The sequence below is a fragment of the Mya arenaria genome, chromosome 9 (assembly GCF_026914265.1).
Source record: "Mya arenaria isolate MELC-2E11 chromosome 9, ASM2691426v1".
NCBI lineage: Eukaryota > Metazoa > Mollusca > Bivalvia > Myida > Myidae > Mya > Mya arenaria.
Genome location: NC_069130.1, coordinates 35,419,906 through 35,564,084, shown reverse-complemented (window position 1 = coordinate 35,564,084; position 144,179 = coordinate 35,419,906). Strand labels below are relative to the sequence as shown.

Sequence of the window (144,179 nt, the reverse complement as noted above, 5' to 3'; positions counted from 1 at the left end):
AATCTACAATGATGGTTAATGTTAAAGTTATGACCTGGCAGGGACAAACTGATGGATATAGGAGATAAATAGCGTAGCTCTGTCATTGTTGAGGGATATTGGGTTTAGAAGATTATGAGCTGGCTTTACTGAACTTTATTTACCTGTATATTATTGTAGTAGTTGATGTGAGTGTTTTGTGGGTGCAAAACATTAGTAAGTCTCTCGCCCTCACATGTCTCTATCTACCGCATGAAGCCTTATGGTCACATCCACATTTGCATACCTTTTCATTATGAGCTGAGCTTCATCCTGCATAGACATGAAGGAAATGCAAAATAACCTGTGGAAATTACATTTATTGTTCAGAAACACAATAAAGTGTATATATGCAAAACTTAAAGAAGTTATGTACATAAAACCATGTACTGTATGCTGTCTGAAAGGAATAAAGGTACTCGTATTCCAGTAAGCGTACTAGCTTCAAACCAAGGCAACATAGGTTCGATTCCCAGCCTTGGCCCATCTGAGTTTTGATGGTGGTCACGGTCACCTAGCCGGACAAGAGTGCTTTCTTCTGGTTCTCTGGTTTCCCATACAATACAAGACCACACTCTCGAGCTGTGGCTACAAGTGTGATTATGTTAAAGCTCATATAACTTTCTTTACAATTGTTATAAAATAAATAAAGTTGAAGTTAAAGGCACTAAGTACTCTGATATGGACAAGTTGGTAAATTGATATAAAAACATATTTTTATTGGTTTACCGTTATTCAAACCTTTTGAAAACTGATGAAAGCTTCCATACCTGGAAGAGTATGCCTGGGACTGACACCTTTGTTTTCTGTGGTGACTGGAGAGCCATCTATAGAAGACAGTTGCAGACCCTTGAGGTGTATAGCTGCTTACTCAATGAGCCTTTGCAATTCAAGCCCACTCAAAAAACTGTTACTAATGTCTGTTGATTGTACAGAACATCCAACTTTAGACTAAGCACTAAATAACAACTGGTGGCCAGCTCAGTTGTTATTACCATACCTCTTATAAACTGCAAGAGTATAGAAGTTCCCTTATTCATCCCATTTTACCACGCATAACTCATAACTAAAACATTACACGTTCAGTTTGTAATTGTTATATAGTATTACAGCAACCAAAGGGTGGCATAAAGTTATCTGATCCCCAGAGGGTTTGTCCCCTGGAATGTTTTGTTCAGCAAGGTTGTTTTTGGAGCTGCATTTGTGCGACGTATATGTTCTACCGATACAAGTACACGGATTCACATTTTGATTTAGATCATAATTCATACTTTCGGCATTTCCTTTCATTTTTTCGTCAAGAAAGTGAAGGTCGCAAACTAAATGGCCTATAGAAAACGTTTCCCCAGCATTATTTAGCGAGTATCAATCTCGCAATAAATCTAGACAAGTAAAGCAAATTCCCAGTGGAAGCAATGCACGCCAAGTTGTCGAATATGGAATATGAACTTTTGTGTGTATGCGTATTCGCGTATTTTATGTGTGCGTGCGTGTGTGCTTACAAGAGTGCGTGCGTGCGACAATTGACGTAAAGTGTTTTTGTGAGATTGAGGACAGGCACAAGAAAATAATGGTAATTTTATAATGTTTATGATGTAAAAGGATATTGAAGGCTAGTTCTTGATCTATTAAGTTTCCATTTCTTTGAGTGTGGGATTTTATGAGATCCAAAAACAGTCAGCAAGGTTGTAAAACACTCTGGTACATTGATTGGAGTATACGTTGTTGGCCAGGCGGATGGGTGGTTAACAAGTGGTTTCCACTCAATAACTTTAGATAGAAGTGATGTATATTACTTGGTGTGTAAGTAGCTTATATAAAGGCGTGATGTATTACTTGGTGTGTAAGAAGCTTATATAAAGGCGTGGTGTATTACTTGGTGTGTAAGTAGCTGATATAAAGGCGTTACCAGGGACTACGTATGTGGTTTGATGTGTCGAGGCTGTTTATGTTCCTAAAACTAGAAAAAAAGGAGATTTATTTTCAATACCTCGAGTAAGAAAGAAATTAAGCTAATACAGCTTGGTATGTATGGAGCTTATGTAAAGGTGCATCCTGGGATTGCATTTGGAGCCAATTATATTAAGGTCAATGTCACTGTTGCAATAACAAAATGGCTGTCCGTTCAATAATTACAGTTATCGATGACGAACAGCTATGTAAGTCGATCTCCATGATGCCTATATGAAGATTTTGGTTAATGAGTTCAAGGTCAAGGCTGCTGCTACTAAACTATGAGATTACATTGTTCGTCAGAGGGGTCAGGGCACAAGTTACTAAATACTAGTATATAATAGAGTTTTGGCTATTAACAGGATCTGTTTCATGTTAGCATCATTATTAATTAATTACTATTTTGGTAATCAGGCTTACAGTAAGTCTTATATTAACCCACGATACTCAGTTCATAGAAGAGTCATATAGTAAAGAGCAGCTAAGTCGAAACAGACCATTTCAATCAGTATCAGCATTACGCTTCGGTTTCATCCGACCCACGTAGGCGTAGCGCACGTAGGACAATACATTTTCACAGTGGCCATTTTTTTCTACTTTTTCTAGATTGCACCTGTCAACTGCGTCAGGTCCAAGTAGAAAATGCAATTTCTCGCGGTGTTTCGTGGGAAGAACGTGGGTGCGACATGGATGGCGCGCAAGTGATACGCGGGCAAGACAAAAATACGGAGACGCACAAATCCTTTTCTCTAGCTTATATCCTGCAAATCCTGTAACGAATACAAGCATTTTTATAAAGATAATTTCCCATGGTGCAAAAAATGTTTTTGGGTTACTCAAAAGTTTGTAAAATCTGTCATTTAACAGCCCCTGATGGACGTTTTTCATTTCAAGCTGGTTTAAAAAAAAATTGACCTAGCAGGCATTTTAAGCGGTCTAGTGGCTTTGCGGCCTAATTTTGTTCTATTTTCATATTTTATCATTTTTTATGCGTATTCTTGATAAGATTGATAAGTTGAAGCTTTAATGCAGAAATAAACATCATGTAGCGCTTATCAACATTTTTAAGAATTCATCCTCCATGTTGGAAAACATGTTTTGTGGTTTCAATTGAAAAATAATTCAAAACAATAATTACTCAGCCCCTGATGGACAATGGGATTGATATTTCACGTGGTTTAAAAAAACCTAGGGGCTTGAATTTGGCGGCCTTGTAGCCTAGAGGCATAAAATTGTTTTCTGTTTTTAAGCATTCTAGATACGTTCTTTTCGAAAACTAAAATAAGTTTACGTGTGTTATGCATAAATTAACACCCTGCAGCGAAAAACAACATTTAGCAAATGGCATCCTTCATGTAGAAAACTATATATTTTGGGTTTCAATCGAAAACTTCTTCAAAAAATCATTTAACAGCTCGTAATGGACAATGGAAATGATTCCTTTTCGTTTGAAGCGGTTTTGAAAATATTCATATTTCCTCAAAAAAACGAACTAGCGGCCAAGTAGTTGAGCAGCGAGAAATTAGAAGCCTAGCGCCAAAAAATTGTTTTCTTATGGTGACATATAACTACCGTAGGATTACCCGTTAACGTTCGCGAATTGTTTCGTGTTAACCACTTAATTTTCGCGATAATTATCTAGCTATCTAGTTTCTAGATTTTAGCTGTTCAACATGAATAGCTTAACTTACTAACTGTTTAATTAGATAATATTCGTGTAAAAGAAAAAAAATATGGAAGTTTTATTTAGCATAAAGTAATGTGTATTACAAACATTGATGCAAATGAAGTATTTAAGATGTAATAAAGTTATTAAATCTAGATAGATACTTAAGCTAAGAACATTACTTAAGTAAGGAAATGACTTAAGATGTTTTATGAATACCGGCTCATGAAATTATATGAGAAAAGAAATTCAAAGTAAATCTAACAAGTTTAGATATTTCCAAAATTATATTAGAACTTTAAGATGTTTTAACTGCTTTAGCATAGAAATAATAGAAATGTTCCTGTATTTATCTAAATTTAACCACAAATATCCTTTATGTTTAAAGTCCCAGTACCACTATATTTTAGTAATTTAGACTTATCGAAAAAAATGTAGATCCAAATGTCTTCTCTTAACCTTTTTTGACATTTATAACCTCAAGATTTCATAATTTTCATATTTTAACTAGAGAGTAATTCGTTTTTATATCTTTGTAACAAAACAATCATACTTACATTGTATATTTCATAAAATGTTTCAATTTATGAGCTAAATTATATTAATTTGAAAAAAAGGGAGGTGATAAGAAAATGATACGGCCATGCTTATTGCAGAGTGATGTGTTACGTACAGTTCCTACATGATTTCATTCATGAATTGTAATTGTTTTCATTATAGATTTACCCATTTATTAAAAATCAGATTATTTAAGTAAGTAAAACATTCTCCGAAACAACCTTTTCTTAGCATTGATGAATTGAGCCTTAAGGTTCATAAACAAAGCCATAAAAACCCGTAGCCTACGAGTATTGGGACAAGTTATTAAAAACCCATTAAACGAGTGCAAAGGTTTGTAATAACGGTATAAGACATGCGTTTTTGTATCTTCATGTTCTTTTTTTTCTTTAATCAGTTTATACAATTGTTTGTTCATAAGGTTGTTTTTGTCAAAAATCTTAAATTTTTATTTCATTATAATAATGTTGGCTGGTTCATTTTGATCACGTGATCCTTCATGGAACAACATTTGAAACCTATTCGAAAGTGACGTCGCGTATCACTCGACGTCAATAATGGTAGGGTACAATTTTCTGGCGAATTATCGATTGTCCATGGCTTGACCCTTCGCTGGTGTACGTCATTATAATTCAAATGTACGTATTGTAAAAATAATTAAGCCTGATCATACCGCTTATAACAACATAATGAGCTTATGACATAAATTGAATTACATATAGCATTACAGAATAAGCACACAATCTTGCAATGTTTTGGGCAATATAGTGTTTTCATTCAATACGATCCAACGCTCGGCAGTATCTTTTGCATGGTTATTGTCGGATGCCATTGTATCGTATCATAGTTATTTCGTTGCATAGTTATTTTCGGACAAAAAAAATAATAAGACTGTATAGGTACATATCTCAATCTTATAATTAATTGTCTATAAAGTGAGAGAAAGCAAACCATTTCTTTGGAACTGGATATGTTTGGACAATTTGAACTGACCTCAAACTCGTGTATCTGTATTCCATACTACTGTGAATGTTGTGGACAAAACAAAACAAAAACAACAACTAGAAAACATGACGATTTCCATGGAGCGTAGAATATGTCTTGGATCAGCTTTTGGTATGACATGTTTAATCAACGCCGTGGCATTGAACGTCATGTTGAGGACAAAAAGAACTCCTAGACTCAACCGCTTTCTTTCCACTGGACTGGTGTTCTTTCACATTTTATCCAACTGTTGTTTTATTGGAGCGAACATTTTCTCGAAAATAATCTCTGGGAATATTTTCGTGCGACTTGGGCGAACATGTGTATTATTATCTTTCATTACTATTGCAATGATGGGGTTAGAACGAATGATTGTTTTCACTTCAAGTAGGTTTTATCTCAGATACATCATTTATAGCCGCACAAGGAATGCAATAGCCATATTTTGGTTAATATATGCCGCATTGTCTTCAAGCCTATTTGACAATTGCTATGCAATTTCGGAAGCATGTCCAATTTCCACTAAACTGGAACCAGCTTTCGTAATCGGAATATCTATTTTGATATCCTATATAACCTACATCAAAGTTTACTTCGTTATCCGAAAATCTACCAAGAATCCTAGTGAAAGATCAATTTTGTGGAAAGACATTCTTGTTAAGAGAGGAGCAGGTGTTTCATTTGCCTTTCTCGCCACTTCAACCGTTCCCATTGTTCTTATGACTGTAGCTTTATACAGCGGCACAACTGATGGTGGTTTTTTCTTTTTTGTCTTCATTATGGAGCTGTTTAACTCATTCGTGGATCCTTGCCTTTATGTATTTTGGTTCAAAGAATGTCGAATGCAACTCCTTAAGATTTTGTCCAAAGTATTTCCGAGGATGGAAAATCGAGTTGAATCAATGCGAATTGACATCTTCAATATTGTAGTAGCGGAAAGGATAGGCGACCGGAACAAGATTAATGACGCCTTTAATATTACAGAAGCGGAAAGGGCAGGCGACCGGAACAAGACTATTGACGCCTTTAATATTGTAGTAGCGGAAAGGGCAGGCGACCGGGACACGACTATTGACGCCTTTAATATTGTAGCGGCGAAAAGGGCAGGCGACCGGAACAAGACTATTGACGCCTTTAATATTGTAGCTACGGAAAGGGCAGGCGGTCGGAACAAGACTATGGATGCCTTTAATATTGTAGCAGCGGAAAGTGCAGGCGACCGGAACGAGACTATGGACGCCTTTAATATTGTAGCTACGGAAAGGGCAGGCGATCGGAACAAGACTATGGATGCTTTTAATATTGTAGCAGAGGAAAGGGCAGGCGACCGGGACACGACTATTGACGTCTTTAATATTGTAGCGGCGAAAAGGGCAGGCGACCGGAACAAGACTATTGACGCCTTTAATATTGTAGCTACGGAAAGGGCAGGCGATCGGAACAAGACTATGGATGCCTTTAATATTGTAGCAGCGGAAAGTGCAGGCGACCGGAACGAGACTATGGACGCCTTTAATATTGTAGCAGCGGAAAGGGCAGGCGATCGGAACAAGACTATTGACTGCTTTAATATTGTAGCAGCGGAAAGGGCCGGCGACCGGAACAAGACTATTGACGCCTTTAATAGTGTAGCTACGGAAAGGGCAGGCGACCGGGACAATACTATGGACGCCTTTAATATTGTGGCTACTGAAAGGGCAGGCGACCGGAGCAGATCAATTGACATCTTAAATAATGTAGAAATTGAAAGGGCAGGCGACGGGAACAGAATAATTGACGCCTTTAATATTGCAGCAGCGGAAAGGGCAGGCGACCAGAGTAGACCTGCTGCTAATAAATGCTTTAAATATCAAGATGGTGGACAGAAAACCGGATAATTAAACATCAAATAACAGACTTAATGGTTGGGTAGCGGAAAGGGCACGGGCCAGGGTAATGCGAAATGACGTATTTTATGTACATGACATGTGGTAGTGGCAAATCGGGGTGATCTAAGTCATACTGTACATGGACAGCACATTCATATAAAGTCCAGGACGATCAGATGCGTTCCAGGAAAAATGTGCAAACACATCTTAAAAAGGGTTTTTATGGCATGTATATTATATTATAAAATAGCATGTATAATTGTAGTTTGTTTATTAAAACTTAATTTATTTCGTATTAATGTTTTGTATAATATCAATGAGCTTATGAGCAGAATCTGCAAACTATTTGACCTTTTGGCATAAACAAACGTAATTTATTTTTTTGCGAAATTTTAAGCGAGGGAAATGTTAGATGCAAACAAATTGGAGGTTTATGAAAGTATTTTGGTGTTTTTTCGTACATTTTGACCTAGTAAGTAATTTATATCAATGTTATGAGTGTAAGCTCATCTCGGTTTTTAACCTATGTTTCTAGAAGCCATAACAAAAAAGTTATTGAAAGTGTAAGCTGAACGATTGCTTGTTTACAAAGTGAAAATAGAAAATTGCGTGACTTGAAGATGTGTTTTTAGTCAAAGTGTACCACACTATTTTAGGTATTTTTATTGAGTGTTTGCATCTTTTTTTTCGACGGCTTGTGCACTTAACATGGGCACTATGCGGCCAATTTTTGTATGTTTAAACACCTTTTATGTCTGGCGTGAAAGTTTAATGCAGTTTTCGATGCAGACTCAGAATAAGCGTGCATTTATACAAGTGTATTCAAGACACGAGCTGTAAGACATATTAAAATTTATAACAAAGGGCAATTTGTCACCGAATAAGAACGTCCTGCATATTTGTTATGCAAAATTACTAGGGATGGAAGCGAATATCCGAGTATCCGGATATCACGCAAGTATTCGGATACCAAAATGGGTATTCGAATATTCGTTAAGATTTAAAACTTCAATAAAATAGCTTAGCAGAGACATAGCAATTGTTATAAAACTTTTCATATGAAATATTTCAGGTGATCAACAGTGTCTGTCGCGAAGCGGGTATGTGTCACAAATCGTCTGCTAATTGGGTGTTTGCAAAAGGCGTGATATTGTGTCCTTGTGCAGCACCCTGTGAAGTTCTATGACCTTGTTTACAATGACAAGTGTTGTTTTATGATCTCAGATGTGCTTAATAGACACTAGTTGATATTAAACGGATTGATCATTAATCCGTAGAAATTGATCGTCCAATCACAAGTTAAGGGTCGTGCAAAGCTATTAATGACCAAGAATGGTACGCTTTGACTAAATACACAGTTTCAAGTCACGTATTTTTCTATTTCCACTTTGTAAACAAGCAATCGTTCAGCTTATAAGTTTTCACTTTTTTGTTAAGGCTTCTAGAAACATAGGTTAAACAACGAGATGAGCTTACACGTCTGGCCTCCGGGTAGGCGTATTTATATTGCGATAATATTGATATAAACTTACTTACCAGGTCAAAATATACTTAAATAAAAACACCAACATACTTTCAAAAACCGTCATTGTGTTCCGCATCTAACATTTCCCTCACTTAAAAATCCGCAAAAGTAAATAACATTGGACCTCCTGCCAAAATTGAAGAACTTCCTGATTAATGACTGGTGAGCATTCGTAGCCTTACATGCATATCTGCATACTGAATAATCTTGTATGGTCCAGGATTTTTTTTTAGCCCCGCCAAAATATGTGGAATTAGATGCAAACACCAACGGTGTTTTACCCTCGGAGGCAAATTTTCCCCGTAGGGTATTTCATGTCAACATATATGCCAGTCCATCTTGTTCTTGCCTTAAAAATATAACGGACTCCTTGCAATGTTACAGCCCACATAGTTTTTGCTAAGTAAACATAACTAATGCTTAGCAATATAACAGCGTCTTAAATTAGTTCTCCGGACATGAATGCCTTGCAATGTTACAGCTCACCTAGTTCTCGAGTTGCGGACAAAACGAATGCCTTGCAATGTTACAGCTCACCTAGTTCTCGCTTTGCGGACATAACTAATGCCTTGCAATGTTACAGCTCACCTAGTTCTTGCTTTGCAGACAAAACGAATGCCTTGCAATGTTACAGCTCACCTAGTTCTCGAGTTGCGGACATAACTAATGCCTTGCAATGTTACAGCTCACCTAATTCTCGAGTTGCGGACAAAACGAATGCCTTGCAATGTTACAGCTCACCTAGTTCTCGAGTTGCGGACAAAACGAATGCCTTGCAATGTTACAGCTCACCTAGTTCTCGCTTTGCGGACATAACTAATGCCTTGCAATGTTACAGCTCACCTAGTTCTTGCTTTGCGGACAAAACGAATGCCTTGCAATGTTACAGCTCACCTAGTTTTCGAGTTGCGGACATAACTAATGCCTTGCAATGTTACAGCTCACCTAGTTCTCGAGTTGCGGACAAAACGAATGCCTTGCAATGTTACAACTCACCTAGTTCTCGAGTTGCGGACAAAACGAATGCCTTGCAATGTTACAGCCCACCTAGTTCTCGCTTTGCGGACATAACTAATGCCTTGCAATGTTACAGCTCACCTAGTTCTCGCTTTGCGGACAAAACGAATGCCTTGCAATGTTACAGCTCACCTAGTTCTCGAGTTGCGGACATAACTAATGCCTTGCAATGTTACAGCTCACCTAGTTCTCGAGTTGCGGACAAAACGAATGCCTTGCAATGTTACAGCTCACCTAGTTCTCGAGTTGCGGACAAAACGAATGCCTTGCAATGTTACAGCCCACCAAGTTCTCGCTTTGCGGACATAACTAATGCCTTGCAATGTTACAGCCCACCTAGTTCTCGCTTTGCGGACAAAACGAATGCCTTGCAATGTTACAGCCCACCTAGTTCTCGCTTTGCGGACAAAACGAATGCCTTGCAATGTTACAGCCCACCTAGTTCTCGCTTTGCGGACATTACTAATGCCTTGCAATGTTACAGCCCACCTAGTTCTCGCTTTGCGGACAAAACGAATGCCTTGCAATGTTACAGCTCACCTAGTTCTCGCTTTGCCGACAAAACGAATACCTTGCAATGTTACAGCTCACCTAGTTCTCGCTTTGCGGACATAGCGAATGCCTTGCAATGTTACAGCTCACCTAGTTCTCGCTTTGCGGACATAGCGAATGCCTTGCAATGTTACAGCTCACCTAGTTCTCGCTTTGCGGACATAACTAATGCCTTGCAATGTTACAGCCCACCTAGTTCTCGCTTTGCGGACATAACTAATGCCTTGCAATGTTACAGCCCACCTAGTTCTCGCTTTGCGGACAAAACGAATGCCTTGCAATGTTACAGCTCACCTAGTTCTCGCTTTGCGGACATAGCAAATGCCTTGCAATGTTACAGCTCACCTAGTTCTCGCTTTGCGGACATAGCGAATGCCTTGCAATGTTACAGCTCACCTAGTTCTCGCTTTGCGGACAAAACGAATGCCTTGCAATGTTACAGCTCACCTAGTTCTCGCTTTGCGGACATAACGAATGCCTTGCAATGTTACAGCCCACCTAGTTCTCGCTTTGCGGACAAAACTAATGCCTTGCAATGTTACAGCTGACCTAGTTCTCGCTTTGCGGACAAAACGAATGTCTTGCAATGTTACAGCTAACCTAGTTCTCGCTTTGCGGACATAACTAATGCCTTGCAATGTTACAGCCCACCTAGTTCTCGCTTTGCGGACATAACTAATGGCTTACAATGTTACAGCTCACCTAGTTCTCGAGTTGCGGACAAAACGAATGCCTTGCAATGTTACAGCTCACCTAGTTCTCGCTTTGCGGACATAACTAATGCCTTGCAATGTTACAGCTCACCTAGTTCTCGCTTTGCGGACATAACTAATGCCTTGCAATGCTACAGCTCACCTAGTTCTCGCTTTGCGGACATAACTAATGCCTTGCAATGTTACAGCTCACCTAGGTTTCGCTTTGCGGACAAAACTAATGCCTTGCAATGTTACAGCCCACCTAGTTCTCGCTTTGCGGATATAACTAATGCCTTGCAATGTTACAGCTCACCTAGTTCTCGCTTTGCGGACATAACTAATGCCTTGCAATATTACAGCCCACCTAGTTCTCGCTTTTCGGACATAACTAATGCCTTGCAATGTTACAGCTCACCTAGTTTTCGCTTTGCGGACAAAACGAATGCCTTGCAATGTTACAGCCCACCTAGTTCTCGCTTTGCGGACATAACTAATGCCTTGCAATTTTACAGCTCACCTAGTTCTCGCTTTGCGGACAAAACGAATGCCTTGCAATGTTACAGCCCACCTAGTTCTCGCTTTGCGGACATAACTAATGCCTTGCAATGTTACAGCTCACCTAGTTCTCGCTTTCCGGACATAACGAATGCATTGCAATGTTACAGCCCACCTATTTCTCGCTTTGCGGACATAACGAATGCATTGCAATGTTATAGCCCACCTAGTTCTTGCTAAGTATACATAACGAATTCCTAGCAATCAAACAGCGTATTAGTTCTGCCTTTGCGGACATAACGAATATCTTTTAATGTTACAGCTCACCTAGTTCTCGCTTGGAGGACATAACGAATGCTTTGCAATGTTACAGCTCACCTAGTACTCGCTTTGCGGACATAGCGAATGCATTGCAATGTTACAGCCCACCTAGTTCTCGCTTTGCGGACATAACTAATGCATTGCAATGTTATAGCTCACCTAGTTCTTGCTAAGTATACATAACGCATTCCTAGCAATCAAACAGCGTGTTGGTTTTCGCTTTGCGGACATAACGAGTGCTTTGCAATATTACAGCTCACATAGTTCTCGCTTAGCGGACATAACGAATGCTTTGCAATGTTACAGCTCACCTAGTTCTAGCTTAGCGGACATAACGAATGATTTGCAATGTTACAGCTCACCTAGTTCTCGCTTTGCGGACATAACGAAAGCTTTTCAATGTTACAGTTACAGCCCACCTAGTTCTCGCTTCGCGGACATGACGAATGCATTGCAATGTTACAGCCCACCTAGTTCTCGCTTTGCGGACATAACGAATGCATTGCAATGTTATAGCTCACCTAGTTCTTGCTAAGTATACCATAACGAATTCCTAGCAATCAAACAGCGTGTTAGTTCTCGCTTTGCGGACATAACAAATGCTTTGCAATGTTACAGCTCACCTAGTTCTCGCTTAGCGGACATAACGAATGCCTTGCAATGTTACAGCCCACCTAGTTCTCGCTTTGCGGACATAACTAATGCCTTGCAATGTTACAGCTCACCAAGTTCTCGCTTTGCTGACATAACGAATGCATTGCAATGTTACAGCCCACCTAGTTCTCGCTTTGTGGACATAACGAATGCATTGCAATGTTATAGCCCACCTAGTTCTTGCTAAGTATACATAACGAATTCCTAGCAATCAAACAGCGTGTTAGTTCTGCCTTTGCGGACATAACGAATATCTTTCAATGTTACAGCTCACCTAGTTCTCGCTTGGAGGACATAACGAATGCTTTGCAATGTTACAGCTCACATAGTACTCGCTTTGCGGACATAAAGAATGCATTGCAATGTTATAGCTCACCTAGTTCTTGCTAAGTATACATAACGAATTCCTAGCAATCAAACAGCGTGTTAGTTCTCGCTTTGCGGACATAACGAATGCTTTGCAATGTTACAGCTCACCTTGTTAACGCTTAGCGGACATAACGAATGATTTGCAATGTTACAGCTAACCTAGTTCTCGCTTTGCGGACATAACGAAAGCTTTTCAATGTTACAGCCCATCTAGTTCTCGCTTTGCGGACTTAACTAATGCCTTGCAATGTTACAGCCCACCTAGTTCTCGCTTTGCGGACATAAATAATGCCTTGCAATGTTACAGCCCATTTAGTTCTCGCTTTGCCTTCATAGAGAATGCTTTGTAATGTTACAGTCCACAAAGTTCTTGCTTTGCGGACATAACGAATACCTACTGATATTAAAGTCTACCCAGTTCTTGCTTTGTGACATAACGAATGCTTAGCAATATAACAGCCCACCTACTTATCGCTTTGTAGACATAACGAACCCTTGCAAAGTAACATCCTATCTAGTTCTCGCTTTGTATATATAACAATACCTTGACATGTAACAGCTCAACCTAGTTCTCGCTTTGCGGACACCACGAATTCCTTGCATTTTAACAGCCCACCTAGTTCTCGCTTTGTTGGCATAACGAATAACTTGCACTATTACAGCCCACCTAGTTCTCGCTTTGTACACATAACGAAAGCCTTGCAAGTTTGCAGCACATCTAGTTCTTATTGTGTAAATATAACAAATACCCTGTAATGTTACAGCCCACGTAATTCTTGTTTTGTTGACGTGGCGAATGTCACATTATTCTCGCTTTGCCAACAAAAATGAATTGGATGCATATGGTTTAGAGGTCATACCCTAGTAGTTAATTCAGTCATGTTTGAAGTGTAAAGTAGATTCTACCAAAATAAGGCATACATACTTAATCAGTTGCAGTGCTTTGTTTATGAATTCAAAATTCCAGATAAGGTTTCAAATGCAATTGAGTATCACTCCATACCTTGGTAATAATTTGGGTACATGTATTCCACATATCAAATGACTTAGACTACATGGTTTTAATTTAATTGAGTATCAGCACAAAAATCTGAAAGAATTTGCGAGGGAATTCATGAGCAAGCATATACTATCTTGAGATGTTTATGTTAACTTGTTAACACCATAACAAGTCGTAAAAAATGACGCTCTTATTCTATTAATTTCAACAGAAAATAAATTATTTTAAAGCAAAATTTTAAAAAATAATATCAAACGATGTCAAATTAAAATTCATGTCTTATGGTTTAAATTTTATCAAAATGGATTGTGTTATCATTGAAAAACTTCGAATTTCCTTGACGTCGGCGCAGGAAATCAAGAGTGACGAAGATGGAAATGGCTGCCCAAGGGTTTTCGGGATGTCAGAACTTTAACTTCAAAGAAGAAAATCAATCAAGGCGTTGTGAAATTCATTATTATTTCAAGAAGAAACCACAAAGCAAACATACAGATTTTAAAATGGGTATGTTAAAGACGCTTTTAATTTTGACATTTTACCTACTTCGATTCGCTGAAGAAGACAATTCATGTAAATATAAAGTGTACCATTATTCAGACGTCAATTGGATTTCCGACACTGTTGAAATACTACCAGTTTCATATGGCCAACTTACTTTTTATCAGAATTTTACCAGTTTGCATGTCACTTATACGAAGAAGATCACTCAGTCGTGCTATTCTATAAAGAGACATGATAGCTTTTTATCGATATGCTTACTTTTATGTGGCGATGTTCACCCATGTCCAGGACCTGCTAATGGAAGTGATATATCTGACAATTACAAGGCATTTACCAAACCTGGCCTTCATTTTATTCATGTAAATGTGCGAAGTCTCCTGCCCAAATTGGATGAAATTCGGATTATCTCACGTCAAACAAAAGCAGCATGCATATATGCATCACAGAAACTTGGCTGGACGACACGGTTCCGGATGCTGAAATTTCACTTGATAATTAGTCAGTTCAACGAAAAGATAGAAATCGACACGGTGGCGGAGTACTAATTTATATACGCAAAGACTTTGCTTTTAACAGTCGCAGCGATTTACAACATGAAGATTTAGAGGCAACATGGCTGGAAGTCCTATTGCCAAAATCCAAACCTATTCTGTGTGGAGTTGTATACAGACCACTCAATCAAACAAACATTTATAGTCTTCTAGACAGTTTGTGTTCATCAACTAGCCATTTTTCTGAGTATGAAACAATTTTGTTAAGCGATTTTAATACTGATGTCACTAAGACGTCAAAACCATGCACTCTGTTTTCTGCTTTTAGTTCTTTTATTGATATGTTTAATTTTACACAACTGATACATGATTTTACAAGGATATGTAGTACAACATCCTCTACTATAGATTTGATATTAGTGTCCGATCCGAATAATATTTCACAATCTGGAGTTATTAAAACAAGTTTCAATGATCACAGCATCAGTTTTTGTACGGGAAAGGTTTCTAAGTCATTTATTGGATCGCATAATAAAATTACAACACGATCCATGAAAAACTATAGTAAAAAAGGGTTTCAAGGAAACTTGTTAGCTGCTGACTGGACAAGTATTATTCTTTCTGATAACGCTTCTGAAGCTTGGGAATTTTTTAAGAATACTTTTATGTCAGTTGTTAACAATATTGCACCAGTTAAACAACTGCGTATTAAACAAAGAACGGATCCATGGATGAATTCAGATATCCTAAATGCAATTAAACAGAGGAACTCAGCTTTTGAACAGTATCGAAAAGTCAAAAGTGATGAAAATTATAGTACTTCTTAATCATTACGTAACAAAACACAGTATTTGATTGATTCATCCAAGAAAAGCTTTTTCACTGAGACTCTGGAAGAAAACAAAAATGATTCAAAGTCGCTGTGGTCTATTCTTAAAAATCTTGGCTTACCTTCTAAGAAAGGGTTATCTTATTCAAGTTCCAATATTTGTCTTAATTTTGGTGGAGATATTTGTTTTGATAAGATATAAAATATTGCCGACTCTTTTAACTCATTTTATATCACAGTTGCCTCTAAGCTTGTTGAAAAATTACCAGTTTGTGTAAATTATGTTTGGAAAATCTTTTGTGACAAAATTTTATTCCAATTTAGGCGTGTTGTTAAATAGCTTTTCTTTTTCATTAGTTTCCGAAAATCATATTTTGAAATATTTATCTCAGTTAAGTGCTAATACGGCTACAGGTTTAGATGGTATGCCTTCTCGTTTTTTAAAAGATGGAGCTTCTATTATTGCCGAACCTAGCTCTTGCTCATGTCATAAATTTATCCCTTATTCAAGGTGTGGTACCAGATTATCTTAAATCAGCTAGAGTAGTTCCCATATTTAAAAAGAATGACAAAACTTCTGAAGGTAACTACCGCCCGGTTTTTAGTTTAAGTATTGTATCAAAGATTTATGAAAGGGTTGTATATGACCAAGTTGAATCATACTTCAAAGTAAATGAGTTATTGTATAAATTTCAGTCTGTGTTTAAAAGTGGCTACTCAACAGATACATGTCTAATTCATTTAACAGATTTCATAAGGATGGAAATGGACAAAGGTCACCTAGTAGGAATGATTCTGTTAGACCTCCAAAAGGCTTTCGATACAGTCGACCACTCCATCCTTCTTATGAAGCTTCGATCGGCAGGACTTGGTGATCGATGACATTTTAAGATGGTTTGAATCCTATCTACATACTAGGCCCTCTTTTATTTTTGATTTATGTTAACGATATGTCAGCCGTGGTTAAAAACAAGCTTTTGTTATACGCTGATGATTCTGGCATACTTGTTTCAGGTAAATGTAAGTTTTCTTAAGTTTTTCTTAAGCAACGTCATTGAAAGATGACCTGCATCTTGTCAGTCAATAGTTGGTTGATAATAAGTTGTCACTTCATTTAGGCAAAACTGAGTCAATTTTATTTGAGTCTAAACATAAAATAAGGTCAAACTCAACACTTGATATTACATGTAATGGTACCACTATTGAACAAACTTCTGCTGTTAAATATCTTGGCGCAACTATTGATCAGACTCTATCTTTTGATTCTATGGCTCGTTCTATATTAAAAAAAGCTAATGCAAGATTGAAATATCTATATCGAAAGAAAGGTTACCTTACAAAACACAGCAAGAAACTTCTTGTCATGGCCTTAATTCAATGCCATTTTGATTATGCCTGTTCTATGTGGTATCATGGTCTGACCAAGTAACTTAAAACCAACCTCTAAACCACACAAAATAAACTCATGAAGTTTGTTTTGGATCTAGATGCAAGGTCTCACATTGGCTCAAATCACTTTAAATTACTCAACTGTTTACTTGTCAACAAACGTGTAGACCAGATTATTTTGGGTCATGTCTTTGGAATAAAAAATGGCATAGCCCCGGACTACATGGGAGACAATTTTATCTCCCAAGATACTGTGCACAAACATAGGACAAGGTTATGTCAGAAAGGGGCTTATGCTGTTCCAGAGGTCAAAGGTTTTTGGTTAAAGTCCTTCTTCTTTTCTGGTGTTTCCTTATGGAACAAGTTGCCATCTTGTATCGCACAGACTAAGAAATTACCTGTTTTTAAATTGCTAGTAAAGAATCTTTCTTTAGATAATTTGGCATAATTAGTTATGCTATTAAAAGGGTTTAATTGTTTTTGTTGTTTTTTTCATTTATTTATTCAAAGATTTTCAGTGAAGGAACTATTTTAACTTAACCTCGCATTTTATAAGTACTACATACTGTCATATTCATACTATATTGTGATAATTATATCTAACTTTCTCAACTTATAACTTTATGTTACTTAATTATGTAAAGTGACTGTGATTAAACTACCGCAATATTTATTTTAATGCATAGAAGAAAAGAAGAAAAGACTAACTTTTAATATATTTGTGCAACTTCGATTACAGCTATATTATTACTTAAATATGCAATGCCTCCCTATGCCAAGCCACCAAAACAAAGGACCACAATGGAAATAAGAGTTTTCTCTTTTTTGTGTCATCGAGGGTTCGGTGTGCCTGTCATGGCTATTGAAAATATCATGTATGTATAATGTTATTTACTATACATGTTGTTTATTTTAAAAGTCCATGTATGTTCATTCCTTACTGAAATCTATCTATCTATGACTACAGTATACTCATAAAACGTAGCACGCCGAACGCCTTTCAACGCTTTAAAAGGGCTTTGATTCGTCTGGCTTACATTGATTTATAAACACGTATTTTAAATATTTAAGGACATCAAAACGGTTCCTTTACAACACAGTTTAAGGTTTGTTAGTGGTCCCAGATTACACATATTTAAATAAAACAATCTAGAGTCCCTTTTTCATCCCTCCATCCCGAAAAACTATGCCATCCTGTAGTAAACGGCACCTATTTGGAATCGGATACCTTTAGATATCTCCATTGTGATTCCTCACGCGCGGAAGTTTTGTTTACATTTGACTGCGGAAATACAAAAAAGTCCTTGTCATAGCATGTTCAGCAGGTTTTTGTCTTTATTCAATCGCGGAATGAGGGCTTACAAGGTACAGGATGTCAAGAGAGGGAAAAGAGTCGGTGTCACGGCGAAAACATTCCAGGAACTTGTCAACAAAGGCTGTGAAAAATTGGAGGTTAAAACTTGTTATAAATTTAAATAAAATGATATTCGTAATTTCGTTTATTGATCTGATTATAGTCTTCATAGAATCCATATGAAATAATCGACATTGAGTGATGATTGACCGTGAAATAAAAACAAACCTAGTTTTTGGTTGTTATCAAACTCCTTGAGACCAATGATTCTTTGACAATATTTCTACTAAACTTTCTTAAGTCAAGTACAGTAAATATAAAATTGAGGTTATAAAAGTGTTGAGATTAGAAAAAATTCAGTTCATGAAAAATTCACCAGGCCGATTAAGCCTGGAATAATCCCTATGAATTTGTGAATCATTCACACATTCTGAGCCTTTATTGCAAATAAAAGTAAAGACTATGTTTATAACAAAGAACAATCTCACTGGTAAGTCCAACTTGATGCAGAAATCCATCAAAACACAACCACCATTCAGTTTAATGCTCTACACATCATTACAACTTTCTTTTTCTCAACTATCTATATTATAATTATTCGGCCATCTCCGGCAATCATGATCTGGTCATTTCGTAACTGCTGAATCTTGGTTATTTCATAACCAGTCTGCTAGACAGTTCGTAGCCGCCAAGAAATCAATCGGTCATAATTATTATTATGGAAACCATCAGTTAACGAGGTGCTAAGTCTATTGTTTGATGTTGAATGTATATGGCACAGTAGCCAAGACAACAATTGGGAGACATTACTCAAATTCTCGCCAATAATCAGCGTAACTCAGTAAAAACAATAAATATCATAGTAAATTTTAAATGAATTGTTAAACTACTTAAGTATGTCTGCTTACTTTTGAAAAAAAAATTGTGACTGATCGCTATGTATGTACTGGTATGCATAAAATTACGTTTACAAAATTAATACAAATGATCTAGGGTCATTTTTCATTCTGCATACTTTCAAACCGAATTCCGACAAAAACAGCCTAAAAATATTAGTTATGATATTAATTTTCAATAATATAAGTCAAAATTTAACTTATCAGCATATTTGAAATACAAATTAGCATATAAGAAACACATATTCTCAATCGGAAAACACACTACATTTTACAATACTTTTAGCAATTAAAAAAAGTATTTTTGGCATCATTGATCATAGCGTGTGTGCTTTGGGCTATAAAATATGTCAAATAAACACAGTAAAAAAAAATCTAAAATCTTTTGAATTTTCGGATTATAAAAAAAAAATAACAACAGTATGGCAAAATTTGCAGTTCATATTCATATTAAAAACTAAAGTGACACGCATTACTACAAACGCATAATTATGAACAGTTTGACAAATAAATTACTTTGTTTTGACGTTCCAGTAAATTATTTTATCAATTGAATTTTAATCAGTCGCGCTAATTATATTGATTAATTGCATTTATTGGTGTCACTTACAATTTCATTGTTTCATTATATAATCATTATCATAGATTTAACTTCAATTTTTTATGTTTCATACTAACAGTATACTTGTATTTGTAAACTCAAATGTTATTATATTATTTCTTCATATATATGTTAATCTAATACCTTATGCAGATATCAAAATAAAAAAAACTCACATCAAGACCTTATATCATGTTAACAACATATGAGCCAACGATTACGATATGACCATTTGATTTCTTCATGGTTACAAATTGACTAACACAATGGTTACTAAATGACCAACATTGAGCTTATACAAAATGGAAAGGCTGCGAAATGACCATAATTCCGGATATCTTGGTATGTTGATTGTTCTACAACAGAATTACAGCAACTTCTTGATAATTTCCTTACATATTGTTTCTATGTTTTTAAACATTCATCTTTAAATCTGACATTTGACTTTAATTATAAAAAACAAAAACACACACACACACATGATTTGTTAACAGATATATAAATATATAGCGATATTAAGGCACTATTAACTGGGGAAAGCTATTAGATATTAATTAGCTATAATTAAAAAATAACATCCAAAAAAGCTAATATCTTTTTATCAGTGCACAAATCATATGCTTTTGTTTTTGTAAAAAATTGATTATTAAATGAGTTAAATGTAATAATGCATTTTAAAAAATAGAAAAAAAGGTTGTCTTCAACAGGAGCTGACTGGCTGGTCCTTATAATGTCATATGACCCTCAGTGGTGTGTAACATTTCTTAAAAGTCCCTTTACACTATTCCAGCTGGACCCTAAGACCATAACCATTGTTCTTGAAGATGATGGCACCCTAGTGGACAGCAACACATTCTTTCAGAAACTACCGGCCCAGACTGTGCTAGTGTTTCTCAAGCCAGGCGAGACCTGGGGGGGAGGTAGGTACAGATTTGTACAGTTGTCCATTTTTGGAACAATAAACACTGGGGTGTTGTGAACTTCGTGTAAACCAAAAGTTTTGGATGATTACTGTAAAATCATAATCATCAAGAATTTAGTTACGATTTATAACTTATAACCTTGTGTTGTGGGGGAAACCGGATTCCTGGAGAACACCTGCTTGTCAGGCTTGGTGACCACTAATCAAACTCACATGCACCCAGCCTGGAAATCAAAACTGGGTCGCCTTGGTGAGAAGCGGTTTTGCCATCCGACCAACTAATTTTGTGTTCTCTTTGAACCATTAGTAACATTCCAGAAATATAAAAATAGCGATGATAGTTAACAGTTATAATACATTATCTATATCATTAGTAAGTTATTTCCTGCAGTACCCCAGCCAGGATTTGAAAAGGTATATTTTGCTAGATCCAAAAGGCCACTTTTGACACACATCGAAAGAACTTGAATGGGGCATGCAAGTGCCAGTGTCTAGTTTTTATTGTGTTGAATCTACTTTCAATACTTATAGTTTGTTATGAAAACCTTAGCTGTCCTCTCTATTTACCTTAGTGTCAAAATCATGTATATTTATTACGGTAATTTTATTCTTATTTCTGAAAATTGACCCAAACAAAACGGCACCACAGGATAAAGTAAAAGGCAGCAGGGTGCTGGAAAAGAGCATCAGGGTGCTGAATCAGGGCAGCGGGATAACCCACCCTGCTCTTTAGGCCTAGCTGAAGCACAGTTCAAGTTATTGTTCATGTCCAATTTAATTTCAGCTGGTGCTCTGATCCATGATGCGCTTAGCCAGCTGTATAACATGTCAAGGAAGACTGAGATTGCTGACCAGATAAAGGATCTTCTTGCTGGGGAGGGTTCCCCAGAAAAGGTGAGTATTGAATTTCTGTGTCATAGGTGATATGAATAGTTTCAGTCTTAGAAATTTAGATTTACAAGCACAAGCCAGAATTTCTATATAGATGTGGGAAAGGCTTTTAAAATGAACTAAATGCATTCATAGTCTTGGTACCCACTAACCCTGTTTAAGATTGTATTCTAATGTATTTGTAAATCTGCTTTATCATGTTTTTAACTGGGCTTATGTATGAATTTCAGTTTTTACTAGTCTATATTATGGTTCTTGCATTATTGCAGTTTTCATGTGCTATGTATCATTTATTGCTATGATCTTGTGGTGCCAAATCTTATGCCAAGAAATATATTTACATTCCTGATTTACATAGATGGCATTTCCTGTTGTTGGTTAAACCCCTGACAAATGAAGTTTGTGGGGGTATATCGAGTTACCCTGTCGGTCAGTCAGTCGGCCGGTCGCAAATTTCATGTCCAGAGCATAACTTGAAAACTACTAAATGGAATTTAATTTAACTTCATACGATGGTGAAGCACAATGAGAGGAAGTGCGGTATGACCAATTACAAAGTGTACAGTGTACAATAACCATGGAGTTATCTCCTCTTCTGAAAGAAATTCTTTGCCATTCCTGTGTCCAGGGGTCATTTGTGGGTGTTGTCACACCTGTTACTTCTATAATTATGCCCTGATGAAGGCCAGCATGGCCGAAACATTGGCAGGATAATCATGTTTACTATCTCATAGTTTTGACATCTTTTTTAATTAAATTTCAATTATATTACAGTTTTATAAACTTATGTTAAGCATTTAGAATTAAATAAGCCTGACTCTATGTAAAGAATAACAATATTGAAAATTTCTACCAGCCTGAAAATACTTCAACTATTTTTTTACTTCTGGCTAGTGTGAATTTCAATCACTTGAGTTACTTCTGGCTAGTGTGAATTTCAATCACTAGAGCTTATATGTCTAAGAGAGTGGATATGGTTTTCAATCAGAGTGACTGAATTTGTTGAATTTAAAAACAGCAAGTTCTGTTTGTTTTGTTTGTAAGTTTATGAAACAGGCAAGTGGTATTCTGTTGATTTATACTTATATTTGCAAATAAATATATGTTTTAATGCGTCAGTAAATTTTCTTTTTTGTGGCCGTATGGGCCCACTTTTTTGTCCTCCTATGGGCTTTTGGAAAAGAAATACATTGATACTGTTTCTTAATTTCCAGATGCATATCATATCACAGTACCTGGAAATGTTGCAGACAGACCCTGAGCCTGAGTTCAGATATGAGGATGAAGACTGGTTTGAAGGTTTGTTTTTCTTCTTTTCATCTTGATTTAATCAGATTTCCAATCAATAACTTTTCAACAATTTGGTTAAGAGTTTTCAAACTTGATACGCATATTGGTTATGGTCAGAAAATGAGCCCTATTGATTTTGGGGTCATTAGATCAAAGGTCAAGGTCATGGCTTTACTAGTAATATGTTTCTTAATAGGGATGAGGTTGAAACCATTCCATCATTGTATATCCTATAGTACATGTAGTAGTCTTGTATCCAGCTTAATCATCTTCCTCTAAAATGGAGGAATTTGAGGAATGTCCAATAACTCTAATTTTACAAATGATAAATACTGGTTGCAGGTCTAAACAAGAAGTACAAGACCAAACAAGAGGTAATGAAGAACAGCGCTCAAACTCGCATACGCAGCTACTTTAATACAGTAAGTACCAGGGATGTAACAAAAATAACGATACTACTCGAGTTTATTTTTGTACAATATTAAATTCTCATTTCTTTCTGATTATTTGTAAATAGAGGCTTGAATTGAATACTGAGGCATAACAAATCTAAGTTTACGTTTTCAGGCAAAGGAGCAAATAGAAAAAGAGAGCAAGGACAGCGAAGCGCGAGAAATGTTGTCAGAGACTCTGGAGCAGATGATGAACAGACTCAAGAAAAACGATTATCATGGGGCGTACTTCGACAGGACTGCAAAATCGGGGGACAGAATGTGCGATAAGAAGGGCTGGTTCCAGTGTGAGGGGCCATTTGATAGTGAGAGATGCGAGAGCTTTCATACAATTAACCCCTACGCATCGCGAGGATACAGACAACTATTTGGTCTGTGGAATTTGGATCATGTGTAAGTAAATGTTGGCTGAGGAGCAAAAACTTTGTTTTTCAACTGAAAATCACATTAACAGCAAATGAATTATCCTTTGCACAGTCAATTTTGACATTGTTCTGGCTACAATTTACAATTGGTCTGCCACCTCAATTTCGAAATTTCTTCGGGAAGATTATATTCTTCTTTGAGGCTTAGAGTGGTTAAGTGTTATGGGAGCATTTCACTAGTACAGTAAAACTGTGATTGGTCGAGGATGCCGGAGTCCGAGCTGAAACCTCGAGGGAACTGATGTTTCGAATGACCCGAGTTTTAATTTTCCAGTCAGTTATGAAATATACCTCATACAGACGTAAGAAACTGTTTCACTAGGACAAACACCAATTTTGTCCAAGGCTTCTTACGTCTGTAAGAGGACACTTTTGAAGAAAAACTCGTACTGTATCGTAATGTATCTTTTACTTGAACAGATGTTTTCCTTTTTGATTTGAAGAAAATGTAATTAAATACTTTTTCAGCATTGAAAAGTCGAGAGAAATCCTGCCAACCTTACTTCAAGCTTCAAAAGAGCGAAAAAAGCATGAACAGATTAACTGGGAACATGTGTATAAACTGTTGTTCACGCGGGCTAATCTCAAACTGGTGCAGGTCGGCTGTCACAAAAAGGCCGCTAGGACACAAACTTGTAATGTTCGGGACTTTCTTTTGCCTAGTAGCTGATTGTTGTCAATGTATTGTCATAGCCTTATACAGTGTGTGTATACCACGTTATAAATTATGTCAAATGCTACATCAGAATGCAATATTTTGCCTCAAAAAAAGACTTTGAACAACTATAACTACTATTTATCCATCATTAAATGAAATATGGCACAGTTTACGTCGCTCACGTAGCCCCGCCTTCGGTCTTTTACTAGAGTTTGATTGAAAGTTTAGTTTCTTAAAATACTTCTACAAACCTTTTCACTAAACTGCAGCCTGATGAAGCACTGTCAAACATTATTTTGGAAACAGGTTTGTTGAAGTGTTTGAAACTTATCACCTATTCAAACGGTAATAAAAACGTAGGCTGAGCTCTTTAAGGGGTATTGACTGCCCTTTGTTTCATTTAAAATACATTTTCTTTGTGTTAAGTCATTATTCGAAGCTAGATGTTGCCTTCTGACGTACCATAATATATGATTTATCACCTGGTATGCACACACTGTTATAGTGTTGTTTTGGTAGATGGGTGTGTGCAAAAAAACTTTAGCCTTAACTCAGTCATTTAAGATACACAAATGTAACTGGATTACTTGTAGCCAGAGACAATACACACACAATTTACAAATTCATAGCAAGGCATATAGCTATGGCTGTCGAGTTTTGCCCATTGTTTGACTGTCATAAAATAGACGAGCATTGACATTTGCTTTCGTAGGTTTTCTTGTAGTAAAAGTTACCTGCTACTTTTGATGATAAAGGTTGATAAGATGTTGATATGTTGTTGTTGATTTTTACTGAAAACCCGGTATGAAATACATGTTTATATTTTTATTATTATCTATCAAATTCTATCTCAGATTTGTAAGTGATTTATTACGGCTGCACTCTTACTCCCAAATAAGATGTACCCCAAGTAATACAATTGTTGTTTACCCGAAGGATGAATAAATATTGAAAACAATGAAACAATGGTTCTTATGAAGGATACCATGTTTAATTTGAAAGAAAGGTGCAGAAAACACCGTCTTTCTACCTTATTATGAGAGTGTTGATCCCTGTAAATCTTTAAGGTCTCACCAGACATTAATATTTTTACATTTTTAGCTATAAAATACACAGTTACAATCAGTAATTAATATTTTCCATAAATGGATTATTTAGTAAGTAGTTAAAGGTTTATCACTCAAAATTTAAGTTTGTTATACATGTGTATATATTGATTTTAAATATGAGTGTCACTTTATTTGTCTGAAAGGGGAAATTTTGTATTGCTTAAAATAAATGATGTGACTTTTTACATATCACCTACACCAGTTGTAGCAGAGTTGTTTCATTTTCTTTGTTATATTTTGTATGGTGTGCTTTTATGATTATATGTTACCCAATCTATGCAATTTACTTGGTGCATTAAAATATGTCTTGTTAATAGTATACACTGTAGGTGTAAAACATATTTGGCTTTCCTAATTTATGATGAAAATCTTACATGAGTGTTTGTTAGAATAAAATATGGTATGTTTGTTAGTGTGAGATATGTTATAATAAGATGACATGAATTAAAATCTTAATGATCAAGAATGGGCAGAGTAAACGAAGCGAACAAGCCCTTATTGATTATTAAGAAATTACTTCAGGTCATCTAACTGACTTAGAATACAACCTCATTGGCTGTTAAATTATCAACACAAAATCTGACGCAGGGAGTGTATATCAGATGAGTGGCAGTACACAGACCTTTAAACACCTGTGAAATTCTTAATGACTGCCTATTTGCAATTTCATTGGCTGAAAAGGTTCAAATGTAGGTTTATTCTAAGGTATGTTTGTTAGAATAAGATATGGTGTGTTTGTTAAATATTTTATTGTTGTTAAGATTTTGAACCATTACTTCTCATAACTGTTAGTATATTGAGACTTAATATTCAAGATGTTGGATGTTTTCCATGTGATCTTTTTTCACTTCAACTTAGATTTTTGATAAATTGAATTTTGAGATAATATTCACATGTAACCAATAACTCCGTCTTTAACACTTGTTGAGTTATACCCCTTTCCAATGGAAAAACCCAACAACAGATGGACATTGGAGACTGCTCATGAAGCTCTTATTTAAATCATTATATATTTAAATGGCTTTCATGTGCTCAATACAATGAATCATGTTGTTAAACACTTTTATTTGATATGCATTCCACTTTTTGATACACTTTTGTGTAGAATATTTGTGATATGTTTTATGAGTTAATATTGCTGTTGTACGGATAAATTTAGTGAAGTTTTAAAACTGTAATGATCTCTACATCACCACGTTTGCTGTATACCAATTTACACCACCAACCATCCAACATTCTATTATACAATAAACGTCCTCCATATGCAGATTCGTCTTATCCTTTTGTCCAAGGTAGGTTTATGAAATTATGTATTTATTTAAGCTTAAGTATGGAATTAGCTTAAACTGATTCTAGATGCATTGAATCTCCGAGTCTGCGATTCTTATTAACAATGGGTTTCCTTTTGCCTTTTCACCAGAAAATGCTCCTGGTATCAAACAGTTGATTGTATAATTAAATGTAGTTAAATGTATATATACACTTATTCCAATAATTGTGTGATATATTGATGTGATCACAATTTTATGCTGCTGTCAAAGTTCTTGTGAGTTGTCTGCTGAATAATTCAACAACCATAGAAATATTTGGGAACATCCCAGTGAAAATGTTCACTGCATCAAATCCTAAATAAATTGAAAATCTAATTTGCCCTTTACTTCCAAACTATACCTCGAAAAATGAAGTGAACAATATCAGCTTATCTTGACTTACCCTATCTACATTGCACGTTTCTGTGCATTTAGTAAAGGTATTTCTTGATAACTTTAAGAGGAAGAGTTAAGAGAGTGTACGGCTTCTTTTTTGTTTAAAACAAATATGTGCATATAATTTAATGAAACGTGTTTAAAGCTGCACTCTCACAGATTGACCTATTTGACAACTTTTTTTTATTTTTTGTCTTGGAATGAGCCAGTTTTTGTGTAAAGGTCTGGAAACCAGTGATAAAAGACTGCTGACAAAAGATCAGATCACAGTTTTTATTTCATATTTAAGTTCGGAAATTGATATTTATGGCTAAACGTGTTACTAACGCTTTAAGATATAAAGTTTTCCGAACAATAGAGATCTGTTTTATTGTGAGTTATCTTATATGACTGAATTGGAAGCATTGAAACCAAAATTAGCTGAATCGGAGACAAAATCTAAAAAAAAAATTCAAAACTGTCAATCTGTGAGAGTGCAGATTTAATTATATTTCGACAAGATGGAATAGATCACAGAAACCAAAGAGAAGCCTAAAGCGAACGAATTGGTTAACAATGCTTTATTTGATCGGGATGGTTATGATTCTCTACCATTCGGAGCTTTTCGGCCATTTTTTTTTTCGAAAACAACCTCGGATGTATGCCGGTACATCAGTAGAAGTAGTTCGAACGTTTTGAATTATATTATAAATTAAATGTAGTGTTTTATAGCTAATATTTGTAGATCTAAGTTTAAAATGATTGTCAGTGAAGTGTATTTTGCAAACATAATTAAGATTCCCAAGAGTTGAGTCATTAAGTTAAACTGCTAAATTTAAATTACTACGCGATCTACTTGCAGCGTAGTTAAAGTTTACCGAGATCTGACATTGTAAACCGTCCGTATACATCCGAGGTTGGTTTCGATAAAAATGGCCGAGGAGTTCCGAATGGATTTTTTACCTGTGTGGATATATGCTTCACTGTGATAGAGTAAACACAGTCATACTGGCTTGCAAGAACATTTTAAGAGGCGAATGCAACGGAAAACACGACGTCACATGCCTCTGTAATTTTGAAACTTTGAAAACTTTGTATGTAACGTCAACAAAAGTACATGTAATCCGACGTACAAAATACACGACTCCGCAACATCGCTAGCGTCACAGTACGTTGCTTATTTCAGTGTAGCATAGGGAGCGCCTGCAATATTTGCGACTCTTACACTAGGAGCAAGTTCGGACGCCCTTGGTCGAAAATACATGTTAACTGTTGGAATCAGTAGCGCATTTTTATCAAAGTGGTTTTGTCAGTTTTTATCATTTATTTTGTAATATATTTTGTACTTTCTTGCGGCATATTTTATCGAGGGATGCACTGAAAATGTTCAAGCGTTTCTCGAGCATGTTTTGAGTACATTGGAGAAATAACAAGCGCCACTGCCAAAAGAGCTTATTGCAATATTTGTTAAGGACAAATTATATTCCATTCCGAATATTGTTTAGGAATTCAACACGTACATGAAAAATCGTATATAAAAATATATTATTCCGTGGTACACAAAATGTAGAATTTTTAATATCGTACTTCTTGACTGTGCATTATCACTTTTACACGCTCTATTCTTGTAGGTACATATGAGCAGTTTCAGTATTTTTACCAACTTTTGTGTACATCTGCAAAATTATGTGTAAACATATTTTTCTAGTGGTACATGACTTGAGACAAAGCATCATTTTATGCCACGACTTTTTTCATTTGTCCGAATATCTTCACTTTCAAGTTTGTCCGAAGTTACGAAACTTACGGTACTGTTAAATTAAAATCTGTTAATTCATCGACTGACATTTACTAAAGAGGCTGATTGGACAAAGGCTATTAAATTAAAATAAAGTATCATACAAATGAATATAAAATGCAACATACTGTATTGTTCGTACGTTTATTCAGTATAAAATATATCAAAATATACAATTATGAGATACAAATGGCTCGAGAAAGATTTAAAATGAGATGGGCATACATACAGAGTAAAAGGGTCTCTTTCATATTATTGTAAATATTGCAGTTTTAATGGAAACAAAACGACATCATGCCGAAATGTGAGAGTCCCTTATGAGTTTGCGGATATCTACACATGTACATACATGACTGGAATAAATTTAACGTATTTTATTTACACAAATTTACACAAATCTTGTATACTAACAAGTAGTATTAACTGTGGACTGTCTATCCTCGTGCTAAAAATGGTTTTCCAAACGAACTTCTTTATTGTAAAAATAGTACACGGTGGCTGTACTTTTATTTCTCATGTGTTCAAGATAAAAAAATGCTTTTGTATCACAGTACCTTAAAATACAGAAAATAAACACATATTTAAAACGCCACACTTGTTTTCGTCGTTTTTCTCTGAAATGATGGAAAATGTTTGTGTACTATTAGCCATATTAAACACGTTCACTAGAACTGGTAGTTTTTTTTATTATAACTCGTTCTCAAAATAATGTTCGATATAGCACTTTGTACAGTAACATTCCAAACGCTTTGCGTTCCCGTCCACGTGTATATATATATGTACATGGAAAAATGTTCCTCAGTGAAATGGCATTTCAATTCTCAATATGCTCGAACCGACACTGCTGTAAATCTTTCTGTGTTCCTTTGATCGACAACACCGTCATCTGAAATAATAGAAATTATGAGGTAAATGACTTTCATGTCTGTTTTCGCATAGGTGTCAGTATAAATCATGGCTGGATTACACTGCCTCCTGTGGCTGTTAGCAGTTATTCTTGAGCAAAAAGGTTGTGCCCCTAAATCACGCCCCTACTAACGTCAATTCATTTCCTAGATCCGATTTTAAACTATTCAAAGTTTGGATCTGATGGTGGGGCGAATGTCAAGAGGTTGTGCCCTTAAGTAACGTCCCTTCCAACATCAATACCTAGATTCGCCCCTGGTGACGACACTAGTTTAAATATTGGGAAATAGACAACCATTACCGTATGTCACTGTATCATACCATGGTTATAATAAACCATAGTTCTCTGTTTCAAGTTTAAATGACTGTGAAGTTATGCCCCTTTATGAATGATGTTTCTTTAAACAAGAGGGTGGTGATAAGCCGATTGACAGTCAGTCGAGATGATAAAACATTTTGTAATTCGGCGTAGCTGGACATATCATCAAAGAAACTAACAGATGTAGAATAGAACAACTTTGAATAGAAGTGCGTTTTGAAAATAAGTTTCCATGTTTAAAATATTGAGCCCCCAAACACAGTTCTGGAGTAACTTACTACTGAATGGCCAATACCAATATGAGGTAAGAACTCGACCTGTAAAGACGTCAACATACAGCATAATTTTATTATCTACTGCATTAAGAAATTAATACACGGAAATATGTACAATGTTTTATTAACAACTTTTGAAAAGTAGAATATATCCACCCATATCTATGCACCAGTCAATTGCAACACGGCCCCCAGGATTCGGGAATAGCTGGGACTTTGTCTTTTGGTTCAGCCAATCCCAGGTAAAATCCTGGAAGGTAAAAACACGGCCCATTTTCCCCGCTATCCCCGATATAACCCCGGACCTGGGGGCCGTGGTTACAATTGACTCGTGCATTATTTTAACAACCCATTTCTCAATGTACATGTACTCACGGAAGCGCACGTAGTTTCCGCTGTTCTGCATTCTCTGGTTAAACCACATCCCGAAGTGACAGAGAAGCAGCGCGGAAACAGCAACTCCGAGGATGCCTATCAACAACACCCCCACCTCACAGTCTATCCTGGAATGGAAACAATGGAGATAGTAAAATAAGAGCACCCATATATAGTGGGCGTCAACGCTCGTCTGTTTCTATCCTTCAAACGAAAGAGGTATTTCAGTCTAAGTCGTATTTTCAGTCGAAGTAATTCAGCTTGTCAAATGGGCGATTATAAAGTTAACAACATGTTTAACCTTATTGTTGCCAGCTTCCAAGGCGTAACGTATTTTGGACAGCTGTTTCAGGTGATCTCGTTTATATTTAGATATATATGCAATCTATAAAATATACCTTTTCAGTGCATTCGTCGGATTCAATTTACATAAAATTAATGAACAGTACATTTGAAAAAGTAGTGATTGTCATCGGCCCAAACAAAAATGCAAATACCAATTTAACTTTATATGACCGATTCCTGACTAGTGCACCACAAATAGTTTCATAGAGTTTATTTCAGTCAGTCTATTATTCCACCAAGGCTAGTGTCAGAAGTAATAGGTAGAATATAATATACTTGGTTGCATTTTAAAAGCTTCTGTTCATTAATTTGATAAAGTCTTATTTTGACGTATGCACCAACAAAAACCAAATAAGTCAGAGTCCAATTTTGGCGATCTAGCTTATATGAAAATAGACCGGGAACACTAAAATAATAGTTCAAAGCAGGTTACCTAACAGGCCTTACGCGTGGATTTCATGTTGTGCATATGTGAAAAATAACCCATTGTGTACGGGTTGGAAACCAATGTGTTTGCATGAAGAGTTATACCTGAGATATCCGCGCCAATCTTGCTGCGCGTCTGTGTACAGATCTTTACAGAACCCACTGAAAGAAAGGTAGGAACATCATAGAATTAGCATACAAGACTTGGCGATAACATATTGTCTTCTTCTGTTCATCTCACCTTCCTCTTTTTCTCTCTCGCGCGCGTGCACACACTTTCTCACCCTCATACTCTCTCCTTCCCCCATCTCACCCTTTCTCTCACTCTCTCTCGTGTGCACGTACACTTTGTCTTCCTCGCTCCCCCTCTCCCCGCTCTCTCTCACTCTCTCTCGCGCGCGTGTTCACACACTCTCTTCCGTCGTACTCCCCCTCTCCATCCTCTCTCTCACTATCTCGCGCGTGTACACACACTTTCTCTTCCTCGTACTCTCTCATTTCCCCCCCCCCTCTCTCAATCTATCTCGCGCGCGTACACACACTTTCTCTTCCTCACAGTCTCTCCTCCCCTCTCCCCTCCCCTCCCCCCCCTCTCTCTCTCTCTTTCTCTCTGTCTCTCTCTCTCTCTCTCTCTCTCGTACATAAGTATCTATAAATGATAGTCTGTGGCCTACTTCAATGCATGAGGATGTATAGTGTTATACATGCATGTTTCTCTTTCCACCCTCGGGGCAAACAGACCAAACACATCACTGAACTAGTGATTTGTCAACATATTTTCGATTTGACCAACTGGCACGATTCTTATCAGGTTTATCAAAAGTAAGGACTCGTAATTATACATGTACATACATATACAAGCTGTTTTGGGAGTCCCATTTTTATTTAAATATTAAAACAATAAAACTATTATTATAAATGATTATCAACGTTATGGTCACTAGATGTTTGATCGATTGATTCAATCAAACTCAATTTAAACTATATTGCCCCCCAAAAGATAACTTGTACTGGTATACTCACTATCCTTCTGCACAGCTGATGACATACGCTGAAATAAACAAATAATATTTCTTAAAGTGACACTATTATTCAAAATCAATACATACACATGTAAAACAAACATCATTTTTGAGTGATACATCCTTAGATACTGACTAAATAATGCATTTATGGAAAATATTAATTACATTTGTACTATAAACAATATTATAACTGTGTACTTCATAGCTGAGAACGCAAAAATATTAAATGGTTGGTGAATGCTAAAAGATTTACTGCAATCTATTATGGTCGCAATATAGTTTTTTCTTTGGGACATTTCTTTTTTATTAATCTCGGTATCCTTTATAAGCATCATTGTTTTCGACATTTTCGACATTTGTTCATCCTTTTTGGTAAATGGTATTATTTGTAACAAATCTTATTTGTGAGTAATAGTGCATCTTTAAATAACAATTATAAAGCTGTATTGTTAAAGGATACAAGACTGTCATATTCAACTTAAGATGTCTGTTGCATCGAAGTCAAAGAGCATGTAAAATATGTACATGTACATGAGAGATTTTTTTTTATTAATAATTGAATTATTGAGTACTAAATTATTTATCTGAAGTTAATATGATCCAAGATATATATTACAAAAAACAACCGACTAGAAATTAACATAATATTGTAAACATAGAATTTAAAGAAAGATGCATCACTTCATACTTGTTAAATATGTGATGACAAATAGTACAGGTATGCATCGTTATGGTAAGAACGTTTTGCTTTTACTCTTTAATCTAAAGCTCAAAGATTAATAAAAACACCCAAATATGGTGTTTAAGTTTCAAATGCAATCACAGTCATCAATTTTAAATAAAACATTCTGCCTAAAACTCGTATATTACCTAAAACGACACATAAACATCCAAATGTCACAGACGCCATTTTGTACAGGTAAAATAGACCGGATGTTTATTATTGCGTGCTATTTAAGGCGATACTATTTCCCGGTCTCTCCTCGTAAAATCCGGTCTCATCCGGTCTCATAATTCCCGGTTCATAACTTATGGCCCCAGGCAACGGATTGTGTTGCTGATGTTTATAACACGATTTTGACAATCCTATTTGTTTTTATATGTAACAAAATGGTATAAAATATATAAACATTATGTCTTAATTTATGCAATTTGTCATAGGTCTACACTATTTATGCAATTCGTGTTAAAGGTGTAGAGAAAGATGCGATGCAGTACAAATGCTCATGTTTTTTGCATAAAAGATTGAGGACGGCTAGAGTATGAAGTAACTTAGAATTGCACCTTTTAAATTATGTTATGTCAAAGTTGTTTATTGTTCTTCCTTTTATGTTTACCCCCCCCCCCCCCCCGCCGACATTATATGTTTTAAGCATTAATGATTACAATTGAAAAATTCCATGTTTGCATATCCGACTCATATATATCGATACGATACGATATGTTTATTGCGTAAAACATTATACAATGTTCATCGCATGTAAACAAGTAAATCAATGAATGGAGAAAAAGTACACAATCACATTTTCTGGAGCTAAAAGTTGCAATGTTATAACATCCTATTATAGTAAGTATGCGTGTGCTTAGACATTAAAGCTACTAGATGAAGAGTGTTTCTTTGAAGTTGCGCCATTCTGAAGTAATCAACACATTATGTCTCCATTTTTCGTTTATAATTTTGTGCTATTCGCTAACATTGAATACATTTGAATACCTTCGTCATTATTACACAACTTTAGCCGAATATATTTTATTTGTCAACTTGAAGTTTGCAATAAAACTCTAGCTGTTTAAGAAATCTGATGCTGATTATTCTATTTATTTTTGAATTCGGTTATATGTTATCATCGTATTATTTCTAATCAAGATTATTAGAGCCTTTGCATAACAATCATTTATTCTATAAAATTGCCTTTATAATAAACAACAATATTTTTAGAGTATGAACCGAACAGTAGCCGTGCGTGTGTAATAAAAAACTGGCTAATCCGTTTATCATGCCCTTATCGAGGGACATTCGCTAATCTCTGACACACGTTGCATAACGCATTTACACCTTTCATGGTATGACATTATTGTGTATTGTCATAAACCTGTTATGAAGAGTTCCTTGACAAAATAAAATGATAGTAAATAAACTTCTGAAATATTCGGAAGGCTATTTTACAAATCAAATATAACTTACAAGATACAAGAATCTTTATTTAAGAATCTTTATTTAAAGTCGTCATGATCGGTGGAACTACGATGCTCCTAATTTATAAAAAGTAACAAATCTCAGCTTATAAAAGTTCCACGACTTCTATAACAACCAAATGTGTACACATGCCTGTGGTGTCTTTGCAACTGCTAATGCTGTGGATTTTTGTTTTAAGAATGGCTATGTAATTACAAAGTCAATTTCGTTGTAAGTGAAATGAGGGAACATCTAGTCAGCTGTCTAGAAAATAAAAAAAATCCGTTTTATAGAGAAAATGAAAAGTCGCGATCCATATGAATTTCAATTTAAAAACATTTTGTTCATGTGAAATGCCAGAATTCGTCGATAATTTAGTTATTTGCGAAAATAGAACATGCAGGAAAAGATTCCACATGAAATGCGTCGGCATAAAAATTAAAATTAGACGATCAGTTGGCAGAAATACATAAGGCAACTGGTCGTGGAAGTGCATCTGCTGCAACAAAATCAATAGTTAAACAAAAGAAGAATAATAGAATTCCTGAAGTACTGAGATAACTTACAAATTTGATTTACATGTAGTCAAGCATTGTTTTTTTTGTATTACTATTATCAATAGTATACTTATAACTGAATTTGATATGAAAAAAACACACACTCAATGTGTTTGTTATTCATGACATTAATTTTAGTACATATGTGCATATTTCATGTTTTTATCTTTGCCTAAATTTATTTTATGTTTTATTGATATAAAATTTGAAATAAATAGTGACATAATTATCATCAAATATCTAATGTTTTAATCAGCTGTAATCTTTTGTAATCCTATAACCCCCCGCGGTCATTAACACCTTTTTGATCACGCCCGATAGCTACTATAAAACTTGGAAAACAGAGACCGGAGGAGACCGGGACCGGATGAGACCGGGACCGGGAAATAGTATCGCCCTGCTATTTATAGCAATACGGTGCGAAATTCAAATATGAAACATTATAACCGTATGCTGAAATAAGCGAAAAGCCGTCTGCTTGCGTCTCATCGTTAACAATAATTAAGTTTTAATCTGTATTTATCTTGTATGTACTTCATGGTAAGTTCTTTAGTAGCTTTCTATACACTTATATCATGCGCGCATATCATTTTACGCGGCCTTCTATGCTGTATCCGTACATACATTTGATCCTTTAATGTGGTACAGTATATTTATTAATTGCATAAATGAAAACAAAATTCGCATTAACAGTTTATGGCGTTGTATTGAGCAAATTACACGAAGGTTCCTATCTTAGATATCTCCTCGCATTTTTTTCAACAAATACACCACGCGATAACATGTAAAAGTGACCCAAATGTTATGGGTTATCATGAAATCGGTCGCGCTGGGCCTTTCTCATAACAAGATGTCGATCCCACACAGTGGTCCAAATTCTTAATCCGGTGAAAGCAAATTTAATACATCAATTTATAGAAACTCAACAGAAAAACCCTACCTCCGGGGGGGGGGGGGGGGGGGGCGTCGTTACTGGTGCTTTACGACGATCGTTTATAAGGATAAGGTTTTTAATCAGATTGAGAATGCACATTAAACTAATAACAGGATTGGACATTAACAGCTAAAAACGATATACAATTATGTTTTGTTAGACACGGATTGGATCAATTTACGGTAGGGATAATACTGAACGATTTCTGTTGCGAGACAAAACTCGTTATGTGGAAGTCGTTGGGACATCGGTAAGTACTTCGAGACAAAAATTATTGTTATCAGTCTCTGCTGAAACAGAAAAAAAATGAATAACAGAACCGATGTTTGTAAATATTTGACATATGATTGTACATTTATGATAACGGCATATCATAACATTGCTATGAAACGCTGTTGCGTTTTCACCATCGTAGTTTCGTGATTTCGCGTTTTCATCATCGTACTATCGAGTATCGCGTTTCAGATCAACATATTCATAGGCGATGGCCCTAACGCATTCCGTAGAACATCGAGATAACAGCCTTCGACAAAGCGATTTTTCTATTTAATTTATATTTTATTTTCTCAGTGGACGAAGATGCGTAAAGAAAAGGCGAATGAGCTGTTCCTGGAGTATTTTTGAGGTTGCTTCCTTGTTTGGTAAGCCATACATGAAGAAGTTCTTAAGGACCGACTTTGTCCGTAGCCCTAACGCCCAATGGACGTTAAAGGGAGTCGCACTAAACAATTGTTGTTAAAATATGAATTGGCAAGGTCTACATGGTTCACGAAGATGCTCTTACTTGTTGAACACATGAACAGCAAATTGCCATATGAATCTAAACAACTTGTTAAATAACGAGTTATGATTATGATTGCATTTTTGATAAAGGGATGTCGAGATGTGAGCGACTGCAAGCCGGCGCGTTATCTGACCAAGTGCTCTTTGTTCACTCATCACATGCTCACCATTCTCATCATACGATTGATAATCTCCACGTATAAAATGCATTATTTACATATAGCTAGTAGGCAAGTTAATTTGGATGCGTCTTCTTGAATGGCCACATCTCTTAACTGAGGTAAGCACACTTTGATATGTCAAATAAAATAAAATAGGCGAAATGAAATATTTCATTAGATTTCTTTTTATCATTATTATGATTGTCAATAACCATAGTTTGTTTTATTTAGGGCTAAGCCTCTATTGGAGCGCTTTATTATTGATGGAAATATTGATTATGATTTCTATGCAATACGAATAAATTATGTATTCTACTGCTGTTCTAGCTTAAACTTAAACTTAAATTGAGAGACACCCGAAAAAAGAAATTTGACATAAAAATAACAAGACACAGATAGTTTTGTTAAACAAATCGTCATCACTGTGGGGTTTATTTTCAGAACAAAGAAAAGAATCTTTAATGTCATTTGTTTGGGTTACTTCATATTCTTATAATCTCTTTATTTGTTCTTACACAGTACTTCTTGCAATATAAGTTACAAATAATAAAATAACAGGGTGACAGAAATATTGTTAGCAACAAAGATACAATTATTTCTACAGTTCTTCGCCGCAAACATTACTTATGTTCTTTAAGGTTATGAGAAAGACAACTCAAGTTGTTGAATTGCGTTATTACGTGACAACAAATTGAAATTATGCAGTATGACATCCTTGCGAGCAGAGCATTGCGTTGTTATTATTCATTCTGATTAAGAAGGCTCCTAAATGCAAAGGCCGCCAGAAGTCCACGATGTTGCGCTTATTTGCCCTCGCGTTAAAAGTTCGCGCATGAGCAAATGCTATTGTAGATTCTTGCGCGACAACATTAAGAAAGTAATTTGTTGGTTTTTGCTACTTAGGAATAGTGACTGTTTTGTCTTCTAAACCATAAGGTCGGTAGGCCTGGTGCAACCCACTTAAAATAACCAAGTCATGACCAAAAGAAACTTTGGAGATATTTTTTAGTCCGAAAGCTTTCTAAACGAAAAGATCGAATTTCATCAGGCAAATCCATTGGCGCAGAAATTGGCGTAAACACTAAACAAATTTAATCTCGACGTACATGTCTTCGGCATGGGGTCGCCGGACGGACGTAATAATTACGAAAGCACATAGCGATGGCAGTCGCCAAATTTCCATTAATTGTTTAATTTCATTAATTGTGTTACCGCATGCGCTGTTTCTATTAAAGATACATTTTGCGCTGACACTACCGATTTAATAATAGAAGACCAACAAAGCTATAACTTTTGCTACAAAGTTACCAGGCTAATGCTGCCTTTATCGTTTAGAAGACCAAAAACACTTACTTATTGTGTGTGTGTGTGTGTGTGTGTGTGTGTGTGTGTGTATATATATATACACACACAGTAAGACGATAAGTTATACCACTACACTATACGGATTCGCCTCTTTATCATAATTGTAGTGTTATTAATGTTCCGCATACTTACTATTGTTATCGTGTCGTTATCGACTGATGTTTGACCTTCAGTACTATTGTGCATAAATATGAACCATGCCATGTTGGTGCTTCTTTTCAGAACATGCAGACTGAAGACACAATAAATATGTCACAGCGACAACCAAATCGAAATTAAGCAACGCCACTTTTAACTAGCGTTTACGAAAAACAGGTAACTAAAAACATTTAAAAAATCAAAACATTTTGCAACCTACCAACCCGATCGTAAAGTTTATCCTTACATGCGTTGTCTGGAAATTTTGTAACTCCGAAGTTAAATATATAATTCAATTACATAATATACTTGAGAATCACAGCTTAACTATTCTCAAATCGGTTTACGATTATTGTCATGTTTCGAATAGGGTTATAGCCGCCTCAGTCGAGGCTACGAGCCGCATACAGCCACTGGACAAGATATGGCATTCAAGTACGAGAAAATATTTCAGCGGACTTCTTTGACTTAGATAACAACTTATTAAATTACATGGGCTAATATCTAATTATGACTGTTCAAATTTATATAACATCTGTCGAACACATACAACTACTTGTTTTTTTCTTTCGGCAAGTATTTTGTTTAGGTGTTACGACTTTACTTTTTCAATTAACATTCTTTTACAGTGATACTAAGTATGTGTAATATCAAAATAACATGATACATATCATACCTCCTCTAAGCAATACTTTCAAAGTATTTTTCCTATCATGCTAGATTAATTATTAGGTTTTGTTTACAAACTAAACATCGATGTACAAAGCTGTTATTCCCTTGTATATTTTGCTACCTACAATTTTGCTACTTCAGTGTATATGAGTACCCTTTAAAACAACTAACCATTTTACAGTGGTATGTCAACTAATGGAACCGTGCGCGTGTTGACTGGACGTACAGCCGGGAACTTGTTGGTGTTATCACTGTTCACGATGCTCTAATCCTATTTTCCTATTTGTATTTGTATGCATGCTCCAATATGTGTTCATTTCAACATATCTACTTTTATTTCCAGGTCACAAGCTCATTGTTATTGTTATTTGATATGTTATGTATGTCTGTTATTCATGTCGGAAAATAGCTCATTGAGCTAATGTTTATTGTTAACACAAACCCGACTTTAAATAAAGATTATTGTATTTTGTATCTTGTGTCTTGTATCTTGTTCATATAATTAAATGTATAAAAACATACGCTGACAACGCATACCTCTATTTTACCCAATTAAATAATACCGCAGCATCGGTGATGAAGGTGTGCGTCTACCAGTTTTGTAAACACAATTACATACATAAATATGGGTTTATTAAAAATGAATGTCCATTTACAGAAAGTTGAAACGTTCGAAGCAATGCCAAAAACCATGCATCAGGCAGAAACAGAGTTTGGTAATACCGATTCATTTTCACAGGACAGGTACAATATATTTTTTGTATTATATGTTTGGTTGTAGACAAATATACAAACTGCTACTATTTAAGAGAATAACAACAACCTTGGAACTATTGCAATGGAATACCATTGACAGAGATTGGTACTAAAACCTAAGCAGAAAATAATTTTATTAATATTTCTTAAAAACGAAATGTTCCTTAACTTCTTCCTATTGTTTTAGATATAAAATTCAATCGGAACAACCGCGAGCCAGAACTACATGTGTAAGTAAAAAAAAAATGAAATTCATCATTCAACTTCTAAATTAACTACATTGTATTATCTTAAGTTGACATGCTATTCAAAAACTATTTTAGCAAACATTGTTCGCACTTTATTGTTTACGAAAAGATTTGAGGAATTATAATAATAACGCAACCTTTTCTACTAGTTGGTAATCTGTTCATGTTTTGGGTGATAAATACAAGACAAATTCAATTTCTGATTTATTCCTTTAATATATTAATACTGTATGGAGAGCACTAATTATTGTAAACCAACCCTTTTACATGTAAGACATTCTTTACATAAATAGTTGTTATTTTGTCATAAAACTGTTATTAAAGGAAGATTCTGACAAAAACGTATTTCTCGATTGATCTCTGTACTTTGTCCTGTTATAATAATAAAATAATGTGATGGAACTATTGCTTGTTATTAAAATATTATAGTCATTGCTATGCCATTTTTGAGATATTGAAAGTTCTTGAAAGATATTAATACAATTGGCAGACATGTCGTATACATGAATAACTCACAAAACGACCTAGAACCAACTTTCCAGTTTCTTTTTTCAGTAGACCAAATCTTGTATCGTATTAGGTTTCAAATAATAAAAATCATCCTGTTCAAACAATGCACCTGATGTGGGGTTTGAACCCCTGACCGCCTGCAATTTTTACATGGAGACGAACAATTCTGCCTGGCAAATGGTTCTATAACTCATGACATTCGACAGTCCAGATTGCTTCCTTAAACTAATGTACTTCAACAGTACTTAGACAAATATTGTTTGACAAAACGAGCATTTGTCAATAAGAGACATTATCCTTGGAACTGCTCTGACGTCGAAAATTTCCAAATACATGTTAAACAGAAAAGCTCAATTTTTAGAACCATAAGCCCGGTATAAATGTCTTTAAAAATAAAGCTATTTATTGTAGTTTCATACTTTTTACATTGGTTGAACTTGAGTTTTGGCCCTTGGCAGTATGAAATTGTAAACAAAGTTCTTTAATCTTCTGTAACAATATTTTGGAATGGACAACTATTATGTCCATTCAAAGAGGGGGTTTTTAATTTAGAGCTTAGGCCACACCAAACTGATGTTTTATTCCGCGGACTTACCGCTCCAAAAAAAATTAAATGTAAAAAAAAATTAAAAAAAAATGTGCGCCGGCACCTACATTTATATCGCCAACCAGATTTTTTCAGGTTTTTTTTAAAAGCCTGAAAAATAATCAATAATATTTTTTCTACGCTAGTTAATGTGTTTTAGGAAAGGGAACTTACCGATGCGTGGTGTATTATACTGTATATCGATCGGTTTAGCAGTGGTTTCGATAAATTCAATTAAAATGGCGGCTTCCGGTATAAAAATGTGGCTGAGATTTTGGAAATTAAATATTATTTTTAACGATAAATATGTATTGAGCATGCTTGAAGTCATTGTTCATCGTCTCATGCATTAAAGGATCATTAATTAAAGCAATAATTATGCAATAAAGCATGTGTATCTGAGACTGGTAGCTATATCGTCGACGTCCTTAAAATCGCGACCAACCTTAATTCGGGGCCATCTGTTGTTACCTAGTTATCGCGAGTTTTGAGCGCACCTGCAATGCTTTGACGTCATTTTTACTAAGAGTGTACTACTAGCGTGTTTGCTGTCAAACTCGCGAAAAATGTGTTTTAAACAGGTAATTCCAATATAAACAAGTGCACATATGTCAATATGTAATTGTTTACATTTTTTCAATGGCGGTCACGTGACTCAATGAAGTGTAGTAAGGCTAAGCGAAATGTTAATGTGTGTTATCATGGTCCATAGTCTTAAGTGTAAATGCAAATAAATTAATGAAATTTTATTCCTGTTTAAGGCACATCCCCAGCCAGTAAGAAAAAAGTATACACTGTATTCTCCAACTGCCTTGATAAATGCATACGAGGAGACAGGCACATCAGTACTTAGGGCATCAAGAATATACAGTGTACCAGATAATACTCTAAGGGACAGAGTTTTAGAAAAAAATGACTCTGAAACATGTGTGATGGGAAAGCTCCCATTATTTGATCAGCTGGAGGAGGCCAAAATTGTCAGTCATTTTAAGAAAATGGCTGACTTGGGGTATGGATACACCCAGCAGGAGTGCGTTGATATAGGAACTGCATATGCTGTCCAGTTAGGAAAAAGGAACAAGAATACACTGCTTTCAATGAAGTGGATGAAAGGGTGTTTAAGGCCGGAAATGAGGGTAGTTAAACCAAGAACTCTTGGGCACGTGCGGACCAAGATTGCGAGTGAAAACATTGTAAAGACTTATTTTGCCAACCATAAAGAATGTATACAGAAGAATGGGCTCGCGGACAAGCCGCACCTGATGTACAATATTGATGAGAAGGGTGTGTCAGCTCAACACAAGCCTCCTCATAGTGTTGCCAGTGCTGAGCATCCTGCACAGGCAGTTACATAAGGAAAGGGTAGCACAACTACAATTCTCGGTGCTGGTAGTGCAAGTGGATCGGCTATCCCTCCATACTTTGTCTTCCATGGAAAGCGAATGAACTTCGATTTGTTAACAGTGGTCAGTGGAACTGTGTCAGATTCTGGATGGTCTAACTCAGAAATATTCACCAAGTATTTAACTGAGCACTTTGTAAAGTTCCTTGAAGAGGAGGTAACAAGGTCCTGTTACTTCTAGATGGACACAGGTCGAATATCGCATTGACACTTGCCGACTGGGCCATACAAAACAATATTGTCATGTTCATACTACCAGCTCACACCAGTCACATCCTCCAGCCTCTTGATGTCGGGTGCTATGGTCCCTTCCAAAGGATGTACCATGCACAATCACAGGTGATGCGACAGACACATTCTGTCATAACGAAGTACAACATCTGTGAAATGGCTTGCACTGTGTATACAAGAGCACTTTGTGCTGAAAATTTTCAATAATCATTTAGTAGAACTTGAATTTACCCTTAAGATGGAGATGCAATTCCAAAATGCAGCTTGCTCCCATCAGTAGTATTCAAAGACACTGTTAATTGTGATAATAATAGCCAATCAAGTGACACTACTGTAGAAGGGGGTATTCTTGTTGAACAGATGTATATGTTTGAGGAAATAGAGCAGCAGCTAATATCACATAAGAATGAACAAACCAAAAAAACTAGAAATACTGTTAGTAAGCTTGTGTCCGGGAAAGAACTTATATGTAGCCAAGTCATTGCTGCCATTGAAGAACATCAACTGGCACAGAAAAAGGGACTATGACCTTCCAACAAAACCAATTCAAGCAAGGGAAGGGCAAATAAAGACAAATCTGGAAATATAAAAAAAGAAAGAAAATAGTGACAGAAAGTCATAGGCCTGGACCCTCACATGTAAATCTTATACAAGCCACTTCAAGTGATGGGTATGACTCAGATGAGATGAATGATGAGAACTGCTATGTGTGTGGATGCGTTCAAACAAAATAACAAGCCAGCTGCATATCGTTGACATTTGTTAAGTGGAGCATGTGTGACGGTATCGTGAATGGAAGGCCATGCAATCACTGGACTCATTTACTAAACACCAGTCCTCAGACGTGGGGATAAATTATACTGCACCCACTGCAAAAAAATGAAGAGTAATAAGAAAGTCTGACAAAGTACTTTAAATATGTTGTTTATAGTTGAAATTTTGATGTTAACAATTTTGATGATTTGTCTGGTGATTTTTTCACTTAAACCAATTAATTAAAATATGGTTGGCCTGTTTGAAATAACTTGACCTAGATAACGTCACAGCTCGCGATTCTAGGTACTGAATTCAAGATGGCGGCCTTGTTTCAATGATTATTTTGTTTTGACAATTGTTATTTGAACGTTTAACCTGTATTATAATTAATGTGGAAATGTTGATTATTAAATTATCTTTAGGATAAAAGTAAGTAAACAAGGTTATTGTTTTGTTTAACTTTATTATTTTTGATCGAGTGCTTAATACCGTGATATAAACACTTGTCTGGCTGGACCAAAATATAGGTAAGCCCAAGTATATCACCTTAAATTTTGTTTTCTTTTGCAGCATAATCCGGGATTATAATGCACCAGTCAATTGTAACCACTGACCCCACCCCCTCACCCCTGGTCCTGGGGTATACCGGGGACAGCGGAGGCAATTGACCGTGTTGTTACCTTCCAGGTGGCCCCGCAGTGCTGAGTGAATGCGGTGGTTTTGTCTTCAATCCGAAAATAGCAGGGAATGGGCCTAGTCTAAAATAATAGTTATACGGGATTCTTCCAATCCCTGAAGGATTTGCCATATCAAAAATCATAAAAATACGTCAATTAACACTTATTTGGACTAAGAGTAGGCCTTACCAAGGTATCTCGGGGTGCGGGGCATTTGGCAGGGATTTTACCAGCACTTTGTCCCTGCAAGTCGGGTATTTTAACCGGTAGTAGATTGACCAGAAGTGAAAGTCCCCGCTATTCCGGACTAAGAGGGCCATATACAATTGGCTGATGCATAATTGACCATAAAAGTACTCTGCACATACCCTTGTTCTTTTTCTTTTGATAAGCACATGACATTGACTGTGATATTCAAAACGAAATAAAGTAAAGAAATTTAAATATACATATATGGAGTCTGAGGTTTGATGATGCCAGAGTAAAATTTAATTTTTTAAACATCCGAAATCAAACCTTAGTTGCAAATGGTGTTTAAGTGATTCAGGTACATTATATAATTCTTATCAAACTTTTTTCTAAAAACAGCGTTCTTTTGATTATAAATGATCATCATACTTAAAATTTGTTTTAATTTAATTAGAAAAGATGTTTATCCAAATAATGTGTGTACTAAAACCGGATGAATAAATAGTATGTATTCGGACATTTTCCCAATGTTCAGTTCAAGAGTGCATTCAAATGGGTTTAAAAGTAATCCAATTGAACAATCTCTCTTATTTATATTGATCTCTTATTTATATTGATTATATAAAAGAAGAAAAAAAATATTTCGCTCTTCGCTCGCTTCGGTTTTTATGGAAACTGACAAAATTGTATTTTAATTTTTTTTGCGCTCGCTCGCTCAATTTTTTTCAAAAATGCGAGGAACGAAACATTAATTCGGTGTGGTCTTATGTGACTCTAGAACAGTTGAGAAGTAAAATAAATACTTAATACTGGTTCAACACTTTACACGACACTACTTTTATAAGAATAGATGTTAATCGAGTATTTTAATTTCATAAACTTGCTAGCATTTAATTTAGGGCAGACTGTTCAGTACTTTGTTTAAGTTACCAATGCGACTTTGTTATTTTCAAACATGAAGTGTTGTAAAACGAGCTGTCATATTATATAAAAAATGCATATTTGTTAAAGGGTTCAAAAAAGTAATGCATATGTGTCACAGTTCGTGAAAAATCCAGAGCAGTAAAGATCTGAAATTTTATAGCGCCGTTAACACAATTCTGATGAATTGGCCCTTAATATCCTAACTATTTCCAGGAGATACAAAGCAACCGGGGCTGTATAGTGTGTCGTGAATCTATGGAAATAAAAAACCTTGATGAACTTCAACGAGGCGACCACATAGAAACTCCAATCGAATGCATGTCATGTTTTTGTAAACCAGTTGCATTCCTTATAACCCACCATGCCATTGTTGAATCAGTTGAGATGCCTAGTGACACAATACCTCGTGGATACATAAACGTGATTGACATACCAACTAGACGAAGCAAATTAGTTTCGGACGCACACAAACTACAAGACGAAATTAAATATGTTGGAGAATTAAAGCGTATTGATTATGCTCACAGAAAATTTGACCATGACCAGACGTATGCCAGAGCCGTGAGTATGAAAGGAAAAGAATACAAATATAACTTGTTTATTCATAACTGTGAACATTTTGCTTCCGCGTGTGTCAATGGTCCAGATAACATTTCTGAAACAGCGTATAGCCATAGCAGTATCCAGTCAACAACGGGTGCATGGTGTTGTACACACATTGTTCTTACATTTCTGCTGTCGTTATATTACTTTTTTGCTGTGTGCATTTTTGCATCTGCTAATGAGAATAATGCCGATTTTAGCTTTATAAAACCGTTTGCAGATCATTGTAAAACGGGCTCTACAAAAAAATTCATTGCTACACGTTGCGACTGGGTAGCTTTGATCATCTTCTCCGCAATTGGTGTGATAGTTTTAGCTCTGCTATTTTTCTGTCAACCAAAAATTCGCGCTGATTATGTATGCTCCAAATGCATTCGCATCACTAGAATTTCCTTTGTGGCCACATTTATCTCATTCCTGCTGATAGAGGTATCCAACATTTTCTTTGAAAGGCCGATATATCTTATTATTGTCAATTTTAGATACAAGGGTTTGATGTATCTTTTTACATTTATGTTCTGCACTCTCGAAAGTCTGCTTGCTAGGTATGCATTGCCAGTTTTAATTACATGGGTAATTACACGAGTTTGTAGCATATTAGAAATATGTGGTTTTTCAAAGTATGACAGAAGTAGGAGGCATAGGCATGCCTATGCCTAATAAGGTCAAATCCGTTTGGAATTGTTGAATGTTATGGTTTGGAGACAGCAGATTATGTCAGGGGTATATTTCGCTGGGTAGTGTTGAACTTTTTAAAATTATACGTGTACGATTTCCCATACTGTCTTTATGCCCTATAGGAGTTTCCAGTATATTAAGTTACTTTGTGTTTACTGTTATGTATGCATATACAATTGGTGCCAAGACTGTATACTTATATACAGTTTATACTTGAATGGAGGTTGTTCCCATCCTAGCTACATTTGTTTACATGCATTATATTCCTTTTTAATTAGAAGCCAATCAAGAAAAAGGTTTGATTCGAGTTTACGCTTTAAATTCTGGCGTAAAATGACTGAACACTACAGGGTGCATGAAAACAGAGTTTAAATTTACTGCTCTAATCAAAATCATTGTGGGCTTAATAAAAAGGATTTTGGCATTTATGTTAACACAATTGACAACTATAGTTTAACCTAGATTCGTACAAGGTTTGAAGCGTCGGAAAGGATCGAAATTAATAAATTATTTCATTGTTATAATTTGGATTTGGTCTAATGTTTGAACCAGTAGTTAGTATTTTCTCAGCTTATAATGTTTTTGTTTTGCGTGCGTGTGTGTGTGTGTGTGCGTGCGTGCGTGCGTGCGTGCGTGCGTGTGTGAGTAAATTATCTGCTTATTTTTTATTGTGTCACAGAATATGATTAATGAAAAAAATTATTAACGTTTTGTAACAACCATTTATTTGATATGTTGTTATATATGATAATCAAAATTGTATATCCACGTACATGTATAATGTCAACGTACGAGTGATACTAGATACTCAAATCAATAAATGATATTTCGAATACCAAGTGTGTCTTTCTATTTAAAGGCAATAAAGTTGCTCTTTCACAAATACCAATTTTAACAACTTTTTTTATTTTTTGTCTTATAATGAGCAGATTTTTGCGTAAATTTCTGAAAACCAATGATATAAGAATGCTGAAAAAAAATAAGATCGCAGATTTTCATATTTCCGTTCGAAAATCAATGTTATATTAAACATGCATGAAACATCATTTTTGGAACTTCAATATAAAAATCTGCGTTCAGTTGTTTTGTCAGAAGTCTTATCTGACTAATTTCCATAGATTTTCTCAAGAATTGGCTCGTTCCAACATAAAAAATATAAAAAGTTGTCAAAACGTTCAATCTGTGAGAGTGCATCTTTAAAGTCTCGGGCTGGTATGCAATATCAGTCTTAAAATGATCTAAGATCGATGTAGCCAATTGGATTATTTTGTTATTAATAACTGACCAATATGATAAATGAAGTCAATGATTTTGGAAAATTAACTTCAATTGATTATTGACAACCATCTATAGAGTCCTTAGAGGAAATAAAGATTTTCACTTTTGAGTTTTTGGGTCTGAATTTAGATCCAAGATCGTTGGTAATCATGTGGCTCAGACATAAAAACTATTTCCTTGTACTAACAAATATGTGTGAATGATGTTGAAACATATATATGTGTGGTACTGTATACAGCAAATGCTCTCAAAAGGCTCAAGATCAGAACAGAACATGTGTTGTGTTCACGTAATCGGAATAACTTATGTCAGGTTTGTACAACAGTATTTGTCATACTAAAATGTTTATAGTATGACATAATAAATGTATGTTAAACTAAATAATTCCCCTTCAATGTTGGCTACAAACTCATCTATAAGATATAATGAAAATTTAATTGAGAACCAACAACGAAGTTAAAGGGTAATAATTCTCACCCAGACGGGGTACATCTGGTGTACGGTTCAGGATTATGCACAGGAAGCGGACTTGAGACTGGTCCGTATCAGATTTCTGCTGTCTTCACAATCGAGCTTAAACCAATAACTTTACTCATAATGTATAAAAAGCACAAATCCTCTCCTTTGTTGGCTTTACACCCATCTGTTCGTGATGATTACCTGCACAAATAAGCTAGTTCTCTACAAGCTCCATTGTTATAAACCATAATGATAAATGCTGGTTATACTATTTAATACATGTACGTAAATTAAATGACCTACAGTACATCATACATGAACAATTATACTTCTTTTTCTACACACGAACCACTTTCAATTAACAATAAAGGGAAAGGTTGTCACTTATGGGAAAAGGCCGTAACTGATGTTATAGGGTCTCGTGGGCCAACCCATTTGCGTGGCCTTTTGTATATGAACGTAAACTTTGTTATACTGCAATGATTTCTTTTAGTTTTCTCATCATGTATAGTGTAAACGTATAAGAGGCCCAAATCCAAGCGACAACATCGACTTTTTATTGTTAGGCTTAGGATAGAACGTTGGAAACAGTATTTATAAACTGTGTTGAAATTGAGTAATTTTATTTACTTCTTTTAATCAACAAATCATCACTGAACAGCTTCTGGCAGTTAATTGCATGTAATTATACATGTTTTAAGCGTACAATTTTCATTGATTATAAACACTCTTAGAGCTTTAATATGAACTGCTTCGAATGCTTTATCATTATAACAAGCACTTTGCTGAAGTTTCACACGAACATTATTTTTTTTTCTATTTCATACCCTATAAATGGGACATTTTGAATTTCTACTGACTACAAAAGTTGGTTTGGTTCTTGTTTTATTTATTGTTAGTAATGACATTCTAGATTTCTTTTCATTTCAAATCAGGAAAGCCCTCAAAAGGGCTTCTAAAATCCAGTTCTGCTTCTGCGGCAGGCTGCCTCTCCCTGGAAGTTTGTTCCCACTGCATTTGTGTTGCAAAGAAGGTGATATAATGTCACCATTTTTCCAAAAATGTTCTTATTTTAAATGATTGCATAATTTGTTATCAGCACTCCCTAGGACCTCATGCCACACATTTCTGTGTTTTTAACATTATTAAAAAACTAACATTGCAAAACCTATGATCTAAAAGGGCAGACACAGTAGCCATAACAATTAACGAAGACTGCTATTGGACTCAATTACCAACGTGCTTACTATGGCCCCTTAGTATGGAAAATTACGACTAAAAGACAAAAAAAAACAAAAAAAAAAAACAATTAACTATACAGGGACAAGCAAAGAAGCCAAAATGATAAATGAAGAACGTGTTTGGAGACACACTGCTAATGTACTAAATAACCAGCGAACATTACGACTAAAAGCCGCAGTTACAATTGAATCCTCAGTGACAAGCCAAGAAGCCACACCATTTAAATTATTCCCAAAAAAGATCTACCGCGATTGATACAATTGTTTTAATATACCAAAAAGGGTGAATAAATATCGAAATAAAATGCTCTTACCGAGCTTAATTTGAAAGAAAGATGCAGAAACACGGTATTTCTACATTGTAGACGATAATAGAACAGAGTAAAACTTTTAGCATTCACCAATCATTTAATATTTGTGCGTGTTCAGGTGTACACGACTACAATATTTTGATCAGTAATTCATATTTTCATTAAATGCATTATTTAGTAAATAGTTAAAGATTTATCACTCAAAATTTATGTTTGATATATGTGTATATATTGATTTTGAATAAGAGTGACACTTTCACAAATAGCCTGGTCAGAGACATACTGATGATATTAGACTGAATAACCAACGTGCTAACTAAGTCGCCATTAAATCTGATGACTAAAATATCATAAAAACTTCAGGGACAGGCCGAGTACCCCCCCCCCCCTAAAAAAAACAAACAACAACAACGACAGACCTGTTAAGAGACACACTGCTATTGAACTGAATTACAACCACCTACGATTCCTATTGAGCAATGCAACTTAAAGTCTAAAATGCAATTTAATCTAAAGCCTCGTAGTCAATAACCTGGATTCAGGATTCCACATTAGCGGGGCGTAACTTAGGGGTGTAACCTTCTGAATTGTGCCCCTCCCTCAGAACCGAAATGAAGTTGGTTTAAAGTGTTGGCGGGGGGGGGTGTCCCTTAGATAATTTAAACGATTTATAGTCCGAAATGGTGAATTTTATGCGTATTTTATTTTTTCCTTTATTTAAAAAAGAAAACTTGAACGATTTTAAGGGTGGCGCGCGCCGGCAATAAGACCGCTTAACCAGAATGTTAACTATGAGCCCTATGGAACATTACGACTAAATGTCTTAAGCACATTTTGGCCGAGCCTAGTAGGCTGTTCCCCACCACCTGAAAGAAAAAACTGTTCTAATAGTAATATAAAGCAGCAGGGTCAGTTATTTGATGCTAACTACAGGGGCACAAATTAAAGTCATATTAGAGAAAGGCCTCGTTGAAAGCATATAATTTGTTCTTTTTAGAGATGTGTTATCAATTTACTATTCAATCGAAGTGAAAAGTTATGCGTTGTTGCAATTAACATCGCCTTTGTTTCCATTCCAATATTTTTATATTTCACTTTAATATTCAATCGACGTGCCCAGAAGCTGTTCCTTAATGCGATGTTTGGTCGCAGGGTAGGAAAACATCCCATGATCCAAACAAGAGGGATCCAGCGGTTAACAACCTCATATTACTTATTTTCATGAAATTTGAGAGACACTCCCTAAAAGGGGTGTCCATTTACACTGCACATATAAATTATTTATTATATTATGCATTATGCACTCGCTCTCGTATGGTATTAAACCGCTTAGGGTGTATATCTCATCACAGTTACTAACAGTGTAACTAGTAATACCCTAGTTCTGGCTTCCATAACTTTAATGTAGATATTTATTGTTTTGATGTTTACTACACACGTCCCAAAAGGTAATATATAACGTGTTTACTGATGTTCTTTGCTAATAATACCATTACGCTTACAAATACGTATAGGAAGAGATATCCTTCGGAAACACAATATACGGTACACAATTAGCAGGCTCGGTTTGATTGAGGCTGTTTATTGACAGCTATGGCATGGATTAAAGGTTATTCCATGCGTATGCATCTTATGTGATTTAAATCGATACAAGAGCATATATTATACGAATGTAGATTGCCATACTTATGGCCTTGCTTTGTATAAGCCGGCGTTCATATTTGAAAGATACTTAGAGTTGTTAAAAAGAAGTTTAGAATTGCACTTACAAAACAATAATGATGAGAGAGAAAATAATTGGTTTAAATTGCAATACATGAAAAAAAAAAATCATTTTTGATAGTTTGGCAAAAGTTAAAACAATTTTGGAAATCTATATTTTAGAAAAGAGTGTTGCTATTGGCAAACATAACATAGGTTTATCGATCGTTTTTCTGAATTTAATTAAAGATAATTCAAGCTGACTTAAGTAAACAATCTTACTTAGCTGCGATCTGACGCCCAAATCAACAATATCGTAAATGATTTGGATTTTGACAATTGCTATTTATAGGCGGGTAAGAAGTTATGAACAACAGTGGTGTTGATTATTTTTTAAATGAACAGTTTGATTATTCCTGGAGTATGAACCTTAAGCAATTTTTTAAAATAATTACACACGACTTGATTGATAGAAGTCGATTTTATGATTTATTTTAAAATATGGTTGTCAAAAAAGATGTGTGACAACATTTTGCAGCTCATATAAACATGTCGATTTATAAGCTGGGTGAGCTACCGATTTGTCAACTTGTTTATCCTAGCTTAAACAATAATTTGCCGATCAATTTTAAAAGAAACATATGCTCTTAGAAGGAAATACTTAAAGAAATACTATTTTGTCAACTAACAGAACGGAACTTATAAAACTATAGCTACCAACATCTATATTTATGAATTCTTCCATATCTAATTAAGAAGCTGTTTGTCATACATTTTTGCAACAACTTTCCCCATATACATCTATAAAATTATATGTGTTCGCTGGAGGATCAATGGTTGGATATTTTTAACTATATTATATACCCATCATATATCTACACGCAATACATATCGAAAAATACGGTAGGATGATGCCCACTTCGGACTTATTGACCACTCTGCTGAGTAGCAAGTATCACTGCGCGATGTAAAAATGAATTCAAGACACAAACCAGTGCCTCAATAAATTTACAATTATGAAATCATGTGTCCAAAGTACATTTGTTATAACTTCATAAACAGAAAACATTCTTTAAATTTCTGCCGTCATGGAATGTTTTTCAAATATTTGGAATTTATACTTAAATGTTAGTTTGAAAAGCAAGTCTATGATTGAACAAGAATGTCCTTATTATTCATGATAGCTATATTTATACAGTGTATTGTTAACAGTATACCATTATTGCTCACTACTTGGTGCATCATTGGTTCTTAAATAAAGGAAAACATTCCGACGGTTTTAAAGTGACAAGAAAGCGGAAAAACTAATGATTTGTAAACTAAAGGGACAAGACAAACATTTAAACACTATCTGAATGTAGAGGCGTGTTGTTATGGCAGTAAAAGACTTTCCGAGAGTATTAGATTATTAGAAGTTTAAAGCATCAATACTACATATTAATAAATGTAACATATATCATTAATATAAATAACAACAAGCAGGAACTTTACAGTAATATATATCAAGGTGTGTGTCCTCAAGACTAAGTTTGTATTTAAGGCTTAGTAACAATTAGTTAAAGTATGACACTGTGTGGAGTTTTACGGTCTTTGTGGTGTTTGGTGCCACAACACTGTAGCACTGCAACGTGATCATAGAAAACATAACAATGGCACATGTGTATTTTAACCGAAAAAAGGTTTAGATGTAAACATAAAATTAAAATTAAAACCTGAACTCACTGGAAATCGAGTCTTTCAATGCTTAAATTTGAAAAAAAAATATCTACGGGAGGGGACACCCCTCCCCAGTCCACGCTTTCCGCGGCCCCAATGTCATTTTCCTTCCTACGCGCCTGCCTTTTTATCGCTTGAGTTTAACAACTTTCAGTTATGATTGTATCATGAACTGTTTCCTTAAACAGTTCTTATGTTTTTCTTTTGGTAAAATGACCTCTTGTTTTGACACCTTTGTCTTAAAGGATTTGAAGCAGTATTTAAGTCTTAATTTCACTTTTCAAAGTATGTATACTATATAGCATGCTTTTGAAACAGAGTTGTGTTGTTTGGGTGTATCACAATCACGAATTATCCCAAATAGTTTTATGTCTGTGTATAGATCACAAGAAATCAGTTTTTCACGTTAATATAAACATTATAATTTCTTTATAGCAAAATATTGAACTAATCTGATTTAAATTATCGGATGATTTTCTTTACTGCAGATTATTTTGGTCCCGTTAACGAATAATTCTGGTGTTCTTATTAGCGTTTCTTTACCTTTACCCACATTTAACCTTGGTTAAAGCTGTTTCATTGGAATCGGATGATATTTCACCTTCTGCTTATTTTGAACGAACAGTATCACATGCAACATTTACGATGCATTAAAGGGACTAGACACCAGATGGTCTCAAAATCAGCAAATGTACAAATACAGTATTTCCTCGAAACAAGCCTAGAATTGTTAATACAAGCTAGTAAGACGCAGATAATATTTAATTTTACATGATAAAAGGAATATCGTGTCACTGTCTGAGCTGAGTTTACCCGTTCAAAAAAAAACGAATTACAGTTTCCCAGTTTATAATGTGAATGCCACGTGGTTAGTACAGATGGATATACAGACGTGGTAGACAAACCCAGTACATTTCGATTAGGAAAACTATGCAAATACTGCGAATTGTACATGTGTCGTGAGCGATGTAACACATCAGTAATTAAGAGTGTATTCGGTGTAAACAACATAATCAATTTCATGCATGTTTTCGACAATTTTCTTTCTTTCTTGCAGTCGTATACTTAGGTGTCTTGTCCCTTAAACGTAAAGAAACCCAACACAAATACATGACATAACGGATTGCGTCGTACAAGCTGTTTGCATTACAGCGATATGCACATAATAGTCGAATTAATCAGGCATAACTTAATTAATCAAAGAAACGCATTAATATTTACTCTCGCTTCGTTACAAATCTGGAAGCATATTGTTTTGCGCTGTTATTTTAATTGTAAAGTCATAGTCAAAAAATAGAAACAAAAACTAATATATTCAAATAGAAAGAGTCACGTAAAAATATATATGTTATGAAATCAAAATTTAAAATACAAGATGAAATACACGTCGATATGGGCTCTCTTCACATCTTATTATAATGTTTCTGATGTTATATAATGTTCAAATATAAATAAACTAATATAACGCGTTGACTGTGTGCCATTGAAGGCCAAAAATACATTTATCAGAGAAGTCAAGTTGGTAATATCGGAAATTCATAGCCTTGTTCATCTACAAAAACATTTAGAATGAGATCTACACACATTGACAAATAAAAACAAAAGTTCGTGAACTTGTTCATGTACAACGAATCACTTGCATAAATATTGAACATGTTAACGTCTTACATAACGTAAACGTTAACGCATACATAATAGTAATCTTGATAAAACAATTCTAAATGTTCTTGTTTTACATAGCAAAGATACTGGAAAATGACCTAACTCACCAAGTACCGCATTGGAAGTTTGAGAAAGAACGACAAGAACACGTTTTCAAAATCTGAAAAGAAATTTATCTACATCTTTCAAATCATAGATTCCCCAAGATACAAGTTTATTCAGTAAACTCATGTCAAACATGCATGACAAAATAAGTATTTACCAAACCACATGGAATTATAATAAGAGCAATCATTGAGTCAAACAATAATGAGTTCGTCTTTACATCGAGTATGCTTTCAAAGTCTGAACTTTTAATTCCAAAACAGCATTTACAAACACCCACTGTAATTTACTGGTATACCAAATCAAAAAAGATATTAACAATATCAAAGGTACATCATTAATAGACTAAAACATTGAACGTTGTTAATGCCAGTAGCACTACAAAACTGTTCAATATAAAAAAGTTTCCTTTACCTAAATATAGAGTTCTTAAAATGTCTAAGTTCTTATCAGCAGTTCTTAAAATTTCATGGTTCTAATCTGGAAAACACCATTAAATTGGAAAGGGTCTACGATTAAATTATTCAGTTAAAACTCAAGGCAATGTGTTTCTAATTCTAATGGTATTATTATTGTAAACTACATTATCGCTGTATTTTATACTCATTTGAATTTAAAGATTCACTTAGTAAAATAATGTTCTTATCTGCTGTTATTGATGCTATCTTATGTCCGTTATGCAACCAGTGTTTTAAATGCATAGCTGCATACCGCGTCAGATGCTCTTATGACAACTTCCGGTCAAGACACCAATTGGGCAATGTACGTACGTATTTTCAACAGGTCTATGGCGGTAGTTCTAAGGAGATTTGATAAACAAGGATGTTGTAATTGTGTATGCTCAACAGAGGGATAAACATTAGCTCTATAATATTATAGCATTTTACTAAAAACACACACCAGTAACGACAAATTTATACGCTTGGATGAAAATGATGCAGCAATGAGGAAAGAAATAGTTATGTTAAAACAACTATGAAGCATATAACAAATAGTATATATTTGACACTGAAAATATAATGATATATTTATGAATTGAATGTTATTATATAGACAAATTCAGGTATAATGACAAGTTACAACATCTTGATATAAAAAAATTCCTGTGAAAAATCAATTACCAGACCCTTGACACAAGTGATTCACGTATTAGTTCCACAGAGCAAAAGTGGGTGGGGAAGGCAGAAACAGATTCAAAAGTTCATGTTTATTTCAGTTTAATGTCAACAGCCCCTCATAAAGTGATTCAAAAACCACAGTGTACATGCCATTGTTTACAAAGACAATACGGTTGTAGCTACGATTTTTTTCCGTTGAAACGTTATATATTCTTAAACGATACTATTGGCGTTCGGAATTCTCTTTTAGACTACGTGGCGTATTAGAGCAGCACACTTGCAAAAACGATCATCTCGAATATGGCAATCTGTCTTTTGTGGAATCCGCATTGACGACAATAGCTTTGACATTTGAACGGACCACATTAATCACAATTTTCACTTGATTTTCATATACGTCTAACCATTTGTAAACCATGCAATGGTCATAGCAGTAATTCAATCCAATCCAGTACATTTCTTTGCTTTTAAACGGGTGTGTGTATGCACATTATATACAAATATTGGAGATTCAAATGTCGAATGGAAAGTAAAAGCTGAAATACCAGTGTTCGATATGTTTATGGCTGTTAAACCCATTGTCTACATTCAATTGAATTTGTTTAGGACTAAAACTTATAAGTGAATGCATTTTTAAACTGTTTTCGTTGTATTAACTTGCAATTATTTCTTAAATATTAAAGATAACGATATCACAACTTGTGCCACCTAACCATTGCTTCGTATGTTAGCAATAATGTATTACATCACACCAGATGTTCATTAAGATATTCTGCATCCTTGATGTCGTTTGATTCATAAAGCAAAGTTTTCTTGGATTGATAAAATGACTACAATATATGAAATGAGGAAACAACTTGTTGGAACCGTTATGGTGATATCGGTAAGAGAGATTCTGAATAGTTTTATATTTAAAGTATTTATATGGGAAAGAACAGTATATTATTTAAAACAGTTTCAACGCAGACGGATTAAAACAGATTAAAACTATGAAAAATAGCCAGAGGTTTGAATATCAATCAGTAAAAAAACAACAACAAGGGCTACGCCCGATGTCTAAACCGAACAAGAGCATAACTCGACAATAATTAAAAGGAGTTATAAGCCTTCATTGACATATGCATAGTAAATATTAGTAACACTGGAAATGTACTGTTTTTTTGTCAAGATATTTTAAAAAAACGATGTTAATGTTTAATTGGAAACAATGTTAAGAATAGCACACCATAAGAAAAAATGTAGTTCTTCAGCATAAAAACACTCATTTATATTTATTTTCCAGATGATGCTTTTGGCTTTTTGGACCTCTTACACTAACTATGCATCGAGGGGACTCGTATTCAAAAGCACCGTTCAAGTCGACAAAGACACCAATTTCGCTTTAGACAATTACAAAGAAAACCTCTTTACGTCAACTGTATTGTACAATAATACTTTTTATAAAAGCGTTGTACAATACATTCATGGTCAAAGCCTTGTGGAAAAATGTTCTAATAGAAGGTATATTATTTACCGATGCAACCCCGGAATGCTCTGTAGAGGCATTGGAGACCGACAGAAAGGAATCATTACAGCATTCACATTTGCTTTGCTTACAAACAGAACCTTCATAATTGATGTTAGTACTCCATGTAAACTTGAGACAATTTTGAGACCCAATATGTACGATTGGACGATATGTAAAGAGTATGCTTTAAATATGCCCGCCATTGATTCAATGTCTCTTAACTTGTTAGGCAATTTCAATTTTAGATCGAAGGTTTCAAAGCAGGATTTTAGCCAATGGAATAAAACGGTCGTTATCCTCATGCTGAATTGGTTATCATTTTCAGAAATACGCCGTCACAATATCACAAAAGCTGTGAATTTGTTAACTAACATCTCGAATGAAGAGGCAATAAAAGTGGTTTTAGATGTACTGTTTAAACCAGGCCAACGTTTGGAAACAGAAATAGATACATTCTACAGAAACCAAAGGATGGATCGGCAACTTGTTTGTGCGCATATAAGAACAGGAGGAAATCCTTCAATACCACGTGACTGGAAATCAGGCAATAGGAAACCAAATGTTTCAACTGTATTTACATTCCTCAAACAATTCGATCAACCGGAAAACGTGATTTATATTGCAACAGATGCAGACGAAGTCAAGAAAAAAAGTTATTTGACTTTAAAGAATGCAATCACTCTTAAAAGAAAAATTGTGCACGTGGACTTGCTTGGACATATGCCAAAGAATGTTGCGTGTGAAGGATATTTCACGGCACTTTTGGAGCAATACATTTTGGCCAGGTGTGATGTCCTAATTCTCACACACAGCAACTTTGGATTCATGGCTGCCTATGAAAGAGGAGTTGTTGATCAGCTATTCTTGTACAATCAGAATAAAAACGCAGTGCAAATAGCAAGGACTCTAGAAGATATCGATAATATATATGCGATCAAATAATGTATGCATCGTCGGATATATCCGTAGTTACATTAACTGTGTGCTTCTTCACACACTTATGTTACCTGAAATGTGTATAGGGCTATACTCAACAATAAATTGTGTATTGATTTTTTAAAAGAGAATAATGTTTTGTTTCAGTTTTAAATGGAAATATTTTTCACCGAGTAAGCAGGAAATGGGTGTAGTTCGTTTTCTTTGGGTGCTAAATCGGTTAAATTTTCTTCACTGTAACAAACAATCAATTATTTAATATATATTTCACCGAGTGATCACCAAAAAGCTACACACATTTGGTGTTTCAGGAGGTTGAATAGATTATGATCTTACATTGAAACAAACAGGCTTTTCTTTCTAAAACATGAAAAAGGATATAAAAAGACAATTATTTGTAGTTTTGTTTTCAGAAAACAAGCGCCAAGCGGTACACGCCTGTAACGTGTAATGCTGTGGATCGAGCTCTATGGGAACTATGTTGTATTATCGACGGCGTAATTTTATTCCATGTGGGTCATACAAAATTATATTTTCACGGTTGCACGAGTGAAAATATGTTTTTTCAATGGTTTTTTCTGCAAACTCTCAAAATCGTTTGTACTTATTCCCTTTGATCAAAACTGAATACGTTACTTTTGCACCTTTGCATTATGCCAACATACTTATTTGGTCTTGAAAGCGATTGCATGTTTGATTAAAAAAAATTGGACATTAACACACTTCACCGTTTAATAGGAAAATGCCAATCCCACTTTTTGAAGATGAATCATAAACATTTGCTTCCGTACAAAACATTGCGACAAAAACACATGTTCACATAAATTCGATGTTATAGCGTGTTTTTAATATATTTTCTTATTATTTTGTTTCTTCCTTTTTTGTCTTTTTCTGACTTTGTAATATGAATGTCACGGGTAATTCACACAATAATTGACTGATGAAATAAAATAACCCACCATACGTCATATCAAAGAAAATCCCGTCTTGGAAAAGACCTGTCTACAAGCGATTAAGAACACACTTCGGTGTTGATACATGTTGAGTGGTGGTGGGGGTATTTAATCAGTTAATTGTTGTTTGAATTTTCCGGGAAGTTCTTATTACAAAGACATTCACGTTGAAAAGGTTTTAAAAGGATGAAAATAAGTTTGACTGCGTTTCAGCAAAAGGCTGTAGCATAATTGGTTGATTGACATTATCACGTGATGTTACCAATGTATGCAATAAATGTTTAAATATCCGTCATCTTCGCATGAGTCATTATGAGGGAGTGGATATGTTATCAGTTATAACTACAACCAGTGCGTTTTATACTTAAATTGTATTTTTATCTGAAAGTGCGAGACCAAAGAGTAAAATAATTATTATTAAGTGTTTGAAACGTGTGTTATAACAGTTGTATGTCATGTAACAAAGGTAAAGCCACAGTCACTGGCGTAGCTCCACGTAAGCACTGTAGCCGGGCCGGGGTCTGCACATGTTTCGTTGAAACAGTCCAAAAAAAGCATTAAAAATCGAAGGGAGTACGGGTTATATGCCCAGGTAAGAGTACTTAACTCAGTCTTTCTCAACCAAGGTATCAACGGTCCGCCCGGTTAGCTCAATCGGCAGGTCTGAATCGGACAACCCGGGTTCGATTCCCGGGCGGACCAGGTCACTTCTGTTGTGATTGGTTATGAAATCCTTTCTACGGCCATTCGCACTCTGCCCCTGGCATGTACAGAAGTTGTCAGTTCCTTGCAGAGGTGAAGGCACCTAGTACTGGTTCTGCCCAGGATAGGTATGCGGTGGTTGAACTGTCACTCTGGGACCCTTTAATGTGCTCACGCCGGGACCCGGAGTACAAACTACTAACACCAACACCACCAAGATATCAACATGGGCGTAGATAGACCCAAATCGAATAGGGGCCCGTTCTGTTAGAGGGCGGTCGGGGCATGCTTCTCCAGATATATGTTTTAGTAAATTTAGCTACACACGTAGTCTCTGTAGTCATCATATTCAACAATATTGTGAACATACCGTGTTTTATGCTCATTTCCGAGTTTCAAATTAAACTCGGTATTCATCATAAGAATCACTGTTATCCACATTTGTTCATCCTTTTTGGAATATTTAAACAATATTATATATTATGATTTATCTTACTTGGGAGTAAGAGTGAATCTTTAAATTATCGTTTTGCCATATCTATATCTATCAAATCTGACAAGTCCAATAAAATAATTCCGGGCCATCAGGGATTTGTATTCGTAATAAATGCTACATTTGCAGGTCGTGTGTTGAAATAAAGAAACTACGTAACTTAAGACATAACCTGACCGAAAAACGAATCCCTCTGTCATGATAAACATTATGGTACATATGTATACTTGAAACTTGTCTGCAATATCGACTGTCTGCTGAAATAAATCGACCCAGATGTCGAGGTTGGCTCTTTCGTACTGCTGAACCTGGGTCACTACCCAATGATTCCCACACAACGACAATGGGATCCGGCATGTCCATATATCTTAGAAAATTTGATCAAAGGCTGTTTATTTTAAATTTATAGTTATATCTTTTACTTAAAAATAAGCTTCCAGTATCTTTCATTTCAAATTGAACTCGTTAAGGCTGCTGTTTTCTTTTCAGATAAATAACACATTAAACCTGGCTGTATTTAAATTAATGCAATTTAAACAATAAATGAATACTATGGTTCAACAACAACATCCTATACACGTACCTTTAGAAAATGAACAATGATTAATGCCAAACACACAAATATAAAATAGTTCGATTGCGAGGTCGGGGTTTGAACTATATATATATTATATATATATAGTGACCCTTCAAACTCGAATCCGTAAAGCCTGACAAACATACATGTATAGTAACGGTTTGCTGTAGGCGGTGGATGTGCGTTCATAATAACATTTCGTTATAAACGGAATTACGTTCACAGTACGTATGTTAACTTGGTTGGTAATATGCAAATTAGCAAAGCCCGGGCTCTGTGTGAATAGAGATTTTAGTGTATATAAAGACCAGTGGACCCCTTCAGGGTCGAGCATGCTTTTCTCTGAAGGGATCTGTTGGTGTTTGTTTGCAAGAGCGTTATACATATATATATACAAAGCTATCAGGGCGAATATCATATTGACTTTATTTAACATGTTCATAGTGCATAAGTTAGTTGAAAAATAACCTTTTAAAGGTTCAGTCGCGTTAAAGCTTGCAAAGGATGCAGAAAAGGAAAATGTAAAAAAGGCGCAGTCGGCGTTTTAACTAGTGACCAGTCCGCCCTCGAAGCTAATGCTCAATCATTAAGCTATCGGGGCGAATACTTTATACAGTATATTGACGTTAATTAGCACCTCCATAAATTATTATACAACTTTCAAGTTTCTTGCAAAACAGGCTTTAAACGTGTTAAAGCACACACATTAAGACGTGTAACGTTTGATCATGAAGATCGATGTAGGAAAAGGAAAATGTAAAAAAGATCGAACGTATTTAAATATAAAGTTAGTTCTATCACATTTGTTTCGTCTGAAAATTATGTCATTACGTCCAGATTAAGTAGAAATAAAGAGAAAAATTACATAATTATAGTTTATCTATGCACCAATTACGTAAGTGAAACAAAGCCACTTATCAGGAGAACGGCTCTTCTTTAAAAATTCTCACACCCTTTGTTTGCATCCGAAATGCAGCGAGGTCAACAGCTGTCGAATACACAAAAGGTATCAGTAGAGATTAGCCTTACACGATTAGCATTCGGAAGTTTCCGCAAACCAACGGAATGACACGATCGTTACGGAAATTATCGATCGATGAATACCGCCATCTTGGTTTTGTTTCAGTATGCTCGAAGAAAACAACGCGTAACAATGCAGTTTTACACGTGTTTAAGATGTATTGAAATAATCTGATTACCTTAGAATATCAGATAAATTCTTCATCTTCTTAAAACACACACAATTTGTATAATACGGTAAGCTTTTTCCTTTATTTTTGACTGGGAAATCAGATTGTGTTCCTAATTTTTGCAACCGGAAGTCCGCATGTACACAATGAAAAACAAAGACTCTGGCTTCGTTTGTCAAATTTGTATTGTAACAAAGCATTTCAACACAATTGTAAGTACATTATCATCATAAATGCTTCAAATATGCTTTAATGATTTTACATTTTGTACTTTTCCTGTAGCGGATGCAGTATATTACTCACACTCGGTGAAATGAGTCAATCACCTGGGCTGGGTAAAAAATACTAAAATGATTATGAACAGTGAAAGCTAGCGCTTACTGGTCTCATGACACAATTTCTATGTTTAAATTTCTGCATTTTACAATTAAACATTCTTTGAAACCAGTTCTTCTGTTTTAAAATTGAACCTATTGTGATATGCAGTAGTGGAAGCAAGACGGCTTTTGAATTTACAAACCCAAATTCTTAGTCTAGTGCTTGGCTAAAAGAATTGCCAACAAACCTGGCTACACAAAATCCAGGATATAAGCAAGTCAGAAAAACAATTTACCAGTAGAAGTGTTGTGAGCTTTTGCTTACAGAACACTCCTCGTGGAACAACCATTCTTTGGTTACCTTGAGGGTTTTACAAAACATCGTAGACATCTGATGAGTACGTAACCCTGCTTTACTCTATAAAATCCTCCGAGATACGCCATGTTGCTCGATTTCCGCTGAGAGAGGTGAATTGCTGGTAGCGCCGGTGATAGTGTTGTTTTATTGACATCAAAGCGGAACTCTGGGGTTGTATGCATTGCTACTACATAGCTACTGTTGTAATTAAATGATAACATTTAAAGTTCTTACTATTTTGATTGGATTGGAATAATGAAGTTGTTGAGTACCAGGGCTGTTTCTGTCCATTTTGGGAGAAAGGCCATAGACAAATTGCGAAATTTCACGACATAAAAATTACAGATTTGGGAATAAATTTCAGCCCTTTTTGTTAATTTGAGACAAACTACTTGCATGACAGCAATTTCATCTCATTTGTTATTCATTCTTGAAATTGGGAAAAAAATATACATAAATGACAGTGATGGAAATTAGTCTTTTGGATCAACAAGCCCGAATTATTATACTATTGCTTGACATCAAATTTGAACAAGCTATATAAAATTCTAGTACTATGTAAGTGTGGATATTATTCCTGTCATTTATCTTTAAATTTCTGATACATATCATTTGCTTTTTCCGCATTGTTAATTATAACGGTATGAAAGAAAATAAGTTAACTTGTGTTCAGGTGTTCAAAATTCACTGATTTAATCTGTGAATATATTGTCGTAATATCTTACCTCTCTTCAACACAATGAGAGAAAAGAATTCAAATAAATTGAACACAATAAGATACTGCTGGAGATTCTTATTGATTTCCTCTGAGTTTGGCAGTGTTTACACCTCCAAGTAACGTGGCGATGGTAATTCTTCGGTCCACTGATGGCCCTAAGAGGGTGAGAGAGTGAAAACACAGAGGAAAGCAGGAAGCATAAAATTACATTTTGTGTCCACGATGGCAATAAATCGCTCAGTAAAAGATAAGTGGTTGTTTTGTGAGGAGTGTACTGTAGTGTGACAATTTGGTTTGGACCAATTATGATCCATCATGGGTATGGGAGTATGTATCACCTAGTACTTATGCTGAAGGGACAGCATAATTTAAAAAACAGGGGGAGATAAAATGTAATTCTTTCGCAATTCCATAGCTTTTTTTAAAATAGATATCTTGTGTCATCAGCAGGATTGGTGTAAAGCATTGATACATGGTAGACAACTTGCCAGGGTTTAACCAGTTTAGAATTCTCTAAATTTCCCAGTTCTAACATTTTCTGTAATTAAGTCATCACATCAAATGGTAGTTTGTGTTGGTCTTTAAAATAGTGTTAGTTAGTGATAACATTGTTGTCAAGATTTTCTCGATTTCAAAACATACTTCAATTTGGATTTTTTCTCTCAAATTGTCTAATCTTTAAACATCAAATGTAATATTTCAGGTTTTCAACTACTACAGAGAAACAGTGTCATCTTATTACTGAGTCTGGCGGAGGTTACCAAGCTCAGACCAATTTTATGTATGCCCTGTTCATTTTGGAAGGTAATTTGGTTAAGTGTTAAGCAATGAACATGGGTCAAAAAGTATCAGGTGGCATTAAGACGGTGACATCTCGAGAACCAAGTCACTGCAAGGGAATCAACAGAGAAATCGCCTACAATCCAGACTACCAAAAACCTGCCCGGTTAGACATGCTTTTAGATATGCCTGCTGCGCCAAAAGAACAACAATCAGATTATGGCTGGAATGCTGATGACAGATCTTTAAACATATTTGTGAAAGACGATGACAAAATGACGTTCCATAGACACCCTGTGGCTCAAAGCACTGACTGTATAAGAGGGAAGGTTGGCTACACACGTGGATTACATGTGTGGGAAATAAGTTGGAGTGCACGACAGCGTGGAACTCATGCTGTTGTGGGTGTAGCGACAGTAGACGCTCCTTTACACTGTGTGGGTTATCAAAGTCTAGTCGGAAGTAATAGTGATTCATGGGGTTGGGATTTAGGTCGAAACAAACTATATCATGATGTAAAAAACTTCCCGGGTGTTACATACCCGACATTATTGAACTCAGATGAAAACTTTGTTGTTCCAGATAGTTTCTTAACAGTTCTAGATATGGATGAAGGAACTCTGAGTTTTGTCGTAGATGGCCAATATCTCGGTGTGGCGTTCCGTGGTCTGAAAGGCAAGAAGCTTTACCCGATTGTGAGCGCTGTGTGGGGACATTGTGAGATCACCATGAGATACATTGGAGGTCTTGATCGTAAGTATTACTTCAGAATGAAGGTGAAAGTGATTTCTTCACTGAATGGTTGAAATAGATTTTAACAGTCATTATAAATAAAGACTGAAATGTTTGGTCCTTATTTCAGATTGTTAAAATACATTTTAGTTCATTCAATAGAATTCATGTGTAACAAATTCTTTATGTAAGATAAAAAAATTTTTTTTTTTAAATCCATGTCAATGTGACTTGTCTTTTCTTAAATAAACAAGATCAATTCATTTTTGTAGAATAACTGTTACAAAGAAACAGATGGTGATGTAATTTATACATATGTATGTTCTCTTTACAGTTTGTTGCATTATTCTTATAATTTTGAGTAATAATGAGTTTTTCGTCATAATAACATGTTCTTGATGTTGATCCATTCAGCTAATTGATTTGAGCGCATCTGTTGTTGTGTTTTTTTAAGAGAAAACTCGTAATATCAAAAAATAAAAGCTCATAGCCTTACTCAATACTGTTGAAAATAATAATAGCTTTTCACGACCTTTAAAAATGACCAACGATTCTTCAAAGATTTCCAGGTCATCATATGGAACTTAGTATACATGTTGCAGGAGACAAACAATGAGCTTTGGTGTAGCAAAGGATTTTACTATGGCTTCACATATAACAATACTGCTTCAATCCTTAAAATTAAAACATGGATAGATTTCTTATAGAGATTTCTCATAGTTCTTCATTTTGTGTTAGAATGGGATGTTTTGTAAAGCCTGCTGTGATATCTTATTGTAATGAGCTTCTTTTGAATCTTCCATAGGAATGTGAGATATATTCCGGGTGCATTACATGTATTAGTGTTACTGGAAAATATATTTATTTTTTTGTTTACTTTTCAGCCGAGCCACTGCCACTTACAGACATCTGTCGCAGAACTATACGTCAACACCTTGGGAAGAATCGTCTACAAGAAATACACCGGCTACCCCTCCCCACTTCGGTCAAGAATTACCTGCTATATCAGTCCTAGTGTTGCGCCACTCTCAGATTAATTAATGTGTGTATGTGTACAGTCATGAACCGTGTCATCTCATTGTTATATCACAGAAGTATTTGTGTGTGCTTCTTTAGAGAGCTTTTAACTAGAGATTCATGTGAATATGCTAAATAATGCTTGTCACTGATGTTAATGATTAGGAAATATAAAATATTTTTTTACCAAGGAATCTAAATATCTATGAAGTTATTCCAGAACTTCTTAAAAATTATCAGGGGTTCAGGGTTAATTCCCAAACTATATTTTAGCGTTGACAATTCAAAACTGTTGGAACCCCAGCAATATTGAATATTTTTTAAATTTCCATTCAAGACAGATTTGCACAAGGTTATTATTGTCTGGCAAGACTGCATGGTAAAATGGCATAAAAACATTGATCATACAACTTAATGCAGACTATTGATGCTGTTGTTGTAACTTGATAATTTAATTTCTTATTTGTATTGATAAAAAGATACAATATTCACAACATCATGGTACACCTTATTAAGCCAGTACTAAATATAGAAACAAATTTCTTTGATGTAACTTAAAAATTCCTATATACTTCAGTTTATAGTATATTGAGCTTGTCCATTCAAGGTTTTAACTTTTTTCAACATCATTTGATGAAAATAATTAATCTAAATGAAAATTTGTCTGTTAAATTTACAACCATACTTGAGTTGGTGGTGTGAAAAGAATGAGGTTCTGATGAAATTTGTTTTTAGTCTTAAAAAGAGAAATTGGACAAGTAGCGTATTTCAGTATGGGCATTTTTTAGCATATTTAATGGTTAACAAATTAACAGCAGCCAATTGTATAAAACTGGTTAATAATACTTGGGTTAGCCAAAATGGTTTTTGATTGGCCAATATTTTTTCAATAATTAATATTAACCAATAAAATCATTTATATGTGTAAAATGGAAAAATATAACCTTTTGACAACTCCAATCCCAGTTTTATACCATTGGCTGTAGCTCTCGTTACTCAATTGTGTAGGCAAGGCAGGTCAGTAATAGGACAAATAGGGTGGAATTTGACGTAATATGTGTAGTAGGCTTTTTGCTAATGCTTTTAAACTCCAGGCATGATCTGTCAATATTATGAAATAATTGATTGTGATTTTATTTGAACACAAATTGTATTAAACATGTACACAGTTATAAGCTATTACTGTTGTACTTTATTTTTAAATGCAACTTTATAATGTAAAAAAGCATTTTAGAATTTTTGATAATTTTAGAGTGTTTCTTCTTATACCAACATTTGATATGCAGATTTATACTGATGTTTTGCTTGTTCAAATGATATTAACTTAGAAGGGAGCTATTTTTCTTTCTTTTTTTCAATGAACATTTGAAGATATCCTTTACAACAGTAGATCTGTAAGAATATATATGTGTGCGGCATGCTGCTAAAATCAATCTTGTTGACTTAATGTAATGAAGACAAAATTTTGTTATTTGCAAGTTTGTTTGTGTTCCAACATTTAACCAATATTTACGTGAGTAGTTCTGTTAATTAGGTATGATACTTTTACTTAGAATAAAATTAAATTAGCACTCTTCTGGAAGTTCCAAACAGGCTCCAAGAAATAAGTTAAAACAGCTGAATCGGTTAACCTTCATCACGATATCCTTGTAGAGTTAAATTAGTGATAAGCATATGGATGGTGCCAATTAAATAATTAATTGATTGCATGACATAAATGCTAATAATTTACATATCTTATCATTCAAATGTTTGAATTTCATTATGTAACTTATAAGTAATTTTTTTTCCACAAGACGACCAGTCTCCGAATGCAGCTCATATATAAAAAAAATTACTGTTAGAATATTTTTTTTATGAATGCTCAGTCATTTCAAATTGATAAGCAGCATTTTCTATTTTAAAAAATAAAGTTTTGCTATTGCTTATAAGATATTATTTTTTAATTTAAAACAGCCAGTTAAAAATTTGGATGTTAAAGGCTTTTGCAGAGCTAAAATATAGACTGATATTGTATTTACTCAAATGTTTTGTTTCATTATGGTGCAACATTAATTTTGACCATCACGGTATTAAAAATATACTTAAGATTATGAAATGTCAAATATTTATCTGTGAACTAATTGCAATATGAGTTTGATAGAGACATCGGTGGAAACATCCCTGTACTCATTTATGCTAGAACACTTCATCTCGTAATGTGCGACAACTGACTTGTAAAATCTATTTCTTACTGAAAGCAACCTGTTGAAAAGCTCAATGTTTAAAAGTTTCAACAAAACTTTTCAATAGTAAAACTCCTTTTTTAAACTCTTAAACTTTGGGCTGATTGTTCAGATCTTGTTAATGTTAACAACCTGATTATCAGCATTGTTGTTAACAATTAAATGTGAAATATTAAATCATGTGCTTATATGTTTAAATCATAACAACTAAAGCTGAAAATGTCTCCACTCCAAATCACTCGTGTAAGAATACAGAGGATAACAAGTGTATCCATTAAACTTCCTTCATAGCAACAACAACGCTGGTGTTAACAACGCTGTAAACAAAGTTCTGAACAATCGCCTCTGTCTTTACCGAACAGATTAATCAAACTGGAACTTTGTCAGTTATCACACAATATGTATTAAGTGTCAACGTAATTAGTACCATGGGTAGTGATGATAGAAAAGGTGAATAGTTATATAATGTGCAATATGTATAAATGTGTTTCTAGTACATGATGTCATGGGGCTTGTATGTTAAATTGTCTATTAAACACGAGTTATTAAAATGGTTTCACGTATTCAAAATTAAATCACCGAAATTAGTCCTGATTAATTAAGCTTTCCTTGCCAATGATCAGTTGCGATTTGTTAAGTCATGTTATTATTACATAATGACTATGGGAATTTTGTCCTCTGTTAAGAAACAAATGATAGCTATATTTGTAGACCTTATGTACGGCTGACAATTGACAGCCAGCTAACAGTTGGCAGCCAATTACCTTTCTTACCATTTTGTATTGACAAGATTATCCTTGGTCAGTGATTATCACACATGCCATTACCTCCAATGATAAAGGTTCAAGGACATAAGGGGCACTACAATATCAAGCCCTTACCTTAGTTACATATCGAGGGCTTAGCGCAACACTATTTATACGTCTTTTTTCTTGATTGAGTTACAAATGTCTTTTACTAAGCCCGCAATATGTATATTTAAACTGATTGTTACATCTTTATTTGTGCTATTTCAGTTTATTTATAGACAAAGCTTCTTAAGCTTATGTTGGTCATTTATGAGTGAAATTGTGTAAATCTTAGATATCAATTGTATACTATGTAGAATAGTGAATGAAATCATTGATGTATTTGTATATATGGCGTGGAATAGCCCAACAATGGTTATTTCTTGTAATTAATAATGTGAGCACATGCATTGTTCCATAGATTATAATTATGTGTAAATGAAACACATTTCTGGTTATCGTGCTGTCAAGATTTTTTATATTTGATTTTTTTTTCAAAAATATACCGAGATCTTGTTGGTCAACATTTGATATGGTTGTTCAGAAAACAAACATGATTTTTTTCAATCAATGTTTACTTATTTGAAGAAGCCGTGAAGATCATAAGTGGGGTTTGCAAGATAAAATTTGATCTTTTATTCGAATAGGATCAAATATTTTATTATTTTTTTCCTCCATTTTTAGACATTGTGTGTATTTAATTATCCCTCTGTAGTATACACATTACCAGTGAATTCAGAATTATGCCTTGTTATGCTGCACAAATGGAGTGACACATTTTAAAATTAAAACCTTAAAATACCTTCATGGTTATTTACCAGTCCTTTCCTGCGAAGCATATTTGACATGATGCAGAAAGTGACAATTTCAAAAACACAGTTCTGTCCATCACTGTGCAGTTATATCATTTGTTCACCAACAAGTCGTCTGTTCTAGGCTTTAGATGTGGTCACGTATCTTTGTTGTTAGAACTTATCTTAAATCGGCACAATCTTTTATCTATTTTTTTCTTTCTCCAGTGAATAAGTTTGGTGTTGTGATATATCTTTTATTTTTTTGGATAAAAGTTTGTGGTTTCTACGTGTTATTAGGGAACACTTGATCAAGAAGAGTACAACGAACAGGTTTAAGATCAAGAACTTAGGTGAAGGAAGTGCCACAATCTGAATTCAAGTTTTACTTGTCAAACTAAAAAAACTTTGCCGAAACAGGGGTTGCTTTCAAAAACCAGTCTAAATCTATCTTTAAGTTTAAGAGTGGAATTTCAGTGTTTTGATTGGTCTGTAAAAAGAACTACACAAAAGACTTAATGGAATCACTGAGGCGTGTCTAAGTATAAGTATAAGAATTATATTGATTACTGCCCCTGAATGGTATTTTTTCAGTTTCGAAATATTTCTTTTTACTGCAAAGAAGAATCAATTACTGTAAGTAAGCATATGATTTGTGCATTGATATGATGGCCAAGTTGTTCATATTCTTTTGACAAAACTTCTCCTATGAGCAAGGAATATTTTTGAAAAACAATAGTTCAATAGTGTTATTTGTAATAGACAAGTTGAAAATATAGATCAAGATAAATCAATTAAAGAATCAAATTATAGAAAATGTGTTTTAATAATTCATTGCCATAATATTATAGACAAACTGTTCTTTTGTTTGTAGAATAAGTTTATGTAATAGATTACTGATATTAGATAGGATTCTAAGAAAGCGCTGCTTTTGATAATGTTTAGGATGAAAAGGGAAATCAGTTTTATTTGATGATGTTATACACCATTTTGGAATTCCTTGATGGCTCAGTTGTTTACACTAACATATTCATTAAGCATCTTGGTGGAAAATTTTAACTTGGTGAGAAAATATGTTGTTGTTTTTCTAAGTTGAATATGAAAAAACTAACAACATTTTGGCACAAAAATATGAAGAAAGCAGTCGAAGGGGTTGAAATAATAATGCATATGAATACTTTCATAAAAAATTGATTGTTATTAAAATATTGATTGTAAAAAGTTGACTTGTTTCTAAAAAGCTTTATGAATGTGACCCAGCGAGTCATTTTATTAAGATTCTAGGAGCACTTTTGCTCCAAGCAGATTTCAACAAAGTTTTTGTCTCTTCTAGGAATTAGAACTCTTCTGGGATCTTTGGTAAATTGTTCTCTAAAGGCTTAAGCATTATGTACGTAATCTTTTAAACAGTGAGTAAATTCACTTTGCATTATTATTAAATAATAATTTCATAATTGAAACCTTACTGGTTTTACTGTACGGTAAATGAATTGTTGAACACTTCCTTCTTGTTGTGACCATTTTCCTGGGCTGGTATTTATAAAACATCTAAGCCATTTCTAAACTCCAGTCGATTTCCAAACAGTTTCTCAATCAGATTTAAGGAAAAGTACAAGTGATTTTAACATAAAAGTATGTATATAAAAATCATTTTATTTTAGTCTTATTAAGCTAGGATACCATTTGACCAGTGAGATACTTAACTTAGGAAAATGACTTTTATATGACTTAAGATGTTTAATTTATACCAGCCATGTAATTTATTTATTGTGTTGAAAAAGGCAGAAAGTGCATTCTCTAAAATCAATCCACAACATGAGAATAATAAAATGTACATTACATCAAACATTACCTGTCTGTTACTAGCTGTTATGTACATGTACACCATACATTTCTCCTTAAATATACTACTCCATTTTCAACATCAACATTTTATTTTCTGTTCTTATTTTCACTGTTTATTCTTAGTTCAATACATAGTTTACTTGATCTGAAATCAAGGTTGTTGGGTAAACATGTATTTTAGATTCTCTTTTAAAGATGTTTATCAAGTCTTATCCCCTTATTCCTGAGATATTCTTAGATTTTAAAGCATAAGGTTTTACTCCATTCCGTTACTGTGTACTTTTATAGGAATTTACAAATTTGCCCACGCATTTTGAGTTTGTAATGTTTTATGTGGTTATAAATATATATGTGAATACTGTGGTGGTTGTCTAACCTGGCAAGTAAACCATGATTAAAATGTTTCATCTTGTTTTTTGTTTCAACCATTCACTGAATATTATTCATTTAGTTTTATACTTGATCAAGATTCCAACCTGTTTGCATTACTCCTGTGTGCAAAATAGTTCCTCTGATTAAGATGATAGCGTATGGATTCATGCTTGATTCCATTTTTGGGGTAGATCTATCCCATAGGGAAGAATCCTGTTTTTGGGATCAAACCCACAAACCTCTTGGAGGAAAGGTTGGCACCTAGAAAAATCGGATCTGATTTTTTTTTGAAGAAATTTAGTGTTTATGAAGCAGATCAAAAGGCTTATCAACACTTTACAGGTCTCAATTTCTCCCAACTAGATGTGAATCCCATTTAAAAAGCTTTGGGTCAAGGTCACTATTTCAGGAAATAGAGAAATGGTTTGTACTGTTACTAAAAATAGAAAATCATTTGAAACTAATTCACACAACAAAGACTGAAGTTCTTCATTGAAAACCTGGTGTCATCACATTGGTGCGTTTCTTATTTCAAAATAATGCAGTCAAGATACAGCCATTTCAAGGATCGTTTCAACCTTTGATCGTGACCTTTGAGTTATATACCTCATGGCATGCCACCTCATCTTGACAAATGTTCATTATGTATCCCCCATTCATGGGGTGACCTATTGCTTTTGCCCTGTCCGTTGGTCAGTCAGCCTGTCAGTCTGTACGTCACACTTTGTTTCCGCTCAGCCTCGATAACTATGAAACGCTTCGACCCAGGAACTTCATACTTGGTATGCTGGCTGGTCATGACTAGTAGATGACCCCTTTTGATTTTGTGATCAGTAGGTCAAAGGTAAAGGTCGAGGTGAAATAACGGTTTCCGCTCAATAACTATAAGACCCTATTGGTCCAGGAACTTCATACTTGGTATGCTAGTTGTTCATGACTAGCAGATGATCCCTATTGATTTTGAGATCAAAAGGTCAAAGGTCAAGGTCGTGGTTACCTTCAGGTAAAAAAATGATATTTTGGTGGTGACCTTACCGGTAAGCTTCAAAATGGTTTCTGCTCAATATCTAAAGAACGCTTGTACCCAGGAAGTTCATACTTGGTATGCTAGTTGGTCATGACAAGAAGATGACTCCTATTGATTTTGAGATCAGTAGGTCAACGGTCAAGGTTACTGTGACCTTGAGGTGAAAAAATGGTTTCCGCTCAATAACTAAAGAACGCTTGCACCCAGGAACTTCATACTTTGTATGCAAGTTGGTCACCAAACTCCTACATAAGACTCACTCACAGTGAAATAGCTATTATTCTGGTGATTTTAATATTGACCTCCATCTAATTCTGACTTGAACACATGCTTATATGATATAAGTTATATCCATCTATCACATTAAGTCTTTATATTCATAGGATCACTGATATTATGCAGTAGATGTTCACTATTTAATATGGGTGAATAAACCAAACTTTACTGTTGGTTCGTCTTCAGTCCAAAATTACAAATTTCATGTCCTTCATTAATTTTTCCTTAGCTACGACCACACTATAGGGATCTCGTTGCAATTTTTTTTTAAAATCCTATGAATGGTCCAGGAACAGCCATGAAATGGATCATTTCAACCTTTGATCTCAAACCTTGACCTTTGAAATAGAGACCAGGGGCCATGATTACGAACAGTCTCAAGTCCAAGTCTAGACTCAGACTCAGAAAACATGTTTTTGAAGGAACAAAAAATCAGATTTATGGAAATAATAGTAAAACATTCAAATAGTACTATGTTTCAGCAAATTTCACAACCAATGCTTTGATAGAAGGAAAAGTACAATATAATGAAGTTTTGCCACATTGAGTCTTAAGTCTGAACTCAGACTTGAGACAGTTTGTAATCACTGCCCCTGGGTCTTCAGTGCAACCTGCCACATCATCATGGTGACAATTAATGGCATGTTTTCTGAAAATCATATATTGCATGGTCAATAAAGACCAGACAAGGATCATTCCAACCTTTGATCTCTAACATTGACTTTGACCTTTGAGGTACAGAACCTGGTTTTGTATGTGACACGCCACCTCACCATGGTAAACCTTTATGGCAATTTCTTTGAAATCCTATAATGAATGGTCAAGATGCAGCCGGTACACGAATCATTTCAACCTTTGATCTCTAACCTTGACCTGGACGTTTGTGGTACAGAACTGTGTTTTGTGTGCGTCACGCTGCCTTATTATGGTGACACTTCATTGCAAGTTTTTTGAAAATCGTTTAATGCATGGTCAAGATAAAGTCAAAACAGGGATCGTTTTGACCTTCGAGTTACATACCTGGGTCTTATGATTGCCACTCCACCTCATTATGATGAACATTTATGGCAATTTTTTAGGAAAATACTAAATGCAGTGTCAAGATTCAGCCTGGACAAATTTATCCATGTGATCCCATTGTAAAATTGCAGATTGTAATGAGTAGAATTGAAGTAAGGGATAATTTTCAAATTAATTTAAAACAGCTATGAGTGCCTGCATGTCATGCGCTCAATACTTGGAAAAACATGAAAAAGTCACGTTCTCCTCCATGAGTCATTTCCCTGACAATGTCTCATAATTGGATCAATCCACTTTCCAAATAAAGAGGGAAAATCATTCAGTTTTTGTCTAAATTTATTTTTGACAAAAAAATAAAGAACATAAATAGAACATTTCACATGATAGCAGCATTTATGGACTTATAATAGATATTATCAAGGTTCAAGTAGTAAAAAACATTGTTTATTGGCTGGTTGTTGTCTGTCTTCCAATTTCACATTATTGGTTGTAAAATGGTTGTAAAATAGAACGCAGACAACATATTCGGATATCACAATGCATTTAGTGTAAAGTAAATACAATCGCATAAAGAAAATAAATGCATCAGCTTGTTTAAAACAAATTGGCACTGAATATAAATTGCGTGATTAACACAACAAACCAGAATAGAATGAAGTACATTACTGTAATTCAACTTTATCATTTCTTGCATATTGCTTTGACTTAAAAGGGACTTATTCATTAAAGTTAAATGGTTAGACAAAATTCTTCTTTTAATTTTTAGTGAAATGTGAAAATGCATTTTTCAATGATAAAACATCGAAAGAAGTTTCAACTAGGGCTCACAATTTAATGGAAATGATCCAGAAAAGTGTGCTTTATATGCAGAAAAATGTTAGTAATGCTTTTGAAAATTGAACTATTTTAGGATTGAATTTCCTAAAATATGTCCAAATTAGTATCAGCCAGTTGCTGTTTGTCCATCAAAAACACCTGTTAAATACCTAAAGATTTAATAAAATTGTTGCCAACCTATAAAAACATGAAAGTAAAGTTCCTCTAATTATCGGAACATGATACCTATACCCAGTTAAGCTGCACTTTTGATGAGGGTATTCCGGTTTATCACATGACAATAAATGATTGGTTAGGCTCCTAAAATATACAAAATAAAAATGGAAATAAATAAATAACTTACATGTACATGACAATAAAATAAATTATATTGATGTATACAATAATATAAATATATAATACGTTATTTAAAAAAATAGTTTCTATTTAAAACTACTGATATAATTGTTGAAAATCTACATCACACTAATTAGGACTTGTTTTTTTCTATCACAGACGAATACAAAACACAAATGTGTAAATGCATATAGTATTATATAACTAGATTTAAGCATCAACTGTCCAGTGCATCATACAGATGTATGCACTATTTTATAAACACATAATATTCAAGTCTTACAAAACTAGTCAAAATATAATTACACAGTATCAAATTTCTTGACAACACAATTCTTGACAACGAAACAAAACACAAGAACTGACTTTAAAACTATTGTGACTACGAAAGAGTGTCAAGATTAGCAGATCGCTATTGTTTGTTCAAAAGACACCCCTAAGAAACTAATGTCATATACTCATCCAATAAAAAAAGCTATGGAATAGGTATAAATAATTGAAGTATATGTGTTTAGGCATCCCATGAATGTATATGCAGTTTATCAGAATGGCAAGTTAGAATGTGTGTCTACACCTGATACACAGTATTTTCATTCATGAACTTAAATGCGATGATATCGTAACATCTAGTTGCTCAAGCATCAAATTCATCTGCATCAAAATCAGAATCACTTGCATTATCGTCTTTTCTCCTGTACAAGTCAATGGACTCGCCCATTGACCCTAGTAACGGTGTTGTCTTGTAACTACCAAAATAACCCAGTCGCTGATTGGTGAATTGGTTGGACTGTTCCGGCGAATGGGGGTGATAGTTCATAATTGTATCAACGAGGTTCTCATGGTCCCAGGATGACGTTATACTGTTACCAAGGCCACTACTGGTTGCTAAGGTTACGCTTATCGGGTTGTCAGTCGGTGAAACTGGACGATGATTCTGAAAAAGGTTGTCACATTATTTTAAATATTCAAGGTGAGAAACTTAACATTCGATATAAAATATTTTATAGCCAAATACTATAATGTAACATTGATTTGGATTTGCAGTATAAAGCAATTACTTTCATGCCTAAATATAAAATCTTATTGACACAAATTTTTAATTTCCTATATTAAATAAAAAATGTTTTGTATTTCTACATGCATGTAATGAAGTGTACAGAAACATATTTTGGGGAGAACCAACAGCCTTGATAATGCATACATTCATTTTAATTATACGAGGGTTGATCCAAAAGTTTGTTGACACTCGCAAAAGTCTGGCATCAAAAACGAAGCCAGTGATACATAAACACACAAAATGTCACTATCGAACATCTATATGCAAATTATATATCTTTAAATAGCAGATTACAACTTAATTAAGGAATGGCAAAAGTTGTAGCATTCACTTAATTGCCCCTCTAGAAATATATCAGAGATCAGTTTTAATACATGTAAGTTGGAGAGAAACTTACAGAAGCCAGTACCATCGAAAATTGTATGGTACATTTGTGAGATGTTGTTTAAAAATTATAACCTCTGCATGATTTTATTGGATTACAGTCCTATTTTTAATGGTGACGATGGCATGATGGCAGTTATGACATAACCTGCTGCATCTTAATACCTGCCCTTATGGAAGTGATTTGTGTTGGGCCACAAATTTTTTGATCAACCCTTGTATATTTCAAATATACAAAATGTACAGTTGTGCCAAGTGAATGAGGTGAAGTACCATGTTCATATAGATATAATTATAGTAACATGTTGCTATAGGATCGCAGATTTAAGTACCAAAGAAAATTTGCAGAGATATTTTACAAGCGGAAAGTACTGTGTTAATTTGTTTATCATACCAAGCTAAAATTTCGAAAACATCTGCCGCAGAATCTAAAATGACACCGATCACATGAGAGTTTGTATTCAAAATTATGAAAACAGTGTAAGTTAATCTTTAATTTTCTTAAACACTGGTAGCACATCAGAGCTTTTGACAAGGAGTTGAAAATAAGATCAACCATTTTAAAGAAAAGGTCACAAATATAATTTAATTGAGTCAATCTCTGATGGCTTCCAGTATAATTGTGTTAGATCTGTCTAATTATATACATGTATGTTTTTTCTATCTACTTTACAATCACAATGTACAAGATATAGACACAATAATGCTAGGTAAATAGATAACATGTCATGTCATGTAATTTTGCTAAATATTACCACAACAATTTCAGAGCTATCATATTTGAGGGCTTAACACCCTGTCCCTGATCCTTTACTGAATGCTTCTATATTTTTTTTCAAACCGTATGTATCATTAGTTTTTAATGATTTTATGTGTCTTTGTATTAAATACTGCCAATTTAGTGTTGCTGCCCACCACCCTTTTGTGCAGTGAATAACATAAGGCCATTAAAACTAATTGCTAGATTTTCCTAGATTTTCTTCTTCTTTTTTTTCAAATGGGGGCAGGCGTTGACGTTTTTTTATTTATCTTAGATGATTTTGTTGAATATGTGTTCATGCTCTTTTGTATTGCATAAGGGACTATATATACATGTGTCGAATGGTATGAATTAACACCGTTCCTTGACAATACCGGGCCGCTACACAAATATATAGACCCTAAGCAAGGGGAGGGGGCATGAATGAAAATCAAGCAATTAATTTATAGCAGCCTTATTATATTGAAAAGAAGGTTTAATGATGTAATGAAAACAAGTCATACATGGTATAAGCATCAAATGAAAAGCATTTTCGATTTCACTCAAATTCATTCACCTAGCATTTCAAAATCACTAAGAATAGACTGTAAATCAATCACCTATAACACATTACTATTTTTATGACCGCTACTACTACAGCATATATTCTATAATATTCTACGATGTTTCTCGCAATAGAAACACCAGATCTATGAACACCACTTACATTTGATTACAGATGGTTCTGGCTGAAAGAGCAGGCATAAGGTATACTAAGAGTGGACAGTAACCTCTTCTTAAAACAACTACTTATGGCGGAGGCTACTAATAGTTATGGCAAGTAGCGCTAATTTAAAGGCTTAACTATAGAATTATTGCAGACAGAGTTATGGACCTTTCTTCACATGCGTGGCCGGACACTGATAATTATTACTAAATCCCAGATATGGGAAGTACATAAAATGAAACACCAAGATTTGATTTTGCCCTGAAATCTCACTCAAAAAGAGGCTTTACTATATTAATTTTGCAGACAGAGTTATGGACCTTGCTTTGAATGTGTGGCTGGAGACTGATAATAGTCCATGTTATGGCAAGTTCTTAAAACATAACACTAAGTTTTGCCCTCAAATTTCTTTCCAAAAGGGGCATAATTAGATAATTATTGCAGACAGAGTTATGGACCTTGCTTCACATGCATGGCCGGAAACTGATGATAGTTCCAGTTATGGCAAGAACTTAAAACATTACACTAATTTAGGTTTTTCCCTGAAATCTCTTGTCAAAGACTATTATCTCAGACAGAGTTGTGGACCTTGCTTCACATGTGTGCAATGCCTAATGGAAACATTTGTACTAAGTTTCATGATTTTTTGATATAATATATGGCTATTAAAAGAACACAACTTGTTTTTAAGAGTTATACCGTAAATGACTGGGTATTAGACGCCCTTTTTTCCCTCAGATTTCGATGCAAAAAAATGCCTGCGTATAATACCCAGTAACAATTTTTTTAACTTTTTTTCTGAGGTCAATTTCAAGCCGAGAGTTTGTTTAGATTTATGTAGAAAGGGATATTACTCGCGTCATATTGATCTTATATACGTGTTAAAACGGCAGTTGAAGATTGGGATACGGTATATCGTAAGATGTTTATAATAATTTTAATAATAATATTATTTTGAATAATAAATTGAATTGAACAATAATTAAACTTGCATTTAAAAAAGCAAAGTTGGGCACTGTCAAAATATTTTTTGTACAGAAAGGTGTGAAAAACTAGACTGCCTTTAACCTGTTTAACATACCAATACTACAAACTGTTGCGATAATGGTCTTGTTTTTTGCACTTTGTCACATTCTTTATTCTTTTCGGTAGGTGTTGACATTTTGAGAACAAACCCCCGTACAATATAAGGTTTTTGCATAACTTAACTTTTCATTCTCGTCATTGTATGGTTTTAAAGATAACTGTCGCCATTTTCACTGTCAACAAACATGGTGGCCGAAAATGCCAGATGATTTGACATCTTTTCTACGCGTCTTTTAACCAAAAACATAGATTAAAAGTTTTTTTCTTGGACTTTTCACAGATTATTTTCCCTGCGTCTAATACCCCCTATCGTCTTATACCCAGTCATATATGGTATATTAAGTGTGAACCAAAATATAATCGTAACTAACCATCAAACGTGCATACAGAACATCACACGCTACATTTTATGTTGCAATATTAGTACAGAGGAGGTGTGAACGCCGTATACCCTGGCAAGTGCTAGAACTCGGGAGGGAAGAGTCATCTACACTATGGAGAATTTCAAGTCATGTTTCTGTGTGCTTACCATTTAAATAATAACTGACCACTGAAAGTATTTAATAAAAGTATCAACATCTGTATTTGGATGAAAGAAAAAAAAACGGTATTAAAAGTCAGGACCCTCCCCTCTCAAACATAAGTAAAGGACAGAACGATGCACCTTTAACGAAGCTGTGTCAAATCATGCTTGCAATACATGGAGTGCTTGGCAATGACTGGCGTAGAAAACTGTTTAGTTATTTACAAAAAACAAATATAAATTGTATTTCAATGAATAATTTTATATTAAATACAAGTATTTTATCTTTGAAAAATCTTTTATAGCACAGTATTAAGGTTTTACTCAACCATCCATCATTAGGATGCAAAGATGTGTAGGTGCATTTCATATATCAACTTTGAGTTTTTTTCTATGTTTAATTAATTGATCAACCATTATATTATTTTTGCATGGATTACATTTTTTAATAACACCGCAATGACGCTACTTTTATGATATGATATATTAAAGGGAGGTAATAAAACAAAAAATTTACTATGATTAAACAGAATATTTATTAATTTGTTCCTTAAATAACATAAATGCCTTTATCAAAAAAGCTCTCCATGAAAAATATTCATACTTACAAAACTCAAACATTTTGTTACTTCAAAATGAAACCTTACCAGTATCAATTTGTTGTATTAATGATGGATGGTTAACCTTAATATGAAATTTCAGATTTGATAGTCAATGTTATATCTAACAATTTAAAAAATATAAGCCTATCAATACACACCTCTCGTTCTTTCCCGAGTTTATGCTCCTTTAACAATTTATCTAAACCATGTTTCTGCTGCATTATTGAGTCTATCCGATCCTGATATCGCGAATTCTCCTCCTCTAAAAATTTGGTGCGGACCTGCAGTATGGACACGGTGCGGTTCTTCTCGCGTACATCCTCCTCCATTTCGTTCAACCTGTAATAAAGGGGCAGTGCTGAAAACAAAGAAGACACGGGCACATGTAAGACAAGGTTAGGGGGGGGTGTTAGCATGCAGACAAAACAGGGCTCGTACTCAATGAAATATACATACTAATTGAAACATTCTTACTCATTGAAATATACGTTAAGGTAAGTTAACATCCATTAATTTGTCCATTGTCAATATCATATTATGGCCTGTCCAAGAATTTTTTTGGGGGTCAATTATTTTTTAAAACACTAAATAAGAACAGCGTATAACAAGGTCATGACTACATTTGAGTCGGGGCATTTTACGCGAGTCACTAAAATGGGTTACTGTGGCCTGTTTAAATAAAGATTATAGTCAGTTATTATCGTAAATTAATATTATCTAACTTAAGACAATGCTGAAATGAAAATATTGTCGAGGAAAAATCCGTTTATAGATCCTTTTATTAAATCAGCATCGCATGCCTTAATTATACCCAGGCACTGGCCAATTTTCATTGCCAAAAAAGTGCAAATTTTAAAGCTAAGTCGGAATGTCATTTCAATGCACCAGTCAATTGTAACCACGCCCTCCCCCCTCAGGTCCAGGGGTATACATGGGATAGCGGGAAAAATTGGGTGGGTTTTTACCTTTCAGGTGGCCCCGCAGTGCCCGGGGTGAATGCGGTGGTTTTGTCTTCGCACCAAACATAGCAGGGAATGTTCCTTACCTGGGGTCTCTGGAGTGCGTAAGCATTTGGAGGGGATTTAACCAGCAGTTTAAAGGCCATTTAAGTGCAGTGGTCAAAATTAACACAAGCCCGCAAGCTGTGCACTGGTAAAATGTCTTCCAGGCTTGCTCAAATTCTGAATTTTATATAGCAGGATTTCTTCAAACATTTGATACCAAGCAAAAGTATAAGAATACAGGCTTGTTCATCCAAAAGTCTAATTTCGATGAGTGTAAGTGCTCAAGAATTCATTGTTCTGTATGTAATAATATTTTTTTTTTCGAAAGCTTAATTTCTTTCTTAATTATTTCATTGAGTACGACCCGCACAGGGGAGGCTTTTGCTATGCGTCTACTGCATCCATTTCTAGATTCGTTTCATGTTTTGATCCATCATGTGATGTTAATTCCTAATGTTTAATATCGAGCAATATTACATGCTGACATGTACAAACAAATGTGTTTTGAAACAACAAATTAATTACAACAAAGGCAAGCTTAAAGCTGAGTATCATGCAGACATGTACAATAGACGCAAAGACAAATATTATAATTAAAGGCTGGAACATCATTAGCAGGCAAAATGTAAAGTTGTCTGATTAATATACTAATAAAATGTATACAAGGTAATAGTTTTCTAATAAATCTAATACAAGTGCATAAATCATATATTATCGTAACATAAATTAGCACATTATATACACACGTGCTGGTACAACCAACTGCAATTTATTTTATTAAAATTGTTAGTAAGTTTAAATATTAGGGATATCACCACCTCATAATCTTGTAATGTTCTATCTGCAATTCTGTGATAGATGAGATTTTTATAGTGCAGGGCTGCCATGGTATTCAATATTGATCTTAATTGGATTTAATTATGAACGATGTAGCTAATCGGATAACTAAAAATGTTATTAATAACGGACCAATACAGAGAATGAGGTCAGTGATGTATGACCGTAAGATCAACTTAAGTTCCATATTGAATACCACCCCTGGGGTCATATTTGAAGAACGTCTCAGTGAAAACTTCTAACTCCTAAAAAAAGCCTAATTTTTGAAAAAGATAATTATATTAAAAACCGTCTACATCAAATTGTGATTAAACATGTGTAGTTTATACATTTTTTTACTTATATTTTAGCATGGTTTTGGTTTACAAACATTTTTAGTTTACTTTAAATTCAAATATGACCCCTGTATTCCTCAAAAACAAACTGTCTCTTGTTGGTAAGTAAAAGTCTTAAATAACTTCAGTTCTCACAATTCCTAAAATTTTGCATAGTGTTCTATCTACAGAACTTATGCAAATGTAATTGAGGACTAATTTTCTCAAAAGTGTAGATAGATCATTTTAAGAATGAGGCTATAATATATGTATATTATTATGGAACAAATATACAACAGCTTCAAGCAATACATGTCACTTACATGTACTTGGAGTTTAAATAAAAAATAATATAAAAGTTATCATGGAGGCCCTGGTTAACAAACAATATCAAGTCTGAGTCTAAACTTGGACAAGCATTAATTTAAATGACAGAAAAATCATTTCATTCCATTCCTTTTATAAAATATATGTAAATGATAGTACAACCTTCAAATGGTATTACAGCTGAGGCTCGATATCCCAGGGACTGGCTAAAATACTTCCAGCCTTGGGAATATCAGGACAAACTGGAATGCTTACACATAGTAAAAGAAAATTGGTCCTTTACATCCAGTTCCGTCGAACCAACGAGGAAATCAGGCTAAGCAATATCCAGCCAACGGGTTACGACTGTATATCTTCAGCATGTTTTACCATCAACAAGTGGAGTAACATTAGAGTTAAGATATGCAGTTTTGGGCCTCAAGTATAAACTCAGACTTGTAATGTCACACTTTGTAAGCAATGGGCCCTTCATACAACAATAAAATAAATCAAAAAAAAAAAAATACCTTACTTATAATATCCATTACATTATTATGTTCGTCTCAGATTTGAATCTTTTGATACTAATAGTAACCTTATTTTATAATAATATGCCAAATTATATTCTACTAAGATTTTGTGATAAAACTCTTAACTTGATTAATGTACTTATGATTAGTGTTTAAGATTATATTTTGTTTACGGACGCCAGCCTCTATTAAAATCTATCAATTCAATTATTAAAATCAATAATAGCTGACTGCTGATTTAAAATTAATGTGTGGCAGTTTTGAAAAATAGTTTCATCCAATTGGACAAAATATAATTTTGAACACTCAATTAAATTAATATCAATAAAAGCGGCGGAGCACGTACTGTGACAGCAGTTCACGTTTCTCAGACTGCAGTGACTTGTAATTGCCATCCATCTTGTCCTTCCAGTCTAGTTCCTTGCGCAACGTCGCCCTTGTCAACCGCAGGTCCTCATCCATTCTGTTCAACTGTTCGGAGACTCTGTGCTTTTCCTTCGTGTAAAACTCCCTACAAAAACATTGAAATAAAAGACGATAAATAAAACTTCTAGGTCAGCAGCAAAACAATCAATGCTAAGCATATTTGATTGTGAGCATCAGTGGATATGTCTTTTAAATTTGTAACAAATATAACTTTCAATAACAGTCCATGGGACCATTCTTAAATAATCAATGACCTTACAATAAAGTATTGTATATTCAGGAAACTGAGTAAAATAATTACTATGGGAGTGTCAGAAATAAACACAATTTTTTACTTGAAAAATCAAACAAACGTAGCGTAACATTTCAAGCTAAACTCAATGGTAAGATGGCACCCATGTCTTCTCTCATTTGTTGACTCATCATTTCAAACGTATTGGTACATGTATAAACATATAATACTACATTATTTGTAATTGGTATTTTCGGTTAAGCATCCAAGCAAATGCTTATAAATCATAAAGTTTGAAAACATTTATAGCTCATTTATTTTAGTCGGCATATTTTAAGAAAAAGAAAACTTGAACCAAGGAAACCAAATCTGCCATCGCTATCAGCTACAATAAACTGTAACAAGAGAACCCAGAACGGATGTCAACGCTCGCTTGTTGTTTTCAGTCAAAAGGGGAATAACTCAACAATTATAACAGCCAGAGATACGGGCCTTGCTATACATGTGTGCATTGTTTCAGGTAACATGAATACTAATTTTCATCTGACTAACTTTTCACGAACTTTTTTAACATATAGATTAGTTCAAGATTTTGCATGACAGTGCTGATACATCATCTACACCATGGCCATCACAATGGATTAACTTCTTTTCTAAAAAGGCAAACCCAGAAAAGCTGATAGAATAAAACTTTCACCATAAGATCAGCTACATAGTTTTGCCAGAAACATTAATAACCTCAACTACAAGATCTGAAGAACTGTGAATTACCCATGTCGATGGAAAATTCCAAGTTGATGAGGGTTTTCAAAAGTATTTCCATCACTGAATTAGAGGATAGGATGATAAATTAAAACATCTTGATACATTATTAATTTAGTATTCCTCGTCCATATCTTTAATTTAGTAATTTAAACGATGACAGATTTGATTTCTTAGAACTATCAATGGCATTTTTATGTTTCAATGTAATTTCAAACAAGTTATATAGCGAACAGCAATTTTTGCAAAAATAATGTTTCAGTTTCATTAAGCGAAAAACATTAAAATGCACAAGTCAAGTTTTATTGCTCGAAGCATAGGACACCACAAATATCAGTGCAATGGTTATAAATTTAAATTCATTTATCACTGATAATATTTAATTGATATTTCATGCAACATGCCTTCTGAATACAAGTGAAATATTACGTCATACAGAATGCATGGTAAGCATGACTTGTTTATCATTTGGTCTCAATTAAAAATATATTTATTTACATAAATTAATTTATATACAGTATATTAAACAGTGATACATTCAATATATTCAGAAAAATAATTTATTAATAGAATATGACAGAAATTGTGATCATGCTCAGATTCATATCATATTCATATGAGCGTTATAAATGAAATGGTGATTGACCGAACACCCAATATATACTGGTTTTAAATGTTCTATTTATTACATACCCTCAACCTCAGTTATTGAAATTATTCACAAGTGTAATAGCTCAAGCATATAATTTCAATTACATGAGTTGCAGGTGACTTAACTGTTTTGTACAATGTTGTCATGGAAAGCATTCAATAACTAGCATGTGTATAAGTAACCTGCATGTAAGTTATCGCATGGTTGAGTTCTGCTTTCTTGTTATCATTCTGGTATACGAGTAAATGTACAGAAGAATTTTAACATTAAAAACTCTCTTCCACATTATACAAAAATAACAATTTTAATCTATGTGGACTTGATGTCCAATTAAATTTAATCCCATCAATGCCAGTATATTGAGTGTTCAGGTTGATAAACAACTTAGCACAGGCACATACGGTAAGTTATCAATATTTCAAACTGCGAGCAATATTTTACCTCGGAACTTCATCATCTATATCACTGAAACAAGCAGTGCATCTTTACTATCTCAAACATTCAAAAAAGACTTAACAGTAAAACTTGGTATGGAACAAAATACAAACAAATATTAGTAAGATGGTCTATGATAATATCACTGTCACACCACAAAAAAAGCATAGTATATTGAAGAAAGGCTGAAAATATACATATTAAAGAGGTTTACAGATTCAGATAATAAACTATGCCACACAGTTAAACAATATGACACCATGCAGCCAGTAGCATGTTATATTGTTTCCTAGTAAACAAACTATATAAACAGAATGCAATCAAATTCAGGAGGGTTCTTAAAATTATCTCAACAGCTTAAAGGGACTGTACTCCGTATGATAAATCAGTGAAAAAAAAAGAAAATTGTTGAAAACTGACATAAACTAAAAATGGTATCTATGTGTACAATGCATTGGAACTAAGTACTTACTGAAGTACCACATAGTTTACAAATAATTTATTTTTCGCAGTTTTTTTGTATTTTTCCATTAAAAAATATTACTAGGTATGTCTTCCTAGTAGAATTAATTCCTTATGCGTGATTGGCTAGTCAATCTTATCACGTGGTATGACCATGTTAGGATACAGCACTGGACTGCAAGTTTGTGACACTGGTTCGAACCCAGTCTCCGACTCGATTTTTTTTTACATTTTAGTACATTTTTTTACAATTATGATATCAAAGAGTAAAACATTTTATTAAATAATTGTCCTGAGATTCGTTACAGAAAAAAACTTTTTTTGGTGCCAATCTGGTGTACAGTCCCTTTAATAATAGGATATTGACTTTTTTCGAAAAAACGATTCAGAATGGTTCTAAATTATTTCAGTATAATCTGGTAACAGTAGATTTAAACATGAATACTTCACTAAATTCCAACTTTGTCATCAAAATTAAAATACTGATTTTGATTTATCAATTCAGATCAGTGTCTCTATTTACATTCACAAATAAATATCATTTATCAATTCAGATCAGTGTCTCTATATACATTCACAAATAAATATCACAGAACACATTCAAACACGTTTTCTAATGCCATTCACAAGATTCTACGGGCACATACGTTCTCGAGTTAGAAAAACAACACTGGCCCCCATCACTGGAAGAACCAATATAATTTACATATAAAATTACATCAAGTATTTCTGTACCATCAATAACTGCACTTTCTATTTTTGCAAATATTATTTCACCCCTTGAATTTTTTTTATAATGTGCAAAACATAACGAAAATATTTTTAGAAATATTTGATGGTAGCTATTGATACTAACACTTAAATCAACCACAATCATTTGCATTAAAAATGTGCTACCTACCACAAACATATATGTATGTTTACATAAGTTATATGTAACGAAAATCAAATTATTCAGGATCTATAACATTGTTAAGGATACATAAAACACTAAGAGGTTATTACATTGCAAAAAAGATATAAATGAAATTAACTAAGATACATTGAAAACAGTTTTGAAAACGTCCTTATTATATTTACCTGGCTTTCATAAGCTTTGATTTAGTGCGGACCTTCCTTTCTTCGTACTTCCTGTCAAGAATTTCCCGCCTTTCATTGACTGTCAACAACTCGTACTGCAAGTCCTTGATGTCGCTCTGCAGTTTGAGTATTTGTTCCATCATAGATCGCTTTCCCATTTCCGTCATGTGTTGTTGCTGTGATTACATTAAAACATTCTTTGGTATCTATACATTTATACTTCAATGACAAAGCCAGAGTTAAAAAGTATGTAATGATAATATAATATTATGCTCTATACACTTAATATGAATGCCATATTTGAAGGTTATAAGACCTGTTACAAAATCTGTTTGTCACTTAAACAATATAGTTATTCTGAGTTGCAACATTTAAATTAAATGAATATTTAACTACAGATAATAATAGCATACAGTCATGCATAATTACAAAGTAAGTTACATAGTTTGAATTGCATATTTGCATGCCTTATAGTATAGATATTTTGTACAAATGTCTTGTATAGACAAGAACAGAGGTATTTATGAAATCAAATAAGATTCGAGTACTGCTTAGACACTCGCTTATTGTTTCTCAGTAAGAAAGGGGCATAACTCAACAATTATGAAATCCAGAGTTGTATGCGTGCTTCTAAAACAAGAACACTGTCAAAGGCTCGAACAGTATCTATAATGTTTTTGCTATTTTATATATACCGTAAATGACTGGGTATTAGACGCACTTTTTTCCCTCAGATTTTGATGCAAAAAAATGCCTGCGTATAATACCCAGTAACAATTTTTTTAACTTTTTTTCTGAGGTCAATTTCAAGCCGAGAGTTTGTTTAGATTTATGTAGAAAGGGATGTTACTCGCGTCATATTGATCGAGTATATACGGGTTAAAACGGTAGTTGAAGATCGGGATACGGTATATCGTAAGACATTTATAATTTCAACAAAAATAAAAAAAAAATAATAATTATTTCCCAAAATAATTTATTTTGCGTACCTAGTTTTCGGGCACCCAAAGGACATCAATCATAACTTTCATAGTTACCAAGTTTCACAGACGAAGATTATTGATTTTTATATTTACAATGCCTGGCTAGATTACCTTACTGTATACACCACTGAGACAATTTAATTAGTTACTACCCATCCTAAACGATTTATTGCTTGTTGAAAAGGAAGTGTGATATATTTATTTGAGGATTAAACAAACAAGGGCAATCAAGGGATTAAGAAAACATCGACATGGCATGTTTGTAAAACGATCTGCCAATAAGCTTTTAAACTTGTACCACACTTATAGACTATATGAAGCAATACTCGTACAGTTATACATTAATCCTGCATAGCAATGTCCATGCTCTCCACGAGATCCTCGTGGGTATAACTGTAAGTTATGTGACGTCACACAGTGTGACTCTTTGATCTGAAGCCGATAGAATGTGTTTATTCAGTTCAGTGCATGTATAAAATGGTGTTTTAATTAACTTCATGAAGGATTTACACTTATAGGCGTAATAAATAAGTTTATGACCATTGATTACTACGGATAAATTAATAAGTGGTAAAAAGCAAACATGAAGAAAAAAGGCAAGTTAAACAAACATGTAAATAAAATGTAAAAATGATAATTTTCTATGTATTCGGAGAGCGAAAAAAATAATTAATTTATGGTGTCCGCACTCTTGTGAATTACGGTATTCAATATTATTTTGAATAATAAATTGAATTAAACAATAATCAAACTTACATATAAAAAAGCAAAGTTGGGCACTGTCAAAATATTTTTTGCATAACATAACTTTTCATTCTCGACAGTATGGTTGTATGGTTTTAAAGATAACCATCGCCATTTTCACGAAAAAAAATTTTTTTGTCACTGTCAACAAACATGGTGGCTGAAAATGCCGGACGATTTTGACATTTTTTCTATGCGTCTTTTAACCAAAAACATAGATTAAAAGATTTTTTCTCGGATTTTTCACAGATTTTTTTCCCTGCGTCTAATACCCCCTATCGTCTTATACCCAGTCATTTACGGTATATAATGCAAGAGGACTATTACTGTTTGACTTAACTATAAATGTATAGTCTGAGGGTGTGAGGAATTGTGAAACTCATTTCTAAAAGCGTGGCTATTTCTTTAAATCTAAGCAGTGAAACTTAGTTTAACTGACAATCACAGAATTTATGTCAAATTTAGAAGCAATGTAACATGATATTCCACTAAATATAAAGCTAGAGATAATCATAACGATATTGCATTAAGTCTTTTAGTGAATTTGCTCCATTATTGAATCATAACATTAAATGCTTACTCAATGGTGTTTAGAAATTAAGCGTATTCGTTAATCAACAATCATTGTATTCCCCACAAAACATGAAGAAACGAGATAAGTTTATGAAACAGCCTAATTTAACTCGTAATAAGTATAGTACAACATTATGTATAGTTCAAAACAAGAAGCGGGATGATTAGATTTAACAACATAGAGATGATCGACAGCTGGTCAAGAAGATTAATGATATGAGAAATACAGTCTGCATATGGAACCTAGAGAGACATCTATTTCAAGCATTGTATGCAATTTATTAAGATACATACTTGCGACGCTTTAAGCTGAAACACATGAATACATTACAAATGGCACAGTGCGTCATTATCTGGTTAAACATGTAACAAAGGCAACATCCCATGAACCAAACATGATGATCTTTAAATTGAGACTGGCAATTATTTTTAGAATTGTGAAATTTACCCCTGCAGAAAAACAATATTCTGTGTCTTACAATGGACAATAGCTTATTTTAAGAAATCCCCACCCGCAGGGCAAACACTGAATATTTTTTTCTTGGTCAAGCAAAGTGGCATGACTTCACAAATAAGTCAGATCGAGTTATGGACATTTTATACATCTGTATATTGGCTTTGGCAACATGTGTACCAAGTTTTGTGTGAATATCTCAAATGGTTTAGAGTTATGGCCATAAATTGAATGTTAAGGTTTTTGGACATTTTGTTTTTGCAGACAACACAGACAACAATGACAGCAAGATGTCACAATACATCAACATTTTTCTTCCCAAAACACATAAACTTAAAATGAGCATAAGGCTCAAAACTAGAAACGTTAACATATGATAATAATACATGCATTTGACTACCAAACTAATTCTCGAGCTACTGGAAAACTGAAGTCTGGAAATATATATTCAAAATGGGATAACTATTTGTGGTTGTAAACTATAGCTGCTGGATGATGAAATGAATACAAGAAGCAAATCGAGCATAACTAGCATAACACGCTATAATGGGGTATGTTAAGCAGATATGGTTGCTAGGTAATGGTTGCTATGACAACAAGAATGTCCTCTATGACAACAGTAACATACCTCACTGAGACTATTTGTGAGCTGATTTTGACTGCTCCAAGTAGAATGAGTGTTGTCCTAAAGTTCAAATGAACATACCATTGAAATACACTTGGACTTTTTTTCAAGAAGTGCTTGAAATATACAGGTACTGATGATAAATCACTTTCTGATCTATTTCAGTCGGTGTATTTCATGGTGTGAAAGTTTAAAAAGGTTTAATCAGCATTTACATCTGCATTTTGTAAACACCACTTCTTCAAATTCGTTTTTTACCCCTCAAAATTAGCAAACTGAATTACTGTACCATCAACCTGCTGAAGTCATGCAAAGGCAAAAAATGGGTACAATAAAGAATGGGATTTGGGATCTTAATTTAGTATAACTGTTGGATTCCAACATGCATATAAGTAATAAGTAAGTCAGGGTAAACATGCTTGTTACATCTGGGCAATGTGATATCAATAAGGTGGCATTTCAACTTTTAAGGTGACAATGAATTGTAAACAACATTGTGAACATCAACAAGTAAACTGTTTGTTTCTTTAAATTTTGGATGTGAAATTTGGGGATAAGAGAAATGAAAAACAATAGAACACATTCAGCTTGACTTACATTATAGTCTTTGGTGCAATTAAAAATCTGAAATATCATACTGTCATTGTCAAAGACACATTCCTTATTTTCTACTGTTTCACTTTCTCAGATGGTAAATATAGTTCTACCACAAGCAGGAAAGGTTGGCTCTGCATATATTTTTGTGAGCTACAAAAGGACCTGTGACTGGTACCAAGATTTCTTTAGTAATGTATATAGATGTTTAAGGATGTATTCCAATCAATTCTCAATCATCTAAAATTATAAGTGACCATACAACCATATAATTTACACAGAGTATTTATGATGTTCAAAGTTTAGCCCAAATCTTTGACTTAAATCAATTACTAATGACACTCTTCTCCTGCATTAATAGTGCAAATACTGCAAATTTAGATCTCTGTATTTATATGGTAGGTCCCTAAAACCACTAACAATACATCGTTACCTTATGTTCACAACATACCATTTCAAACGCTGTCTGGTTCCTATCCTGAACCTCATCCAGTTTATTCTCCATGTCCAATATCGTGTGTTGTAACTCCCGGTTCTGTTCTAGGACCTTACTCTCCCTCTGTCTCATCATAGACACCTGCTGCTGTAACTCTGTAACAGTCTGGTCCAGTAGATTTCTGAATAACATAAAGAAAAAAACAACTCAATATTTGTTTATTGTCGAATGCCATATGAACAACATTATAGATAAACCTAAACTTAGTATGTTTTACCAACAAAAATATACCGTTACAGTTCATTATCGTAAAATCGATGAACAGCAAGCTTATTTTAATGCATGTCATTTTGTAAGCTCTGTGTTGATTAAATGAGCTTGACAAATATCAAATAGTGTTCGGTCTTGCTACACATACATGTATTCATTTTGTAACTCAGGAAATATGTGTGCAAGTTTCATGTAAATAGCGTGAATTATTATTTCAGTTATTCCTGGGCAAAAGCCCAGGTTGATGTTGAGCATGCCAAAGCAGCTGCCGATGACTCCAAGTCTAATACAAAACCTCAATTTTGTTCTTTATAAAACATATCAGCAATAAAATACCTCTGTAATTTTTCCCCATCCAGCTGGTTCTTGAGCTGGGACATTCTATCAGCCTTATCTTGGAGGTCCAGATTGCTGTTCTCCGCCTGGTACACCTGGCTTTGAAGGTTCTGGAGCTTCACTGATGTCTCTTGTAACTCCCGCTGAAGGTTGTCCGCCTGGAGAAAAGTGTAGTTGAACTTAATCTTCATTCTACTAAAGCTAAACTGTTTTCTTCTAATCCTTTGCACTGTGGATTTTTCAGTGTAATAGGAAGAAACAAACACAGACGTAAAATATCTTTTTTTGACCTTTGTTCTCAAACTACTTATTTTTCTTATTATTTTCACTGCAGTCCCCACACTGCCTAGGCTATGCTAGAAATTTTATTTTCTAAAATTATAATGAAGGTTTAACCCAGTTTTACAGATAAGCTGAACTAATATGTGCTATTATAAAATAAAAGAAATAGGGGCACGTGCCACACATGCCAATAAAATCTCACACTTGACATAGATTTTATAGCACTGTGGTGCTGTGTGAGAATTTGTGGACTCAGTCCGAACCAGCTGCAATTTGTGCAGTCTGTTAAAATAGTATTTATTTAAAAAATTGTTAATTTCGATTTTTGAAATGAATATTATGTTATTATATTGTGTTTCATCTTTTAAATTTTAGGCCTTGGGCAAGATTCACATAGAAAATTGCCTCAATAAAAAAATAATAAATATAAAAAGTAGCTGTTTTGATGTTCATTATAGTAGATCTGAAAAACCCATTTTCTAAATCAGAAAGAACAAACTTTACTATGTTTGTTTTGCAATTCCAGAATATATGTGTTAAATAAAGGTACTACAGTTATATTACCAGATCATATCACCACACCTCAATTGTGACAGTATTCTAATCTAAGCACCAGTGACATATAGATCCTTGAAATGTAATATTATGTGAGAATTTTTAAATGTGATACATGTAAATGCAGGAAATACTAAAAATATATATTTCTTGCTTTCATCACATATAAAATTCTCCTCTTTTTCACAATCAAAATCTGATAAAAACGAGAATTTTAAATGTGAAAAATGCGAGAACATTAAATGTGAAGTTTGCAAGAAATTTTAAATCTGATAAATGCAATAAATTTTCAATGTGAGATAAATGCCAGAAAGTTTAATGTGATAATTGCAAGAAATTTTGAAATTGAGATAAATAAGAGAAATTTATTTGGAAAATTAACAATAAATTGATTTTAGAAATGAAATGGTTAAGAACAAAAGAAATAAACAATCCTCTTTGTAATATCTTGTCCAGTACCATCATAGATCTTCAAACACCATGAGAAATATATTCAACAAATAAATAATTCCCATTTGAAATAACCATTGAAGACTAGAGTTAGAGTATAATAAAGTCACTTTATGGCTTGTAATAAGTGCCAGGCCACCAAAGTAATTTTTACAAATACCTTTCGCATCCACGGGCAGTCCATATCAAATTTTAATTTACTTTTGTATTGAAAAGACTTTGCTCTAAATATCTGCAACGTTAAACACATTTGCCTTTATATTTTGTGTTTTTATATAAAACATGGCATGCACAATTCAAAATACAAAAACAACACTTATAAATTGTGAAACATAATAACAATAACAAATAATAACATAACAGGCTTTTTTCTTGGCAATCACAATTCAGAATATTTGTGGGAAAATACATCTTTGGAAACAACTAAAAGTGCTTGTGAAATTAAAACAAAACATTTTTTTGGATCATTTGAAAGGATGCCTTGAAAATGCCTGCAACAGTTACTGAGTCATACAATTCTAAAGTTAGAATACAACTTGCATGCAACAATGTTAGATGGTGAATTCACAACATTCTAGATGTTCACTCAAACTAGATGACTACAACAAATATGTAACACGTTATTTCACGGTATGGGTGTTAAAGCGTGGCCAACCGTACTGCAAGGAAGGTGTCAACACTCAACGTCGATAGTTTGGATGCAACATTGAAATTACAGAGAGATATGAAACAAAACTGAATAAAAATAAATGAGCCAATCAGGGCAACTTATGATTAAAAAAGGGATTGCGAAGCAAAATGTGTGCGGGTAGCTATACATGCATAGAAGAGTTACAATTTATTTTAATAGTCTTTTACAATATATTTCTTTAAACTTAATCATTTAGGCTAATCGATACTGATCGAGTCTCCCATAAATCACTTTCAACATGTTTTGTACAAATTGTCACAAAGAGTAGTCCACACATCACATACACATACATTAGTGCTGTTCACAACCTCTCAAAAAAGATTTGCAGTATTAGATTGGCCACTTGGAGCATACTGATGTATTCATTTCATCTCATTTTGTTGTATAAATTCCATTTCTTCCTCCTTTTTATTTCATTTAAATTATGATGATTTATGATAATAATGGTATGAGATAAATCAAGTCCAATTACCTACATACTGAAAATGTTCACTCCCATACATATACCTTATTCTATCAAAACATCAGCTTCAATATAACTTTAGACAAAAATATTTCATACACATATGGAAACTATAACCTAATAACTGAATATTCCAAATGCACACAGATCATATTGCAATGTCACTAACTAGTATTATACTGATACAATGTGCAAAGGCCAACAACATCCATTGAACTATGATGCCAAATTAATTCCTGAAATTTTGTTTTAAAGCTTCACTTTTAACACCGATATTTTTTCTCTATCAATCAGGTGGCATAACTCCACAACATTAAAGTCATGTGTTGTGATCTTGATACGGATATACATATTGTCACTGGTAACATGTGTACAAACTTTCATGTGAATATGTTATATTGCTTTATTTCCGGCATAAAATACATATTTTGTATAAGGACAATAAATTTGATAAATGCTTTTCTTAACCAAACTTGAATTTTACAAATCGGATGTGTCACTGTCAAGACCTCCCATAGTTTTTCTTATAAAGGTCACCATGACCTTTTACCTATGGTTAAAAAATCATAGGACATACACTGAGCATGACCAATGTGCATACCAAGTTTGAAGACTCAACACAGAGTAATTTTAAAGATATGAATTGGAATATGACACGGTCACTTCAAGCAATTCAAACAATAACTTTATCGTATATACATCATTGGCATCATAGCAAAAGGAGTTGGGGGTGTAATATTCCACTGACAGCTATCATACTTCAGAACAAACAGGTGTGCAATGTCCTATGTTCTAGATAGAAGAGAAAAATCAACATGATAGCATCTCAGAAAGCAAATGGACAGTTGTGTAAAGCTGAAAGGAATTCAGTGAAAAGAATGGGTGTTTGTCAAGGGAGTGTAGTAAGACCAGGTTTATACCTATTGGTCAATATTTCAAATTTCAAAATGATCCACATAAATTACTTGACACATGTTTTCCCTACCTTTTAAAATTGTTCATCAAGTATTTAAATAATTTGTTCCTACGAGAGATTTTTCAGCAGTAAATAGTAAATACAAAATAACTCCTACAATTCTTGATGAAACGTTGATGTTTTAAACATGTAACATGACCTGCCTTGAAGCAATTAGACTGGTAGAGCAGAGATGCAGACGATTTGGTGAGTTCTGCCCAGTACTTTGTTAAAAGAAGCCAATCCTTCAAAGTTAAGTAAGATCAAATAAATGTATTTAAGCGTTTATAAGCATTACCTATCAACACCCAATCTTTTCAGCTATCTATTGTCTACTTACTTTATTTAGAAAAGGTTTTACTCGTAGACTCTTTAAAATAACACAAAACTTACTGATTATATATGAAATAAAGATTATAGGGAACAATTCATTCCTCGTCAAAGAAATACTTTCATAAATATATTATTTCTACTTTAATATGTTTTAAACAGTTTGTACCATACAAAATTACGAAGAACTAAGGAATAAAAAAGAAATCTGATTATGTACATTTTAATTCAATTATTAAATTATTCAAAAGAAAAACTTCAGGTACTTAATCTCCAGATCTTGGGAGACAAAACTAGAAGTTGAATATGATTAAAACAAAATATGATGTAAATATCTAAAGTTTCTGATTTCTGAATGTCTTTTAAAAGCTAGTGTTTAATTCTCGAAGAGTGATTCTACCAGTTCAGCCTTGAATAATTTTCAGGACTGAACTCACACATGACAGTTTTTTTCTGCAATTTATCAGGCCAAAATTCAGCCCCATTCCCCTCCTGAAAAATATATATTTTCCCCATAAAAAATCCCTATTTTTAAAAAAATATTACTTTTTTTTTTTTTAAATTTGGAGGAACATACTGACCTCTAAACATTTAGAAAATGTAGCAATAAAGTGCCATTCATAAATATGTTGATAGGTTTGTTGAATGAAAGGTAAAAAAAAAACATGTTGAACATGAGTATTTTACCCCTTTTTCCAAAACAACGCTATTTTCCCCCTTATGGGCAAAATAACACTGTATGACTTATATTACCCTTAACTTGAACACAAAAGGAGGAAGAAATGGTAACAAAAGATGAAATACTTATGAACAAACTATAACTTAAGGTAAACTAAGGTCAATTAGGGGTCAAGGTCAAACATGGATCATACCCTTCTTTCCGCAGCATCTGCCCGACTCTGCAGGGCTTTCATTGTGGTGTCATGACTAGCTTTTGACTGAACATACGACGTCTCAGCTTGTCGCACTGTGTTGGACTTCTGGAATTTGGAGGAAAGTACTGTTGAAATTCAAAATGAAAATTAATACTTTGAATAGACAGAAGCATTATTATCCTTGACATATTTGATACATTGAATTATTGAATTAAAATTGATATAGTAATTGTTTTTGGTTGATACATGTATGTAATAACTGAATACTGTAGGTTTGGTCTGGAAAATCTTTTAGCACTCACCAATCATTTTGTATTTTTTTCATTTCCAGCTATTTAATACTTGTCGGTTACAATCTTGTTTTTAGTAATTAATATTTTCATTAAATGCTATATTCAATAAGTATTTAAAGGTTTATCATTCAAAATTTGTTTGTTATACATGTGTTTGTTTTAACTTTAAATAAGAGGGTCACTTTAATTATATACCCTCTCCATTTCCTCTTCCAGATTTCTTTTCGTGGTTTCCAGGCCAGCATTCTTCTCCATCAATGTACGGACCTGGCCCCATACCTGGAATACAAAAAAAATATCTATATTTAGAACAGAGGCTTATATAACCATTCCAGTTAATTCAAGGCAACCCCTTTCATAATTATGTACTTATTTTTACAAGACAAAAAAATTGAAACCATGTCCATGTGCATTTTTTAGTTCAGCGTTATCATGAGACTAGTAAATCTATATATTATGGTTTAACAGGATTAGTTATGAAATTTGCATCAGGGTGGTCTGCAGGGGTTAGAAAACCCAGAGTTTCTCTCCTTTTTAAAAAAAATGAAAGGCCTTGGCAAGAAATAAGAGCCCCCCCCCCCCCACACTATTTTGGTGTTTGGAGGGATCACTGTTTTCTTCAGGGAACAAATCCTTATCATAATCTTTAAATGGCTTTTTCTTTTTTAGAACAGCATTCCCATTCATTTCAAAGACAAATTGGATGTATTCCTTAATGAACCTTATTTTTTCAATTAAGGACCCTGCTCCCACCAGATGGTGGGAAAAACCAGTTTACCCATACATCAAATTCCTCTTAGTATTTGAAGCTGAGCAACCCATTGTTTCTGAATCTGTTTTTTAACAACACCCAACCCATAAACAAAACCTTTGGGACAAATCATACATATACCTTAGATATTTCCTGGTCTAGTGAGGTGTTCCTATTCTCAAGGTCAGATCGTATCTTGCTCTCTGTTCCAAGCTGTGCTTCCAATCTCTCCAACTGACCCTTCACTCGCTTTAATTCATGTTGCTTGCTAAGAATCTCCTGAAATTAGATACTTTTACTAGTTCTGCTTCCATACATATTCTCACCAAATTTGATTGAACGAAGGCTTTTACAGTGATTGATCGGACAAGACCTATTTGTGGTAATTTCTATAATTAAAGGGTAACTCCAGAGGAACTAGAGCGATATAGCTGGTTATGAAACTAGTCCAAGATATAATGCCAATACACACTCTGACTAAATTTGGTGATTATTGGACAAAGGCTTCTGTAGTTTCTGAGCGATCACATACTAGACACCGCCTGCCTGTTAGCCGCAGGTAAAACTATCAAATTTTCAAATTTATGAATAAGAGTATATTAAACACTAAGTCTTAACATTCTGTTACTCATATTATGTATAGTTTTTCAAAAAGATATATTTACACCTCAACTTCCATTCCTTAAATGAACTGCCTTTCGGCAATTGTGTTCATCAATCGATGAACGCAACATCTTTGGATATGTTCGGATCGCAATTCATCGCATGACAAAAATATACATGAAATCTTTTGATCTTGTTATTGTTTGTATTGTGTCAGCAGGTCCCGTAAAATATAAATCAACATTTTAGAAATTGTTAAGTTACTATATTTTTTCAAGTTTTGTTGCCAAAAGTGTTTCAATCTAACGTTTAAAAGTGATTTCAAGTGGTTGATCTTTTCCCGCCTTATTGTGACGTCATTTGAAAAAAATGTTTCCGGTAACAGTCGGGTCGTCCTATTTACAGAATGGGTAAGAAAGAATTACTGAAAGGTAATCCGAAATGAAATGAAGAATTTTTTTAACGTTTCTTGAATAAAATAATGAACTATTGGTGTAAATATAAGGAATGAATTGCGGGGTTGATGTCATTATCGGGGATATGAACTCAATTGGGCTGGTCAAAGTACGCGTGGAGTCCTTTGGACTCCACACACTTAGACCAGCCCAATTGCGTTCATACCCCGATAATGACATCAAGCCCGCAATTCATTCCTTAAATAATAGATGTATATGACACCACAATTACATGTTTCTTTAAGCACCTTTAACTTATCAATTACTTAATACCCACCTGGTCTTTTTCCCTGAGAGTGTTTCTGAGTTCCTTCATCTCCTTGTTGGCCGTGTCTGCCTTGTTGGTCAGTTTATCTACTTCCTTTCTGTGGTAAGTCTTCAGTTCATTCAGCTCGGCTTCCAATCTTGCTATGTTGCTCTCTGACTTTGCCTGAAAAATTATCAGTATTTCATTAGTTTGTATCTGCTATGTTGCTCTCTGACTTTTCCGAAAAACTGATCAGTAATTAGTTTATATGTGCCGATAGTTTCTTTCTGACTTTGATATTGTTACTTTTATATTGTTAAGTATTTCTTCCACCTATTCCTTAGGTAAGTCTTCAAGTACGTTGCTATCTGATTTCACCTGATATTTGACCAGAAAATAATTAACCCCCCTTACCCTCCTACTTTTCCTCAATTTTGTGTTTTTGACAATATTTTATTTTTACTTTACAACTTATGTTACACACACATGTATGTCTGTCACTCATCCTCTGTTCTACTTTCTTGTATAGCTAGCTACCCCAAGCAATACTCTTACCCCCCCCCCCATATCTCTACCTACGCCCTTGACACCCCCAGCAGTACACCTACCCCCTGTCCCTTTCCTCATATTGCTAGCTAAGCCCCAACACCCCCTCCAGTACAATAACCCATGGTCCCACTTTCTCATACCCCTAGCTATGCCCCTTTCTTACCCTCAGCAGATCACTTACCCCCTGTCCCACTTTCTCATACCACTACCTCGCCCTCACACCCCCTGCAGTACACTTACCCTCGTTTTCCTTTTCTCATATCGCTAGCTATGCCCCTTTCTAACCCTCATCAGAACACCTACCCCCTGTCCCACATTCTCATACCACTAGCTACGCCCCTCACACCCCCTGCAGCACACCAACCCTCTGTCCCACTTTCTCATACTGCTAGCTATGTCCCTTTCTAACCCTCAGCAGAACACTTACCCCCTGTCCCACTTTCTCATACCACTAGCTACGCCCCTCACACCCCCTGCAGCACACCAACCCTCTGTCCCACTTTCTCATACTGCTAGCTATGTCCCTTTCTAACCCTCAGCAGAACACTTACCCCCTGTCCCACTTTCTCATACCACTAGCTACGCCCCTCACACCCCCTGCAGCACACCAACCCTCTGTCCCACTTTCTCATACTGCTAGCTATGTCCCTTTCTAACCCTCAGCAGAACACTTACCCCCTGTCCCACTTTCTCATACCACTACCTCGCCCTCACACCCCCTGCAGCACACCAACCCTCTGTCCCACTTTCTCATACTGCTAGCAATGTCCCTTTCTAACCCTCAGCAGAACACTTACCCCCTGTCCCACTTTCTCTGACTCTAGTTTAAGCACGGTGTTATTCTTCTTCTGTAATTCCTCTCTCAGTTCATGCACCCGCTTGTTGGCTGTGGCAAGGTCGGATTCAACCTGTAGAAGTATTTAAATCACATTGGGTAATGAACAGTTTTTAGTTATGAATAATTTTGACTCAAAGTGCTAGGGTGCTCTTTTATGCACTTCATTAGATTAAATTGATCAATATGACTGTATGGTTAAGGGGCTTAGAAACCTGTTGAAAGTGATTAAAAACCCTTTTATGATTTATATCCATTTCAAGGTACTTCTTATTATATCTTATGTATGTATGTCCAGCAAAAATCAAACTAGACAACTATTCAGCAATCTGAAATTGAATGCTCTTAATCCTGTGTTCAGGATTAATCCTGAACTTTATCATTCCAGCAGCAGAAAATTGTCAGGAACCATGTTTACAATTAGTCATAAGTCTAAGTTCAGATTAGAGACTCAAAACTGCGAGTCTTCATTTCATTGTGACTTTTTTTTGCAACAAAGTAGTATTGATGGTAAACTTTGCTGGAGTCAAAAAGTTCACTATTATTTGAATATAATTTATAAAAGGGATGAAATAAAGAGGAATTTTGTCCTTTGATGAAAATTCTTCTCTGAGTCAGGGTCTCGACTCAGTCTTGAGACTGTTTGTAATCATGGGCTCAGGAGATACCTACCTGAGTGAGCTGCCAGCTGCCCTTCTGTTGTCGGTCCATGGTTTCTTTCTTCTCTCGTTTCAGCTGTTCATCTGCTGTCTCCAACTTTACCACCATCTCGTTCAGCTGAAAGTACATTGTCTTGTCAGTGTCAAAGTGACTTAAAAACAAACACTATCTTTAGTTTCTAAGACAAGTAGAAATAAGAAATTTATGTTTTTTGAATAAACTAAAAAAAATAATGGGAAAAAACTTCACTTCACCGACCTTATTTGCTAATTCCCTGTTATCCAACTCCAATTGACTGGTAAAATTCTCCAGTGTTCTAATTTTGTCAACATGTTTTTGCCGATCTTCTTCATCATATTGAGCAGAAGTTCTCAAATGTTCAAGCTCCCTTCGAAGCTGATCTACTTCCTGTTTCATAGTTTCTGCATCTTCAGACTTGATGCCGAATTGTTTCGTTGACTCCCGAAGAAGTTTGACCTCTCGTTGTAAAAGGTCACGGTCTTTGGAGATGGACTCTTGTTTATAATTTGCGTCTGAGAGTTGTGATTTCATTGCTTCTATTTGCTTTTCTAAGTTCTGTAGAAAGATATGTGAGAAGTATACTACATAAATGATTTGCTTTCTAATGTGTATATTTAAGTTTGAAACTAATTATTTCACAGTCATACAATACATGCACATGGAGGGTTACAATATCTATCATAATTTCAAAACTCATTCAATGGATTACTCTATAATAACACCCTAAGACATGACATTATCATTAGTTGGCATTGTTAGCAACACATTGTGTACATTAAATTGATTGATTTTCATGCATATTTTGGTTTAGCCTTAAACTAATACTAACTATAAATTTTGAAATATTCAAACCAAATTTGAATGGTTTTTTTACCTCCGATTTCTGATTTTCTATCCTTTGATTGGCTGAGCTGGTTTCCTGTATCTTAGCAACTGCCTCAGTGCTCTTGTGTTGCTCTGCAACCAGCCTCTCTTCCAATTCTACTTTGGCAGCCTTGGACTCTTCCAATGCCTGGGGAATGCAGGTTAACAAATTTGTCAGACATTGCATATTTTTTTATAAAATATCTAAATACTATTTTTCGTAATATGATAATATTTAATATGATTAGTTTGATGAATGCTTTACAAATGGTTTTGAAAAAAACACACATGAAAATACAAAAACACATGATTTATGTCATGAGATTAACCCAATAGAAATATTTAAATGCTCTTTAAAACTTAAAAGTACATTCACGTTAAATGTTCTTATTAAATAAAAGCGAAATACAAACGAGAGATAGATTGTATATATTTTTTCTTATTTTGATTTTTAAAACATTTCACCACACATCAAGCAATTGAAGGTCAATAAACCATTCCAAGTCCTTAGGATAGTACATTTGTTAGAGAACATATATAATCTACGTTGTTATTTCATAAACCAAAAGATATAATCTCAAATAACTACCACGTCACATTTCGAAAGAGACAGGTCAGTGTTGCATGTTCTACCATAACAAGTCTTTTCTAACATTATCAATTTAGGACACAATCATTCTGAGAAACTATAAAACCAACTGCTAAACACAGTAAACAAACTAGCACTTATTGAACATATGTCAGTTTACAACATGATAAACAGCATCATTGTTAACATTTGAAGGTGAAATAATTTTAAAATATTCGCATATTTAAATAAACCATTTTTTTTTTGCATTGTAGAAACAGTGGTCCAGAATCTTGTGAGAAATTAACTAAAATCTCACATGTGTTCTCAAAAGTTCCAGAGCAGTCAAGATTTTGAAGTCAACAGCAATAACACTTACATCATCTGTTACTTTAACATAGTACTAAACAATCGGCCCATTGAAGTTAATTCCATGTTTAAAATCATACAAGTACAAGAATTAGTCAACATTTTAGTGACAGACTATGTATTATTGTTTTTCAACTATTTTCTACTCCACCAAACTAACCTTTACTCTGTCCCCAACCTTAATACCAGGTTGGGAAGATTTCTGAAAACATTGTAGATTTGTAAAAAATGGTTTGGGTGAGGTGATCTATTCAAAAGATTTTGGTAAAATTTGGTAAAATGCATCATTGACATCATAATATTGTTGTGACACAATCAGGGTGGTATTCATTAAATGTCTTAACTTCATTTCCTAACTTAATTCATTTTCCTCATTAAAGTGTCTAACTGGTCATATGATACAATTAATACTTTCTAAAATAATTTATTTTAATTGCCTCTATTGAAAATACACACTTTTATGTTATTTAAAATCTTTAATATTAACTTATCTTTGAATTTGACGATATTTCTTATTTTAAAATTGACTTAAGATAAGAAGTGACTTATGATGAATTAAGAACAATGCCCAGGTATCGTTTTAGTACAGCCATGGTAACGAAAACAAGTTTGAGCACTGTAAGCAAATAGCTTGTCTGTTTTTATCAGTCAAGCAATGGCCTTAACTTTAAATTGAGTTCTTGGCCTTGCTACAAACACTCATATTTTAACTGGTAATGTTTTGACTATGTATTATGTCAAATATCTGGAAACATTATTTGAGGTTTGGCCGACAGGTTCTCATCTAAGTTTTTAAATGTTGACGAGACCGAAGCTTTAACAATACCTCAGCTCGTTTTCTTCTGGAAATCCATTCTAGCAATAATGCATAAATGATAAAAAAAATACAAAAAACTCTCCATTTTTAGACAAACAGTTTCATGTACATACCTTTTCACTTTGTTCATTGGCTGCCTGCAGCTCGTCTTGGGCAGCAAATAGATCTTCTTGTAGATCCTGTACCCGCTTCTCCAATGACTTTATCTGCATTGAGATTAATTAAAAACAAAGTCATATTATGCCATGACATGTGCACTAAACAAATGTCACAATTTTATATTCCATTTCTGACAATTGATTCCTATTTAAATGAAACTCATTATCTTATGATACTTGTTGTATGCTAAAATGGCCCCATAATGCTCCTAATATTTCCTAATAGGAATATTTAAGCATTGAAACTTACCATAAGTCAAACAACATAATTACAATAACTGGTTGGTATTTTGTTCCCTTTATGCTATGATGAACTCTGCCTTGTGGTCATGCCAAATCCAGATTAAGCTTTGAATCCAAATGGTCATATAAGAGACTTGATTTATTAAGGCAACCTCTGCAAAGGACATGCCCAGCAGTGAAACCTTACTGACTGAACTTGCAGCGCAATTGGTAATTCTAAGAACAGCCTGTTGCCTGTTTATAAGACTATTTTAAAGATAACCTAAAAGTTGTATGATTATGTAAATCAAGGAATTAATCAGAGAGGAAAGCCAACCTTTGAATGTAAAGACTGCTGGATGTTCTCATGTTCCATTCTCTGGTCATCCATCTCCTGCTCCAAGTCCTGGAATCTTCGCTCCATCTGACTCCGAGATTTCTTCTCCTGGTCAACCTGAGATTCAAGAAAAATATCCTTAGGTTTGGAAGAAATGAGATAAAGTAAGAGATTCAAGAAAAAAAGCTTGAGATTCAAGAAAAAGGCTTGCGATTCATCGAGATTCAAGAAAAAGGCTTGCGATTCAAGATTCAAGAAAAAGGCTTGCGATTCATCGAGATTCAAGAAAAAGGCTCGAGATTCATCGAGATTCAAGAAAAAGGCTTGCAATTAATCGAGATTCAAGAAAAAGGCTTGCGATTCATCGAGATTCAAGAAAAAGGCTTGAGGATTGAGAAAAGATCTAGAGAATCAAAAATGAAACCTGAGGTTTGGGAAAATTTTGAAAACATTTGACTAATTATATAATAATGTTAACGAATTAGTGAACACAGAATTATATCATTGTTACAGTCTAGATTCCTGAATTTAACTACAGGCAAGCCAATAATATGGACACTATGAACTGGATAACTTTTTCAGAGGTTAATAGGTTCAAAAACAAATGTCACCTTCAGGTATTTTAACAATTAGTTGAACATTCTGATATATTTTGGTTTAAACATTTAAAAGAATATATCACGAGTTTGTTTACACCATGTCTAAGATGGTTTACAAACATTTCAAAACACCTTTTAAATAAAGAAAGAATTTAGACTCCTACCATATCTCTTGAATCTTCTAGTTCAATCTTGGCAGCTTCCAGCTCATCTATCTGGTTCATAAGCTTATCATTCCTCTTCTTGCTCTCTGCCAACTCATCTTCAACCTCTTCCTTCTCTTCAACCATCCGTTCAAGCTCCATAACCTTGGCTTGGAGTGCGGACAGTGAGCTAGATTTCGCCTCTACTTCCTGTTCCACCTCTATCATGCGTTTAGTGAGTTCAGAGTTTTCTTCTCTCTCTTGTTCAACCATTGCTTTGGCTTTACTAAGTTCATTCAGGGTTAGCTGGAACTTGGCTTTTAGATCCTCAACCTCCTTTTCATGCCTGAAATAGTTGTGTGTATGTTTTTACAAACTGATTGTATAATATGTGTACTGACTTTTTTAGAACTTCTTAAATCTATACTGAAGAAAATAAGCCAATATGGGCCGATCTTCAGATCTTTGTTCTTGTGATTTGCAGTATTTGTAACAAGGTTTGAGACAAATATTTCAGCTGTACTTGCTTTATTTAAATATATGAGCACAATATCAAATATTTTATCTCATAAATAACATTGTTAACTTAAATTTCTGAACAATCAGCCAGTAAACCATTTGCTCACTAATGTTTTGTTTTTATCAAATTATGTTTAAATAGATCTATTACATTTACTTCTAATCTCTTAAATATTATAAAAGATGATCATCAAAATTTTTAATGCTGATACCTATTTGATCAAAATACATTTTGACCCCCCCACCCCCCCCAAAATGATTCCTTTTCAAGTACCGTAATACTCACTTATTGTTTTGGGGGAAATTGTCACCAAGGCGGACAAGTGGGTTTTCTCCGGGAATTCCGGTTTCCCCCACAACACAAGACCACATACTTATGTAAAATCGTGCCAACAAGAGTGTTAATATAATGTTGTAATAATTGTTTCACAACATAATAAATATGTTTAAACTAAACTCATACTCACTTCTCATCTAGTTCTTCTAATTCTTCATTCTGAAAAAGGCAATGTTTGGTTATACCGGGTACTCCAGTTATACTCAATATTTTGTTTGGAGTGAATCATAAAATATTTGGCCGAAGTAAATTTTTTATAACATTTTGTTTAATTAATTGAATTAATTTTAGGTTGAAAATTCATTTTCAAACTCAAGGGTTTTTAGTTTAGGCAAAAATATGACGCAAATAAAGATGAATCTTGTACTGATCAGTAGTAAAAATGCAATTAAAGATAGCAGAATTAATTACAGCAAAATACCTTGATATACTTGAAATTGAGTTAATAACTAGCTTAAACATTCACAAATGGTTCTCTTGTCAAAACCTTTAATTAATGACATTATTTGGAAAAAAAATCCATTGACTCTTTAAGAGATTTTTTTCATTTCAAATAAATTAAAGTAAATTTTACCCAAAGAAAAAATAAATATGTATTTAACATTATTTTTTAAGTTTTTAAGTTATTGTTAACAATTATACTATCTATAAATCATGCATGTGTTAACACTAAATATTTATATTGACTAATTCTTACAAGACATTTTTACAACAATTTATCAGCCATGCCAAGCAGTGTCAGGCATGGGCAGAATGGTTCTGAAAAATGGTTGATGAGTGAAATGTGGTCATAAAAATAACATTTTTTAGACATAATGACATATCAATACAAAATACACCCAAGGACTAAAATCTGTGGACTATCTTTTAAATATATGTTTACAGTAATGTAAACAACACTGCTAAAGTCAATGGGATTTTAAGTACTGTGCTTTCTTATTTCAATCAAGGCAAGGCGCACAGCACAGTCTTTCCAGAGAGTATTGTCTTAATATAAATATATGCATCATGATATAAGAATTCTCTTTGGTCAGTTGGCTTTAAAAAATTTACATTGAATTTTTTTTTATCAATTTGTCTGGTTTATTTTATTTGTTTTCGCAAAAAAATCAGCATATTTACAATGCAAATAAATCAGAGCCTTGTATATTCACCTGATTTTCAAATTAGCAAATACCGTATTTTCTCGACTATAAGACGGGGAAATTGGGTCCCGATTTTTACCCCCAAAGTAGGGGACCCGTCTTATAAGCGAGTCGATAAAATATTAAAAAAAGATTCAAGTCAAAATCAGTAAAATTTTACAAAGGGTATTCGTCTATCCAGTATATCGTCTGCTGATACAAGTATGGGGCAATTAAGTAAACAACAACACGAAATATCTTCACCGCGCGTGCTCTGACGTCACACAGTGTACCGTTATATCTGCATTTTTTCTCATGGCGCGTGTCAGTATAATTAGTTTGACAGATATATCAAATCAATAAATTGGAATCTTAATATGATGTAGGTACCTAACTGTCAATTTGATTAAGCAAACAAATGACAATGCGAATATGAATCCTTTATGTTCGTCGCCAATCAAGGGACAATATTGCCTGAAGCATTATTGCTAAACAAACACCTATTTATGCCGCGGCTTTTCGCAGTTATGTTATTAAAGCCATTTATTTTGCCGAAGAACTTTATTGGTGTCTTCAATAAAAAAAAACTAAAACAAACATATGTTGTTATTGATTAATTATTACAATTCCGATAAGTAACGACCTGTCCTGCAAACTTATGTACTCATTTTTAACCTACCTCCAAATAGAGAGCTCACAGTTGACTGCCATTTTCTTTGAGGAAAACAAAAACAGTTACCGCGAAAGTCGATAATTGTCCGTTGAGCTTGAACATTTTTACACATTAGGAAGAATTTTAGCATTTTAGATTTGCTTAAAAATTGACCCCGTCTTATAAGCGAGTCGAAACAAAAAGCACCAGAATTCATGGGCAAAGTTAGGGGGCCGTCTTATAAGCGAATCGCCTTATAGTCGAGAAAATACGGTAGATATACCCGGTAGTGGCTCAAACAAACATCATAAATAAAAAAATAATCACATTAACAGTTGATATATATATATATCCCTGCTGGGGCTGTATTCAATAAGCAACTTAGATTGAATGTAGATTTAATATTGAATACAAACCAGTATTAACTTTGTATCCTAAACAATCTTGCTTAGCACAAGACTGATTGTACTCCTATCTACATATGTTGTTAAGACCCTCTTCCACCAAGCCCTCATTATGCCTTACCTTGGCGTAAAGCTTGTCTGTGAGATCCTCAACTTCTTTGGTGAGCTTGCTGTTTTGATCTTTCATGTGAGTAGAAATCAGCTGAAGTTGAAATGTCAAGAAATAGAAACAAGGAAACTGCAAACTGATAATCAATGCTCATCTATTTTTTTTATGTGTACCATGGGGTATAACTGGATGAATATATAAGCCAGAGTTATCCTACATGCATGAGTATATTCGTAATTAAATTACCATACCATGTTTTCTCTGTTATGTTTCAAGCTATAGTTTAAATGTTTAGCAAGCAGATCTATGACAGCAATACAAAAAACATTCATTCGAAGGGCTATAAAAATACCATGACGTTTTTTCAAAAACAGTCAAGCTATAAATCATACCAAATGGTTAAGAAAGTTTTTTATGGTAGTTCAATATTATCTGGGTAAGAAATGTTTTTGTAAGTTTAGTGTAGAGATGTATTGGAATGTGTATGAACACGATAAGAGTAAATTCCAACAAGTCAGACTCGCAGAGAGAACACCAATGCTCATCTCTATATTTCAGTCAAAGAAGGGGCATTATCTGACAACTATTAAAACGAGTTATATGCCTTGCTATACATATATATATGTGTATTGCACATGACAACATAGGAATATCTTGAACAGTTTTTGTGTTTCACACAAAAAATGCACAAAATACCGCCGCTGCTGGTGAAGACGACTGGCTAAGACAAAACCTCAACTTTTTTTCATTAAAAAACAAACAAAATAAAATCCTGTCCCTTTTTTAGACATGCAGCTAGATCCTCCGTAAAGATGAAACATTCTGACAACCATGTACATTGACATCCATTTTATGGAAAACTCTACAAATCCTCTTACCTCTTGCTTGGCAATTCCTTGTGACTCTTTTTTGGTTGACTCAAGTTCACACTCTAGTGCCTGAAGTCTATTTAATAACTCCTTATTCTCCTTGTCCATATTTTCACTATCCACAAACAATTTTTCATAGTCCATTGTTTTGGAATCTAACAAGGTCTTAGTTTCTAACAACTCATTTTTCTGACCAGCAATTTCGTCTTTAGCTGTCCGTAAAGTGTGAAGTTCACTTTTCAAATCCTGCAATTCATTTGTTAGTTTTATTTCGCTCTTTGAGAGCTCAAACTTTTGATTAGCCAGCTCATCCTTTTCAGATATTAGTTTGTCCATTTCTTGTTTAATAGACTCTATTTGTGTAGTTAACTGCTTGTTCTCGTCACTAAGCTTGTCCACAGTGGCATTTAGCTCCATAGTTTTGGCACCCTCAGATTTGAGCGAAGTGAACTCTGTAGTTATACTGTCCAGAGTGTTTTGAAGTGTTGTATTTTCTTTCTTCAGGTCATCCACTTGAGACTGGAAACATACAGGAAATTAAACACCATGTTTTAAAAAGATCTTTAGATGTAACTACTGTAGGTATTTAAATAACATTGGGCTAATTGTTCAGAACTTTGTTAAAGGTAATGTCATAATTGTTAACTTGTTAACATCATCATTGTTAACTTTTAAGTCTGTTTTTGTTTGGAAAATTTAACAGATACACTTATGACCTGCAGTATTCCTAACAATATTTCAGATATCTGTTCTTGCCTTATTTAAATATATATATATGAGCACCTTTAAAGATTAACAATGATGTTGTTAATCATGCTGTTAACAAAGTTGTGGACAATTGTGCCAAACTTAATCTTTATGCAAGGGTTGATTTAGAAATCAGATTTTTTCAATAGACTAAATAAACATCCCTTTGAAAGAAAACAGAACTAACATTAGTATAAAACAAAAGAACTTCGCGTATAAAGCTCTAGTTGTCCATTTTTTTAAAGGGCATTAACTTATGAAATACTTTAGCCAGAGTTTTGGGGTTTTAACTGTGTTTAAGTGTGTTTTGTCTTGGAGTCATAGCATATGAACTTAATGAAAATATGAAATACATTTACCTCAATTGTTTACATTACAAGGGCATGTATTTGTTGAATATTTGGTGGACAACTGTGTTTACTAGCAGTGTATACAAAACTTCCTTAAACTCACCATCTACATCATGTCAAAAAGTATAAAAAAGGACACATCAGGAAAACTAGTATAACTGTATATAGTTTGTATATGATCATATTATTCTAGGGACATATAATATTATAAAGTTACAGATTGAATATAGAATATCAAAATGATTTTTAGCAATTACGTAAATACTTCCCTACAAGATGATATGAAAAAGCTGCTAATTTACAATTCTGTTACAGAAAGGTTTAATTTGAGATTTCTAAAAAGTGAGAGGTATTTTATGAACAGAGTCTAAATGATGAATTCTTAGATCTGTGAAAGTGGTACTATTTATTTCACTATAAAACGGAACACTGTTTTTGGTATAGCTTTTGAAAATATCCATGTTTGATAAAAGAGGGAATCACTTCTTTTGTCAACAATACTGGGCCAATTTTTGACTACTGAAATACTCATGACAATAATGATGATGATGCTCAGAATGATGATGATGATGATGATGATGATGATGATGATGATGATGATGATGATGATGATGATGATGATGATGATTATGATGATCAGAATGATGATGATAATGATGATGATGATGATGCTGATGATGATAAAGATGATGATGATGATGATGATGATGATGATGATGATGATGATGATGATGATGACGATGACGATGACGATGATGATGATGATGATGATGATGATGATGATGATGATGATGATGATGATGATGATGATGATGATGATGTTAAAAGCTTTGCAGATCATGCAACAAAAGCAATCATAACACACAGTACAGTGTTATTAAACATTCACGTACTATGTATATTGGCAACATTCACATATTCTCTTTTGGTTTCCTGAACATAGTATATAAAAAAAATTAAATCACTACAATAAACAATCATTCACTGACTTAAAAAAGATTCTTATGCCTAAATAGGTACATGAAACAGATTAATTAATATTTCCAAAAGAAAGTGTCAAAACTAAGAAGGAATGAAAAACACTAATGAAATTATATTAAAAGTAAAAAACATGAAAACTGAAAGACTACTGTAGTCCGAGGCCGTGTTTTCATCAATCATAACCGTTTGTAAATGCTTTTATTCAGGTAACCACGTCATGATTAAGAGAAATTACAAAAAATATTATAAATTACTGGTATTATATCATTAGTCCAAATAAACAGCAGAAAGATATACATGATTGGTCAGTTATTATAGCTACATAGATTAATTGGTTACAGCAAAAATACTTGCATCGTATTGGCTGAAAACCTTACCTTAAGCTACCAATCAGCATCAAGAAAACAAATTACGCATATTAAGAAGCACATGCTTTGACAAATATATAATGCATGAGTATAAATAAGGACAAGGGAAGCAAATGTCAATGCTCCTCTGATGTTTTCATTTGAACAAGGGACATCACTCAACAATAATTCAACAGGAGCTATGGGCCTTCCCATACCTTGCTTTAGTCTCTGCAACATGGGTACCAAGTTTCATTAGAATTTCTTGAAAGTGTTTTTGAATTATGGCCACGGTTAAACCTTTGCACGCCGCCAAGGCCGACACTAAGACTATCACAATACCTCAACTTTTTTTCTTAAAAAAAGGGTAGACAAGCTTAAAATACATCAATTAAGATTTGGTTATCAATTTTAACAATCCAATTTTAGACTGTAAATTGGGATGACCAATTCTCGTAGCAAGAAAAACATGAATTCAATTAGAAAACAAAACATTTGGCTCTGTTGATTAATATCTGTATAGATAATTTTTGTCATGTTTGCAAAATCTTTTAATTTTGAAGTATAAAAACAAATTTTCAATCACTAGCAAAAGTTATATTTATCCAAAATTAATTCGTAAATGGCAACAAAAATACCAGTCACAGACATAGAGATTGTTCCTACATGTACTTATGTGACTTTGCATTAATTAATCTTCAGTTCAATACATTGTGATCTGAACTCAAAAAAAGGTTGAAACACACATACATAGCATACAGTAATATTTGAATCAGAGCAGGCTTGCTGTTAATTGCAGATTAATGCCCATTTAAAGCAGATAAATGATAATGTTGCATAGTTATAATGAAATGATACATAATTTTAAGTAACGCAGAAACTTTGAACAAATAAACGATTCTAACAAACTTTCTAAAACCATAAACATTATTTTTTCTTAATAACTTATAAAGATGGATTATGTTCATATGGAAATCGGGTCTAGATTAAAATATCTCCAGTCAAATCCTAGTTTACTTCCAAAACCAGATACACCCCCAGTCCCACTACCAAAACAAAGTACAACCCCAATTTACTATCAAAACCATGAGCACCCCCCATTTTTACCTCTGTCTCATCTAACTGCTGTTCTGTCTCCTCGAGTTCAGCTTTAAGGCTTTTGTTCTTCACCTGCAGCTGTGAGAGCTTCATTTGATTGTCTTCGTTGTCCTTCTCCATTTTGGAAAGCTGGAATTATATCCAATTACTGTACACTCCAAAACCCATGTACTATGAATAGGGATTGGTGTTTGCATTTTTTGTGTGGGCCAATGAAAATCAATGATTTTGCAAATTTTCTGTTCACATAATTTAGCATTGATCGATTCGGATGAATGCACCAAAAAATATGTACATTTTTATTTCAGTCAATCTAGTATATACTCGGTGTTTGCATTTTTGTGGACCAATGACAATCGAGGATATTTCAAATTTTTTGTCCATTAATTTTAAGTAGATGGATTCAACGCACCAACAAAACAATTTATAAAAACAAAACGATTTATAAATTATAATGTCACATTCTCAATGCTTGGTTGATTGAATCTCTTGATGATGTTAAGACAGCCAAAAGGATTACTCTTCTTCAAACTCTGATATAAAGCATTGTCATTACAGATTATGCATGATATTAGCCTGAAAATCCATCCAGTTCTTTATTAAAAATTAGACAAAGCAGCACTGAATATAATCACGCAACAGTGATGTTCAAAGCGAAATTATTGAAACTTTTCAGTGTGAACATATGGCTCAAACAAACAACAATATCTTTTCTCGAACCTTGTCTTTAAGAGCTACGATCTCTGCATCATGTCCCTTGATTTTAGATTTATAGCCAAGAATTTCTCCCTCTAGTTTGGTTTTCTCGCTTATAATCTGACGGAGGGCAACATCGTTTGGAGATCTGGCAGGACTAGCTGGTCTCTGGCGTGGGGAAGCCTTGGGATCTATAAAAAGAAACATATCCCAGAATTCCCACTCAGGAAATTCTTTTTCAAAGTTTCTAAAATTAGACTTTGATTGGTTCATAGTAATACAAGATCTTTTTATATTGATTTAACTAGTTAGTTTGCCTACCTTTGAATCAGGCAGTTCATGTTTTCAGAACAGACCCAGAACATTTTGTTCATTCTCAAAAACTTTTCTATCGTACACTCAACAAGTTTATATATATAACAGTTTTAGAAAAGATCTTAAAATGACAAAAACACAACAACATTTTGATACAATAAACAGTATAAACAGTAAAGCTAAAGTTTAAAAATTCACCTTTAAAAGTCCATAAGGTTCCAAAATCACTATCATAAGCAAGATTTGGTCTATGAAAGTAACCTTATACTGTTCAAGGTTCAAATTACAACACATCGATTGCCATTAAAGACATTTAAGAAGTGAAATATAAATAACAAACAGCTCAGTTATTTCAGATTTTAACCAAACAAATCAATTACAAAAACAAAAGACATGTAATCAAATAAGAGAAAAAAATAGTAAAGAAATGTCTCAGAGCATAAATGCAATAGATAAATGTTTTGTAAGCATTACTGATATTTGAGATCCAATATGATCAAAATGAGTTACTTTAAAACAACACTTTCTTCTTTAAAATCAAATTTATTTTTTTTGGAAACAAATTAGTTTCGAAAACACAATAGTTTTGAAAAGAAAAATAGTTTGAGAAGAAAAATAGTTTTGAAAACACAATAATTTTGAAAACAAAACGCAAAGTAAAAGCAAAACTGAAAGTCACAAAGCAATAACGTATACAATGAGACTTAGGAATAAAGTAAAAATATAATAGCAATAAAACCAAAAAAACAACAAGATTGTGTGCTCCTTAGTACTTGAACAACTATCTACAGTATAGCAAAATTAATGTGCAACCAGGTTTAATAAAACAAGAGTGCCACAAAATGATCCCCAATGCTCATTTGTTGGCAATTATTATGCCAGAGTTATGGACCTTTACATGGGTTACAGTGTCCGTACAACATGTGTACCAAGTTTCATTTGAATATCTCAAATGTTTTTTGAGTTATGGCCGTTGCCTTATTATCTACATCAACATCGACATCGACATCAACATTGAACTTGAAACAAAACCACTTATATTTTTTTTAGAAAAATAAACTGTTACTGGTGGTTGTGCAAAGCTGAAACTATTTCAACAGTTAACATCCTATAGCACCAACTTACATCTTGGGGAAACTAAACTATTCATCAAGGGAGATAATGGCTCTGTTTCCTCTGATGTTGCTAAAGGGAAGTAATAAGAATTTTTAGTTGAGGTTGTAAAGGGAGGTAATAAAATGATGTGTGGTAAACTGGTCCAATTTTGAAGAGTATGAAAAAGTGCCTTAAAACTAGGTTTGTCCTGCCAATGTATAAACCAACTTTCCCAATAAAAAGGATATACAATACAGACCACCAAAATATATCTGAACAACCAATTGCAATGAAATTAACTTAAAAAATAAAGGGGCAATAACTGTTAAAACCTAAACCTTATCTTACCATGGACCGTAATGGGTGATACCAAGGACGATATAAATGTGTTGTATATTTCTATATAGAATAAATAAAATAACAATAGGTTGAGGCTTTTGACACAACCATTAAGCTGTATTGTTTCACAGTAAAATTCAGAAATAGCTTCTTAATGGAATATTACATTGACAAATATGACAATATTGACAAGAATTATCATGTCAAGTGCGTACTGGCTAAACACAACATTAAATTAATATAATATTATACAGAGTAGAAACACAAAGAACACAACGGAATAGGACAATTCCTTTCAAATAAAATGTTTTAGCTATCATAAATAATCATTCATTCCATTGTCGACAAGGAATTTGTTTGCAGATAACAAAGCATATGTGTGCATTATAATTAATACAGCTTATCACAAAACATGAACATTACAGGAAATATAAAAAATACATGCACTTGTTAAAAAATCAATTGTATTTGTATACATGCACAATAAAATGAAGCTTAAGATATAAAATGATTGATCAGATTGATGCAAGTTCTTACCTGGACTCACAAATCCTTCCTTCTCCTTCTCGAAACTCTCCCTTTCCTTCTTTCTATCCACTTCCATCTCTTTCAGCTTGGTCTGGAGATCCTCAATCTATAAATAGAAACATTACATCACTCTAAATATAGAATTATATTATATTGGACTTTGTTAACAGTAACAACATTGTTAACTTCATGATTGTGAACTTTCAATTCTGCATTGCTCTGAAAGTTTCACAGATAGCATTAATGAGAAGCTTATTGTTTGAAGTTAATATTTTTTACTTTTCTATTACGCTTTTTGATTTTGTTCTGATCTTGTTAGAGAGTGTTTTTATAACATTCATCTCGAAACCAGTCCAGAGAACAAAGAATCAAACTGACAAAACCAGTCCAGAATATTTTTCTTGACTGACTCTACTAATAACTTTTTTAATATCTAAAACTGATTAATGTCTACCTGACGGAATGTTCCAAGAAACAGAATCTTAAACTCTTATGTTTTATAGAGCAACTTGTATTTCAAACCTTGCAAAACGTATAGCAGGTTAAAAATGTGTAAAAAATATGGCTGAATCAACTACAAATTGAAATGAAGGGTTGTCAAATCTTCCAATTTGGTGATATTTTAGACAATGGACTGATTGTGCAGTACTTGAAGTAAAAAACATGATAAGCGACATTGTGTTATCTTTTAAACATGAAATATTTGATGACTTGCTCACCTATTTTAGAATAAACAAATACAGCTGGAGCGGTTGTCTCAAATTTTGTTAGAAATATGGCAGATCATATTCACAAGTGTTTCCATTAAATTTCCAAAGTCCTTCTATGATTTGAAAGATAACAACAATGGCTTCGACAACAATTACTTAAACAATTCTGAACAATCGGCGTAGTGCCATACTGATTTCAAATTTTAGTAATTTTTTTTTTAAATCTACTAACTGACAAAAATTATTACATAAACAGTTCCAATAAATGATGGATGATCAAATCCCTGGCATCATAATTAAATAAATGTCCTCCAATATTGACGTATTTATAAGCAACATTTTTTTCTTACTTCATAAAATTATGCTGCTGTAAATATTTATATTATTGCTTGAAAAGATACTATAATCCACTTATTGTTATAATACACGGAATCATCCATAAACACTCCGTAAAAGCTCACACTGAAAAACAGTTGAAGGAATGAAAGAGGTTACTGTTCTAGCCTTTCCTTTATACTGCCTCTATATTCTAACTTGGGCGACAATATACAGTTGTAATTGAGTAATTGAAAAAAGTAATGTTTGATAAATAGCAGGAAAGTAAAGCAATCACCTGCCAGCAAATATTTGTATTAGAAGATATAGAAAGATTGTATTAGCTTTTTCAGTCTTATTGGAATCAAATAAACCATAAATGAATGTTTGTCTGTATTGTAGATGCAAATTTCATTTCAATTTCTTTCTCTTCTATGATTTCTTTGTTTGTTGTCGGGATAGCAAATAGAATTTTATGTTTATGAGGTATAAACAATCTGAAACAGAAAATGAACTTCTGTTGTAAATTACTTGTTTAAGCATAACAAAATATGGTATTTAAAGTATTAGGCAAATGCCTGTACTTTTTATTCAGTTTTATAATGCTGGTTTTATGCTACCTTGGTTCCTACTACTCAGTTTATGCTTCTATCATGTAGCCTATTAGTGCATATCCTATTCTGTTTATGCTATTTTGTATGCAACCTTGGTGCCTACAGGGTTCGAATTTAACTTTGAAGAGCACTCGCAAAATTTTGCGAGTGCTTTTTTAGGCAACTTGCAAAATGAAAAATCAACTTGCAATTTTATTATTTGCTTTATTCCCTTATAATTTTGTCTAATTGTAGTAGAAATGAAGAAATATTATGAATATTAAAAAGTATCAATCTTTAGTGACTCGACTACTAGTACTTGTTGATGGCTTATTCTTTGTGGGGGGGGGGGGGGGGGGGGGGACATTGTTCACTTTGTATATTTACCCTCGCCATCGAGTTATACCCATATACCCATTCGGCAAGCATGCAACAGATTTCAGTAAGTCTATAAGTATTAAAATCAATAACATTATAAATTTAAAATAAATAAAAGCAACAGTAAATGTAGCGTGGATGCTTTGGACCATGAAATATATCGATCGACAAAGTCTATTCACTTTGACAGTTGGGCGGAAATATATTCAAAGGTTGATGGGGTTTACATATAGTGCGCGAAAGTGCTAAATTTAGCCAATGATTGAGCTAGGTGATTACGTCAATTATATTCACTTTGTATTATGCACGCCTCGGAGCATCCCGGAAAGATTCGAGATAAAACTTGGCCTTTTCCGTATTTGTTCTATTTTTGAAATCTTACTAGAGCGTGACTCCGTACTGTCTTCTTTATACTGGTAGTGTTAACATGTCACTTATAAGCTGTTTACACTCGACTACGTAGCGGGGTTAAGTTCATGTTTATTATACTTTCTTTTAACATTTTGTGGTCTAGAAAAAGCCACTCGCAGAATTTTGCGAGCTTGAAGAAAAGTCACTCGCAATTTGCAAATGTCACTCGCATTTTGCGAGTATGCGAGTCTAAATTCGAACCCTGGCCTACTAGTCAGTTTATGTTGGTTTATGCTAACTTGTGCATACTGGTAAGTCTATGCAACTGTGGTGCATCCTTAAGTCAGTTTATGCTACCTTTGTGCATCCTAGTCAGTTTATGCTACATTGGTGCATCCTAGTCAGTTGAGGCTACCTTGGTGCATCCTAGTCAATTCACGCTGGTTTTATTTTATGCAACCTTGGTGCATCCTAGTCAGTTTATGCAACCGTGGTGCATTTTAGTCAGTTTATGCAACCTTGGCGCATCCTTGACAGTTTATGCAACCTTGGTGCATCCTAGTCAGTTTAAGCATCCTTGATGCAGCCTAGTAGGTTTATGCTACCTTGGTGCATCCTGGTCAGTTAATGCTGGTTTTATGCAACCTTGTTGCATCATAGTCAATTCATGTTGGTTTAAATTATGAATTCTTGGTGCATCCTAGTCAGTTTATGCAACCTTGGTGCATCCTAGTCAGTTTATGCTTTCTTGGTACATCCTAGTCAGTTTATGCAACCTTGGTGCATCCTAGTCAGTTTATGCTACCTTGGTGCATCCTGGTCAGTTTATGCAACCTTGGTGCATCCTAGTCAGTTTATGCTTTCTTGGTACATCCTAGTCAGTTTATGCTACCTTGGTGCATCCTAGTCAGTTTATGCTACCTTGGTGCATCCTGGTCAGTTTATGCTACCTTGGTGCATCCTGGTCAGTTTATGCTACCTTGGTGCATCCTGGTCAGTTTATACTGGTTTATGCAACCTTGGTGCATCCTAGTCAATTTATGCTTGATTAAATTATGCAACCTTAGTGCATCCTAGTCAGTTTATTCAACCTTGGTGCATCCTAGTCAGTTTATGCTACCTTGGTGCATCCTAGTCAGTTTATGCTACCTTGGTTCATCCTAGCCAATTTATGCTGGTTTAAATTATGCAACCTTGGTGCATCCTAGTCAGTTAATGCAACCTTGGTGCATCTTAGTCAGTTTAAGCAACCTTGGTGCATCCTTGTCAGTTTATCCAACCTTGGTGCATCCTGGTCATTTTATGCTGGTTTATGCAACCTTGGTGCATCCTAGTCAGTTGAAGCTACCTTGGTGCAATCCTAGTTAGTTTATGCAACCTTGGTGCATCCTATTCAGTTGAGGCTACCTTGGTGCATCCTAGTCAGTTTATGCTACCTTGGTGCATCCTGGTCAGTTTATGTAACCTTGGTGCATCCTATTCAGTTGAGGCTACCTTGGTGCATCCTAGTCAGTTTATGCAACCTTGGTGCATCCTGGTCAGTTTATGCAACCTTGGTGCATCCTGGTCAGTTTATGTAACCTTGGTGCATCCTATTCAGTTGAGGCTACCTTGGTGCATCCTAGTCAGTTTATGCAACCTTGGTGCATCCTGGTCAGTTTAAGCAACCTTGGTGCCTCCTGGTCAGTTTATGCAACCTTGGTGCCTCCTGGTCAGTTTATGCAAACTTGGTGCATCCTGGTCATTTTATGCAACCTTGGTGCATCCTAGTCAGTTTATGCTACATTGGTGCATCCTAGTCAGTTGAATTGCTACCTTAAAATGGTGCATCCTAGTCAGTTTATGCAACCTTGGTGCATCCTGGTCAGTTTATGCAACCTTGGTGCATCCTGGTCAGTTGAATTACTACCTTAAAATGTTGCATCCTAGTCAGTTTATGCAACCTTGGTGCATCCTGGTCAGTTTATGCAACCTTGGTGCATCCTAGTCAGTTGAATTACTACCTTAAAATGTTGCATCCTAGTCAGTTTATGCAACCTTGGTGCATCCTGGTCAGTTTATGCAACCTTGGTGCATCCTGGTCAGTTTATGCAACCTTGGTGCATCCTAGTCAGTTGAATTACTACCTTAAAATGTTGCATCCTAGTCAGTTTATGCAACCTTGGTGCATCCTGGTCAGTTTATGCAACCTTGGTGCATCCTGGTCAGTTTATGCAACCTTGGTGCATCCTAGTCAGTTTATGCAACCTTGGTGCATCCTGGTCAGTTTATGCAACCTTGGTGCATCCTAGTCAGTTTATGCAACCTTGGTGCATCCTGGTCAGTTTATGCAACCTTGGTGCATCCTGGTCAGTTTATGCAACATTGGTGCATCCTAGTCAGTTTATGCAACCTTGGTGCATCCTAGTCAGTTTATGCAACCTTGGTGCATCCTGGTCAGTTTATGCAACCTTGGTGTTTCCTGGTCAGTTTATGCTACATTGGTGCATCCTGGTCAATTTATGCTATCTTGGTGCATCCTGGTCAGTTTATGCTACATTGGTGCATCCTGGTCAGTTTATGCAACCTTGGTGCATCCTGGTCAGTTTATGCAACCTTGGTGCATCCTGGTCAGTTTATGCAACCTTGGTGCATCCTAGTCAGTTGAATTACTACCTTAAAATGTTGCATCCTAGTCAGTTTATGCAACCTTGGTGTTTCCTGGTCAGTTTATGCTACATTGGTGCATCCTGGTCAATTTATGCTATCTTGGTGCATCCTGGTCAGTTTATGCTACATTGGTGCATCCTGGTCAGTTTATGCAACCTTGGTGCATCCTGGTCAGTGTATGCTACCTTGGTGCATGCTAGTCAGTTTATGCAACCTTGGTGCATCCCAGTCAGTTTATGCAACCTTGGTGCATCCCAGTCAGTTTATGCTTCTTTGGTGCATCCTGGTCGTTTCTTTCTGGTTAATGCTACCTTAAATTGGTGCATCCAAGTTAAATTATATTGGTTTATGCTTCTTTGGTGCATCCTAGTCAGTTTATGCTTGTTATATGCAATTTTGGTGCCTACTGGTCAGTTTATGCTGGTTTTTGCTACTTATCAATGGTACATTTTATGGGTCATTTTATCCTTCATCTACATTGTTCTCAGTTTTAACTAGTTCAAGCTGCATGTACGTGTCAACAAATTTATACTGACAAATTTAAGTTTATATGCCACCTTGGTACATTGAAGTCATTTTACCTTTGGTGCATTTAAGTCAGTCAATTCTGATTTAAGACATCTAAATAGTACATTTTAGTCAGTTTATAATTGTTTATATCTGCAAAGACATCCAAATTAAATAGGTCATTACAGATAATGGTCGTAATTCATTCATATTAATTTCTGCTGACTTCATTATTTTAAAAAGTCAGCATTACGCACAATTAAATATTAAGTGCTCGATTTTTAACCTAATTTTATGAATTAAACAAATACTAACTGTTCATCACTCACTGAAATAACAGGTCAAGATGAGACAAAATAATAATGAAGAACTTTAATCGATACAACGTCCATTGTGTGAAGTTTGACATGTTTTTGAATGATCAGACATAATTTCCTAAAACATACTTACGTACTTATTATCTTTCATTGTTCTGCGGTGTGAATTACTACGGACAATACAAAAATAATCAATGGATTTTGGCGTGCAAATATTTTAAGGAGCTAATGAGCAGAAATTTAACAAAGCGATGTCACAGAAAACTCCATATGGATTCTTCCCTATGTTGACTTAGTCAAATAGGTTAAAAGTGTCAAATATTCAGAATAAATATTGATGTAAATATCTACTACAGTACTTCAATATTAATATGTAATTCAAAAAAAGAATTGATTTTAACCCTTATTCAGTAATATTGGCTGGTATTCACTATTGGTCTTAATTGGATCTAAGAACGATGTAGCTAATCAGATTACTTGTTATAAATAACCGACCAATAAAGTGATAAAGTCACAGATCGCAACTTTTTGAATAATACAAATGTCAAATGCTGCGCAATCTAGAGGCCAAGCCAACGAGGTTATTACCATCATTAAATATACTAATATGCATAATCAATACACATATAGCATAGACCAATAATAATTCATAATATTATTTAAATTTCATGCATTTTTTAACTCACACAGTGCAGCGCTTCATTTTGTTGCTTATTGTCATTCAATTTTCGAAAGAGAATGAATGAGTTTCAAGTCTCAAAGCCAATTGACCTTTGTGTGTATTATACAGCGTAACTTGTTTCTTTCTGTATTTCTTGCCATTAGATCTCTAAAACTGAGAAAACTGAGCATGCGTACTTAGTAACAAGGGAATGTCATGTGTCCTACTATTACATTAATATTAAGAATCACCAACGTCTTGACAAAGATATTCCCATTCATTATTTATTAATGGAACAATTAGATCAAATTGTCTTATAAGGACTACTTTAGTTAGATCATAATCATTTAGTGACAAATCGGAGACTTGAAACATCTTTGGTAAATTATTCATGAAATTTACTCAGTCATCTGGCAGCATTCCCAGACATAACATTTATATGATCTGAATGACAAATGGCATTTTTTTTATGTTTTTTCTTAATACGGAATGATTCTATTAAATTGTTTGTTAAATATTTTCGGAGACAGTCACAAATTTTTACTCGATCATCCTCCTGTACATGATTTTCGTAACAAATTGCCAAGTCTTCATAAAAACTGTACCAGTGGAAGAAATTAAGACAAATCTGCAAGCCCTGTAAAATGTCCCCCGAACTTGCTCAAATTCTGAATGTTATATAATTTTTAATAATTATATGAATCAAATCAGGCAGGTCACGGCTAAATAAGTGTGACTCAGAGCGAACACCAACTCTTGTCTGTTGTTTTCAGTCAAAAGGGGAATAACTCAACAATTATCAAAGCCGGAGTTATGGGCCTAACGTGTGAATTCTCTTGTTTGAATATCTAGAACAATTTTGGTGTTAAATCTAATGGCTGCATGAGGTTTAAGTTTGTGAACGTGTTGCCTGCAGTGACAATGACACTTTCAGGTTATATGACAATTTTTTTTTTCTTGCTGAAAAACAGATTAGTTAATAATTAAAAATTATAAGTAATCAAAATATTTTGGCTATAAGATACAGTAGTCGAAATTATAAAGCAAAAGCCTGCAAGCCGGCCGGTACTAGTAAAATGCTTTCCGAGCCTGCTCAAATTCTGGATTCTACATTGAAACGCTTCCTAAAGAATGATTCATTACAGCACTTGTGATAGAATTTGGGCTAAAGTCTTACTTCGATGGCTGATCTAATAGGCTTATATAAAGTGTGATTATTTAAACTATAAAATGCAACAACGAACAGTTTTTGTTGATTTAAAATAAAGCAAAAAGCTTCTCTTTTTTCCTTTTATTGATTTCTGATCAAATCCTAAAAGTAAAACCTCAAACGATAATAAGATAAATAATAAGGAAATTGATTTATTTTGTCTATAATTATAGAAAAGTGCACTTCATTATATCTTTTCAATAGGTAAAACTGAAAGTGATGATTTATGTATGAAAAGCTTTTGAATCGAAAATACTAAATAGCTTTCATCAAGTTTGTATCCATAATGACTGGTATCAGTTACAAATGGTCCACAAGATTGAATCTATAGAGAACAAAAAGAGTATTGACTTGGAAGTCAGGGAAATGAAAGGGATCTACTGTATTTGACTATTTGTTCAATTTAAATCCGCTTTAAATGTCAACATATTTGGACCATTTTAATTTGGCCCATATCAATTTTTACACCTTAAGTGCTGATAAGCCATGTTCTGTTGAAATTCATACAATGTTTGGAAACAGAAGCAGACCTGTTTGAAATACTTATCTTTCTTTTTGTAAGGTCATGCAGATCAGTTAAATATACTTTGATTCTATAAGGTCTTGCAAAACAAGAAGTCTATTTTCATGAAGTTGAATTTCACTAGTCTAGGTAAAATAAATCATTCAATTTGAAACAGCATGGGACATGTTCTCATCATGGTTAATATCCTTAATGTCTCAATTTTGTACAATACTCTGTATTATATTCTCTCAGGGAGCTGTAGGGAAACTCTTGAAATGCCATCTAAATTAGCAAGCACTTTAAGTGTAAGCCCAGCGAGGTTCATTGCCATTTTTGGAGTACTCAAAAAATTGTGACATGCTTTTACTTTTTTCTCGATAAGTGCTACCAACAGGGATGAATACAGCTCCTTGACAAATCTATGATAATCTCCACCTCGTGGAGAGATATTCCACACACAGTAGTGCCTGGTGATATGGCTTGCCAGTTTCGAGAGCTCCTACTGGCAAATTAAATCGAAACCACCCTAATTTTGCCCTAACAGTGCCACTCATGAAAGTCAAGTACTGGGCTTAAGTGAAAATGTGATTTATCTTACATTAACTTTTGAAACGATATCTTAATCAGCTCCATTTGAAGGCACAAATTCAGGAGACCTGAGCATTAGCAAAGAATTCACAAGGACTTTAAATTTAGGAATGGACTTTTGCTTTATTTCATCTTGAAATTAACCTTGGTCTCGAAGACTAAAATAACCATTATGGTTTTAATAATTAAAATACCAATCATTCTATCTCACAAAAAAGAGTGATTACGAATCATATAAATCTTATACCTACATACTATTTTGCTGATAATTTAAATAAATTGACCATATATGGGAAGTTTTACATACCAAAGTCTTAAGAAATTTTAAGGCCATTAAACATAGCCAAGAACCATGATTATGAAGAAATGCAAGTAGAAAATATCTTATCAAAGAATTTAAAGAGGTGCCCATATTTGTTTGCAAAGGTTTTCCTTTCAAGTACTGCCAAAATCCTGTTTGCTTTTATGGACATAGGTTCTTCAGCTAATAGAATAAAAGTTTGGTGTGGCACAAATACTATGTTGATGATGTTTGCAATGAAGGATATCAAAACTGCTTTATAAAACACTTGCCAACTGATACCATATTATGTCATTAAACCTTTTTGTTCCAAATGGATTGCTAGGTGCCACACTTATTTCAGTATTTCATGTGACTCTGACCTTTGAGCAAAGTTAGGCAGACTTATGCTATGCATATTACATCATATTGTATTTCATATGTGACCTTGACCTTTGAGCAAAGTTAGACATACTGATGCTATGCATATTGCAAGGTAGTGTATTTCATATGTGACCTTGACCTTTGAGCAAAGTTAGGCATACTGATGCTATGCATATTGCAAGGTAGTGTATTTCATATGTGACCTTGACCTTTGAGCATCGTTAGGCGAACTTATGCTATGCATATTGCAAGGTATTGTATTTCATTTTTAACCTTGACCTTTGAGCAATGTCAGGCAAACTTATGCTATGCATATTGCAAGGTATTGTATTTCATGTGTGACCTTAGCCTTTGATAAACTTATAAATCTAAGAACAACTTATCCCAGACAGCCACAAACTGATTATGTGATTACTTGCAAACTGGCATAAAGATTGGCCTCAAAGTTTGACAATAACCTTTGACCATGACCTTTGAAATGGGACCATGGATCATGCATGTTAGTAATGATATGACCAAAGTGTATAAGGGGTTTGATTTTCTACCCCGCTGAAATTTCAGCCAAACTTGTAACAGAGGTACAACATAGAGCAGCAAACAGTTGATTAATTGAACAATTATTGAACCTAAAGTAATGGACTCTCATATAAACATATCAAGTTTATGCACACACCTGTTTCTTTGAGGTCTCCAGTTCCTCTTCAAGTCGCTGATTCTCGTCCATCACCACATTTATCTCCTCCTCGTGCTCGCGACGAAGAGTATCCAACTCTACCTTAGTGCTCTCCCTTTGCTGTTCGTACTCGGCGAGGAATTCTTCCTTCTCCTTGTCCAAAGTTCGCTGGAGGTCCTCAGAAACTCGCCCGTCTGATAATGCTGAAGCGCTACGACCCTGTTCTGCTTCGAGCTCGTCCAATAATCGGGCTCTCTCAACGAGGAGAAACGCTATTTGTTCGCTGGTTGGGGCTTGGGCTATCTCTTCCAGCCCTTGCTGTATGAGCATTTCAGCAGTCTCATCTCGAAGTGTGGATGCTAAAATAGAAAATCAAAGTTAATTTTCAAAACCGGTTTTCACAATCACTGATAACTTGACCATTTTAACTGAGCATCACTTTGTAAACATTAAAAAGGATATCTTCTACTGCCCTCTGATTTACATACCATATGACTGTGCATGTTTTGCAAGAAATTTACCTCACTTTTTCAAAATAGTTTAAAAACATGTGAAAACCCTTTAAAATCACCACCTTATACCCCTAAGAAAAAGTGCCTAACTGACAACTACAAAATAAAAAAAACTATGTATATTTATATGATTACATTGTTGTAACTTCCTAATGCAAATATTTTTCCATGCATTTCATTCTGCACTGTGACTGAAAATGAATGCACTTACTTTACCTTACTGTATAATTTTTACTCATACAGAAAAATAGCATACTCAGAATATAATGTCTTTACATATTGAACTCTTTACATTCAATAGATAAGAATAAAGGTGCAAATATATCAATTAAATGATTTTAGATTTTTTTAAGTGCAAATCAATAGATGCAATTACTTGTTGCAAATGTTACCACTGAGTTCTGCACTGAGTATAGAACAGTGCAAATTGTCCTATGAATTCTAATGTTCTAATCTCGAAAGCAGTTATTTTTAACAGATCTGCAATAAAAAAAGGACCATAAAATTGCATAAAAACAAACCTTGGTACTCTTATCCAATAAGAAATTCTTCAGATATTGCAATTGTATTGTAAATGTATTGTAATTCCACAAAATTCTAAACACAACCACAAACAGTCCAATATATTCAAGCAATCAAATACGTATGTGAAGCACGGATTGTATAATCAAATCATGAATTCCAATATAAATTGTCCAACAAAACACTTCAATACAGACTTCAGATGTATATTCAATCATTAATGACAATATATACAGAATTTTTAACATTTAAAGATCTTCGATTGATTTCCATTGTAATCATCTATTTAACAATTTGACGCCACTCAACAAAAGGTCCGAGTACACTCACCGCACATTGAGATGTAGAAATTCATACAAATGCATTTCAGATCAATACAAATCCCGTCTGAAAATCGTTGTTATTTTACATCAGATTTGGCACGATGATTTTGTATGATAGGTTTTCAATTTGGCATGATATCTCTGTAATTCTATAAATCCATTTTCAATTGCAACTTTGATGTAATGGATACATCTAATATTGAGTAATTGGAAGATATTTAAAGTTTTATCTATTATCATGATTCAGGAGAGAGGTATTTTAATGCTAAATCAAATAATAATTTTGTTCAAAGAGCCTTTTAAGGCATAAAAAAATGATTGTTTTCAGTAACCATGAAGACCAACCCTATTTTTTCCTCCTTTTCCTCCTCTTTTTTTCAAACCCCCCAAAAATGTTAGGGTTAACATCCTTCTCAAAAACAGGTAGGGTAAGGGCTTTTTTTTTATTTCATTTTTTATTTTTATTTCACTTTATGAAAAGTTATTGTCATCATTGGCAAATGGTGTAAAAGTTATCTCCTGTATAAAGCTTTAAAGGTTAAAACTACATATTAAAACAAACACTTACAAATATTTTTTTTAGTAACTATAAAAATGGTAGGGTTGGCGCCTATTTCGTAATTAGGATCAGGTTACCACGACCAAATGTATATATTTTAAGCCTAGTGTGCATTTTTTTGCAACTTCCTGGAAAAGTTGTTCATTATTTAGTCAACATGCTCAAATTTGACCTTTTTGTGTTTAACATTTTCTACAAAAATGATATACTCTGATATAGGTCAGTTTGGTACAGAATTTTAAATCACAGAAAATAATATTTAACAAGAGCTGTCACAGAGACAGCGCGCTCGACTATTTCGCCGCTTTTCGGTGTATGGATTGAAAAGTTTTGGCGAAACATGCATGGATCACTGTTAGATTATATTTCAATACATGCAATACATGATGTGCTGAGATATTTACATAAATTGAATTGGAAAATATCTGAGGTGGTACGCAAACTTTAACGTAAATTCTAAGTCGAAAAAGGGCATAATTTTGTCAAAATTCTTGATAGAGTTACCTCCTCCTGTGTACAGGTTGGGGGCATGATGGTGAACAAGTGTGCAAAGTTTCAAAGCCATATGTCAGTTGACTTTGAAAATATTTGAGGTGGTACTCAAACTTTAACGTAAATTTTAAGTAGAAAAAGGGACAATATTCTGTCAAAATGCTTGATACAGTGACCTCCTCCTGTGTACAGGTTGGGGGCATGATGGTGAACAAGAGTGCAAAGTTTCAAAGCCAGATGTCAATGGACATTGAAAATATTTGAGGTGGTATGCAAACTTTAACATAAGTGGTTACGCCGACACGGACGCCAATGCTCGGGTGACTGAGGATAGCTCTCCTTATTCTTCAAATAGTCGAGCTAAAAACCATGACACATCGAGCATTCCACTATTCCAACATCTTGTAAGATAAAAGAAGTTGATTTTTCAGCTTGTTTGTGTGAATTTTGTCAAAACATCGATATACAGTGGAAACTCACTAAACCGGACAAGGTCCGGACTGGGCAAAATTTTCGGTTTAGTGAGGATTCCGGTTTGGTGAGGATATGATGTACAAAGTAAGTTTACTCAAAATATTAACTGAGTTATCCTTTTAAGGGAAGTTGATTTAATGCTTGTTAAGTATGTTTGATAGTTTAATTAACGCACTGCTCTAACTTGATTCAATCTTAGAAGTCTTAAGATAAAACAACCCTCCAAAATGATCACTTAATAAGCGTTTCTAGTTCTTTATTTTCAGCAACAAACAAATTAATGTTGCAATCAATTTTCTTTTCACAAGTTTGATGATCGTTTGATTATCGCGTGGCAGTCAATCCACAGCGCAATCATCATTATCGATTATCGAGTTAACACAACATCACAGGTGCAATATTTAATGACGCACCGGCTGTCAAAACAAAGTGACACGCGATTCGCGAATTCCTAATACACAAAAACATTTTGACATGTTTGGAAAAATATACGTCCGGTTTTAACTACGTTAATATAACGAACACATTTTCTCGATTTTTTGTCCGGTATCTAGAATTCCGAGGTTCCGGTTTTGTAGGGATTATTTTACATTGAAAATAGAAGGGGGAAATCGGGACTCTGAAAAAAAGTTCGGTATCCCGAGGATTCCGGTTTTGTGGAGATCCGGTTCAGTGAGTTTCCACTGTATATCTTTCAAGATTAAAGGATATTTTAGCAGGTTTCGACATTATCTGCTTTTCAACATATTTCAGGGATTACACATTCAATTTAATCATGTTTTTTTTTTAGTTTATACTAATTTATTTTAGCTTAAATGTGATGACAGCCATAAGCTGATATAATCTACAGTCTATTTTGTTACTAGGTAAAAGTTTCCAGCATACATTATCTGAAGTGGCAGGAAATGAAATCTCCTAGTGGGAGTCTCAAACCACAACCTGTTCAACATATCAAACAGACTTAAGGTAAGGCGTCATAAGAATTCAAAGATGTGTTTAGGTGCAAGATTATTTTTATGTTTTATTTAAATTATTTTTGGTAAGGGTTAAATTATTGAATAACTGCGACCGCAATGACGCTTCTATTATGGTATGATATATTAAAGGGAGGTAAAAAATTTTTTTTACTATGATTATATTTCAATTTGGTTAATTTGATCTTACATAACAGAATGTCTGTATAAAAAAGCGCTTAAGGTGAAAACTTAAAATATATTCATTATCGAAACTACACTTTTTTAATTTTAAAATGAAACTTTACCAGTATCATTTGTATACTATTGACGGATCATATTTTCAAGCCTCTGATTGCAATTAAACCACTTGAAAAGTTCAAACCCACATGCCTATTCATGAACACCCAATAAACTGGGTATTGATTTGCAAGTAAACAATTTCAAGAGTCCTGTGCAGGTTTGTTTAAGGAAGGGATTATCCCAGTGATCACACTGACCTTAAACACAGTCAGAATACTTTCCCTTTATCTATCTGCCGAACAGCATGCCCATTATTCTGTTTGCTTGGATGACGGTTATTAATTTTTGAATACGGAGGCATTAATGGGCTGATAGTTCAGAACCTTGTTAAAGTTAACAACATAGTTAATGTTATAGTTGACTTTTAAATCATTACTGCCCTGGAAGTTAAATACACTTGTGATCTGCTGTATTTCTAGCAATATTTGAGACAACTGTTTCAACTGAACTTGTTAATCTTTAAAAGTTAACACTCAGATGTCATTATCTCGTTGTTAACTTTAACAGTTCTGATTAATCAGCTCATTGTTTGGTAGTTTAAATCGCTGCAATTTTACATGCAATCTTGTGTGTTCATAATTTCTCCTTTTTTTCAATTATTCATTATTAAAACAAAAGAAGTTAATGTATATCATGAGCTGCATTTGTATGTTTTTTTGTTTTTTTTAAATTGCGACATTTTTCCAACTTTATATTTATATTAACTGCTTCCTCCTTTTACTCATTATATAGCTTATACTTATATATATCAATACTTCACTCTGAGACATTTAAAAATAACAAAATATTCAGGCTCAAAACTTATGCTCAAACAATCTGAAACTACACGAGAACCACCTTATTTATAAAGAAAATAGTTTTCCTATCGTTTCAGAATTTTTTTGGCAATACTTTTGCAACCCATGACCGGACGTTATATAACAGAGATTTCATCACTAAAACAGAAGGCCGCTGGAAACCCACCATTTTGCTCCTGTCTGAACCGCTCAATCTCCTGTTTCAGCTGGTCATTCTCCGTCTCCAGCTCCTGTATGAGGGCCTCCCGCTCGTCGGAAAGGTGGCGAATGTGCTCCACGTAGTTCTCCACTTCCTGCATCTCCTCCTGCTGGGAACGCTTCAGCTGCTCCTGTTTTTCTGTACTCTCAACGAGCCCATTCTAAAATAAGAAAATAGTTTTGTATAAATTTTATATGTATTTTCAACTTTTCAATGGGATCTCTCGATTTGCTGCTTTTCTGTCACCTACAATGGCCATTCTGTTAAAAAGCAATGTCTGTATAAGTGCATGACATTCAACATGCATAGCTGACTATAAACCCAAGCTGTTACAGCCATTTCAACAGCTTTTGTTTTTCTGTAGCTAATAAAAGAGGATGATTATAATAATAAAATGAATTATCTGATATACTCTGCCAAATACCAACAAAATATAGCTTTTGCATTCAGTGTTTGACAACTGTTCATGTATTACCACTTCATTTCAGAGAATTGTAGTTGATCAGTGCAATGTTAAAAGTGTTTCTTTTGTTTTCCTTTATACAATGACTCCAATATCAGAATGGTAAAAATGAGGCTGCACTAAACTGTTAAGTATGCAGCATGCGGATGAATTACAATGCTACATTTATTCACTAAAACCGATCTCTATTTCTTAATGTTGTTCTTGACAACATGTTACAAATCTGTATAATCATCCTCTGCCCTCCCCCACTATAAATTTCATTGGAATACCACTGTATTCCAGTGGTAATCATAAATACCCTGGAATTCCAATGAAATAGCACATAATACCAGTGGAATACAACTGCATTTCAGTGGTAAACATAATTACACTGGTATTCCACTGGTAACCAATAATCAGTAGTGGTATGCCACTGGTCAAATTTATTTCAATTGTATACCACTGGATTTCCAGTGAACATGATGACAATAGAGACTGTGATAAGGAAATTCAGGTAATGAATGACATTAAATCAGTTTAAGTGCTAAATGTATGATAAAATATAAAGGTTAGGTCGGATTTGGTTACAATACACACTATTTTGTGGGTCCAGCTATAATGCATGTGTAAAATGTCACCAATAACAAGTTTCATGTAAATTTCTTGAATGTTTTGAGTAACTTTGGAAATTAAAGTCTTTGCACCACATTGACACCTTATATAATGCCAAACAAACACAGACACAGTCAAAATATTTGGTTGGTGTATTATGTGTGTTTTAATGGCAGAGTTATAACTTTATAATGTACCAAATATTAGGACAAGCGATATCTTGTGCACCTAGCTGAGTAATGGAAAACGTAATGACTGTGTTAAAATCTTTTGAAAAACTAAAACCGGAAGGTCAGCTGTAGCATTCAATGTAAATATGGAGTAATATAATACTTCATGCTGTCATACAGTCACAAAAAACAGGTGTCAAATTAATTCAAAAGCAATAAAAAATCTTAATCCGATACATATTGCTATTTTTTTTTTTCTTCTCAAAATTCAATTACTTATAATTCCCATCATTATGAATAAATTGTCCTTTCACCATGATATGACAATTCAATATGTAATCATTTTAGTTATGATATAATATAGGCAGATTTACAAAGACCAATTTCTACACAAAGATACTTAATGAAATAAATCTTTGATATCATGGATCAATCTTGAGATATCTACAATCTTTTACATTATCTAAGTAATTTTACAGCAATTATAGACTATTTTTATTTTTGAAATGTTTCTTGCCTTGTAAAGACCACCTGGTCAATGATACCTTTAATAATTAATATTCACATTATTATCTTCCCTGTAAGAGACCATATCAGAAAAAATAGTCATATATAAAAATTTAAATGCTTCCGAAGTATGTACGTTGCTTTTTCCCTTATTTCAGCCAGATTCATTGTAAAATACCCAAATGTATAAACAAATGACTAGATAAACAAGAAATGATTTCATCACTGTCTTCCCGAAATGTGCCGGTCCACCGGACATGTCTGGAAAATTTTGTACGGGTCCAGCAGCTCTTTCGCCAAAAGTCGGCCATTTCCAATATGGAATAATGATATTGATTGCCGGAGATAAACGAGAAAATACTATACATCTGTATCGGCATTTTATTACAACTGTTTTGATTGGTTCTTGGTTTGCAACCAGGCACAATCAAAATCGTCAGCGCTCAATATCTTGGCTTCGGTGTCAAAATGGCCATGGTTGGTGGAATTACCGAAAAAATGGAAAACACCTAAATGCCGGTGATGAAGAAATTTCTCGGATTGGCTAAAACTAAATCCAACGTGTGGTGGACAGGCAAAATTTTACAGTTTAGGGAAGACTGTTTCATTAACTTTTTTTTCCTTTCTTGCAAGAATGAAACCTGAGTAACCATGTTATGAAATTGTGAAATGTGAACTTGTGAGATATGAATAATTATTGTGAAATATATATTAAGTCACAACCAGTATTTTGTTAGGAACTGTAATTATTATGTCTTTTGTGAATTCTCTGCTCAAAATTTAAATTAAGATTCTTCAAGTAAGTAAAATTGTCCTGGCTCAATCAGACATTCTGGGAACATTTGAGTGACTTATTCTATAACAATGTATCAAAAAGTTATCATAACTATATCTCTACAACTCTCACCTCTGCCGTTTGGTAAAGCCTCCAAATATAGTAGAGTTTTTCCTCGCTCGGACATTCCGGGTTAAGGCCATCTTCCTCAAGACGTTGATCGATTTCAGCCGACAGCACCGATGGGCTCTCCTGTAAAATAATGCACCAGTCAACATAAATAATTCACAGTGTGCTCTAAATCGTGCACTGTCACATATTTTCAGGGTTGTTTTGAAATTAAATGAGTTGTAATTGAAGTAGTTTTAATATTTTTAGCTAAATATTATAAAGTCTTCTATATTAAACGGCCTTTCAATTAATGGTAATTGCTTAAGTCTATGTAACCACCATTGCTTTTGAATTTCATACACTATCTTAAAAAAATGAAGTCATTAAACAGTGTACGACGCTGAAAACGATTCTTTTCAATAATTGTTGATTTAACTACTACTGATCATCGAGGCATAAGGATAAAATGTTTAGATACCTAAGTGTTTTAAAGACATAAAATGTTTGTGTGATATTTTACATATAATTCAAATTTAGAAAGAGATAAGCCTCAATTTCAAATAGAAATGACTTCAATTCAGAAGGCAAAATTTGAAATGACATTAATTCAAACAAAAACTACAAGGATAAATCTTCTGATGACAGTTACAGCCCATCACTTGTTCAATTTTAAATCAATCTTGGCATTCAATCATGAGCTGAAAAGGGAAAGTAAAACAAGGGGCTAAATTTCATAAAGATTTCTATGAGTAATTTCATACCTAGGAGAGATAGTCACCTGAGTAGTACTGCACTCTTCAAATCCCTCCTACATAATTATAGCTACAATATTGCTCTAACTTTTACTGGCCATCATTTCGGACCAAAATTATAAAAAAAAAAATGAGAAAATTTCGGACCAATTTTTTTTACACTTTTTGAAACTGAAATCGGTCTGGCTTGGTCAAAATCGGTCCAGACCGGCAAATTACCGGTTTTTAGAAGCCCTGCCTCTAAGGATTATCCTTATAATATACATGTAGATGAAACTACCCTAATGTATTTTTTTCTATGTGAGTACTTAAATGAATGTCTTCTTAACCCATTCACTGCATCATAAATTGTGCAATAATGTGTTGTTCTCTATTAATGCATGATTACTCCAAATGGCGCCTTTTTTGACTACTGCATGATTGTGCCGAAATGCTCCTCCATTGATTCCTTCTTGATTGCACCAAAATGCGCCATCATTGTGTTCATTTATTTCCATATCTTACATTGCTTATTTTTTTGCAAAAAAACATTTTTATTTAGTATAAACATCTATAAATTAATATATTTATCGAAAAATGGACTTTGTTACAATTTAAAGATTTTCAGAAAATCATAACTGAAAAGAACTTGGGTCAAAACATGTTCAAAGTGCATGTTTGTGGGTGTTCTTGCCTCATTTTTTCTATGGCAAATCCCCAAATATGTCGACTCACAAACTAAATATAAAACTCCAAGATCCATCATTAAATTGGACATTGGAAATAAGGACATCATAATTACACTAAGAAAAAAAATGAGCCCCATTTTTAGGACAAATAAATTATATTACAAAAAAAACGTACATTCAATAATGTTGAACCTGACTCAAAGTGACTGTGTTTGCACAATTTCTGACCTGTTTTCAATTCTAACATTTTCAATACTTGTAATAAGTTCAATTGACACCATATTTTCCTACGGACAATAACTTTTACAGCAGTAGGGGATATATTGAACAATTAGTATGCCACCTGTACATGGACATAAGTAAATTTAGATAAGAAAGTCAAATAGAAAACAAACATCCCCGATAAAGGCTCAATTTTTGCAATATAAGTTATTATATTAAACAGAATTGTTAATACAGCAGGCCTCACAATAGGCCACTTCCCTTAAGTCCAGGACAAGCAAAGTTAACTGCTAAAGACCCCCCCCCCAAAAAAAAAAGTCAAATTAAAAATTTAGTGCACCTGTGAAAAAAACACCAAAGAAAAGTTAATAAAAATGGTACATGCCTATTAACCTAATGTGAAGAAATTTATATATAAGCCAATTAGCAATAATTATTCTACCAACCTCATTGACAGGATAGGACATTTTTTAATATAAAGAACAAAAAAGAATTAAATCTATAGAAAACACGATAACGTTCGAGCAAGTGATATTTGCTTGGAGTGAGTTCATGCATACAGTAGCCTTGATGTTTAGGCTCCCTGATATGTGCATATGTTATTGTGAAAACTGATACAGTCCCCAACAAACATAATCTTAAAGGCGTATTAGGTTGGGTAAGGTCTCATCTGGGCCTACAAAAGTCCGGTTCAATAGCACTGCAGGGGCCATATTTTTAAAGCATCTTAAGTCATTTCCTAACTGAAGTTGATTTCTTAAAACTTTCATAGTCATACTTTTTGGGAGTATTTTACTTCTCTTGAGTACAAACATGAGTGTCAACTGTCACATTTAGAGATGCTGATCCTAATTCAAGAACAACAAGTTTGGGGATGAGTGGTTGTTATGTTAACCCAAATTCAGAGAGCTGACACTATAAATACAGTTTTTGCCATTTCAAGGGTCATTACTCAGTGGAGCGAGACACCAAGGCTGCATGGTTATCGAACCTGGCCAAAATATTCTGCTCCACACACATTATGACTAAATTTGATGATGATTGGACAAACGTTTAAAAATTACTGATCAGACAAGACTCAGATTTGTGGCAATTTGTACAATTAAAGGGGTAATATCTCTCCTAGCGTTGGGAATCGGTTCCAATTTTACTATCGATGATCGGTTCCACTCAAGTAACCGATTATCGATAGTACAATCGTTTTTTTTTTAAATACTAGATAAAACTTAAAGTAAAGTTTTATTCATGCCCATTATTAAACTCTTAATCATTATATGCATATACGTTATGTCTATAATTAAAGTTATTAAGTGTTATATAAAAAATTGTTCATTTTTACTTGCTCATTGTGGCTTTCATCAGCCATTTTGTTAAAGATAACATCTGAACACCTACTTATATTTTTTTCATTTTTTTTTCGATGATCGATTATAACCAAATACAATCGATTGTCGCCGGTTTCAGGCCCAACCAATCGATTATCGATTATAATCGATCATCGGAACATCACTAATCTCTCCAGTAACTATATACAGCCATATGACTGGTTATCAAACTTGTCCGAAAAAGTATATGCCAAAAAACATTTCAACCAAATTTGATGATGATTGAACAAAGGCTTATAAAGTTATTGAGTGGACAGCAAATTCCTCTAGAATCCAATTACGCAGACAGTTAACAATATCTTCTTAAAAATATTTCTTATTTGCTTCTAAACTTTTGGCAAATAAACGTACAACATGTTGCAAAGTGGGCTTGTCTTCTCTGAACACATTTAAATTATAATAAAACAATAACAGTATAAGTGGATGGCTTTGTATCTTGAAAGGCTTAAGTACACAAAATTCCTTCTATCTGTCAATTTGTTTGTCTTTCCATTCAGCAAATAAGTAAAGTAAACACACACGGCTTTCAAGTTAGTAAAAATAAAATCGTGCCGCTTGTTATGGCATATTTATGAACAAATGCAATCTGAAAGAACGCTGTAAAAAAATAATGAAAATATTGACGGTGTCTATTTTATTATACTGGTTGTATTTTTATACAGAACCTTGGCACTTATTCTTACGGGTTGGAGTCACCATATTAATTTAAATCTCTTTCGCTAACAAAAATATGACTTAATTCTCTTCTAAGGTCATACTCAGCTAAATTTTGAATACAGATTTAATAAGCAATTTTGCAAACCAAGCAAGTTTCAATATAGTTATACACACACATAATGAAATTTATCGCGAAAATGAATGCGTTTATAATAAATTCTTTATAAAATATGAAATTAAGAAAAAATGTTAATTTAAATATCCCTGTAATATCCTTAAAAATAAAAAAGGAACATCAGTTCTTAAAGAGACTTTTTGCTTATATCTATATATAATCATCATTCTGCCAAACTGTTCATGCAGTGGCAATATTTTTTCATGATTATAATCACTATCTTGCCCCTCAAAATTATTTACCAATTTAGCGAAGGAGATTTAAATCCCTCTTAAGTTCCTCAGATACCATAGAAATCTCAGTCAATTACAAAAACTGCTGATATACCATTTACACTTAAGAATGTAGAACTATAAGCAAACCAAACTTCAAAGACTTCATTTCTGTATCAAAAATTTCAACAGTAAATACCTGATATAAAGCAATGAATTATGATAAAATTTAAGAGCTACTTAAGATAATGATTATCTCAACTTAGCGTGCACTAAGCAAATAAATGAAATAAACACCAAATTTAACTCTCTTTAGTTTCAGCTTTATGGTATTTATTTTTTACAATGTTTGCGAGGACAGTTATATTAACTTATGCTAAGTAAGTCTTGTTGGCACAATGTTGCGTGAAAGTGTCAGGTATTGTGTTCTATGGGAAACCACAGCCACTTGAGAAAACCTGCTTGTCCAACTTGGTGATTATATACAAACCAAAATCACATCCACCCTGGCCAGGAATCAAAACCTGTTATTTTGGTGAGAAGCGAGTGCGCAAATCACTGTGATTGTCTAAGCAACTATCTTTACGCCTTTTAATAAAATAATGTCAACTAATTGACAAAATGCAAACATAGTTAGCACTGACTGTTCAGAACTTTGTTAATGTTAACAAATTTGTTAACGTCATGGTTGGTAACTTTTAAATATGATCTATTTCAAGATATACTTAAATATTTAAATCGTACAAGCACAGCTAAAACAGGTGTCTCAAAGTGTGTTATACTGACTGTCACAACAAAGTGTGCTCATGGAACTTACAGAGTAGTAAAGATTTGAAATTTAACAACGGTGATGCCAACGATGTTGTTGAAACTTTGACAAAGATCTAAACATTCGGCCCTTAATTTAGACCATAAAATATATAGAGAGAGAGGCAGAAACAGAGAGAGGAAGAGAGAGAGGAAGAGAGAGAGTTTTCTCTTAATGTTAATAGTTTAAAACGTTCTCCAATCCTAAGCTTTCAATGTAATATCTACATCCTTACTTTTAGAGGGTATTTTATGTGTACAAAACCTTAGTTTGAAGAGAAAAAGGTTTTGGCAAAATGTTGCCTCAGATAGAAAAGATAACTTTGATGTCTTTACTGGTTACAGAGCAAAGCTCAGAGCAGTTCGAGAGGTTACATCAAACAAGCGTCAGCCGCAAGCATTAAACTACAGTTCTCTGGTTTCTCAGTTGACAAAGAGGCAATAACTCAACAATTATTTCTGACACAGTTGTAGGACTTGCTACACATGTGTGCATTTCATACTGAACATATGTACCAAGCTTAATATTATTTCACCCATAACTTAGCATTTAAGATATAGCAACCATGATCGTTTTCGCATGTCACCTTTGATCGGCCCCCAAGTTCTGTTGTGTTTTTCTTTGACGAGTCAACTGAAGTCAGCAACAGCAATGAAAACTTCAGGTTTTTACCTTCATAAACTTAAGCATCTAGCATTTAAATGTCTAAACAACCTGTCATGCATTCTATTGATATATACAGTACAACATCACACAGTACAAATGTTGTTGTTCTTTACTAAAGTTACATTTGACATATTGTTATACTTTGAGAGATAGATGTATGAGTCAGTATCATTTCATGCAAAGATATAGGATTATAAACATTAAACATGCGAAACCTTAGTATTTCAGGCAGATTCAATTCAAGTTTTCAGTTCGATTCTTGATTCTTTATAATTTTCTGCCTTAAAAGCTTGCAGGGTATAACATGCCAAGCGAGAATACACATTTTGGAAGATATGCATGTTTTTTTTGTGGGAATAGCATCGTTACCATGACAATAACTCCCTGTAAAATGTTATCTCGAACTTGGACATCAACCTTTTTAAAAGAAATGCGCATATCATTCATTAAAGATGCATTCAAATTAAGGAGCTACAAATATACATTTACATAAATACATTATTGGGGGCATCAGTCTACCATAAATGTCAACCTATCATAAAAGTATTTCTTAAGTTTACCTTTCATTTAATTTGATATCATATTGCCACAGTTCATTGTTAGAATAGAAAGCATAAAAGAATTGAGTGGAAATTTCATTTCTGTTAACTTTGTCATCGGTACTGTTTTATCAAATGTAAACATAACATTCAGCATGACTAACTGTGACTTCTGCAACTCCTAATTCTTTTCAAAATAAATCATTTATTTATCTTAAATTTACCGTAAGGATGACATACCATGCATAGGAAAGGTCTTAACTGCTTAAACAAATCTTTGTCTCTTAATCAATATTACAAACTATTACTGTGTGCATTTCATTTAGCCAAATTCCAAACTGTCAAAATACAGGTATTTAATTGCAGAATGACAATTTATAGAAGCATTAATCAGGATCAGGATATACTTTTTAAAGGAATTTAACACATGGTGACCCCTTTAATGGATCATTTTTGTCAGGCAATAATCATGATACAATGCCATGACATTTTCAACTTTAAAGCTGTCTGTCAATCAATTGTTTATTCAGATTCTCAGAATATTCCTTTTTTTCTGAGACAGTCTCTGTAATTTAAAGATATAGTATTGGCCACTCTATGGAAGACTAAAGTTTATAAGACGGAATTGTACAAGGGTGTCAAATAATTGTTGCGATAGAATACTCCTCAATAGATGAGATAAATATACCAGTCATTACATTATCATGTCACACAAAGCAAGTAGCATAGTTTTTTTTTACATTCTTTATTCCAAAATGCACATGCCTTGGCTGGAAACCAAAATGTAGCTTATTAAAGTAATAATCACGGGGTTACAGCAAAAAGGTTGTATTGCCTTCTTTCTTCAATGACATTTAGAACTTTTCCGCTTTCATCCCTTGTAATGATCTCAGCATTTTCTTTTTAAGTAAAGGTAATTTCCTTGAGAATCTTTTGTCATTTTGATCTTGTAGAATCATGATGGTCTGTCACTCCAATAATGTAACAAAGGCTGTATAATTATCTACGACAATGTCATAATGAATATCTAGTATTGTAACTCGATCAATCTTGGGTACAGTGATTTTCAATCTTTTAGAAACATTAAAATAACTCAATATTGGTATACATATTGATATTGGCTTTATAACAAGTACAGAAATATAATTAGCATGGCATAATGTATTTATAAATTTATAGATAGAAGTGTCATACAGTGGTCAAAATACTTCATAGAAACTTGCCATTGCTGAAGTTATGTTACTCAAAATTTTTGTCGCCCTAAATGAATTGAATATCAATTTATATCTTTAACCACAAATTATGCTCAGGAATGAACTATATATATACACATATATATTAATTATGAAAAAGTCTGTTATAATATTACAAAGTGATAATTTGTTGCATACTGATTTATAATACCCGGGGCATCTATTGTATATTGTAAAGAAGTACCACTATTAAGTTATGTGATAGAATGTCTACCAGTATAGGACAGATTTTTCAAATGACTTTCTGGGAAAAATGTTGCATTTATTAATCTAGTGGCAGTGGTGCAAATGTCTAAATAAATCCCAACTGTGCGGCAGGATTGTTTTGGTCAAAATCCCTGGGGTTGGAAATGTTTCAGGCATCAAAATTTATTTGGAAAGGACCACACTACTAAATTATTCAGAAATGTCCCAGTTGGCGATCTCACCAAGTCTGCCTTAATCCTGGCTGTCGAGAATCCTCTGTTGTATAAAATTCCCGATATGCCTGCTCTCCACTGGTTTATTTTTTTGTGAAAAGTAATTATTATATATCAGTAGTCCAGTATAATCAGTAAGAATGCCAGGGCCTAATTACTATATGCATACACTAGCATACATTTAAAAAAAATATTGCATTTAAAAGAAATGTTTTCTTTGGTTCAAACCAGCCATGCGTTCAGTAAACATGTTTGCGGAGAACGTTTGCTGTTTGGTTCCCCGTTTGCATATGCACTGCATTGCAACAGGAATATAAAACAAAATGTTTCAAAGTGTTTTGTAAATGCTCGCCTTATTGAATGCACTGCATATTTGACATGTAACAAAATTTAAAACATATTATCAAAATATGATCAGTAACAATCCCCCAAATCTTGAATGACGTTAGATCACTAAAAAAATAAATGAAAGATAAACCTATATATATTTATCAAATTTGCATAGCATTTTCTTATCAATAACAACATATAATTTTATAAAAGAAATCATTTCTTTACTAATTTATTAGATGACATTTCCGATAATTTGTAAATCAAACCAAAACAACACTCCACAATGACAGAGCCGTCCATCAAGATTCTTACCAAAAGTCTTGTTGGGGTCACAGATGATGCCATAGTGCTTTGGACGGCTTCCCGAAATCAAAATGTATCACAATATTATCAATGAAATCATAAACTCCCTCATTTTTGGCAACTTCCCACCATACACCATATGATCTGTGTTAGGACACTCTACATGCGCACTGCGTCCGCCATTTATAAACAATCATGTACATGCATGTCAACAGTATCCCTACGCGTGTCTTTATTCATAAATTTGTAGGCACAGTTACCTATATATACTCAAATTATAAGAAATTTATTCAAGTGTTTAAGTGTGACAGTATTTTCATATTTAAGAGCATTTAGTAGATTATACACGTTTATTGTCACGGAACTATTTGTATGGGTCAAACAGGTGCGCGCCGTAATTGTTTGAGGGAGACAACTCAATTTTTAATGATTAGTTAGAAACAGAGTTACACTTCTTATATACTTAACTGATCGACTGCGGAAGGTCGGAGATACAATCAATGGCCGCGTCAAACTGACAGACGTTAAAATAAGGCAGTGGCGTAGCTACTTATAGGCCGTCTAGGCCTGGGCCTACAACTTTTTTTGAAAATTGACAAATTGAGATAACCCTAAATGCAATAAAAATAGCTAGTCTCTGAACAACTCTATATTTATTTATTTTTAAACCAAAGCAAGTTTAGTGTTGATTTAAACAAAGTGTAGGGTGCATTGCTTGATTTTATTGTAATCATTGCAAATAGAAGCAAGTGTGTGTAATGTGCAT

The 144,179-nt window shown here is 34.1% G+C and overlaps 5 protein-coding genes and 1 pseudogene across 27 annotated transcripts; 4 read left to right on the top strand and 2 right to left on the bottom strand.

Moving 5' to 3' along the window:
- The first annotated feature begins 18,151 nt into the window (after positions 1 to 18,151).
- On the top strand, positions 18,152 to 26,750 carry LOC128245485 (DNA fragmentation factor subunit beta-like). The gene is made up of 7 exons (XM_052963667.1): positions 18,152 to 18,337; positions 20,527 to 20,656; positions 21,443 to 21,552; positions 22,764 to 22,848; positions 23,182 to 23,261; positions 23,407 to 23,684; positions 24,185 to 26,750. Exons 1-7 carry the CDS (start codon positions 18,200 to 18,202, stop codon positions 24,384 to 24,386), a joined length of 1,023 nt encoding a protein of 340 aa, XP_052819627.1. The 5' UTR covers positions 18,152 to 18,199; the 3' UTR covers positions 24,387 to 26,750.
- Positions 26,751 to 29,096: 2,346 nt separating this feature from the next.
- Positions 29,097 to 33,614, bottom strand: LOC128202962 (uncharacterized). The gene is made up of 5 exons (XM_052904169.1): positions 33,508 to 33,614; positions 32,636 to 32,663; positions 31,718 to 31,774; positions 30,842 to 30,969; positions 29,097 to 29,852 (listed from the first exon to the last, which is right to left on the bottom strand). The coding sequence occupies exons 1-5, from the start codon at positions 33,545 to 33,547 to the stop codon at positions 29,788 to 29,790; spliced, it is 318 nt and encodes a 105-aa protein (XP_052760129.1). The 5' UTR covers positions 33,548 to 33,614; the 3' UTR covers positions 29,097 to 29,787.
- Positions 33,615 to 42,089: 8,475 nt separating this feature from the next.
- On the top strand, positions 42,090 to 43,684 carry LOC128245965 (uncharacterized; annotated as a pseudogene).
- Positions 43,685 to 44,218: 534 nt separating this feature from the next.
- LOC128203418 (uncharacterized) lies at positions 44,219 to 47,745 on the top strand. The gene is made up of 2 exons (XM_052904828.1): positions 44,219 to 44,341; positions 45,916 to 47,745. The coding sequence occupies exon 2, from the start codon at positions 45,958 to 45,960 to the stop codon at positions 46,963 to 46,965; it is 1,008 nt and encodes a 335-aa protein (XP_052760788.1). The 5' UTR covers positions 44,219 to 44,341; positions 45,916 to 45,957; the 3' UTR covers positions 46,966 to 47,745.
- A 15,106-nt stretch (positions 47,746 to 62,851) lies between these two features.
- Positions 62,852 to 72,906, top strand: LOC128202659 (SPRY domain-containing SOCS box protein 1-like). Its single transcript, XM_052903690.1, has 3 exons — positions 62,852 to 62,999; positions 65,029 to 65,858; positions 66,722 to 72,906. The coding sequence occupies exons 2-3, from the start codon at positions 65,153 to 65,155 to the stop codon at positions 66,850 to 66,852; spliced, it is 837 nt and encodes a 278-aa protein (XP_052759650.1). The 5' UTR covers positions 62,852 to 62,999; positions 65,029 to 65,152; the 3' UTR covers positions 66,853 to 72,906.
- Positions 72,907 to 75,522: 2,616 nt separating this feature from the next.
- On the bottom strand, positions 75,523 to 143,588 carry LOC128246712 (myosin-2 heavy chain-like). Of its 23 annotated transcripts, none has more exons than XM_052965081.1 (34): positions 143,423 to 143,588; positions 135,043 to 135,162; positions 132,369 to 132,561; positions 127,268 to 127,626; positions 117,156 to 117,252; positions 116,310 to 116,369; positions 114,894 to 115,060; positions 114,183 to 114,302; positions 110,660 to 111,169; positions 109,794 to 109,874; positions 107,623 to 107,651; positions 106,658 to 106,982; positions 105,895 to 106,011; positions 105,291 to 105,383; positions 104,521 to 104,562; positions 103,434 to 103,571; positions 102,797 to 103,114; positions 102,551 to 102,655; positions 101,841 to 101,951; positions 100,525 to 100,677; positions 99,331 to 99,468; positions 98,634 to 98,717; positions 98,143 to 98,250; positions 94,992 to 95,063; positions 93,545 to 93,702; positions 92,954 to 93,119; positions 91,912 to 91,968; positions 91,124 to 91,138; positions 88,530 to 88,705; positions 85,910 to 85,963; positions 84,827 to 84,991; positions 81,648 to 81,828; positions 79,279 to 79,300; positions 77,168 to 77,305 (listed from the first exon to the last, which is right to left on the bottom strand). In XM_052965081.1, coding segments are annotated over exons 1-34 (4,569 nt in total). In that variant the 5' UTR covers positions 143,456 to 143,588; the 3' UTR covers positions 77,168 to 77,303. The 23 variants fall into 23 exon arrangements, 20 of the variants coding, with proteins under 20 accessions (XP_052821027.1, XP_052821031.1, XP_052821029.1 ...); XM_052965082.1 differs by lacking the exon at positions 79,279 to 79,300 and adding an exon at positions 80,894 to 80,914 and having other exon boundaries at positions 77,169 to 77,305; XM_052965080.1 differs by lacking the exon at positions 79,279 to 79,300 and adding an exon at positions 78,207 to 78,240 and having other exon boundaries at positions 77,171 to 77,305.
- Between the last annotated feature and the right edge of the window lie 591 nt (positions 143,589 to 144,179).

What these genes read in the sequence shown, in the direction of transcription:
- LOC128246712 (XM_052965066.1), bottom strand. Translation starts at nt 143,455, where the DNA reads ATGGCATCATCTGTGACCCCAACAAGACTTTTG. An exon ending in GGCTTTACCAAACGGCAGAG is followed by an intron (nt 132,562 to 135,042) that starts GTGAGAGTTGTA and finishes TTCTTATTTTAG; the next exon opens with AATGGGCTCGTTGAGAGTAC. An exon ending in ACAGGGAATTAGCAAATAAG is followed by an intron (nt 102,656 to 102,796) that starts GTCGGTGAAGTG and finishes ATGTACTTTCAG; the next exon opens with CTGAACGAGATGGTGGTAAA.
- LOC128203418 (XM_052904828.1), top strand. Translation starts at nt 45,958, where the DNA reads ATGGAAATAAAAAACCTTGATGAACTTCAACGAGGCGACCACATAGAA.
- LOC128202659 (XM_052903690.1), top strand. Translation starts at nt 65,153, where the DNA reads ATGAACATGGGTCAAAAAGTATCAGGTGGCATTAAGACGGTGACATCT. An exon ending in ATACATTGGAGGTCTTGATC is followed by an intron (nt 65,859 to 66,721) that starts GTAAGTATTACT and finishes TTTACTTTTCAG; the next exon opens with CCGAGCCACTGCCACTTACA.
- LOC128245485 (XM_052963667.1), top strand. Translation starts at nt 18,200, where the DNA reads ATGTTCAGCAGGTTTTTGTCTTTATTCAATCGCGGAATGAGGGCTTAC. An exon ending in AGGCGAGACCTGGGGGGGAG is followed by an intron (nt 20,657 to 21,442) that starts GTAGGTACAGAT and finishes ATTTAATTTCAG; the next exon opens with CTGGTGCTCTGATCCATGAT. An exon ending in TACGCAGCTACTTTAATACA is followed by an intron (nt 23,262 to 23,406) that starts GTAAGTACCAGG and finishes TTACGTTTTCAG; the next exon opens with GCAAAGGAGCAAATAGAAAA.
- LOC128202962 (XM_052904169.1), bottom strand. Translation starts at nt 33,547, where the DNA reads ATGGCGTCTGTGACATTTGGATGTTTATGTGTCGTTTTAG. An exon ending in ATCAGCTGTGCAGAAGGATA is followed by an intron (nt 31,775 to 32,635) that starts GTGAGTATACCA and finishes CCTTTCTTTCAG; the next exon opens with TGGGTTCTGTAAAGATCTGT. An exon ending in GATTGGCGCGGATATCTCAG is followed by an intron (nt 30,970 to 31,717) that starts GTATAACTCTTC and finishes TTTCCATTCCAG; the next exon opens with GATAGACTGTGAGGTGGGGG.